Below are 133,895 nucleotides of genomic sequence, written 5' to 3'. Positions count from 1 at the left end.
AATATTCGTCTGTATTTGCAATACACGAGCCGCGGTTCAGCTGCGCGAGACAAACACTGCCATTGTGAATCATGCACGACAGCTCCCGCTGCACATCTCACGGAGGAAAGCTTCCACAATCTTCGCGAGTTCAATGCAGGATTCACACAACGGCTTGTCCTGAAAGATGGATTTAAAAACAGAAGCTGTTTACGGGCCACAACCTGTAAGTCTGATTTATTTTTCGTCAATGTGTTTTCCTGTAATAGTTCGTATTGTTAATTGTACGTTGTAGCAAGGAAGTACACAGATGACAACGCTGTTCTGCAAACCAGTCTGTTAAATGCTCATTCATACTTAACGTTATCCGACAAACACCTAATGTTACAAACTTTTTTTTTAAATCTCAACAGCGAACTTGGCATTAGTGTAAATGATTCTTTGATTAGAGCTTTTATGTATTGTTTATCTACGGGCATAAACATGGTTCTGTGTGTGATTTGACTACTAGTAAAGCCAGTGTTTAGTGTTTGTTTTGGGTTAATAGTTCTTGCGACAGATATTTGGCTATAATTGTTCTAAAAATACAAAAGTAACTGCCATTCAGTAGCGATCACTATAGATCCGCAGTCTTTATTCTTGAGGACTGAACAGGTTGAACAGGTTCTGCTCGATCATCTTCACTAAAATTGTCTGGGTCTGATTCGGGCTCAAATTGGTAGGGTTTTATTGACGCCATTGTTTCTAATACTACCCAAAGCACAGTCTACCGGTAAAGGTAAGGGGCGTGACGTTTACGACAAACGTGCACTAGGCGGTTAGCGAATCACAACACATTGGGCCAGCTAACCAATCTGAGCCCACAGCGTATTTTTGAGGGACCGGCTTCATACAACCCGGAAACCATTAGACCGTTTTTACAAGGAGGGACAGAGCAGTGTAGAATAAAGGTAAAATATACGAAAAATAATGCAATTTTTTAAAAACGAAGCATGAACACGTTACAGTGCACCCCACAAACACAATCAAGCCTTCGAAAGAATTAGTTTTACCACCCCTTTAACAATAGTTTTTGTACAGGAGTATTTTGAGATTTATTTGAAGGTGGTAAAAGTCAGAAAAGGGCTTTAAAGAGCACCTATCATGGCATTTAAAATGTTCCAAATATTGTTTTAGAAGTCCCCAACAACAGTTTTGCATGCATGCAATGACAAAAAAGACTTTAGTTTTCTTATAATATGCATTTATTTTTACCTGTTTTGACAGCGATTCTCAAATGATTCCTTTAGTGATTCACTTTTCAAAACCCCGCCTTTACGTGACGCTAATCTGCGGTGATTGGTCCGATGGACCCAGTCAGCTGTGATTGGTATAGTCTGTGCAGATATTTTCGGAAACGGAACGCCCATCAAAGTCTTATAGTGACAGTAATTTGTTAATATGTGTCTGGAGTTATGAATATGAAAACCGCGTCTGTACCGTTTGATTGTAATATGAGCCTCAGCTGATCTCATTCATAAAAAAACTCCTCTATTCTCCTCACGAAGACTCGAGACAAATCAACATCCCTCAGGGCTTTTAGTTCAAAAGTGTGCAGATGAGGAGACATATTGATAGATTCTCATATGTCTGTGTCAAATTTCTAAACAGAGGAGTATTTTTTATTCAATACTTCCTCAAAATGCGCAGATAGCCTATTCATGAGCGATTGAGTCTCTTATGTGTTGTTTTCAATTCATACTGGCAGCCGGAGGGCGCTCTGTGCACATGTAGTCCATATATGGTACAGACAGACGAAGAAGATACCATGTGCCATAATAGAAGTCCATAATAAAAGCTTCCTGAGATCGCGAAACATACATTTGACGACTAATAAACACTCAATCGCGACGATGTATGGTTTATCTTCAAGCCACTTAGTCTTCAAATGCTCATCCTTGGGCAGATGAAAAAAGTTTGCTTTTGAGTCGCACCTCAGAACACAGCATCTCGTCGCCATGATGTTTTCTAGTTTTCACTGGCGTCTTGGAGCGCAATAAGTGGGCGTATCGTATTCAAATAACTTGACAAGTTGACGTCATCTAGTCAGAGAAAAAGCTTCGGTCTTCTAACGATTCTTAAAAATGACTCAGAGTCGACTCTTACTTTTGAAAGAAAATAACTATATATACGGTGTACTGTCATATTTCAAAACTATGCAGGATGTTTTTGTTCACTTAGATCTATGTTACACACTACATGAAAGGTACATTTCAAAATTCTATGATAGGTGCTCTTTAAATGGAAATATTTGCTGTTTTTGCCTCAAGTCTTAACGACCTCTTTTATCGAAATGATGAGATACTTTTAATATAGTGGTTTTCTTATGTCTTATTTAGAAGTCTGTTAATATAAGGTTATCAACAGATTCACATTTTAATTCATAATTTTTCATAATTGTTAATTATATGAGCTCGATGAGCTTTGTGTGTTCATTTTTCCCACACCTGGAGTAACCGACGCCAGCGACTGCTGTGCGAGGAGGAGTGCACAATCTTCTCAGCTTCTTCTGAAGAGAGGGAAAGACAGCTTCTGGTAAGTAAAGTTTAAAATTCCATGTCGTTATCAATTATTTTTGATTAAAGAGTAAAAACATGTTTGTTTTTTGTAGAGCCATAGAGCTATGAGTGATTAATTCTTTTGAGTTTATGTGAGTTTATTTTTAGAAATTTTTTATTTTGTCTACTCTCTGTTTACTTCAAAATTTTTATGCAACAACAGTATGACTTGTTCAAATTTTATTTAAATCATTAATGTCAGTGTTATTCATTGCAGAACCAACTTTGGAGAAGACCCATCCTTCCCAGTGTTCCTTTAGTTCACACAAATAAAAACAATGTCTCCACCCCCAGGAGGTCCAGCTAATCTGGAGGCACTTCGGGACTGCACAGATATATCTGTTTGCCGCCCCGGACACGTCTCACTGCCATCTCTTCTATTCCCTGACTGAGGGGACTCAGCAGGGATGCACTGGCACACAACTGGCCCCGGTGCCTGCACAAATATGTTTCCCCCAGTGAGCCTTCTAGCACAGACAGTGTGCAAACTGAGGGAGGACGAGGAGCAGGTCTTGTTAGTTGCGCCCTATTGGCCCAAACGGTTCTGGTTCCCAGAACTGATGCTCCTTGTGACCGCACCTCCTCGGCCCATTCCTCCAAGGAAGGACCTCCATTCTCAGAGATGAGCCACCCTCTAGCACCCACGTCTGAACCTCTAGCTCCATGTCTGGTCCCTGGATGGGACACGGAGGTTCTAAGTGATCTACCACAGTACGTGGTAGACACCATCACTTCGGCTAGAGCCCCCTCTACGAGGTGCCTCTATGCGTTTAAGTGGAACCTGTTTGTTGAGTGGTGTTCTTCCCGCCAGGAAGACCCCCGAAGACGTTAGATCAGTGCAGTGCTCTCCTTCCTGCATGATGGGTTGGAGCAAACGCTGTCTCCCTCCACCCTCAAAGTGTATGTTGCCGCTATAGCCGCACATCACAATGCAGTTGACGGTAAGTCCTTGGGGAAGCACGATCATCAGGTACACTCTAAAATGTTTTGCTATTTTACACTAAAAGTGGTTCTTGGCTCATAATCATAGGGGATCCACTTTTGGTGCTATATAGCACCATATCTTAACGGGTTCTGTATATTGTAGGGGTGCTATATAGACCTCAGTCATCCCAAAGAACCAGTGAAGAACCGCTGAAGAACCACTGAAGCACCAAGATTTGGTGCTATACAGCACTTAAAGTGGTTCCCCTATGATTACGAGTCAAATAACCACTTTTAGTGCCAAATAGCAATTTTTTTTTAGAGTGCACCTGAGTGGAGCGAGGAGACTAAATCCGCCTCTGTCACGGTTCATGAATTCACTGACTCGTCTTGTTGTGCTTGAGTGTAGTATCTGTGTGGTGGTGGGTGTGGCCGCTGATTACCACTCAACTGATTTCCAGCTCCAGCTGCCACTTGTAACATGGGTCTACTTATACTCATTGTGGTGCGTCTTGTGTTTGTCAGATCGTTGGGTTAGTTCAGTGTGTGTGTCAGTCTCTGGAAGGTTCCTGAGTTTTGTGTCTGCCTTCACAGAGGATCGCTCTGCCCTGATCACAGAGGATCATTCCAGCTCGTCCGGCCTGTTGTGGATTATCAAGTCTGCCTGTCTCAGGAGGATCGCTCTGCCTTGTTCATGGAGGATCTTCACTTTCACGGGTTACTGCACTTCACCAGTGGTCAGACTCGCACCGTGGTTCTCAGTCACGGAGATTCTGGTTGTCCATTGGGTCCCTGCGCTGCCTACACCATCGAGTGTCTTCCATCGTCATCTACTGACTTTACTTATCTACTCTCTTGTTTTCAATAAACTTACTTTTGCACTTGCAATTGAATCCTTTGTATCTTTCCCGTCACAGCCTCGCTCTCACTCTATACCCTCTTGGGATTTTTTCTCTAGTGCACTGCAGAAAGCACCATTTGAGCCTTTACAGTCAGCAGAGTTAAAAAATTCTACATTGGCTTCCATCAAGAGGGTTGGGGACCTGCATGCATTTTCAGTCAACAAATTGTGCCTAGAATTCGGGCCGGCTAACTCTCACGTAATCCTGAGACTCCGGCCCAGATATGTGCCCAAGGTTCCCACCACTCCCTTCCTGGACCAGGTGGTGAACCTGCAAGCGATGCCTCGGAAGAGGCAGACCCAGCCCTGGCTTTTCTCTGTCCCATCCGCGCTCTGGTTATAAGTGGACAGAATGCAAAGATTCAGGACCTCAGAACAGCTCTTCATCTGTTACGGAGGCCAGCAGAAGGGAAAGGCTGTCTCCAAGCCGAGGATGGCCCACTGGATAGTGGATGCCATAGCCTTGGGGTACCAAACCCAAGGCGTTCCTTGCCCGCTCGGGTTGAGAGCCCACTCCACTAGGAGGGTTACCTCTTCCTGGGCGCTGGTACACGGCGCCTCGCTGTCAGATATATGTAGAGCTGCGGGCTGGGCAACACCTAACGCGTTCGCTAGATTTTATAGCCTCCGTGTAGAGCCGGTTTATTCCTGTGTGCTCGCTTCAAACAGCCAGTAACACCGGAGTGCCCGTTCTAAGTGTCTGCTTGCTGCCATTGGCGCCATTCCCCTCCTCGTGGATCGGATATGTCCGCTCATATTCTCCAGTAGAGTTCCCCAGATTGGCGAACCCTCCCACTGAGCAAAGTTATGTCCAAGAGACGTCTTTTCAATGTGTTTGCCCCTAGAGGCGTACGTTGAAAAGACGTCCACTGAGGAGCCAGAATGAAAGTTTTTATGACGTCTGTTTTTGACGTGTTCTGCACATCCGATATAGACGTTCATGGAACCTCAAGGTTAAAAACTAGTAATGTGCTCATTGTGGACATATTTTCCATTTGTAATTGCAAAGCAACTCACAGACAGTGTGTGTTTGTCCAGAAATCATGGAAATAAAAGAAACTTAGCTCACACCTTTAGACTTATCTTTGGATCGTGAGAGAATCGTGGGATTCAATCCAGGATCTTCTTGCTGTGAGGAGACAGTGTTTCCCACTGAGACACTGGTGCTGCCCTTAATCACAGACATAAGACACACTTTGACTATTTCTGTCAGACGTCTACAGAAGCTCTTACTGAGAATTAACAAAGGTTTAGATGTTGATATTTATGGTTAATTTGAAGTCACCATTGTGGTGGGAAGCGTTTGCTTTAGTTGGGCTCTTGGTCCCCGTATTTACGTTAACTTTTCTTTGGCTGCTGTAACTGTGTGTGTGAAACACAATAGTTATGGCTGAGAAAGCAAAGGTAAAGTGACTTCAGGAGTTGTCAGCTCCTTGTTGTTGACTAAACCATCAGAAAGCAAGCAGCTAATGTTCTGTTTTAAGTTGTGTGTGCTTGTTTGGAACAATCGTCATTTGTTTAAAGCCACTATAACCTTGTGAATCGAGAGCACTAATCGCATTAAAATTGAACAGTATGTGCAAACAATGTTTTGACCAAATATTTCACATAGTCACACACAGACATCGAGATAATGCCTATGCTTCACAACAACGGTGACAATCAAGTTTGAGTTTTGTACTATGAAGCTACCCATCATGCATTGCAGCATGAAGCTTTTTTTGTTTTGATTGTCACCGTTGTTGTGAATCATATGCAAAATCTTGATGTCTGTGTGTGACTATGTGAAATATTTTCTCAAAACAGTGTGCACATTCTGTTTTATCATCTTTCAGGATTAGTGATTAATATATCGCTACTGGTCCCAATACTGTGGATTCACAAGTTATTGAGGCTATAAACAAATGATTATTTGCCAAAAAAGAACACGAAACTCAAAATCAAAACATCCGATTTTAGACTTCTGATGATTTAGTCATCAACAAGGAGCTGACAACACCTGAAGTCACTTTATCTTTACTTTCTCAGCCATAACTATTGTGTTTCTCACACACACAGTTATAACATCCAAAGAAAAGCTAACAACAAATATATAGAGACCAAGAGCCCAACTAAAGCAAACGCTTCCCACCACAATGGTGACTTCAAAAGAAACATAAATGTCAACATCTAAAGCTCTGTTAATTCTCAGTAAGAGCTTCTGTAGACGTCTGACAGAAATAGTCAAAGTGTGTCTTATGTCTGTGATTGTGATTAAGGGCAGCTCCAGTGTCTCAGTGGGAAACACTGTCTCCTCACAGCAAGAAGATCCTGGATTGAATCCCACGATTCTCTCACGATCCAAAGATGTGTGAATTACAGATGCTAAGTTGTCTAAAGTGTCTAAAGGTTGTGAGCTAAGTTTCTTTTATTTTCATGATTTCTGGACAAACACACACTGTCTGTGAGTTCTTTGCAATTACAAATGGAAAATATGTCCACAATGAGCACATTTGAACTAGTTTTTAACCTTGAGGTTCCATGAACGTCTATATCGGAAGTGCAGAACACGTCAAAAACAGACGTCATAAAAACTTTCATTCTGGCTCCTCAGTGGACGTCTTTTCAACGTACGACTCTAGGGGCAAAGACATTGAAAAGACGTCTTTTGGACAAAACTTTGCTCAGTGGGCTGTTGAGCTCCACCGCAAACCACGGCAGTCAGACGTGGCGAAGCGTCTGACGCCAGCCCTACACTCGTATGCATTGGTGGAACCTGTACTAGGCTGGGTATCCATATGTTGTGACTCCTACGGCGGTCCCATATATGTATTTTTCCACAATAAATGGACTACATTTATATAGCGCTTTTAACAGACCAATGGCCATCCAAAGCGCTTTACACATTGTCTCACATTCACCCATTCACACACCAACGGCGGTGTCAGCCATGCAATGCACCATCCATCTCGTCGGGAGCAGCTGAGGTTAGGTGTCTTGTTCATGGACACCTCGACACTTGGTCAGGTGGAACCGTGGATCGAAACACCAACCTTCCGGTTTGTAGACAACCTACATGAACCACTGAGCCACTGCCGCCCCAATACAGCTCCCTACGTCAAGCTTGTATCTTTCCCTTGGCAGAGTCCGCTCTGCCATCCCTGCCAGGGACATTCCATATGTTGCACTGCCCTAATTGACCAGTCCATGTGTGTAATAGGGCTGGGCGATATATATCGTGAGATTGTTATGCGCATCTCATCAGTAAAGCCGGTTAATTGATTAGTAGTAAATCGCCTTCACCTGCTTTCAGATGGAGCGGCATTTACTACAAAGAGCCGTAGTTAACTGACAAGCTGAACCATATCGCATTAAGATCGCCAGCGATAATTAATGCGATATGGCTCAGCTTGTCAGTTAACTACGGCTCTTTGTACACAGCAAAGACTCCAGTGTTAAATTGACACTCCTGGGAGTGTATATGAGTCCACTCAAGAGTGTTGAAGGTAATGAGATAATTAAGTGATTAATTTAGTGATGATTGATCATTATTGAAGACACCTGATGATAACAAGCAGAATCTCTGAAGGAGAAAATCTCAAATTGTAAGCCACCGTTATGGGGATGGGTGTTTGCTTTAGTTGGGCTCTTGACCCTTATATTATTAACTTTAGATTTTGTCTGGCTGCTGTATCTGAGTTATAACTACCAGAAGAACAAAGATAAAAAGTGATCTGTTGGTTATATTATAACAATCATCATTTGAACTATGTGTTTGATTTATGTTGCGGCTTACAGCATAACTGTGATTCTGCATAAATATGCAAAGTTTTAAATATAATATAAAGGATTTCTTAAAATTTGTTTAAAAAAAAAATCTTTCTTTTAGGCACACACAGATGTCAAGATTCAGTCTATGCATCTCAACAATGGTGACGAGCAGAATATTCAATTAGGAAAAGAAAATTACATAGACAATTCAATTTACTACTAATCAATTAACCGGCTTTACTGATGAGAAGCGCATAGCAATCTCACGATATATATCGCCCAGCCCTAGTGTGTAACTGCCACATGATACCTCCCTTCGGGCAGGATGTGGGCTCTGCAGCGTTCTCTTTCCCTGAACGGGAACGCTTTCCCAGCTGTATCCAATAGTCACTGAATGGGTCATGCGGAACGCAGTGATTGCTCTCTGCACAAGTCTTCCGCCCTAGTATGGGGGCCTGAGAGGCTTGCAGGGCACTGGAAGTGGCAGTAACTGTGGCGTTTTCCATAGGGATCCCAATTCATCTGCAATGTCTGACGTACATCGAATGTGACCGACTGAAAGGGAACATCTCGGTTACATATGTAACCCTCGTTCCCTCAAGGAGAGAACGGAGACGTACATTCCCGACACCACAGTTGCTGTGCCACCGCTGTACGGTTGAGTCACTAGCTCTGCTCCTCAGTGAAAAACAAATGTACGCTGCATCTACTTCCGCATTTATACCCACGCTATGGGGTAGAGCGTGAGATGCAAACCTTGCACCCGAATGTGCATTGGCTCCCGTTTCATTTGAGGAAAAAATTCTGTGTATTAAATCATAAAACATAGAATCCAGAACAAATATAATGGAAAACAGAATTTAGGGGGAAATAAAATAGATTTCATTGGGCTCAATTTTTACTCTTTGATAGTCATTCTTTGTGTGTAAAAGTAATTTTTTTATAATGACCAAGATTTCTGGCTTTAATTCAAAACCCATTTTGGGGTTATTTTGATCCAGTAATGTAGTAATTTTACACACATTTAGGTTTTAAAAACAACCCAGCGCTGTGTACGTCCCTTTTTGACCCAGTGCTGGGTTGCGGGGGGAGGGTTTGGGTACTGAGAGAATTTTATTGTGGTGCCCCCCTCAGCACTTGTTGCCCTATGCGCAGCGCGTGATGTGCGTGGTGGGAGTGGCGGCACTGGATCCACATATTCCGCAAATCCGGTCCCGTGTTTCCCCGCTCGCTCCCCACCGTCACTGAGTCTGTGTGTGGAAATCTGGAAAGCGGAGACGACAGTTCCAGAATGTCGTCACATTAACAGTATGCATTACAATCCACCGAATTAGTAATTTGGTAGTTAGTTTTTGTATTACTGTCTGTATTATTTTGCTCCTGATCATCTAATAGTGCTAATCACTTTGAAAGAGAATTATAATTCTTGTCTAATCAAGTTTTTGTACCCAAACTGATCTAATATTAATAGCACCAAATTTGCTGTTGATGGCACACTTTGTAGAATATATATAGGCCTAATTTCATAATACCCCATAAACTGTTACAGAATGTATAAATTACTTTTGATATAATTCTTATTACTATTTATATATCTTCCGTAACATTTATTTTGACTATTTAGTAGAATAATTGAAAAACTGATAACAGAAAACCTGAATCCCAATAAAAGATAATCATCTAAAAGGTAAAAATGTTTATGACTTATACACAAGCATATCAGTATTTACTTTGTAATTGAATTGCCCATATTTGAATTGAAGATATGTCATCATAAAAAATAAAAAAACATAAAAGATTTTGTCATAATAGAAATCACTCAATTAACCTATAGGTTTTAACGAAAGTGAAGATGCCTGAAATGTACATCTAATTCATAAAAATATTAAATAATAGCCTCGTTAATTACAATAAGTATTACATTTAAAAACAAAAACACCAGTAACAACATGCCACTTTGGGCCTTCTGTGCAAAATATGGCTGGGTCATCTTACCCCAAGAGTCTAATTTCATTTTTTTTACTTCAAAATAAAAGCTATAACATTTACTCCACAAAACCAAAAACGTGTCCACAAATCCTTCATTAACAAATAGACACAAAAAAACTTTGATATTCAACATAATACAATGTCATATATCACCCAGCCAGCAGAGCTATGTGGGGCCCAAATGGGTTTGACCTGGGCTATCTAACTGGGACACAGCCAGTTTTGCACCCAGTTTCCATGTAGGCCCCACATCGATTTGCCCAGATGAAATGAACACTGCTTAGTGTGCACACTACAGGCTGTTTAATGTAACACTTAATCAGTGTTGGAGGTAATGATTAAGTGATTGAATAATGATTTTGTATTAGTGAAGAACACCTGCTGTTAACAAGCATAATCACTGAAGGAAAGAGAAACACAAGAACTACTTCCAGCCACAGCCTTGGATGAAATCAACTGAAGATAAAATACATTACATCTCTCAAGATCTGATTAAACAACTCCACAAACAACATTAGCTTCACTTATTACTAACCAGACTGACTTTATTTCAGTCAGACATCTACAGCAGTTCGTATTAAGAATTAAGAAGAGGCTTAGATGTTGATTACTTATTTGAAAGTAATAGTTTGATTTGATGTTACCATTGTGGCGATCAGTGTGTGTGCTTTAGTCAGGCTCTTGACTTTTTAACATTAGTTTTTCCACTTGATAGCTGTGTCTGTTTGTTATGGCCAGAACAGCAAGAAAAAATATAATCAGATGCTGATTGATGATAAGAATTTAATCATCATATATTGGCTTAACTCATTGACATTATGTGGGAGGTTTATACGGGTAGTATGTTATTAATTCTGTTTTATTGTTATGATTCTACAGCAAGAGAATAATAGAATTTAATCAGAACATCAAACGATTTATAACACACCATTTACATATTTTGAGGTCCTGTGACTTTTACTCGCACACAGACATCAAGAATCAGCATATGAATCTCAACAATGGTGACATGCTTCATGGTGCAATGCATTCTGAGTGCATCATACGAAACTTATCCATGGCTCCCAGAATGCATTGCACCATTGAAGCATCTCCTGGACGGGACACGGCAGGTTTGAGTACCCTTACCACTTACGGTGGTGGCTACCAGTGTTGGGGAAAGTTACTTTGAAAAGTAATGCATTACAATATTGCGTTACTCCCTTAAAAAGTAACTAATTGAGTTACTTAGTTACTTTTTAAGAAAAGTAATGCGCTACGTTACTTTTGCGTTACTTTTTCTCAGACCAGCTCTTTGTCTGTTATGGTGGAGAGCGGAAGGGAAGAGCTCTCTCGAAACAGAGGTTGTCTCACTGGATAGTGGACACCATTGTTTTGGCTTACCAGCAGCAAGGTCAACCATGTCCCCTTGGGTTTAGGGCTCACTCCACTCGGAGTGTGGCCTCCTCTTGGGCTCTAGCGCATGGTGCCTCGCTAACAGACATCTGCCGAGCTGCAGGCTGGGCGACACCTAACACATTCGCCAGATTCTACAATCTCCGAGTGGAGCCTGTGTCCGACTATGTACTCGCCTCTACTAGTGGCCGGTAATGGATTAGGCTCTGGTGTCTTCACTTGCTCGCCATTCCACTCCACGGACTGGATACGTGCGATGTATTCCTCAGGTGAGCTTCCAGAAAGCCCTGAGTTCCTCCAGCACTGTCTTACGCTGACACTAGTTCAGTCTGCCCTCTCTCGAGCCCAGACCCTCATGTCCGGCCAGGTGCCCCGTGTGCATGGTTCCCCTCCGGCGACCCCCACACGTGTATTTCCACTGTAAGCCTCCTCAGTGAGCAGGTGTCTTTCCATTGGCAAGTCCCTGCCACCCCTGGGGTTAAAAATCCACCTTCGCTGGTACCCCAGAGTTTCCCATATGCAGCCCTTAGAGGGTCATATGTGTACTCTCTAAGTCCTCCCTACGGGTAGGCATTTTGGCATATCTCCACTGGAATATGCTTCCCAGTGTACCTTGGTATTCCTGTGATAAGTGGGAGTCCTTTGTCCATACTAGTCTTACGACAGGGAACTCAAACTTACGCAGGGCACTGGAAGACAGCCGAGTGGCGTCACTGTATTGGGACCCCCATCCGTTAGTCACTAACGTTACGTCGTAGTGACTGAACGAATGGGAACATCTCTGTTACGTATGTAACCCTCGTTCCCTGAGGAGGGAACGGAGACGTAACGTCCCTTTGCCACATCCGCTGTGCTGCTGGAACAGCCGGGAGTTCAGTCTTGGCTCCGCAGCAGATAACATAATGCAATGTTGCCAGCGTACTTCCTTATATACCCACGCTGTGGGGCGGAGTTACGCATGCAAATTCCGCATGCCCATGGCATTGGCACTGCCATTGGGCGCTGTTAGATTCCTCAAAGGTAATTGGCTTCTAAGCGAAACCCCCATTCGTTAGTCACTAACGTTACGTCTCCGTTCCCTCCTCAGGGAACGAGGGTTATTTACGTAACTGAGATGTTTCTTCAGCAAATAAAATCCATGGTAAGCTTGTCGATGCTTCTTTCTTGCAAACTTGCTGAGCAAATCATTGCAGTCTCTTTCAAGACACCATAGACTTCTTTAAATCCTGTTTTGTAAGTAAATTTGATTTTTAAACCATGATGCCCATGACATGTGGGAATGTCTCATTCCACTTACCTTACCTGCTTTACCTGATGTGTTTCAAATCATGATGTTTATTAAATACATTACACTGTATGAGGAAATGACTTGTTCAACTTTGATCAGCCATCAAATAAGGCTAAAATACAAGTATGTATTATATGTGAATTTATTTTTCATTTTTTTGAAAACCAAGAGAGCGTGGCCACGCATACACTAATGGTTTGGCAGTGACAAATGTAATCATCTGTGAGTGAAATGATTGGCATGTGTGTTTGTGTGTGTCTGTGTGTATTTATTGGGTTGGTAGGCTACATATCACAGATACCTTTGTAATGCACACGTTTGCTACAGCCTTACATACTTTCCGGTAGGGGGACATATAAGCATTAATGCTCCATGTTTTTGTGGTTCATTGTGGTATTTTTTAGGGTCCAAATTTGAGATTTAGTCGATAGCAGTGCCATCATTACTGAACTGGGCAGCTGATTGAGACACACAGTGTCACACCCCATGAGGAACTATTCAAATCACAAACAATTCCAACCAGGAATGCTGGGAAATATTCTGATCACAACATTATGAATTCACATTTGGAAAAACCTTTTCCATTGAAAGCAAAAGTGAGCTTTTCTTTGCAAGTGCTCTTGTTAATTCTACAAATACATAAATAAAATAATAAAATAAAAATAAAAAATACCTCTGTTTGAAAAAGATTCTTCCCATATCTGTTATAGTTATTTGCTTGACATATACCATTGCCCAACATTTCAAAGATGGGTTCTTCTTGCCCTTTACTCAAGCATATAAAGCAGGTGATCAAACTCACCAGTCTTTGACACACCCTCACATTTAAATGATGAGAAGCTTCCTGATACATAATCTGGTGGGTTGAGTCTCTGAAGCTATAAAATCTTCTACAGATGGACATTGCCGTCATCATCATTTGAACCGACACAAGAAAGACATCGAACAGATCATTGAGAAGTGAAAATGTCTGAAGTTAAAGCAGATGTTGAGGAAATTCTTTGTGATATAAAAAGGATGTACAAGAAAACTGGAGGTAATGTTTTCACTTGAAATTAACTGTTGTATTTTTAATAGTATTTTTTAATGTTTTGCTAAAAACTGTTACAAAAACTAACATGAGAAACCAAGAGTCAAACTGCGCAACTAAATGCACATTGATCTACATAATGGTGACCATACATTGTCAATGAATCATCAAAATCTAAACCTGTTAATTCTCAAAAGTAACTGTAGAGGTCTGACAGAAATAAAGTCAGTGTGGTTTGTAATAAGTAAGGGATAATCCACGGCTACACTCAAAAAAAAGGCTCGTAATCATATGGGAACCTTTTTTAGTGCTATATAGCACAAATTGTGGTGCTTCAGTGGTTCTTCAGTGGTTCTTCAGAGGTGCTATATAGCACCTTAGTCAAAGAACCGGTGAAGAACCTCTGAAGAACCGGTGAAGAACCTCTGAAGAACCGCTGAAGAACCACTGAAGCACCAAAATTGGTGCTATATAGCACTAAAAAAGGTTCCCCTATGATTACGAGCCAAGAACCATTTTTGGTGCCATATAGAACCTTTTTTTTTAGAGTGTAGCCATGCATTAAAGGATTTTAATGCACGACGAACGACGTTACCTGCACTGTGTGCATCTCTTCTTTAAAGTCTACAGTCTGAAGTCCCCTCTTAGCTAACATAGGCTATATAGCTAACATAGGCTAACTTTATGATTCTTTAATGGATATATTAAAATTATTTATGAATGACAGGCAACACTGACAGTGACAAGGCAATCTTTATTTGAACTAATCGTATAATTTATATAAATTAATTATGTAGAGTGTGAAATAAAACCAGCATCTCTAACCACAGTTTAGGCTACTATAAATATAAAGACACATTACATTTATTGAAATGCAATAAATTAAATAAATACATTTTTAAAAAATCAAACAGTTGGAAATTTCGTTTGGGGATTGTTTTACTCATCGTTATACTATTTGATGTAAATTTCCATTTATCGTGAAATTAGACATGGAAAAGGGTAGGGTTATTTCAGGTTTAGGCTTGGAGGTGAAATTATGTTTGGCTTTGCTTGTTGAGGTTCTAGATGTCAGAATGTCACTCCATGCCCTCCTCTCTGACAAAGACGGGGCCCAATATGACCACAAACTGGCCTTGCATCGGTGGCCTGTTACTGACGTGATCTGGCGACTTTCTAGTCCGGCAGGGCTCCGCAAACTATGGCTTGTGTACATTTGTGAGATACCTTCCACCTGAACAACAAGAATTTAAAGTATACAATTTAGATTTGGAAAATAATATAAACACAGTTTAAATTCATGGGCAAAATCGAAATATCTATTAACCTTTCCACAAATATTTTTTAACATATTGCCAAGGTTGAGCCCCATCGGCTCCCTGGTGAACCACACTTCGGTGCTCTCGAGTTTGCACAGAGGGATGCGTCTCGGATGCAAATAGAACGCTCAGGCATTATCTGGACACTTTGACAGATATTTTTTAAAGCTGTCCACGGGACAAAGTGGGTCGCCGGGGCTCGCAAACATAAATCCTCGTAGACTGAACAGAGGCATAAAACTCCCGCAATGTCTCATTTAAAAGAGAAGCAGAGTAGTTCTGAAATAATCCACTAGAGTGTAAGTAGAGTGTAAAATAATCCAATGCAACTCATGCCGTATATTCCAAGCTTTCTGAAGGTACAGCTACTGTAGGGTTTAGTGAGAAACAAACCGAAATGGCAAGTTATTACAAAGGTTCTGAAAATCTTGGGTTGCAGTTCTGTGTGATCGCAGCAACTCGCTCCAAGCACAAGCACATCCTTTTGATATATTAATTATAATATATTTTAATAAAGGCTTATATCATAAAACTCAGAAGTGTAATTTAACATCTCTGCTGTTCTCCGGTTGTCAGAATCACTGTTCTTACGTGAATGTTCATAGGCCCATTACATACCCAAGTCAATGAATTATACTTTCCTTTTTGTATTAGTTTAAAATAATTAATTTACTACTAATTATATAAATGTATTTTTTTAAACACTGGGTAACCGGGGTGGACAGGCGTCATATGCTGCCATAACCAGATGATGCAAAGCATAGGTGAATTTATATGTATACAGAAGAAAAACCCTGTCTAGGCTCTGCCCCGGTACAGGTTGTGTCGAGCCATTCATTAGTCTGATTGTTAGAGGAATAAAAGATTAAATGTAGCTGCAATAAACGTGTTAAGAAGCCGTACAGCTGTAGAAGCGCGGGACTTTTATTTTGCTGTGCGGAACTGAGGAAGAACTGATGACCAATCAGCAGAAAGTTTTTCTAAAGGAAAATCAAATGACCAAAAGATACACTGACCCTCCTCACATTCTTTCAATCAATATCTTATCACATATGATACTTAAGAATTTGCCACTTTTCATATATTTATTGTCACATTTTTCAATATATAAAAAAATATTTAAACCATTTGATATATTGATCATAAATAGGCTATATGGAAATATATTTTTGATGTGTTAAGTGTTGGCTATGCAGCATTAAATATTTTCCTTATGATAACCTCCCTAAAACATTTCAATAATTATTCCAAGATGTAGACTAAACTTAAGAAATTTAAAATCCTGCCCAATTTAGTGAAGTGAACGTATGGAAACCTTTCTCAGTCATGATTTTTAAAAAAACTATTCACTTGTTAAACCTCACTAATTGCTTATTGTATTGGCTACTGTTTTTTATTTTTTATTATTATTTTTTATTTATTTAAGATGACACAAAATGTTTCTAACAAAGTATTTCTAACAGATAAAAATGTCTCTCCACAGAGGAAATACAGTCAAAAATCGCTGAGGATTTGCAAAATGTCAAAGAGAAATGCTCCCTAAACTTTTCAAAGGACATCATGAAGGCAAGTGAAGCATGAGAAAGAAAAGATGAAAGAAAATGTTGCCTGTATCAAAGATCATGGGCCCTATCTTGCACCCAGCGCAATTGACTTTGTACACCGACGCATGTGTCATTCCTATTTTGCACCCGCGCAAAGCGCGCTTTTCCCTCCACAGAAGCACGTCGCTAAACTAGTGAATGAACTTGCGCTCCCTGGGCGGTTCAGCGCAAAAAAGGAGGCGTGTTCCGGCGCAAACAATCCCTGGTGCTATTTTGCTGTTCCATTAAACAATTGCGCCACTGACCAGAAAAAACCTAGTCTAAAGTCAGTGGCGCGTTGCGCGTTGTTCATTATGCTATTTTAAGGGCGCATGCTTGACCATAATGTATAGCGTGCACAACGCGCATACACTTTGCTCATGTAACCTACACAGATGCAACAGTTATTTTTGCAAATCATAAATTGTTACACTAAAAAAATATTAACACATGACATGACGGAAATCATTGTGGTGTGCCACGAAGATGTGAAAAAATAGGCATAAATCTAGCTTACAAATTATTCAGGCTAATTGTAATAATTAAGGATAAGACCTGTTTGCCCAATAGTGGCAAGACATATATGTATATAAGGACATCTGACAAATTGGTTTGTCCGTCAAGAACCAGGAAAAAAAATCGACTGAAAAAACTGAAAGACTGAAAAAAAAAAAGACTGTGAAATCACCTTTACCATAATGTACAACATTACAACTTCACTTCTCTGTCTTTCACTGCTCTTACAAGCACATCAGTCTCCTCGGCTGTGAACCGCTCCTGGCGTGCGCCTGGTAAATACGCCATAATAATAGCAATCCATAATGGAACTTGCGCACCTGCTTTTAAAGGGAATGTTGGATGACGCTCGGATTGGTTTATTCACGTTACGCCCAAACCACACCTATGAATAATGAAGCTACTTCAGACCAACCCATTTTAGATTTGCGCCGGGCGCAAGAGCCATTTATCCCGCCGGGAAAATAGCAACAGCGGCGAGACCTGTCTTTGTTATTTCCTGTCTTGTGTCATATTTTGTAGTTCTTTGTAGTTTTTCATGTTGATTAGTTCTCAAATTTAGCCACTACCTCTTGTTATCTTGTTAAGCTAGCCTTCCCATAGTGCATATGTTTTACTGGTGTTTGTGGGTTGTTGTACATGTAATGGTTGCTTCTAGTTCGTGTGTCCTAGTGGTCTTTGTTCCTTTGTTTCTTTATTCCTGGAGTTATTTTGTTCAATGTGTTATTTTATTAAAAACCCTGCATTTAGATCCTCACATTTGCCTGCTTTTTCCAGCACGATACAATATCATTACAGTGATATGAATATGTGTTGTGTAACTGCAGGGCTGCCAGCTTTCATTGCCTGTTTAATTGCATGAGCTGCTGAACATTCACATATTTGCCTACCATTACTATCTTTCATTTTTAACACAAGCATAAATAAATGCTTATATTACTTCAGTGGCCAACAGAGCAAACTATCCCTGTGTCACACGCTGTGTATCCCGTCACACGCTGTGGTATTGCAAGATGGCTCCTGTCTTGCTCCATAAGCTATAACAAAACATCCTTTTTTTCTTCTTTTTTCTTCTTTAAAATGGTTTCATTATGTTTGTTATACATTTTTTGTGAAAATCAGTTTACTGAATAATGTAAATTTGACTGTCTGCTTAATTTCGCCTTTAGTAATAAAAAAAACTCATGAAAAACTTCACACAAGCCCATAATAACTGTCACATTTATCTTATTTCTGTGAAGTAACTACAGATTATAGTTTTTTCTCTCTGCTTCTGACTGTTTTGTGTCCTGTAGATCTTCAACGACCCCATTCATGGTCAGATTGAGCTGCACCCCCTGCTGGTGAAGATGATTGACACTCCTCAGTTTCAGAGACTCCGACACATCAAACAGCTGGGGACAAAATATCTGGTGTTCCCTGGAGCCACTCACACTCGCTTCGAACACTCCATTGGGTAATCTTTTCCTCTAATTCGAGGCTGGACATTCACACTGTTTTTCCTTGAAGTAAACTGCTGTTCTTTGTGTGTTAGTGTGGCGTATTTAGCGGGACGTCTTCTCAAAAGTCTTCATGAGAAACAGCCAGAGCTCAACATTACCAAACAAGATTTCCTGTGTGTTCAGATCGCTGCTCTGTGCCACGACATGGGTGAGGACAATAACATTTATGTGTTTATTTACACAGAAAACCTTAAAGAAATCATCAACACAGCACACAGAGCATATTTGTAGGACATTTAAAAGGGAAATGATTTCCTTGACAGTAAAATGCTGTGGACACCCTGAAGGGAATGGCTAAAAAAGTGCTTTAAAAAGTTCCTTTGTCTTTCATTTGTGTGAGAAGTTCGTTAATTATTTTTATATACAAAACACACCAAAGATAAGCATAATTTGTACATTTTGTTTTGTCAATAAATGAAACTTGATTTTGTAGCTTTCTGGGTAACAATTTGCATAGTGAACTTTTTTTTTCGGTAACACTTTATAATAAGATTTTACTTGTTAACTACATGAGAACTAACAATGAAACACATTTGTAAAGCATTTAATAACCACAGTTAATGTTAACCTTAGCATTTCCTAAAACATTTTTAAAATCAAAACTTTTATCTGTTAACATTAACAATAAACCAACTAGAGCAACCTAAATCAAACACTGATCATCATAATGGTGACTTTAAATTAAACTCTTTTTTAATAAATCATCAACATCTAAACCTCAATAAGAGCTTCTGTAGTCGTTTGACAGAAATAAAGTCAGTCTAGTTAATAATGTGTGAAGCTGGTAATGCTGTTTGTGGAGTTGTTTAATCCTCCTCTGCTGAGATCTTCAGAGATTTAATGTCTTCTTTTATCTTCAGTTGATTTCATCGAAAGCTGGGTGCACACTGTGCGATGTATAATAGTCCTTTACGATTGTTCCATGTCTGACTGTAAGAAACATGATCGCCGCTGTAAGTCATGTCACACTGTAGTTAATGCCAGACTGTACTATAGTCAAGGCACAGTAAAAACGGACACACGCAAGAAAACTCGTCCAGAGTTTTATGTCATCAATGAATGACATGTTCGGTGACAGTGAGCTGCATTACACGTGGGATTGAAATGGTGGCTACAAAGAAATCTCTAGCGCTCATTTTGGTCCTGGTTTGTCTTGAGAAACGAAGATAATTTGACGGTCGTCGCAGGAGAAGTGACACTGCAGGATTGTGTGCCAAAACTTCTGACACTGCCAGAATTTAATCTGAGTTCAAATTTGATCGCAACGGTCGTTAAACAACTGTCGGTGAACATGTCAAACTAACGATCAAAGACTTAAAGGAATAGTTAAAAAAACTAAAACTATTGTCGTCGCATCGTAAGATTATTGTAGAGCCACTGTGGTGAGATGGACTTTGTAACGATGTTTTAAGTGCCTTTTATCGGTCTTGGGAGTGTAAATGTACTGAATGCCAATGGAGGCCTATCTGAAGCCTTTCTCAGCATCAGCTTTACACTAAAATATCTTCATTTGTGTTCCGAATATGAACGGAGGTCTTACGGGTCTCGAACGACATGAGGGTGAGTAATTAATGACAGAATTTTCATTTTTGGGTGAACTAACCCTTTAACACAGCAGCACGCATTGATTGGCAGGTGCTTCAAACTGTGAGATCGCATTCAGTGACGCCGCATTCACACGGGGATTCGGCGTTAACGCTTGAAGGAGGCCGTGGCTGAAGCTTGGTGCTGACGCGACCGTCATAGTGACAACAGCTAACCACATACTTGCCGCTTGGACCACAACACAACACATAAAAGCGCCTTTTTTGACAGCTAGTGTATGAGACTATTTTGTGTATGAAAACTGATCACTTTAATATTTGATTCCTCATTTGGCTGGGGGTAGGGCTGGGCGATATATATCGTGAGATTGTTATGCGCATCTCATCAGTAAAGCCGGTTCCTTGATTAGTAGTAAATCGCCTTCACCTGCTTTCAGATGGAGCAGCATTTACTACAAAGCTAAAACTCCAGTGTTAAATTAAGAAAGAAGTTAGAGAAGTTAATGAGATAATTAAGTGATTAATTTAGTGATGATTGATCATTATTGAAGACACCTGATGTTAACAAGCAGAATCTCTGAAGGAGAAAATCTCAAATTGTAAGCCACCGTTATGGGGATGGGTGTGTGCATTAGTTGGGCTCTTGACCCTTATATTATTAACTTCAGATTTTGTTTGTCTGCTGTTATTGATTTATAACAGTCAACTTAACAAAGAAAAGTGTGATCTGATAGTGTTGGCTATGTTTGGACATAATCATGCTGTGATCAGAAAAAATAAACTTTTTGAGATAGTTTGGTTTTACATTGTTAGCAGCAGTGTTGTGATTTTACAGCAGGTGATTATCAATTTTTCTAATCCAAATATTTAATAAACATTGTTCTGATCAAAAGACTTTCAAATAAATTAATTTAGAAACACAGACATCAATAATCAGCCTGTGAGTCTCAACAATGGTGACAATAATAAAGCATGTTGCAGTGGCTACCACCAATCACAACTCATTAATGGATCCCATCATGCATTGCGGTATGAATAAATTATGATCTGAATTATCTATGTAATTTACTTTTCCTAATTGAATATTCTGCTTGTCACCATTGTTGAGATGCATAGACTGAATCTTGAGGTCTGTGTGTGCCTAAAAGAAAGACTTTTTTTTAAAAAACAACTTTTAAGAAATCCTTTATATTATATCTAAAATTTTGTATATTTATGCAGAATCAAAGTTATGCTGTAAACAACAACATAACTCAAAAACATAGTTCAAATGATGATTGTCATAATATATCCAACAGATCACTTTTTATCTTTGTTCTTCTGGCAGTTATAACTCAGATACAGCAGCCAGACAAAATCTAAAGTTAATAACATAAGGGTCAAGAGCCCAACTAAAGCAAACACCCATCCCCATAACGGTGGCTTACAATTTGAGATTTTCTCCTTCAGAGATTCTGCTTGTTATCATCAGGTGTCTTCAATAATGATCAATCATCACTAAATTAATCACTTAATTATCTCATTACCTTCAACACTCTTGAGTGGACTCATATACACTCCCAGGAGTGTTAATTTAACACTGGAGTTTTTGCTGTGTACAAAGAGCCGTAGTTAACTGACAAGCTGAGCCATATCGCATTAATTATCGCTGGCGATACGTCCTCGATATTAATGCGATATGGCTCAGCTTGTCAGTTAACTACGGCCCTTTGTAGTAAATGCCGCTCCATCTGAAAGCAGGTGAAGGCGATTTACTACTAATCAATTAACCGGCTTTACTGATGAGATGCGCATAACAATCTCACGATATATATCGCCCAGCCCTAGCTGGGGGATAGCGCCTATTTGAACCACACATGATATGATATGCTGCCTGTCATTCAATGATAAACAGAGTAACTTACACGGACGGAATACAAGCATGATACATTCCAGATTCTCCAACCGTCTCTGCCGCCTCCTTCCAGGCCTGGTCTCTCCGGTTTGTGTCCCGGTATGTAAATAATGATTGGTAGTAAAAGGACCGGGTGATTACCCACCGCAATTATTAGCTTTTCCTCCATTTTAGATCGTTCTTCACTCACCGATGTTTTAAACGAACGCGATTGGCTACATAGTAAAATCCCCAGTGTTAAATTAACACTGCTCAGAGCACATATGGTCCCACTCTACAGAGTGTTAAAGTGACACTGAATCAGTGTTAAAGTTAATGAGATAATTAAGAGATTAATTAAGTGATGATTGACCATTAGTGATGAACACCTGATGATAATGAGCAGAATCACTGAAGAAAAGAGAAAAAGAAAAACACAAGAACTACGACTGACTATAAAAAAGACATTAAAGGTCCAGTTCTTCGTGATCCCATTTTTCAAACTTTAGTTAGTGTGTAATGTTGCTGTTAGAGCATAAATAATACCTGTAAAATTATAAAGCTCAAAGTTAAATGCCAAGCGAGATATTTTATTTGACAGAAGTTCCCTTTCAAAGCCTACAGCGAATGGCCGGTTTGGACTACATCCCTGTACTTCCTGCTTTAACCCTTTAAGACCTAAGGGTATTTTTACAATTCATTTTCCGCCTGGTGTTATTTACTAAAAAAGCTTGTAAAACATCAACCCTGTTGTGCACAGACAATTGACACACCTCTTTTTTTTCAAGACAAGTTGCACTGTCAGTATATTTGTGTTGCATTGATGTCACCTGAATGTAAAATAAGTTATGGGACCATAAAGACAAATGAAAACATAAAACGGAAATTGAATCACTCAAATATTTATTGAAAACACACACAAATAAATAAAAGCTAAGCATATTTCCTCTGGAAAACAGTTTGTTCAAGTCTTTGGAGTCCTGGAACTCAGGAATAAACATGATAACTTATACAGAACCAAAACTATTTACATTTTTCCAAAAAAAGTCCAGGCGCTTTTGGCCTCTTTGGATTTTGGATATTTACTGGTGCCAAGCCTCAAAACAGTTCCTATCAGGAACTTCTCCTCAAACTTTCTTCTCAAACTTTTTCCTCAAACTTTCTCCACAAAACTGCAGCGCGTCTCTCTCTCTCTCTCTCCTCAATACTTGCCGTGCGTCTCTCTCTATCCACAATAACAGAGCTGTGGTTCATGCGTAATGACGCACACCAACGTGGATGACGGATCAGCCTGTCATTGGTCAAACCCTCATCCAAAATGGCAGCTAGCATCGCGCTAGCGGCAAAAATGACGGAAAATGTATAAATTATGGACATCAAGTGGATATATCTTGGATGTAAGCGTTTTGATTTATTGCTGAACAACTCCAAAAAGATGCACATGTTCCAGGCTGGATAGAAAACCTTCTGTAAAGGTTACAAAGACACCAAAGACACCCCCGTGATGGCTAGCTCGTTAGCTTTCTGCTGGAAAAAACGGTAAGAAAATCGATAAAAGTTTCATGAAATAATATAGATATTTATCGGAGGTGCCGTGTGACGTCGTGGGCGATGCCGTCGGACTCTGAGGGTTAATGACGTCAATAGAACAGTTTGTCGACTAACCTCCGCCCACAAGAATACGAGAAAAAGGGGGCGTGGTCTTGTTGCTCCCTCGTGGAGAATAGGAAGTGCTGCGTTCGGTTCGGTTCGGTTCGGTTCGGTTGCGTTTGTCGCCATGTCGTCCAGACGCTGTTATTTTCATCCCGGAGTCAAATCACCTTTGTTTGGCCTTCAGGGGCTGTAGTTTGAGCGCGTTCATCTCCCCGTTATGGTAAGAGGCGTGACCTTTCCGGGCAACGTGCGCTAAGCTGTTGTCGAATCACAACACGGGAACCGCTGGCACAATCAGAACTCGTTACGTATTTCTGAAGGAGGGACTTGATAGAACGATGAAATTCTCAGGCCGTTTTGACAACAGTGAAAACAGCAGTATACAGATAAGTAAATTGTGTGAAAAATACTGTTTTTTTACACATGAAACATGAACACATGTTATATTGCACACTGTAAACACAATCAAAGCTTCAAAAAAACACGAAAAACGGGACCTTTAAATCTCTGAAGATCTCAGCAGAGGAGGATTAACAACTCCACAAACAGCATTACCAGCTTCACACATTACTAACCAAACTGACTTTATTTCTGTCAGACGTCTACAGAAGCTCTTATTGAGGTTTAGATGTTGATGATTTATTGAAAATAAAAGTTGTTTGAGTCAGTGTTGCTTTAGTTGGGCTCTTGACCCTTGACTTCTCAGCATTTTTTCCTCTCTGGCTGCTGTAACTGTTTGTTACGGTGAGAACAGCAAGAGAAAATTGATGATGATGACAAGTTGATGACAGATGATGTTGGCTTGTTGTTGATGATGCAGTTGTTATCATCATATTATGGCCTTATTTGCTGTTCTCCTGAGAGTCATTGATTATAGTAGCCTTGTGACTCTACAGCAGAAGATCCAGCAGTGTTTTCTTCTCATAAACTAAATGGTTATCAAAAAATTTACATAAATTTTGTACTCCAGTTTAATAACACATCACATAATAAGCACTTCTAACTCCTGCGAGTTTAACTCACACACAAACATCAAGAATAAGCCTATGAATCTCAACAATGGTGACATGCTTCATGCCGCAATGCATTCTGGGTACGTCACGCAAAACTCATCTATGGCTCCCAGAATGCATTGTGGCATGAAGCATGTCACCATTGTTGAGATTCATAGGCTTATTCTTGATGTTTGTGTGTGAGTTAAACTCGCAGGAGTTAGAAGTGATTAGTGTACAATCTATACAAAACTAATTCAGCTCTTCTGATTAAAACCCTGCTGGATCTTTTCTAGAATCACAATAAAAAAAAGTTAATAGTATATTGCTCATACTCAAATCGATTAATTTAATTACTACACAATGATCATCATCGAGCAGCCGACAGCATCTGATTATGTTTTCTCTTGCTTTTCTTGCCATAACAAACTCTGTTACAGCAGCCAGAGAAACACTAATGTTAAAAAGTCATCAAACTGCCCAACTAAAGAAAACACTGATCACCATGATGGTCACATTAAGAACTAACAATTTACTAAACAAAATCAAACAAAAAATCTGTTAATTCTCAATAAGAGCTTCTGTAGTCGTCTGACAGAAATAAAGTCAGTCTGGTTAGTGTGTGAAGCTGGTAATGCTGTTTGTGGAGTTGTTTAATCCTCCTCTGCTGAGATCTTCAGAGATTTAATGTCTTTTTTGTAGTCAGTCATAGTTTTTGTGTTTTTCTTTTTTCTCTTTTCTTCAGTGATTCTGCTCATTATCATCAGGTGTTATCACTAATGGTCAATCATCACTTAATTAATCCCTTAATTATCTCATTAACTTTAACACTGATTCAGTGTTACTTTATCACTCTGTAGAGTTGGACCAAATGTGCTCTGAGCAGTGTTAATTTAACTCTGGGGATTTTACTGTGTAGCGTCTATTTATTTTAAGATATTTGCATAGGGTGATCTGATAGGATGACGCCTGCGTTGGCACTTCAACTTTTGCCGCAACGGAACCCACAATTCAGTTCTGCAACGCATGACGTCACCCATTCAAAGTAAACGAGAAGCGTTGACGTCGACGCTCCGTGTGAATGCGGCGTGAGTGAGAGATGCATTATTGGGTCCAAAACGAGTGATTATTTTTGCTTTGTAAGAGTTTCTGCGTCCCATAAGTTCTCTTCAGTAGATCCTGACTCTTGAGTCTTCAAAACAAATGCGATTCATCCACACTGTGAGTGTAACCGCTCTTTAAGCCCATTAACCGATCAAACGGCTCATAAGTTATCAATGATGCAACAGCGTGTTCGTATATATTTTCTATGCAGAGAACATGCGGATTGCTGTGCATTTATTTGTGCAATAAATGACAGTTGTCGAAATGTACTTTATATATTCGTGTTATTTAAGGTGAGCTTATACAACCATCCCACTGAGCAAAGTTATGTCCAAAAGACGTCTTTTCAATGTCTTTGCCCCTAGAGGCGTACATTGAAAAGACGTCCACTGAGGAGCCAGAATGAAAGTTTTTATGACGTCTGTTTTTGACGTGTTCTGCACGTCCGATATAGACGTTCATGAAACCTCAAGGTTAAAAACTAGTTCAAATGTGCTCATTGTGGACATATTTCCCATTTGTAATTGCAAAGCAACTCACACACAGTGTGTGTTTGTCCAGAAATCATGAAAATAAATGAAACACGTCTACAGAAGTCATCAACAAGGAGCTGACAACACCTGAAGTCACTTTATCTTTGCTTTCTCAGCCACAACTATTGTGTTTCACACACACAGTTATAACATCCAAAGAAAAGCTAACACAAGTACAGGGACCAAGAGCCCAACTAAAGCAAACGCTTCCCACCACAATGGTGACTTCAAATTAACCATAAACATCAACATCTAAAGCTCTGTTAATTCTCAGTAAGAGCTTCTGTAGACGTCTGACAGAAATAGTCAAAGTGTGTCTTATGTCTGTGATTAAGGGCAGCACCAGTGTCTCAGTGGGAAACACTGTCTCCTCACAGCAAGAAGATCCTGGATTGAATCCCACGATTCTCTCACGATCCAAAGATGTGTGAATTACAGATGCTAAGTTGTCTAAAGTGTCTAAAGGTGTGAGCTAAGTTTCTTTTATTTTCATGATTTCTGGACAAACACACACTGTCTGTGAGTTGCTTTGCAATTACAAATGGAAAATATGTCCATAATGAGCACATTACTAGTTTTTAACCTTGAGGTTCCATGAACGTCTATATCGGGCGTGCAGAACACGTCAAAAACAGACGTCATAAAAACTTTCATTCTGGCTCCTCAGTGGACGTCTTTTCAATGTACGCCTCTAGGGGCAAAGACATTGAAAAGACGTCTTTTGGACATAACTTTGCTCAGTGGGATGTGTATATTGTATGCTTTGATGCTTTTAACTCTGAATCAGAAGCCATTGCTGTGTTGTTGTCAGTCAGTCTCCCCGCGTCCGCTGCTTAACCACGCCCACTTTTATAGCATTTTTCAAAACTGTGGTGAGAACTGACGGCTGCTAAAACAGGGGGTTTCATGACCCTTTAACACCTGCTGGTGGTTCCCATATGAACACTGTGTTAACTAAACACTGGGTGATTTACTGTCTTTTCAGGTCATGGTCCGTTCTCTCATTTGTTTGATGGCATGTTCATCCCTGAAGTCCGGCCTGGTGAGTGCCTGAGTTTCCTCACTTCAGTGATTAATAAGCAAGCAATAATTAATACTTGTCAAAGCTGTTGAATGTTTATATGAATGCCTTTAATGTTAAACCAAAAACAAGGTAAATACATAGAGTACACCGAAAAAAAAAATAATGTTTTGTCAGTTCAACTAGGGAAATGCACTTCATTATTAATTGTTTGTTTTTGTAATTAAATAAATTATTTAAGATTACGGATTATAACTTAATTCAACCAACCGGAGTAAAAAAAAAAACATGGTTTTACTAAACTCAGTAGATATAACCTGATTTCTCCAGGAAGGTAAAATGACTTAATAACTTTGATATAATCGCTTAACATTTTTAGAATTTAGTATTTTTTCATGTAATTACATTGTTTAGAGCATAAGAAAAAAATGGAAACAAACATTTTTGAAAAATTATATTTTATCCATATGTTATGATATGGTGGTAAAATGTTCATACTTGGATTTTCCCATTCAATACAATGCATCTAATTTGCATATTAATGTGTGTAGCACCCGTACAACCACTCTGTGTGTTCCTTATATGAGAATGGGGGGTGCTTGGGTACTGTGTAGTTCGGGTGGATACCACGAAGGTGCACCTAAAAAGTTTCTAGTGAATTGTGAAACCTTAAACTATTTAAAAAATAATGAGACCCAGAGATGGTTTGTATTTTGACAAAAAAAAATAGGGCAAAGCCCTTGTTTAATAGAATAAAATAATTTGGCAAATAAAATATAAAAGCTTCCCCTAAAACAATATTAACGAATACACAAAAATAAATAACCAAAAGATTCCCCAAACACTTAAATAATAGCCTTTTTTAAATTTAGCTGGAAACTCCAATAATTTCAATTACTTTGGTGGCTTTTTGGTGACTAAAGTTTTAGTAGTCTAAAAGTCCTTCTCCCTTTAGTTATTTCCCCACAATTGAGAATGCACAGAAAACTGTTAACAAGAAAACCGCACCAAGTGTCCTGTAACAAGTTTTATCAAATGCAGCGGTGGGCCCACTCACTCACACACATATGCACACATGTTCCAGTTTACTCACGGTACCGATTTGAACAGAAAACACACGTTGCAGGCCTGTTTTGGTATTGCAAAACATTGAGTGCGTTGAACGAACACTTGCAAAACATTGAGTGCGTGGAAAGGTCCGGATGTTCAAGTGCGGTGCGATTAACCGACAGCTCCGCCCAGCATACGCCCGCTGTGGCTATATAGCTCGGCTCACGTTACACCCGATCACGGCTTCCGCTCCTTCTCTCCCGCTCCGTCAGACGGGTCTCCCGCCTCGTTGCTCACTCAATCGCTCGCTCACAAACGTCACGATTCCGCGATCCTCTTCTCTGAGCCTCCCGCTCAGTTTTCATCGCTTTACTCGCTCTTTCTAGCGTCTTTTTTTCTCTCAACGTGCCAGGCGGCCCGTGTTCCACACGGGTCCAGCGGTGAGCGGAAAAAAAACTAAAACCTTCCAGCACTTTCTCTCACATCTCTCCCTGGTCACGTGTATCACGTTTTACGTGTCTGCAGCCAAACACTATAACCCTATACAGCGTGAATATACATAGTCTTTATTAACATAAAAACAATAAGAAAGTAATAAAAGGCTAACTGCATAAAACCTCTGGTAATATTATTTAACTAAATAATACAAACTTTAAACTTTAGTTTTAGTCACTTTCATGAAATAACATTACCAAATATTGATCTCCTTTTAATTATGTAAAAATAAAAATATTTACTTATTTAGAAATCAGGTGTCCCGTATTATTTATTTAAAAGTAAAAAACATTTACTTTTTTAATAGTCATGAGGCTCATATTTCAGAGTAAGAGGGATTAACCATAATCCACCCAGTTCCCCTCACTATAATACCCAAGTTTACCACTGGGCTACATGTGTTTTGGTGCAACATGTAATGAAAATAGAAGAGAAAATAGAATATAATAAAATAGAAAATAGAATAGAAGTGTAATAATGAGAGTAATAATTGGCAACATTTTCATAATAATATCTAATAATAGGGATATTGATATGTTATTTCTTTCCATATTCACTTGCCTGATAAACATGATTTAAGTCCTGGTGTCCACTACAGTGGTCATTCATGAAATCAATGCCCTGTTTTATAACAGGAAATCATATTTTGATTAGAAACCCCATAACATTTTCCTGAGATCTTGATTTATAACAAACAATTTGAAAATGAATCTGATTTAAATTATAATTACAAAATATTATCATATTTCCATAAGAGTGCTAAACATTAATGTCAGCTGTTTTTAAAGACCAAGAAAAAGTTGTTGTCCTGGTGAAACCTCCAAACATTTGGTATCTCTGCAAAACCCTAAATGTGCTCTTTACAGCACATCCAGACTTAAAACTGTGACGTGTATGAAGTCAGAGAAATTCACTAAAATATAATGTCCACTACAGTGGACAAAAGTCTATTTCTGGGTCCCAGGAGGGTACGATAAAAATCATTTTCTACCTTGATGTAAATACACTCATTACATAATTCATTACCCTTATTTAATTGAAAACATCTTTAAACATAATTTAATTTAGTTCATTCAGAATAAATCAGTTTAATTGGGTCAACAGTGTAATTCAACTTTATGCACAATGAATATAAGTTTACGCTCCTGTGTGTGTGTGTGTGTGTGTGTGTGTGTGTGTGTGTGTGTGTGTGTGTGTGTGTGTGTGTGTGTGTGTGTGTGTGTGTGTGTGTGTGCGCGTGCGTGCGTGAGAGACCTCTTCAGTAAATGAGTAAATCTCCCTTGAAATCTCTTTTCATTTCTCAGGTTCCACTTGGGAGGTAAGCCTCATAATTCTCCTATACATATATAAATATATGCTGATGGTCTTTTTCAGTTCTTGGCCTAAACTGTGACTGCTGTTACTGAAGTACAAGTGTAAAATGGATGCAGTAAATGGCACAAGTATAGTACTAAACTATTTCAGATGGTGTCCAGATGTTTTATACACACTGAAAATGATGTACTTCTGTAAACTTTAAGCAGATCCTTAAAGCTAATACAGATAAACTGTGTATAAAAAAATATATATATTTTTTTTTTTCTTTTTTTTTTTTTATAATCACCCTTCTTCAAAATTGCTTATGGATAAAATTAGAATAACAAGAACATTGAAATTCTAAGCAAGGTTATGTAGTTCATGTGTACACTTTAATTATACTGTGATGCACATGTATGTTCATCTTCTGAAGCACGAGAAAGCCTCTGTTGGCATGTTTCACTGCATGAGAGAGAATGGACTGGGCAAAGAGATGGAACGCTATGGACTGAATCTAGATGAGGACATCAAGTTTATTGAGGATTTAATTCGGAAAGGACAAAACGATGGTCCGGTAAAAACATGTTTAAGGTTCTTTGTCAGCCAGTTTTTATTAGGATATATTGTTCAAGTTCAAAGAGTTTTCCATCTTGCAGAGGTCAATGGAGGGCAGGACTGAAGACAAGTCTTTCCTGTATGAGATTGTTTCAAATAAAGTGAACGGCATTGATGTGGATAAATGGGACTACTTGGCCCGGTAAGTAGCTTTTTAAATGGCTTAAACAGTGTAACAATGTTCAGGTTCAGGGAAGAAGGCAGGAACCACCAAACGATCAACATTAATGACAAAAGAAACAAACACAACAAAACGAAATGAAAGTAAAGCAGCAGCCCCTCTCAGACGACTGCTGCATAAACGTATACAAAACAACAATATAAAGTCCAGGCCTGGTCCTCTCTAGTCCTTCACTGTCGTCCAGATCTCCTTCTGTGAGACTCGAGACCGGTGTGGCGAGCAGGTGATGCTCATTAGCAGTTGCGCCTCCGGCCTTGCTCTGTTCCCATGGCTCTCGGCCTCGTCCTGCTTGCCACATTCCCCCATTGCCCCTCAAAGGCTGGGGAAAAATAAAACAAATCAAGAAAAAGATATACTAATAACAACAAACAACCACTCTTGGTCAGAGATGAGATTAGCAATTCATTTAATTTTAAGATGATGAAAATTACATGACCTGAACAAATGATGTGTTTTGGTAAAAAAAACACCATAAATGAACATAAAAAGCCAAACACCAAAGACCAAACATTTTCAATAAATCCTCAACATCTAAACCTGTTAATTCTCAAAATGAAATGTAAAGGGTCTGACAGAAATAAAGTCAGTCTGGTTTGTAATAAGAGAGATTTAATGTCTTTTCAGTTGATTTCATCTAAAGCTGTGGCTGAAGTCAGTTGTAGTTCTTGTGTTTCTCTTGCTTATTTGCAAATCTCATTTTATTTATTTGTGGATTTACATTTATCTGTGAATCTCAATCTATTTATTTAGAACAATGCAACCAAAATAATCCTATAAAACAGGTACTGGACAGCTAAAGATAATGTATACATGTGGCCAACATTGTAAATGTGTTAAAGCTCCAGCAGTGATCACATTCATTAATTCTTCTATTATTTTACATGCAGAGACTGTCATTATCTTGGCATTCCTAATGGTTTTGACCATGAGCGTCTGTTGAAATCTGCTCGGGTGTGTAACGTGAACGGGAGGAAACACATCTGCTTCAGGGACAAGGTACCTGTTCATTCACCATTTCTCACAACTTTTCACTTATAACATAAAATATATGTTGAGAAACGTGACATTGGAATGACGTTGCTATTTCAACGTTGAATAGATTTGCAAAATCTAAACAAAATTCAACGGTTATCCAACACTGGCACCTGACATTGATTCAACAGTGACTAAACTTTAAAATGCCAGCTGGGCTTTTATTATTACAAAAGTAAAATAGGAAAATTGGCATTTGTTTACTACCTTTTACTATATAACATACACTTCTGTGTTCTAGTCTGTTCATCTTTGTTTCTCTCTCAGGTGGCAGAAAACATTTATGGGATGTTTCACACCCGGTACACTCTCCATCGTCAGGTCCTTCAGCACAAGATCGGCTACATCATCGATGTCAAGTATGTTTTGTGTGAAAGGTGCATATTTATTCTTATGTTTGCATCTTGATATTTCACCAGATTTTAGTGTATGTTTGTTTGTTTGTTTGTTTCTGTATATTAGGATCAAGGATGCGCTTGTAAAAGCTGATGGCCCACTGAAGATGTCAAAAGCCATAGATGACATGCTAGAGTACACCAAACTCACAGGTCAGATAAAGCAAGGGTAGAAATTGAGAGAAAAGTTGCTTTTTAAAAAAAAAAAAGTTACAATAAACAGGGCTCCAGACTGCGACTAAAATGGTTGCATTTGCGACCAAAAATATTAATTTGCGAGTGATATTTTTGCTGAGATCGCCATTGGTGACCAGTCTTGTTGTGTGTTGACGTAATAAAATGAGACGACGCGCAGCAAAGTTACAGAAGAAAAAACCTCGCTGAGTCGGAGCGCCAAAATACGCGTCAGAAACGGATGTCAAAACGGAAAATATCATGCTTTTTCAAAGCCCTCATCTCTATCAAGCAACAACACTGACGGCGGTCAAACAGATAGCCCCGCCCCCACCACCTCTCAGTCAAACAGATAGCCCCGCCCCCACTGCCTGTCAGTCAAACAAACAGATAGCCCCGCCCCCACCCCTGTCAGTCAAACAGATAGCCCCGTCCCCACCACCTGTCAGTCAAACAGATAGCCCCGTCCCCACCACCTGTCAGTCAAACAGATAGCCCCGCCCCCACCACCTGTCAGTCAAACAGATAGCCCCGTCCCCACTGCCTGTCAGTCAAACAGATAGCCCCGCCCCCACCACCTGTCAGTCAAACAGATAGCCCCGCCCCCACCACCTGTCAGTCAAACAGATAGCCCCGCCCCAACCACCTGTCAGTCAAACAGATACCCCCGCCCCCACTGCCTGTCAGTCAAACAGATAACCCCACCACCTGTCAGTCAAACAGATAGCCCCGCCCCCACTGCCTGTGAGTCAAACAGATAGCCCCGCCCCCACTGCCTGTCAGTCAAACACATAGCCCCGTCCCCACTGCCTGTCAGTCAAACAGATAGCCCCGCCCCCACCACCTGTCAGTAAAACAGATAGCCCAGCCCCCACTGCCTGTCAGTCAAACAGATAGCCCCGCCCCCACTGCCTGTCAGTAAAACAGATAGCCCAGCCCCCACTGCCTGTCAGTCAAACAGATAGCCCCGCCCCAACCACCTGTCAGTCAAACAGATACCCCCGCCCCCACTGCCTGTCAGTCAAACAGATAGCCCAGCCCCAACCACCTGTCAGTCAAACAGATAGCCCGCCCCCACTGCCTGTCAGTCAAACAGATAGCCCCGCCCCCACTGCCTGTCAGTCAAACAGATAGCCCCGCCCCCACCCCATGTCAGTCAAACAGATAGCCCACGCCCCCACTGCCTGTCAGTCAAACAGACAGCCCCGCCCCCACCGCCTGTCAGTCAAACAGATAGCCCCGCCCCCACCGCCAAACTGACTTAAGCCACAGCCTTAGATGAAATCAACTGAAGATAAATTGATTTTATTTCTGTCAGACGTTGACAGAAGCTCTTATTACGTGTACTGACAGGGGAGCTGAAGCTCATTAAATATGCAAATCTTGTTCAATCCTAGCCGTGGGCGTTTATTTCCAAGTCTTCAGTGCGGCACACCCATCAAAACCGACCGTTTTTCAGAGAGCCTCAAAACCAGGACAGAAAATAGCCTATTACTGATTCATTATGATGTTTTTGAATATAAAAACCACATAAACGTCATAAGTTGAGCTCAGACAACAGTATACAAAAAATAATTATTTTTACTTTAATTATCTCATTAACTTTAACTCAGCTTCAGTGTTATTTTAACACCCTGTAGTGTGGACACGTGTACACTGAGGGGTGTTCATTTAACACTGGGGATTTTGCTGTATATAAATATTACAATATTTGTATGATAAAAACTGAAATTTATATGGACTGTTTTCATTTCCACTTTCTTTTAACAGATCACATCTTTGATCAGATCCTGAACCCGTCAGACTCAAAATATGATCTGACTGCTGCCCAGATCCTGAACCCGTCAGACCCAAAACTTGATCTGACTGCTGCCCAAAAAATTCTAGGTGATATTCTCAACAGACGTCTGCCAAAGTTTGTTGGAGAGGCCCGACTGAAAGAAGAAGATTTAATGGTAAACTTTGTGTAACATTATGTTAACACTATGGTTTGTGGCGAGTCTGGACTAGTTTAGATGTCTCTGTGAACTACCACCAAACAATCCACTCTAAAACAGAAGCAAAGCAGCTTTGCAAGGAAAATGTAATTTTGAGGCATTTGTCGATATATTAGCACCACCTCTCTCGTACGTATTCTGTGACTGATTCGGAGCAGCCCAAGCCGTTTCTCATGCTGCTGTGTGAAATACAGACTTGCAGTATTCGGAAAGGAGGGGACCTTGGAGTAAAAAAGATTAGTTTATAGATTATAGATGATAAAACATTTATTTAAATTCTATAAACGTATTATTATTATTATAATGGTAACATTTTACAATAAGGTTGTATTAGTTAACATTAGTTAATTAATTAGTTAACATGAACTAACCATGAACAACACATCTGTTCAGCATTAGTTCATCTTTGTTAATGTTAGTTAATAAAAATACAGCTGTTCATGGTTTGTTCATGTTAGTTCACTGTGCATTAACTAATGTTAACAAGATTTGAATAATGTGGTAGTAAATGTTGAAATTAACATTAACAAAGACAAATAAATGCTTTATAAGTGCAGATCATTATTAGTTTGTGTTAATTAATGTATTTAGTAATGTTAACTAATGAACCGTATTGTAAAGTGTTACCATTATTATTTATTCTTCTTATTCTTATTGTTTAATTTATTCCAGTGTTTGCACACATAACTGACTTACTCTTCTGAATGCTTTAGGAAGACCTGAAGGACAGCTTGGAAGAGAAGCCTGATAAAGCCTTGAAGATTAAAGTGTATCAGGTATTCATTCTCATTCAGCTCAAACATTTATGTTACAGAACTGTCATGATTATGAATTCCTCAAGAAAAAAAGTTTATAAGCTCCTTCAAATAAACTTTATGCATTATATTGTTATTATAAAAACAAAGTACTTGTTCACTAATTTGTGGGGCAGCAAAATGAAAGTGTTATTTTGATGGATAAATCGAAATGTCTAAATTAACATTTACAAAAAAAGTTTTCTGTTTTAAATCAATATGCCTCTATTTATGGGTCAATGACAAATACGTTTTTTTAAGATAAAAAAATTATAATTTTAAGCAAAACCGTTTTAAAATGCATGTTTATGTCCAAAAAATATATGGTGTTGATTCATATTGGTTTTACAGCTTTTAAGACAGCATGAATTCACTATTAAACAATATTTCAGATTTTACCACCCAGAAAATGTCAGGTGGTGCGACCATATATTAATTTAAAATAATATACATATAATGTAGGCCCTACACAGCAAAATCCCCAGTGTTAAATTAACACTCCTCAGTGTACATATGTGTCCACACTACAGGGTGTTAAAAGTAACACTTAAGAAGTGTTAAAGTTAATGAGATAATTAAGTGATTAATTAAGTTATGATTGACCATTAGTGATGAGAAACACAAGAACTACAACTGACTTCAGCCACAGCTTTAGATGAAATCAACTGAAGATAAAAGAAGACATTAAATCTCTGAAGATCTCAGCAGAGGAGGATTAAACAACTCCACAAACAGCATTACCAGCTTCACACATTACTAACCAGACTGACTTTATTTCTGTCAGACGTCTACAGAAGCTCTTACTGAGGTTTAGATGTTTATGATTTATTGCAAATAATAGTTTTGTTTGACGCCACCATTATGGTGATCAGTGTTACTTTAGTTGGGCTCTTCACCCTTGACTTGTCAGTATTTTTTCTCTCTGCCTGCTGTAGCTGTTTGTTCCAGTGAGAACAGCAAGAGAAAATTTACGATGACAAGTTGATGACAGATGATGTTGGCTTGTTGTTTATGATGCAGTTGTTATCATCATATAGTGCCTTATTTGCTGATCTCCTGAGAGTAATTGATTATAGTAGTCTTGTGACTCTACAGCAGGAGATCCAGCAGCGTTTTCATCAGATAAACTGATCAATGTTTAAAACATGTACACAAGTCTTGTTTTCCGGTTTAATAACACATCACACAATAAGCACCTCTAACTCCTGCGAGATTTTCTCACACACAGACATCAAGAATCAGCCTATGAATCTCAACAATGGTGACATGCTTCATGCCGCAATGCATTCTGGGTGCATCATGCAAAACTCATCCATGGCTCCCAGAATGCATTGCGGCATGAAGCATGTCACCATTGTTGAGATTCATAGGCTGATTCTTGATGTCTGTGTGTGAGTTATTCTCGCAGGAGTTACAAGTGATTAGTGTAGAATCTGCTTGAAAACATATTCAGCTCTACTGATTAAAACCAATCTGGATCTTTCCTGGAATCACAGTAAAAACAAAGTTAATCAGTGATTTAAATCACTATACAATGATCATATTCTTATCACTGAGCAGCCGAGAGCATCTGATTGTGTTTACTCTTGCTTTTCTTGCCATAGCAAACTCAGATACAGCAGCCAGAGAAGCACTAACATTAAAATGTCATCAAACTGCCCAACTAAAGAACACACTGATCACCATGATGGTGATATTAAAAATGTAATTTTCAATAAGAGCTTCTGTAGTCGTCTGACAGAAATAAAGTCAGTCTGGTTAGTAATGTGTGAAGCTGGTAATGCTGTTTGTGGAGTTGTTTAATCCTCCTCTGCTGAGATCTTCAGAGATTTAATGTCTTCTTTTATCTTTAGTTGATTTCATCTAAAGCTGTGACTAAAGTCAGTTGTAGTTCTTGTGTTTCTCATCACTAATGGTCAATCCTCACTTAATTAATCACTTAATTATCTCATTAACTTTAACACTTCTTAAGTGTTACTTTTAACACCCTGTAGTGTGGACACATATGTACACTGAGGGGTGTTAATTTAACACTGGGGATTTTGCTGTGTACTTAGTGTAACGCTCCTTATCCGGCAGCATTCAAATCACCAGGCGGACACGAGGAACTGCGTTTCAATCATGCGTTGTTTATTTTCTGTGACACAAGGAGAAAAATATTTCCTCTGGCTTCACAGTGGGCATTTAGAGATGTGTGCATCCCCTCTCTGCATGAGAAACACTTCTCTGCCCTCTTTCTAAACAAACACCAAATCGAGATGCAACGCGAATCTAATTAGAATACATTTGACAGTCAATATTCAAACACACCTGTAACATAAGGAGAAAAATATATCCTCTGGCGACACAATGGGCATTTAGAGATGTGTGCATCTACCCAAAAGAACAAAAAGAAATGAGGTTCACCTGTAAAGCACTAGTCAAAAAGTTGTCGTCAGCCATGCTACGCACATGGTGAGCAAATTATGTCTAAACTTCACGAAGTTAGTCATATACAAATCACAATCAACTACCATATCATTACACAACATCACTGAACTTTCAATTTAACATCATTTGTGAGATAAACATGTATTATGTTACAAAATAATCTCATTTCGCTGGAGCACATTTTTACCTACCCCCTCTCTGCATGAGAAACACTTCTGCAGAGGGAAGGAGTGTGGCTACACATGTTAAAGTTAAAGACGAATGACCCACTAATTACTTAATGTCGCCACCGGAGGTCGCACAACATCTCGGTTACGTATGTAACCCTCGTTCCCTGAGGAGGGAACGGAGACGTACGTCAGAGACTGACGAATGGGGGTTTCGCCTAGAAGCCAATTACCTTCGAGGTGTTTAACAGCGCCCAATGGCGTGCCAATGCCATGGGCATGCGGAATTTGCATGCGTAACTCCGCCCCACCGCGTGGGTATATAAGGAAGTACGCTGGCAACATCGCATTATGTATCTGCTGCGGAGCCAAGATCTGAACTCCGCGTTCCAGCAGCACAGCTGACGTGGTTAAGGAACGTACGTCTCCGTTCCCTCCTCAGGGAACGATGGTTACATACGTAACCGAGACGTTCCCTTTCGTTTAGTCACTCCGACGTACGTTAGTGACTGACGAATGGGGGTTCCAATACAACAACGCCACTCAGCTGTCATCCAGTGCCCTGCGTAAGTGTGAGATCCCGCCACTTAAGGCCCTAGGACTCCCACTTATCACAGGATTACCAAGGTACACTGGGAAGCATATCCCAGTGAGGGAATGCCAATGATGCCTACCCGTGGGGAGGACTTAGAGAGTACACATATGACCCGCTGTGGGCTGCATATGGGAAACTCTAGGGTACCAGCCGAAGGTGGATTTTTAACCCTAGGGGTGGCAGGGGCTTGCCAAGGGAAAGACACCTGCTCACTGAGGAGGCTTACGGTGGAAATACTCGTGTTGGGGTCGCCGGAGGGGAACCATGCACACGGGGCACCTGGCCGGACATGAGGGTCTGGGCTCGAAGGGGCAGACTGACCTGATGTCGGTGTCGACAGTGCTGGAGGAGCTCAGGGCTCTCGGGGAGCTCACCTGAGGAGAATATCGCACGTATCCAGTCCGTGGAGTGGAGTGGCGAGCAAGCAAAGACACCAGAGCCTGGTCCATTACCGGCCCCTCGGGGGTGCAAGTACATAGTCGGACACTGGCTCCACTCGGAGATTGTAGAATCTGGCGAATGTGTTGGGTGTCGCCCAGCCTGCAGCTCTGCAGATGTCTGTTAGCGAGGCGCCATGCGCTAGCGCCCAAGAGGAGGCCACACTCCGGGTGGAGTGTGCCCTCACACTAGTGTTAATTTCGTCAGACGAGACGAGACTAAATATGTTCGTTAACGACCTTTTTTTCCATGACGAAGACGAGACGATGACGAGACTGCACCAATGTCCAAAAACACTGACTAAGACTAAATTAACATGCATTATTGTTGATGAAAAAGGACGAGACTAAAATGTTTTGCATAAAATAAAAACTAAGATAAAATCTCTCTTCATTTTCGTCTACAATTGTCTCTACTTTTACATCATGAGATGAATATTCAGCTGTTCAAAATATTCAGAAAGAGTTCCCGCTGTTGCTGGAGTGCAGGTCTCTCTCAGACTCCGCCTGTCATCTCACGGCCGCGCGCGTGTGGTCACGTGGTTCCCGGAGCGCTCAATACCTCTAGCGCTGTGTCAGTATATTTGAATGGCTTAAGCCGCGTAAGTTACACAACAGCTTCACTTTACAGGTGTTTGCAGCAATTTTTGGTAAACTGTACAGCATAGTGTGCGTCAGCCACATTTACAGTATCATTTTATTATGGAGAGTGGTAGAGATCAACATTGTTAACATTAATATTAATGTTTTTCTTGTTTTTAGCCCTCAGGTATTCCTTACTAATTAAGTCACACTTATACTCATTGGTGGTCAAATGTGATCATACACCTTGACTATTTCAAAAATAAATAGCCTATATTTTAATTCAATAATATTTATTGAATATTTTGAGGAGATCTTTTGGTACTAAATACTATTTGTGAAATACTTATGGTCCATTAATGATCACTTAAAATATTTTTCTTCTAATATTTTTATTATTTATATTACAATTAGTGTATTATATAAGGTTAAAATAGAGAATTCCACTGCAAAGAGGCAAATTAGAGTCATTTTGTGGCTGGAAAAATAAAAAAATTCACTTGTAATGCCATTACCCACTGGGTGCCTGTATGGCTCTTTAATACATACACAGATCATAACTGCTTACTTATTTGTGAAATTTTGAAATGTTAATAATAGTGAATAGTAAAGAATGCAAGCAAATATAATATAACCCCAAAAAAGTGTAAAAAACATATTTTCCCTTATACTATGTACAGTAGGCTATATACATATGAATTCATACTGAATCAAGATCGAACTCGATATTTGTGCCCATCGTCTCATAAGCTAATGCTGATCTACGCTGTAAATCAACCAGTTAGCTATGGTGTTGTGGCACAAACATTATGCAGGTTATATGTACTTTATGTAACTTATTTTGCCACAAAATATATTGAGTTTTCCTTTGACTAAAGCTAGACTAAAATGTCTAGACTTTTGGTCGACTAAAACTTGACTAAGATATCTTGAGTTGTCTTTTGACTAAAACTAGACTAAAATGACGAGACTTTTAGTCGACTAAAACTTGACTAACAAAAAAAGATATGTGAATGACTAAATATGACTAAAACTAACAAGGACATTTGGCACAAGACTAAGACTAAGACTAAATTAAAAATAGGTGACAAAATTAACACTACCTCACACCAAGGGGACATGGTCGACCTTGCTGCTGGTAAGCCAAAACAATGGTGTCCACTATCCAGTGAGACAGCCTCTGCTTTGAGAGAGCACTTCCCTTCCGCTCTCCACCATAACAGACAAAGAGCTGGTCTGAGGTCCTGAAACACTGCGTCATGTCTACGTAAGCGCGGAGGGCGCGTACTGGACACAGCAATGCCAAGGCTGGGTCTGCCTCCTCCAAAGGCAGAGTTAGCCGGCCCGAATTCTAGGCACGCTTCGTCAACCGAAAATGCCTGCAGGTCCCCGACCCTCTTAAGAGAGGCCAATGCGGTCAGCAGAGCCGTCTTCATCGACAGAAACTTAATATCGACCGACCGCAAAGGCTCAAAGGGAGGCCTCTGCAGAGCACTTAAGACTACTGAAAGGTCCCAAGAGGGAACGAGAGGAGAGCGAGGAGGATTCAGTCTCCTCGCCCCCCTCAGGAACCTGATGATCAGGTCGTGCTGACTTACCTTTTTGTCTCCCAAGAGGTCGAGATGGGCAGATATTGCAGCCACAAACACTTTCAGGGTGGAGGGAGACAGCCTTCGCTCCAGCCCTTCTTGGAGAAACTCAAGCACGGCCCCGATCGGGCATTTCCAGGGGTCTTCTTGGCAGGAAGAGCACCAGGTGACGAAGAGGTTCCACTTCAACGCATAGAGGTGTCGTGTAGACTCTGCCCTAGCGGAAGTGATGGTGGCGGCCACCGTAGGTGGCAGGCCACTCAACCCTGCCGCGTCCCGTCCAGAAGCCACACGTGGAGCTTCCAGAGCGCTGGATGCGGGTGCCATAGAGTGCCCCGTCTCTGAGAGAGGAGGTCCGGTCTCAGAGGGATAGGCCAGGGAGGGGCTGTCGGAAGGAGTAGCAGTTCTGAGAACCAGGTCTGGCCGTGCCAATACGGGGCGACCAACATGACTTGCTCCTTGTCCTCCCTGATCTTGCACAGTACTCGTGCGAGAAGGCTCACTGGGGGAAACGCATATAAGCGTAGGCCCTGGGGCCAGCTGTGCGCCAGTGCATCCGTGCCGAGCGTGCCCTCGGTCAGGGAATAGTACAGGCTGCAGTGGGAAGAGTCGTGGGAGGCAAACAGATCTACCTGTGTGTCGCCGAACTGTTCCCAAATCAGCTGGACCGTCTGGGGATGGAGTCTCCATTCTCCAGGAAGTGGCTGAATCCGTGAGAGCTCGTCGGCTGCACGGTTCAGTTCTCCCGGGATGTGGATAGCACGAAAGGACCTCAGGTGCTTCTGACTCCACAAAACGAGATGGCGGGCAAGTTGAGACATACGGCGGGAGCGTAGACCGCCCTGGTGGTTGATGTACGCTACAGTGGCCGTGTTGTTGTCCCGTCGATCTCCATACCAAGAAAAGAGATCCTCTGCACGGGGCAGAGTTTGCTCTTCTCCCAGTTGACCCGAAGGCCCAGATGGGCTAAGTGGTGGAGAACCAGATCTCTGTGTTCGCAAACCTGCTCTCAAGAGTGACTCATTATGAGCCAGTCGTCGAGGTAGTTCAGGATGTGAACCCCGTGCTGCCGTAGGGGCGCAAGGGCTGCCTCGGCAATCTTCGTAAAGACGCGAGGGGACAGAGATAGCCCGAATGGGAGGACCGCGTACTGGTATGCCAGCCCCTCGAAAGCAAACCGTAGGAACGGTCTGTGTCGACGTAGGATGGAGACATGAAAGTAGGCGTCCTTCAGGTCGATCGCTGCAAACCAATCGCCGGGACGAACGCATTCGAAAAGGTGTTTCGCTGTCAACATCTTGAACGGAAGCCTGGGTAGGTAACGGTTCAAGATGCGCAGGTCCAGGATTGGTCTTAACCCACCGGACTTTTTGGGTACAATGAAGTAGGGGCTGTAAAACCCAGACTTCATCTCAGGGATGAGAGTGTTAATTCTTTCATTGACCAAATTAGGGTGCTGCTGACCCGGGGGCCAGCAGCTGAACAAAGGATTCTCCCCCGGCCCTCCACCGGGGGAAGGAGTGGTCCTGCCACCATCTCCTGGAAAGAATTTCCCATCCCTGAGCCGTCCGTCTCAGGAGCGCTGCTTGGCCTGGCGTTTAGCGGGGCGGCCTGAGGGGACTGGGACGGCTTCCTCCGCGACCCGGCCCGGGTGAAGGCTGCTGCTTGGACCGGGTGAGAGGGGCGGGAGCCTTAGGAGGGCGTCCTCGGCGGCGAGCAGGCTGAGGCGACTGTGCCGGCGGCTGGGTGGAAGCAGCAGCTGGCCGCCGGGGCAGTATATGCTTGATTGCCTCCGTCTGCTTCTGGGCGGTTGAAAACTGTTGGGCAAAGTTTTCAACCGCTCCGCCGAAGAGGCCAGCCTGGGATATGGGGGCATCGAGGAAACGTGTCCGCTCGGTGTCCCGCATATCGGCCAGGTTTAGCCACAGATGTCGCTCCTGGACCACATTTGTGGACATCACTTGACCCAGGGAGCGTGCGGTCACCCTCGTCGCCCGGAGAGCGAGGTCGGTGGCGGCACGCAGCTCATCTAAGAGCCCCGAATCAACTCCACCCTCGTGCATGTCCTTAAGGATCCTGGCCTGGTAGACCTGGAGGATCGCCATGGCATGCAAAGAGGCGGCAGCGTGCCCCGCAGCTCTGTGCGATTTCGCCACCAAGGTTGATGTGAATCGACAGGCTTTGGAGGGGTGCTTAGGATCGCCTCGCCAGGTCGAAGCGCCCTGAGGACACAGTTGCATCGCAACAGAACGTTCAACCTGGGGGACCCCAGTGTACCCTTTGGCCGCGGCCCCATCAAGGGTGGAGAAGGCGGAGGAGACTGCAGACCGATCACGGGAAGACAACGGGGACTTCCAGGACCGGGCAATCTCCTCATGCAGCTCGGGAAAGAAAGGTATTGGGGGCGGGGACTGACGTGAGTCAGCGCGGGTCCCCAAAAACCAATCATCGAGCCGCGAGCGTTCGGGACAGGGTGGAGGGTTCCACTCTAACCCTAGACTCGCGGCTGCCCGAGACAACATGGCTGTCAGCTCTGGGTCCGACTCAGGCAATGCTGGCGCACCCGAAGGCGGCAGCACAGCCGAGTCATCATCCTCAGAGGACTCGAGCCCACCTTGTGATGCGGTGACCGACATCGCGTCATCTTCCGGAGCGCCAAACGAAATGCGCGGGGGAGCCGGAGCTGGCCCCGCGATTTCAGCCTGAACGCTCGCGGGTTGCGGAGCGCTAGAGGGGGGTGTGGCCCAAGGCATGAGCGTCGGGGCTTTGTTCCACACCGTAACCCTCAGGTCACCCTGACCACCAGCCGAAGTACCGACCACGGGGGGAACGGTAGATCGGGGTGCGGATTAGGGGACTCTCACTTCATTACGAAGATCCTTGAGTCTTGACCGCAGCACTGCGATGGTCATGGACCGTCAGTGGGAACATGACTCATCCACAAACGCTGCTTGAGCATGCTGAACACCCAAGCATACCAAGCAGAGATTGTGCCCATCAGAGGAAGTCAGCGACCGGCCACACCCAGAAGTACACGGGCGAGACATCCTGAAAAGGACGTGCCACGTGTAAGCTCTTTTAGAGAGGAAGCTTCGCAGAGACGCCAAAGCGCCCAGGGACCACACACCAGCTGTCAGACGGACCACTGCGCAGATCAGCAGGCAGGCAGTATGCGATCGCTGGAACGCGCCGTAGATCCAACGCCTCTGGAAAGCTGTTCGTCTCGAAGGCTTGACAAAGACTCAGTTAGCAGGCTTGAAGGAGTGAAGAGATACTCTTGGCTCCAAAGCAGAAACATAATGCGATGTTGCTAGCGTACTTCCTTATATATCCACGAGGTGGGGCGGAGTTACGCATGCAAATTCCGCATGCCCTTGGCATTGGCACGCCATTGGGCGCTGTTAAACACCTCGAAGGTAATTGGCTTCTTGGCGAAACCCCCATTCGTCAGTCACTGACGTACTTCGGAGTGACTGAACGAAAGGGAACAACAATTAACTGAACAAAAACACAGTAATTTTGGTGAAAGTCATAACATTTACAGTAACATTTTTAACTCTGTTACATTAACACTTATAAAAACATGTAGATATGAATCATAGTGTCTAAAATGCATATCACAGGATAAATTCCCTTTCCATGTCTTTATGTATTGCCCTTTTAGTCCAGTTCATATAAACTGACACTTTTCTATGTGTTCAAACACCCAATTGCAGTGCTACTTTTAAATGTAAATTTGCTGGTCGCACCACCGAACATTTCAAACTCAATTAAAATCTAACAGGCATTAGCTTGGACACCTACAAATGTTTGACCATATGCTCAAGGCTATACATGCATTTATGTATACAAATTTTTATAATAACAACACATTCTCAAAGTTATCCAGGGGTCATACCACCTGACATGATATATTCAATCAACCTTCATCATTACTCAAACATGTCAAATGATCTAATATTTATGGGAGGGTGACTTGCATTGTTACTGCACCAAAGCCCTGGGGTCTTCTGTGTGATGTCATATGCTGTCACATGTTTTTCTTAAAGGAACATCGCATAAAATGGCATTTTTATGTCGACCCTCCCTGACATTTAGGGAAGTACATTTTTCTCACAAAAGTTTTTTTAAGTAATAGAATAATTTTGAAATAGGACGGATACACTATTTCCCCTCATTTAAGGAATTTATCATGTAAAATCATGCCAAACTATTTGATTAAGAATTTTACTGAGAAAATGAACCTTTTTTTGCTTATCTCAAATATTTACTGCAATGGCTGCAGTGCACAGTAAAATCCCCACTGTTAAATTAACACTGCTCAGAGCACATATGGTCCCACTCTACAGAGTGATAAAGTAACACGGAATCAGTGTTAAAGTTAATGAGATAATTAAGAGATTAATTAAGTGATGATTGACCATTAGTGGTGAACACCTGATGATAATGAGCAAAATCACAGAAGAAAAGAGAAAAAAGAAAAACACAAGAACTACGACTGACTATTAAAAAGACATTAAATATCTGAAGATCTCAGCAGAGGAGGATTAAACAACTCCACAAACAGCATTACCAGCTTCACACATTACTAACCAGACTGACTTTATTTCTGTCAGACGTCTACAGAAGCTCTTATTGAGGTTTAGATGTTGATGTTTTATTGAAAATAAAAGTTGTTTGAAGTTACCATTATGGTGATCCGTGTTTGATTTAGTTGGGCTCTTGACCCTTGACTTCTTAACATAAGTTTAACTCTGGCTGCCGTAACTGTTCGTTACGGTGAGAACGGCAAGAGAAACTTGATGCTTGTTGATTATGATACAGTTGTTATAATCATATAATGGCCTCATTTACTGATCTCCTGAGAGTCATTGATTATATTAGCCTTGTGACTCTACAGCAGAAGATCCAGCAGTGTTTTCATCAGATAAACTAGACTATTATCAAAAAATGTTTACATAAATTTTGTACTGCAGTTTAATAACACATCACACAATAAGCACTTCTAACTCCTGCAAATTTTTCTCACACACAGACATCAAGAATCAGCCTATGAATCTCAAAAATGGTGACATGCTTCATGCTGCAATGCATTCTGGGTGCATCACGCAAAACTCATCTATGGCTCCCAGAATGCATTGTGGCATGAAGCATGTCACCATTTGTTACGTCTTCCCTTAATCTAGGGGAAAATAGGGAACGACGAACAACAAAAAGATGGAGAGACTGAGGTTCTCCAGCTCTCCAGACCCAGAGTAACAAATAATCAAACAACTTTTCAATTCTGAAATGGCGTTTCTGCCTTTTATTGTTACCAAGCAGGGATCACCAATTTAAATATAAATTTCCTTTGAAATAAAGCCCATTCATAAATAAATAGAAAATAAACAAAAAGAACAAACTTTACCTCGGGAGGAGGGCCTAGACAAAAGAAAACAGAAATACCTCTACCTAAAAGGAATTAAATGTTAAATTACCTACATTAAAGAAAAACAAACAAAACAACAGATAACTTCCCTCACTCCCTAACTAACCATTAAACAGGAGAAAAGATAGGTATCCTCCACCCTACTTTACCCATAACATCTTAACTGATTATAATTGACACCAACTTGTTAACACCATGACATCCATTACACATTACACATTCCAACAAAGAGCACACCAAGCTCTCTCTGGTCTGGGTTTGGAGAAAAGGATCAGCCTCAACCGCCGAATGTCTCTCGCCTTTCCCCGTTTCTCTCTGCAGCTTTATTTTGGACTCCTCAGGACACGCACCAATCAGGGTGTAGGCAACTCCCAGATTAGATGAATGAACAGGTGGTAACCATTTACCTATCAGGCAAGAAAACACAGGCAGGGAGAAAGACAGAAAGAGAGAGAGAGAAGAACAAATACTCCAAAAACACTCATTGTGGAAGAAACAAATATCAATACGTCCTTGGACGTAACACATTGTTGAGATTCATAGGCAGATTCTTGATGTCTGTGTGTGAGTTAATATTGCAGGAGTAAGAAGTGATTAGAATACAATCACAATAAAAAAAAGCTAATAGTATATTGCTCATACTCAGTCATAAAATCGATTAATTAAATCATTATACAATAATCATATTCTCAACATCGAGCAGCCAACAGCATCTGATTGTGTTTTCTCTTGCTTTTCTTGCCATAGCAAACTCAGTTACAGCAGCCAGAGAAACACTAATGTTAAAAAGTCATCAAACTGCCCAACTAAAGAAAACACCGATCACCATGATGGTCACATTAAAAACTAACAATTTTCACAACAAAATCAAACAAAAAATCTGTTAATTCTCAATAAGGGCTTCTGTAGTCGTCTGATAGAAATAAAGTTAGTCTGGTTTGTAATGTGTGAAGCTGGAAAAGCTGTTTGTGGAGTTGTTTAATCCTCCTCTGCTGAGATCTTCAGATATTCCATGTCTTTTTTATAGTCAGTCGTAGTTCTTGTTTTTCTTTTTCTCTTTCCTTCAGTGATTCTACTCATTATCATCAGGTGTTAATCAATAATGGCCAGTCATCACTTAATTCATCTCTCAATTATCTCATTAACTTTAACACTGATTCAGTGTTACTTTAACACTCTGTAGAGTGGACACATATGTGCTCTGAGCAGTGTTAATTTAACACTGGGGATTTTACTGTGTATGTTTGGGGAAAAGTCACGAAAGTGAAATCCTATTTACTGCCCAGTGAGCAAAGTTATGTCCAAAAGGCGTCTTTTCAATGTCTTTGCCCCTAGAGGCGTACGTTGAAAAGACGTCCACTGAGGAGCCAGAATGAAAGTTTTTATGACGTCTGTTTTTGACGTGTTCTGCACGTCCGATATAGACGTTCATGGAACCTCAAGGTTAAAAACTAGTAATGTGCTCATTGTGGACATATTTCCCATTTGTAATTGCAAAGCAACTCACAGACAGTGTGTGTTTGTCCAGAAATCATGAACATGAAAGACACTTAGCTCACACCTTTAGACCGATCACGGGAAGACAACGGGGACTTCCAGGACCGGGCAATCTCCTCATGCAGCTCGGGAAAGAAAGGTATTGGGGGCGGGGACTGACGTGAGTCAGCGCGGGTCCCCAAAAACCAATCATCGAGCCGCGAGCGTTCGGGACAGGGTGGAGGGTTCCACTCTAACCCTAGACTCGCGGCTGCCCGAGACAACATGGCTGTCAGCTCTGGGTCCGACTCAGGCAATGCTGGCGCACCCGAAGGCGGCAGCACAGCCGAGTCATCATCCTCAGAGGACTCGAGCCCACCTTGTGATGCGGTGACCGACATCGCGTCATCTTCCGGAGCGCCAAACGAAATGCGCGGGGGAGCCGGAGCTGGCCCCGCGATTTCAGCCTGAACGCTCGCGGGTTGCGGAGCGCTAGAGGGGGGTGTGGCCCAAGGCATGAGCGTCGGGGCTTTGTTCCACACCGTAACCCTCAGGTCACCCTGACCACCAGCCGAAGTACCGACCACGGGGGGAACGGTAGATCGGGGTGCGGATTAGGGGACTCTCACTTCATTACGAAGATCCTTGAGTCTTGACCGCAGCACTGCGATGGTCATGGACCGTCAGTGGGAACATGACTCATCCACAAACGCTGCTTGAGCATGCTGAACACCCAAGCATACCAAGCAGAGATTGTGCCCATCAGAGGAAGTCAGCGACCGGCCACACCCAGAAGTACACGGGCGAGACATCCTGAAAAGGACGTGCCACGTGTAAGCTCTTTTAGAGAGGAAGCTTCGCAGAGACGCCAAAGCGCCCAGGGACCACACACCAGCTGTCAGACGGACCACTGCGCAGATCAGCAGGCAGGCAGTATGCGATCGCTGGAACGCGCCGTAGATCCAACGCCTCTGGAAAGCTGTTCGTCTCGAAGGCTTGACAAAGACTCAGTTAGCAGGCTTGAAGGAGTGAAGAGATACTCTTGGCTCCAAAGCAGAAACATAATGCGATGTTGCTAGCGTACTTCCTTATATACCCACGAGGTGGGGCGGAGTTACGCATGCAAATTCCGCATGCCCTTGGCATTGGCACGCCATTGGGCGCTGTTAAACACCTCGAAGGTAATTGGCTTCTTGGCGAAACCCCCATTCGTCAGTCACTGACGTACTTCGGAGTGACTGAACGAAAGGGAACAACAATTAACTGAACAAAAACACAGTAATTTTGGTGAAAGTCATAACATTTACAGTAACATTTTTAACTCTGTTACATTAACACTTATAAAAACATGTAGATATGAATCATAGTGTCTAAAATGCATATCACAGGATAAATTCCCTTTCCATGTCTTTATGTATTGCCCTTTTAGTCCAGTTCATATAAACTGACACTTTTCTATGTGTTCAAACACCCAATTGCAGTGCTACTTTTAAATGTAAATTTGCTGGTCGCACCACCGAACATTTCAAACTCAATTAAAATCTAACAGGCATTAGCTTGGACACCTACAAATGTTTGACCATATGCTCAAGGCTATACATGCATTTATGTATACAAATTTTTATAATAACAACACATTCTCAAAGTTTTCCAGGGGTCATACCACCTGACATGATATATTCAATCAACCTTCATCATTACTCAAACATGTCAAATGATCTAATATTTATGGGAGGGTGACTTGCATTGTTACTGCACCAAAGCCCTGGGGTCTTCTGTGTGATGTCATATGCTGTCACATGTTTTTCTTAAAGGAACATCGCATAAAATGGCATTTTTATGTCGACCCTCCCTGACATTTAGGGAAGTACATTTTTCTCACAAAAGTTTTTTTAAGTAATAGAATAATTTTGAAATAGGACTGATACACTATTTCCCCTCATTTAAGGAATTTATCATGTAAAATCATGCCAAACTATTTGATTAAGAATTTTACTGAGAAAATGAACCTTTTTATTGCACACACCACAACTCAAAAAGTCAATTGAATTTCAAAAAAATGAAAAGGGTTTCTTATAAAGGAAATATTGTAGATCAATTTGATATATGACATGTATTTATTAAAATAATTTTTAGGAATATAATGAATTCGGACACAAAAAATACATGTCATGTCATTGACCCTTATATGATGTTCACACACATTGTTTAATCAGATTCATATTTTCTTCGATTGTAACACATGCACTACTGAATATTTAAAAAAGCCTTAAATATATTTTATCTATATTATTTTTCATTTATTGTTATATTTGACTGATTTATATTCTTCAAAACCTTTAGGAAAGACTGGGGGAAAACTGGAGGGAAGAGATCGAGGGCAACATTCCTCTGAAAGCTGATGACTTTGACATCTATGTATGTTTCAACAGTAAAAGATCAGACAATCACCTAATTTTCGACCTGTTTATGTTCACAGTTTATCTTTTGATCCTATATGACATCTCTTCTCATTCAGGTTCTTGAGATGGGGTTTGGTGAAGTGGGTAAAGAGCCCATTGAAAACGTTCACTTCTACAGCAAGAATGAGCCAAATAAAGCCTTCAAGATGGAGAAGTACCAGGTACTAAAGCTTGCTTATCTCAAATATTTACTGCAATGGCTGCAGTGCACAGTAAAATCCCCACTGTTAAATTAACACTGCTCAGAGCACATATGGTCCCACTCTACAGAGTGATAAAGTAACACGGAATCAGTGTTAAAGTTAATGAGATAATTAAGAGATTAATTAAGTGATGATTGACCATTAGTGGTGAACACCTGATGATAATGAGCAAAATCACAGAAGAAAAGAGAAAAAAGAAAAACACAAGAACTACGACTGACTATTAAAAAGACATTAAATATCTGAAGATCTCAGCAGAGGAGGATTAAACAACTCCACAAACAGCATTACCAGCTTCACACATTACTAACCAGACTGACTTTATTTCTGTCAGACGTCTACAGAAGCTCTTATTGAGGTTTAGATGTTGATGTTTTATTGAAAATAAAAGTTGTTTGAAGTTACCATTATGGTGATCCGTGTTTGATTTAGTTGGGCTCTTGACCCTTGACTTCTTAACATAAGGTTAACTCTGGCTGCCGTAACTGTTCGTTACGGTGAGAACGGCAAGAGAAACTTGATGCTTGTTGATTATGATACAGTTGTTATAATCATATAATGGCCTCATTTACTGATCTCCTGAGAGTCATTGATTATATTAGCCTTGTGACTCTACAGCAGAAGATCCAGCAGTGTTTTCATCAGATAAACTAGACTATTATCAAAAAATGTTTACATAAATTTTGTACTGCAGTTTAATAACACATCACACAATAAGCACTTCTAACTCCTGCAAATTTTTCTCACACACAGACATCAAGAATCAGCCTATGAATCTCAAAAATGGTGACATGCTTCATGCTGCAATGCATTCTGGGTGCATCACGCAAAACTCATCTATGGCTCCCAGAATGCATTGTGGCATGAAGCATGTCACCATTGTTGAGATTCATAGGCAGATTCTTGATGTCTGTGTGTGAGTTAATATTGCAGGAGTAAGAAGTGATTAGAATACAATCACAATAAAAAAAAACTAATAGTATATTGCTCATACTCAGTCATAAAATCGATTAATTAAATCATTATACAATAATCATATTCTCAACATCGAGCAGCCAACAGCATCTGATTGTGTTTTCTCTTGCTTTTCTTGCCATAGCAAACTCAGTTACAGCAGCCAGAGAAACACTAATGTTAAAAAGTCATCAAACTGCCCAACTAAAGAAAACACCGATCACCATGATGGTCACATTAAAAACTAACAATTTTCACAACAAAATCAAACAAAAAATCTGTTAATTCTCAATAAGGGCTTCTGTAGTCGTCTGATAGAAATAAAGTTAGTCTGGTTTGTAATGTGTGAAGCTGGAAAAGCTGTTTGTGGAGTTGTTTAATCCTCCTCTGCTGAGATCTTCAGATATTCCATGTCTTTTTTATAGTCAGTCGTAGTTCTTGTTTTTCTTTTTCTCTTTCCTTCAGTGATTCTACTCATTATCATCAGGTGTTAATCAATAATGGCCAGTCATCACTTAATTCATCTCTCAATTATCTCATTAACTTTAACACTGATTCAGTGTTACTTTAACACTCTGTAGAGTGGACACATATGTGCTCTGAGCAGTGTTAATTTAACTCTGGGGATTTTACTGTGTATGTTTGGGGAAAAGTCACGAAAGTGAAATCCTATTTACTGCCCAGTGAGCAAAGTTATGTCCAAAAGGCGTCTTTTCAATGTCTTTGCCCCTAGAGGCGTACGTTGAAAAGACGTCCACTGAGGAGCCAGAATGAAAGTTTTTATGACGTCTGTTTTTGACGTGTTCTGCACGTCCGATATAGACGTTCATGGAACCTCAAGGTTAAAAACTAGTAATGTGCTCATTGTGGACATATTTCCCATTTGTAATTGCAAAGCAACTCACAGACAGTGTGTGTTTGTCCAGAAATCATGAACATGAAAGACACTTAGCTCACACCTTTAGACACTTTAGACAACTGATCATCTGTAATTCACACATCTTTGGATCGTGAGAGAATCGTGGGATTCAATCCAGGATCTTCTTGCTGTGAGGAGACAGTGTTTCCCACTGAGACACTGGAGCTGCCCTTAATCACAGACATAAGACACACTTTGACTATTTCTGTCAGACGTCTACAGAAGCTCTTACTGAGAATTAACAGAGCTTTAGATGTTGATATTTATGTTTCATTTGAAGTCACCATTGTGGTGGGAAGCGTTTGCTTTAGTTGGGCTCTTGGTCCCTGTACTTGAGTTAGCTTTTCTTTGGCTGCTGTAACTGTGTGTGTGAAACACAATAGTTATGGCTGAGAAAGCAAAGATAAAGTGACTTCAGGTGTTGTCAGCGCCTTCACTAAATCATCAGAAGTCAAGAATCTGATGTTTTTCTTTTGAGTTTTGATCTTGTTTGGCAAAAAAAGCATTTGTTCATAGCCACTATAACCTTATGAATCCACTGTATTGTCACCAATAGCATTAAAATGATCACTTATGCTGAAAGATGATAAAACTGCATGTTCACCTTATTTTGAGGAAATATTTCACAGTCACACGTAGACATCAAGATTTTGCATATGATTCACAACAACGGTGAAAATCAAAACAAAAAAAAACTTCATGCTGCAATGCATGATGGGTAGCTTCATAGTACAAAACTCATGCTTGATTGTCACCGTTGTTGTGAATCATATGCAAAATCTTGATGTCTGTGTGTGACTATGTGAAATATTTTCTCAAAACAATGTGCTCATACTGTTTTATCGTCTCTCAGGATAAGTGATTATGTTAATGCTAGTAGTGTCAATACAGTGGATTTAAAAGGTTCTAGTGGCTATAAACAAATGAATATTTACCATGAGCAAGCAAAACTTAAAACACAACATTAGCTGCTTGCTTTCTGATGATTTAGTCATCAACAAGGAGCTGACAACACCTGGGGCCCGTTCTTCGTACCTCGCTAACTCAGTTAGCTGGATTTGATTGTTGACGATTTGACATGATCTCGGATTGTTTGGTTCTTCGAAGCTCATCCTGGACTTGTTGTCATAGTAACAGGTCCGTAAGCTTAAACCTGCTCGGGAGCAGGCTTATTTCATGTAAACAGGATTAGATTGCATCTTGAGGTGATACTTAAAATCTGTCCCAGCCACTGCTACTTTATTACAAGAGTGCATTACTGAACGGGGGGCAATAATAATAATTTTAAATAATAATATAAAAATGTTATATTGTATATGTAGGCCTATATGTATATGAGAATGTATAATGTTGTGTATAATACTATAGACAGCCACTTGATTGAGCGATTTATTTGTGATGGAATAATTATTTTATATAATTTTATTTTTATTGGTTTACACACATGTTGTACAGTTAATCTGAGCCGTGCATTAATTTAAGTGATCACGGATATTATGGGAGTGGCTTGATGCAGCGCAAGAGAGGATAATTTGATAATTTGATCTTGACCCATAAGAAACTTGAATACTGTCACGTTACAAATCTGCTTCAAATTGAATTAAAAATTAAATTACAACATTGAAATAAAAATGTAAAGGGTGTACAAATACTGTATAAAATCGTGAATATAAATAATTGGTAATCATGTTTAAAAAAAAAACATTTATCATTGATCTATTATAACTTTTATGTTGGTTTGGTCGTTTGGCTGTTTCCTTATAAAGGTTCAGAAATTTGTGGGCTTTTTTGTGTGATTTGTCAAGTTTTTTGCCAGGTGGCTTTTTAATTATATGATGTCATTACTTTGCTGTCTTGACGCCAGCCAATCGCTGCATTGCTGATCGTGGTTTCGAGTATCGATGCATCTGCCCTCTTCAGGGAACACAAGAACGCGCAGTGATCTTAGATCATTTAATCCAGATATTTTAATCCAATCCGCAAATTCGTTTGAAGAACCAAATTAGCCAGAGATCAGTTATCACGATTAAAAGATCTGGGATCTGTCAAATCATCTCAGATGTATTAAGCGAGGTACGAAGAACGGGCCCCTGAAGTCACTTTATCTTTGCTTTCTCAGCCACAGCTATTGTGTTTCACACACACAGTTGCAGCAGCCAAAGAAAAGCTAACACAAATACGGGAACCAAGAGCCCAACTAAAGCAAACGCTTCCCACCACAATGGTGACTTCAAATTCACCATAAACATCAACATCTAAAGCTCTGTTAATTGTCAGTAAGAGCTTCTGTAGACGTCTGACAGAAATAGTCAAAGTGTGTCTTATGTCTGTGATTAAGGGCAGCACCAGTGTCTCAGTGGGAAACACTGTCTCCTCACAGCAAGAAGATCCTGGATTGAATCCCACGATTCTCTCACGATCCAAAGATGTGTGAATTACAGATGCTAAGTTGTCTAAAGTGTCTAAAGGTGTGAGCGAAGTTTCTTTTATTTTCATGATTTCTGGACAAACACACACTGTCTGTGAGTTGCTTTGCAATTACAAATGGAAAATATGTCCACAATGAGCACATTACTAGTTTTTAACCTTGAGGTTCCATGAACGTCTATATCGGACGTGCAGAACACGTCAAAAACAGACGTCATAAAAACTTTCATTCTGGCTCCTCAGTGGACGTCTTTTCAACGTACGCCTCTAGGGGCAAAGACATTGAAAAGACGTCTTTTGGACATAACTCTGCTCAGTGGGTGGCTGGAGAAAGGCTAACAGGTTGTGTTTGGTTTATTTTTTCTCTGTAGGTGTCAAGTCTCAAGCCAAAGAAGTTTCATGAATGGCTTGTGAGGGTGTACTACAAAAGCACTGATTATCAGAACGTCCAGCAGAAAGCAGAGAAGTTCTTTCATGACTGGTGCAAGAAAATTAAGTACATTGATTCTGAATCAGGTAACTCTGCATTTATAAATTTGTAGTGATGTATCTAGTAAAAGGCCTGCTGAAAGTTATTTTTACTTTAAGAAATATTATTTTTTGATTGACTCAAAATAAATAAGTTCACAGTATGAATATGCTCACATTATAGCACACTATAAATATTAGTTTATAAATGTAAATGGCAGTCGGCCAATTTAAAACAGTCGGTTTCTGCAAATGAAATGATTTAAGACATGAAACAACTCATTCAAAAAAATAATATAAAACTACATAAATTATTCGTATTAACTGACCAAAGTATTACAAATGTGAGGATACATAAATACATGCATTTTAAAATTAGACTTTACGTTTTTATGTTAATTCCACGATAGTCTATACACAGTATTTAGTTAAATTACATCAGAGTTAACTGTAATTAAATTACAGAAAAAAAGGCTAATTCCATACTTTATTTTTGCAAGGGTAAAATAATTAAATTACAGTAACTAATTACTTAGTAGCTGGTTACATCCAGCAATGCTGTAAAGTAGATTACCATAACAAAAACTTTTAATTAAAAAATTGGACTACAGCATCATTTAGATACACAGAGATTTCAAGAATCAGAATATGAATCTCAAGAATGGTGTCAATCAACAAAAAAGATAATCAGATCAACTCTAAAAAATAAAAGCAAATATCAATAATCAAATAAAATAACTGGACAATTCTGCAGTATTGTTTATTCATGCTGCAATCAATGCTGGGTGTCATGGACGATTTTTGTACTATACTCTCAAAAAAAAAGGTACAGTGGAGGTACAATTTTGTTTCTTGGGGAACAAAACGTATAACTGTACCTTTTAAAGGTTGTTAGGGTACAATTATACCATTGTTCTCCTCTACTTAGAGCAGGGGTAGGCAAGTTCAGTCTTAGAGAGTCACTGTCCTGCAGAGTTTGGCTCCAACCCTGAAACACATCTATAGAAGCTCTTATTGAGAATTAAGAGAGGTTTAGATGTTGATGTTTTATTGTGTTTCTTTTAGTTGGGCAGTTTGACTCTTGGCTTTGTGAATTTGTGGTCTTTGTTGCAGTGTTAACAAAACACAAAATCTGTTCAAATAATAATAAAAAAAAAACATAAACAAAGATTAATTCCTTTTTTGTTTGATTTTGTGTTGAAACTTGTTAGTTTTTAATGTCACCATTATGGTGATTGAGGTTTTCTTCAGTTGCGCAGTTTGATGACTTTCTAATGTAAATGTTTCTCTGGCTGCTGTAACTGAGTTTGCTATGGCAAGAAAAGCAAGAGAAACACACAACCAGATACTTTTAAAGCCTATTGTAGACTAAGCAATTGACCTCCCACAAATTGTACTCACACACCGAGTGCTTTTCAATTCTTATTTTTGCATCCTCGTTTCCTTTCCTAGCTTGCTTTCTTCGCGTCTTATCTCTACACTTTCAGGATGCGAGGGAAGGACACAAGGAAAAGACGCGAGGACGGAGGAATTTAATCAAGTGAAATTATATATCCTCGCTCCCTTTAGCGTCACTTCAAAGCGTAAAATCAAATAATGAATCTACACTGCTGGATTTAGTTTGCACATTGGGAAGATTTGAGATAACTATTTATATTGTAATAGTTTCAACCCCTACACAATACCACATTTGTCCATATTTTATTTAATATTACCAGTTATTAATAACAACTATTTATTCCCAGTTATTAACTGCATTTTATTTGTTGTTTATAGTATATCAGTTTGTTTTTTTTCATTTTCTTGTGCTTTGATTTGATTCTGCAACTGTCAGTTATACATTTGTGTCAAACTGTGGCAAGATGTGAATGGGGAGGAGAATTAATACGTGCGTCACGTTTAGTCGATAAAACACTTCCGCAAAGGATACACCCGTGTATCCTCACTCATGACTCCTCGCCTCCTCGCAATGCAATTAGAGAATTGAAATGTCCTAAAAGATGGCTGAGCTTGGTTGGTTTCCGGGTCATAGGATGGAGGACGGAGGTGTGAGGAAAAGAAGAGAGATATTGAGAAGCACCCATTGACATCAAGAATCAGCCTATGAATCTCAACAATGGTGACATGCTTCATGCCACAGTGCATTCTGGGAGCCATGGATGAGTTTTCCATGATGCACCCAGAATTTATTGCGGCATGAAACATCGTCATCATTGTTGAGATTCATAGACTGACTCTTGATGTGTGTGTGTGTGTGACTCACAGGAGTTAGAAGTGCTTATTGTGTGATGTATTATTAAACTGGAGATCAGCAAATAAGGCACTATATGATGATAAAAACTCTATCACAAACAACAAGCCAACATCAATTGTCTCTTGCTGTTCTCACTGTAACAAACAATTACAGCAGCCAGAGAAAAAATTATATTAAAAAGTCAAGGGTCAAGAGCCCAACTAAAGTAAACACTGATCATCATAATGGTGACGTCAAACAAAAATATTATTTTCAATAAATCATCAACATCTAAACCTCAATAAGATATTTTGTAGACGTCTGACATAAATAAAGTCAGTCTGGTTAGTAATGTGTGAAGCTGGTAATGCTGTTTGTGGAGTTGTTTATTCCTCCTCTGCTGAGATCTTCAGAGATTTAATGTCTTCTTTTATCTTCAGTTGATTTCATCTAAGGCTGTGGCTGAAGTCAGTTGTAAAAAAAATTGTCTGTAGAACTCAATGTCTAAAGTTGAGTGAACAAAAAAATGCTAGGGGAAATTAGTACCAAGAAATACTACGTTAGATAAACTACAAAAACTTTGCTGAAGTCAAAAACTGAAAACAGTGAGTCAAGATAATGTTAACTAAACATTTATTCCAAAATGCATCAAGACATTTAATAAAACAATTTGTACAGCCTTTTGCAGTCACTACAATGCTATTTTAGTAAACTATCATTATTGACTATTAGAATTACTATTAAAAGGTACAGTTAACTCAAAAATTATAGTTCTATCATCATGTATTCCCTTATATCTCAAACTCATATGACTCCCTTTCTTCTTCAGAACACACAAAAAGCTCCAGTGGTTTAAGCTCTGCCTTCTAGAGCAATACAATCAGTTTTGGATAAGAAACAGATTAAAATATTAGTCTATTACATCTTGACATCTGACTGTATTGCTTCAGAACACCTGGATTAAATTACTGGATTCACATGGATTGTATATATCTTGAAGGTTCTGAACCCCATTTAGTTGCATTGTATGGATTGCCTATGAAAATATCTCTGTTTGTAGAGAAGAAAGGAAGGCAAATGAGTTTAAAACATCAAATTATAATGAATAATAATTTTTGGGTAAACTATCCCTTTAAATAGTTCTCACAGGAAACAAATAAAATGCATCAATAATAGTATTGCTACCACAATAAAAACTTGTGCACTTTAAAAAAAAAACACTTTTTTTTAAATTCAAGACTAAGTCTTAAAAATGTTCCAGTAAACAAAATACAATCACATTTAAGCAAACAGCATTCCTACAAAGATGTTCTACACTGCCTCAAATGTATATTTTATTTTATAAATGTATATTTTATATTTTTGTATACTCAATATTAAAAGGATATTCCATCCAAAAGTTGCTCACCCTCAAGTTGTTCCAAACCTGTGAGTGTCTTCCTTCTGCTGAACACAAAAGAAGATATTTTAAATAATGTTGGTAATCACACAGTAAAATCCCCACTGTTAAATTAACACTGCTCAGAGAACATTTGGTCCCACTCTACAGAGTGTTAAAGTAACACTGAATCAGTGTTAAAGTTAATGAGATAATTGAGAGATTAATTAAGTGATGATTGGCCATTAGTGATGAAAACCTGATGATAATGAGCAAAATCACTGAAGGAAAGAGAAAAAGAAAAACACAAGAACTACGACTGACTATAAAAAAGACATTAAATCTCTGAAGATCTCAGCAGAGGAGGATTAAACAACTCCACAAACAGCATTACCAGCTTCACACATTACTAACCAGACTGACTTTATTTCTGTCAGACGTCTCTTATTGAGAATTAACAAATGTTTTGTTTGATTTTGTTGTGAAAATTGTTAGTTTTTAATGTGACCATCATGGTGATCAGTGTTTTCTTTAGTTGGGCAGTTTGATGACTTTTTAACATTAGTGTTTCTCTGGCTGCTGTAACTGAGTTTGCTATAGCAAGAAAAGCAAGAGTAAACACAATCAGATGCTGTCGGCTGCTCGATGATGAGAATATGATCATTGTATAATGATTTAATTCATTGATTTTATGACTGAGTATGAGCAATATACTATTCACTTTTTTTATTGTGATTTTAGAAAAGATCTAACACTGTTTTAATCAGAAAAGCTGAATAAGTTTTGCAATCGATTGTACACTAATCGTTTCTAACTCCTGCGAGATGAACTCACACACAGAAATCAAGAATCTGCCTATGAATCTCAACAATGGTGACATGCTTCATGCCACAATGCATTCTGGGAGCCATAGATGAGTTTTGCGTGATGCACCCAGAATGCATTGTGGCATGAAGCATGTCACCATTGTTGAGATTCATAGGCAGATTCTTGATCTCTGTGTGTGAGTAAAGCTCGCAGGAGTTAGAAGTGCTTATTGTGTGATGTGTTATTAAACCGCAGTACAAATCTTACGTAATTTTTTTTGGATAATTGTTTAGTTTCTCTGATGATAACATTGCTGGATCTTCTGCCCTAGAATCACAATGCTCCTATAATCAATGACTTTCAGGGGATCAGCAAATAAGGCACTATATGATGATAACAACTGTATCATAAACAACAAGCGTCAAGATTTTCTTGCCATTTTCACTGTAACGAACAGTTACAGCAGCCAGAGAAAAACTTATGTTGGCAAGTCAAGGGTCAAGAGCCCAATTAAAGCAAACACTAATCACAATAATGGTAACTTCAAACAACTTTAATTTTCAATAAAACATCAACATCTAAACCTCAATAAGAGCTTCTGTAGTCATCTGATAGAAATAAAGTCAGTCTGGTTAGTAATGTGTGAAGCTGGTAATGCTGTTTGTGGAGTTGTTTAATCCTCCTCTGCTGAGATCTTCAGAGATTGAATGTCTTTTTAATAGTCAGTCGTAGTTCTTGTGCTTTTCTTTTTCTCTTTCCTTCAGTGATTCTACTCATTATCATCAGGTGTTCACCACTAATGGTCAATTATCACTTAATTAATCTCTTAATTATCTCATTAACTTTAACACTGATTCAGTGTTACTTTAACACTCTGTAGAGTGGGACCATATGTGCTCTGAGCAGTGTTAATTTAACTCTGGGGATTTTACTGTGCAAACAGTTGACAGCACCCAATGTCTTCCATAGTAGGGACTGGGAATAAAACTGGAGCCCATCAACTCTTTGGTACCGACATTCTTCAAAATATTTTATTTTGTGTTCAACAGAAGACAGAAACTAATACAGTTTGGAACAACTTGAGGGTCGGTAAATGATGACAGTAATTTCATTTTTGGGTGAACTATCCCTTTAAGCGTATAGAAGTCCAAAGAGTACCGTGAAAGCAGTGGGAAGGTCAGATAGGTCCTCTATGACCACAGTTTCCTCCAAGAAGATGCTGAAGTTTAGACATGTCTTTGTTTACAGCGAGAGGTTGTCCTCCATGACTTCAAGGGTGCCCAGTAACGCTGGTAATATGCACATCCTAAGAAGTATATTAAAGAAAAATGGTTGATTGTGTAAATTTAAAAATCAAAGCTCAAATACAAATACTCTTGCAAACAAAACTTAAAACTTGTAAAAACTTGAGGAAAACTATTATTTAAATATTAACCAACCATTTAATAAATAATGGTGATCAATGATAATATGAGAAACAATAGTTGACAACCTACCAGACAGGTATTGTGTCACACTCCCTAAAGGTACAAGGGCAGTCCCTGTCGAGCTGTAGTGTCATAGGATGTCTGCAAGAAATAAATAAATAATTGTATTCATGATGATTTACTTCTGCATGATTACTTCAAATAATAACTGAGTGTCACTGAAAATATTTTAGGGATGGGAAGAGTATCAGAAATGAAGGGGGCAAAAATTCCACAAAAACTGACTAGGTACTTGAGAAGACAAAATGACACATTAACATTACCTGTGATGACATAAATAAAGTCAGTCTGGCTAGTAATGTGTGAAGCTGGTAATGCTGTTTGTGGAGTTGTTTAATCCTCCTCTGCTGAGATCTTCAGAGATTTAATGTCTTCTTTTATCTTCAGTTGATTTCATCTAAGGCTGTGGCTGAAGTCACTTGTAGTTGTTGTTTCTCTGTCCTTCAGTTATTCTGATTGTTGACATAAGGTGTTCATAATTAATGCTCAATCATCACTTAATGAATCACTTAATTATCTCTAACTCCAACATTGATCCAGTTTTACACTTAACAGTCTGTAGTGTGCACACTGAGCAGTGTTCATTTAATCTGGGCTAACCTATGTGGAGCCTACATCGCTGTGCTGGCTGGAAAACATCCCGCTTGCAGGACGGTGACAGTTAAGTTGTTAAAAGTTAAGGGGTTAAAAGGTACAATTTTGTTCTCTTTTTTTTTTTTGAGAGTGTATGCTGGTACTCAGTATGCATTGCAGCATTACACTTTTCATTGTCGCCATTATTGAGATTCATACAACGATTCTTGATGTCTGTGTGTGTCTGAATAATGTTTTATTGTTCTGGTTATCTTAACGCTGATGGATGTCATTCTGGGGATACCATAATCAAAAACAGGGCTCTCAAAAATGAAAACAAAATCAAAATCAATTTGAATCGTTCTGAACAGAAACGTTAATTTGAAATGACCTTAACCGGTTAATAATGTTATTTTATCGTTCTTTTAATACTTTAATTTGGCAGTGACCAATCATGAATCGAGTAGTACGGCATGTGTTGTTGACGGATCAAGCGTGAGTGAAATGCCCGCGCACCAGTCATCTATGAATCTACCGGTAACGCAAGTCAGTGTAGAGCTCGATTTCTTTCCCCGCTGAGGTCTACAATGAATGTGCAGGTATTGGAGGACATTCTTTTTGAACGTTTAAATAAGCAGTACAGACTTTAAGCTCAAATAGACTGATTTAGGCTAGTTTATGGATTCCGTTTAAGCCTATCCAAGTAGGCTACAAGCATCAAAGATCAGATTGCCAATACAGGACAGGTCAATGTTTTCTATATAGACGGTTGATGCTTTGTATTAAATGGTATGTTATATTGCATTAAATGATCAAGCTTTATTAGCTGACTGAATTTGATTATGTGATGCAAGGACGTGTTGCGCAGTGTTTGCTTTGAAATTACCAGTTGAGGGTGCATTAAAAGAGCAATGGTTATCCAGTTTATTTATTCTTTATTCATGCAATTTTTAAAACAAGTCGTGTTGAAAAAAAGTTATGTACAAAGAATGTTATCACTCTTCTGAAAAGAATTAGGCATAAGAGGGCCACTTTCAATTGTCTAACGCTCCATTAAAACAGGTCCGCTGTTTATGCTTTGTAATTAATGCATGTATTTCTGTTGTGGTTTTAAAAATGTTATGAAATAAATATTCAAGTTTAATTACCATGCGTATTATTATTATTGAGTGAAAAATAAGTCTATTTATACATATTTGTTTAAAGTATAGGCTAAATTAAAATAACGTTATTAACCGGTATTTTTTCAAATCAAACCGTTTTCGGAACAGTAATGTTTATTGAGGAACTCAAAAACGGAAACGCTATCGATTCTGCTCGGAGTGAACCGATTGATATTTTTTCCCGTTTTTAAGTCCTGATCAAAAATATAAAACATCACCCATATAATTATAGATTAGACAAAGAGATCTAGATCAGTGAATCAGGCAGTTAGATGATGATGATTGTGATCATTAATATATACCCAACATCATTCAATAGTATGTTCTTTCATCTTTTTTGCTGTAACAAATGCCATTAAAAGTGAAAGGTACAACAGCCAAATAAAAACTAATGTTTAAAAAGTCAATGGTCAAGAGCTCAACTAAAGCAAATGCTGATCTCCATAATGGTAACTTCATACGAAACAATAAATCATCAACATCTAAACCTCTGTTAATTCTCAATAAGAGCTTCTGTAGTCGTCTGACAGAAATAAAGTCAGTCTGGTTAGTAATGTGTGAAGCTGGTAATGCTGTTTGTGGAGTTGTTGTGGAGATGTCTTCTTTTAAAGGGGTCATATGATGCTATTTTTAAAGATCCTTATTTTGTGTATTGGGTGTAAAAGAATATGTTAACATGCTTTCATGTTCAAAAAATACATACATTTTCACATATTGTACATTACATTTGTAAGGAAAATCAACTACTAGCTGGCCTCCCAGCATGCATTGCGGCATGACGCATGTCACCATTGTTGAGATTCATATGTTAATTATTGATGTCTGTGTGTCACTCTAAAGCAACTAAAAAGTTATTGTTTAATAATAGTTGTAAAATCATGTTTGTTAAACTTGTTGAGCTAATACTGATTATTATGATGTTTTTATAATATGCCTGTTCATAGAAGACGAAAATGTCAGTGATGAAAATGATGGGAATGTTGATCCAGAAACTTCAAGAAAGGTAAAAATGAAAATAAGCTAACTATTATAGGCAAGAAAAAAAAATCAGATTTAGTTTAGCAGATGGTTTTGTGACAACAAATCTATACATTCTTCAATCATGATTTTTCACTTTAAAGCAGAAAGTGAACAGAAGTTAACAAGCATTTACATGGAAAAACATCTGTTGTGCTGTTCACTCTTAAATGTGATTACATGTACATCACATAAAGTCAGTCTGGTTAGTAATAAGAGAGATTTAATGTCTTCAGTTGATTTAATCTAAGGCTGTGGCTGAAGTCAGTTGTAGTTCTTGTGTTTCAGTGATTCTGCTCATTATCATCAGGTGTCTTCAATAATCAAACAATCATCACTCAATTAATCACTTAAGTATCTTATTAACTCTAACACTGCTTCAGTGTTACTTTAACACCTGCTGGTGGTTCCCATATGAACACAGAACTCTGGACTTTCAAAGCTTACGATGGAGAGAGTTTCCTTTTTCTTATCAAACATTAGAAATCGACAGTTGTAATGAACAATGAATACACACTTTATCAATCAGTTACATTTCTGCTGTAGGCCTCTGTTACGTCCCGTAGCTCAAAAAGGGACGCAACAAAAAGAGGGACACAAGAAAGCCGAAAAAATACCCAAATTTATTAACAAAAATAGACCTATACAGAAAGAAAACAGTATATAAATGTAACAGTCAGGAATCAGTGGTGTAATGTAATGAATGCATGGAAAAGTAATGTGCTGTGGCTAGTGTTGGATGTGTCAAAGGAAAAACAACTCTAAAGGAACACAAACGTAAATGAAAATCATGTCCAGTCTGTCGCCCTCCTTGGCCTTTTCCTCATGCTCCTTTTCAACACGCTCGACAGGAAGTCCACCACAGGTGTACGGAATAACCACTTGAAAGGGCGGAGCCAGCCAATCATCCACCTGAGCCTGGGGAAACCCCACTCAGAGGAGTCGTCACACCCCTCCCCTTAAGACAGGGGTCTGTCAAGAATCACTGTAATAAACAAGAGTTAGCATACAATACTTCAGGACCTAGGAAAGGCCAAGAAGGAAAAAGACAAAACTAAACTAAAATCTCATGATTCACAGGGGCGCGTGACAGCGCATCGGCTACAAGATTTTCAGATCCTCTAACATGTCGAATGTCCAGGGCATAGGCCTGCAGAAATAAAGACCAACGTATGAGCCTTTGATTCGGGCAATGAAGAGAATTCAAGAACGTCAACGGGTTGTGATCAGTATAAATCACAACAGGTTGACTCGAACCAACATAGACGTCAAAATGTTGTAACCCCCAAATCAAAGCCAATGCTTCCTTTTCCACCACCGAATAATTGAGTTGATAAGAATTAAACTTGCGTGAGAAGAAACTGACAGGACGAACTACCCCTCCCTCATCAGCCTGTTGAAGGACTGCTCCAGCACCAACTTTACTCGCGTCCACCTGTAGAGAAAAAGGCCTTTCAAAGCAAGGGGCAGCAAGGACAGCGGAGGAGCACAGTAGGGACTTAACATTTTCAAAAGCCAACGCACAACTTGACGACCAAACAAATTTTACCTGGGCCTTCAACAAATCAGTAAGTGGTGCAACAACAGAGGAGTAGTTACAACAAAAAGAACGATAATAACCCACTAACCCTAAAAAACGCATAAGCTCTTTTTTCGTAGTGGGTGCAGGATAATCATGAATGGCCTGAACTTTAGCATTTACTGGGCGAACCTCACCATTCCCCACAACTTTACCAAGGTAAGTTATTGTAGCACGAGCGAAGTCACACTTTGCCAGATTCACCGTCAGTTCTGCCTCTGACAAACGCCTCAGAATTGCACTCAAACGTTTTAAATGCAAGTCCCAGCTATCGCTGAACACTACCAGATCGTCTAAATACACCGCACACCCTTCAAGGCCTGCAACTACACGGTTCATTAGACGTTGAAAAGTGGCGGGGGCGTTTCTCAGTCCAAAACTCATAACGTTGTAAGAATAGAGGCCTGATGGAGTAACAAATGAAGACATCTCTTGAGCTCTCTGACTCAAAGGCACCTGCCAATAGCCTCTCAACAAATCAAGTTTGGTTACAAACTTTGCAGAACCTACCTGGTCAATACAGTCTTCCATTCGTGGGAGTGGAAAACAATCAGGTTTTGTCACACTATTGAGTTTGCGAAAGTCTGTACAAAACCTTACGGAGCCATCAGGCTTCGCAACCAGCAGGCAAGGAGATGCCCAATCTGAACCGGAAGGGACCGCTATATCATTGTCCAGCATGTATTGGATTTCTGCTTCCATCAGCTTCCGTTTTTCTGGTGACACGCGATAATAACGCTGTTTGATGGGAGAAGCATTACCGACATCAATATCATGTTCCGCCCAACTGGTTCGAGACGGCGCATCTCCAAACAATTCCGGAAAACTCTGTATAAGAGTAACCAACTCGTTAGACTGTGAAGTAGGCAAATGAGCAAGAATAACGTCAAGATTTTGCAAAGACTCAGAATTATTTAGTCGTCCACGCAAAACGCCATCATCAGGCTCATTACCCTCCATACCCTTTTCGTCAGAGAAAAAATTACTCCTAGTATTTGACACCGCACAAAGTGCTGAATGAACAGAGCTTTCATCATCCACTTTAGACTTTTCATAATATGGTTTCAGTAGATTCGCATGATATAGCTGGGTGGACTTCCTCCGATGCGGAGTTACAACTACATAATTTTCATCACTCAATCTACTTTTTACCACAAATGGGCCCTCAAATTTTGCTTCAAAAGGAGAAGAAAGCAACAGTCGTGACACCAGAACCTGGTCTCCTGGCTCAAATACCCGAGGTTCTACTTTACGGTCATACAATCGCTTCATTCCTTCCTGCTGTTTTTCAAGTTTAGCGCCAGCCAGCTCTTTTGCCTGTAACAGCCTCTGACGAAAACCATATACATACGACAGCAAGTTTTTAGGCGAATCAGAACTTTTAATTGACTCCTGAAGCACAGTCAAAAGCCCACGAACCTTGTGACCAAAAACTAAGTCATTTGGACTAAATCCGGTACTTTCTTGCACCACCTCACGCGCAGCCAGCAACAACCAGGGCAACCCCTCCTCCCAATCTCTATCCAACTGCACACAATAAGCATGAAGGAGAGACTTCAAAGTCTGATGAAACCTCTCCAATGCTCCCTGACTTTGTGCATGATATGCACTAGAAAGGTTGTGCTTAATTCTTAGTTGTTTCAGGACTTGTTGGAAAAGATGAGAGGTAAGGTTACTACCCTGATCACTCTGAATGATTTTAGGAATGCCGAAAATTGACATAAACTGCGCCAAAGCTTTTACAATTGAGCGTGAGGTAATCGTGCGCAATGGATAGGCAGAAGGAAAACGTGTGGCTAAACACATAACCGTAAGCAAATATTTGCTCCCAGACTTTGAACATGGCAGAGGACCCACACAATCTACAATAATATGTTCAAATGGGTTACAATGTGCTGGAATCGGATGCAGTGGAACAGGCTTTAATTTCTGATTCGGCTTACTAGTCAATTGACAAGTGTGACATTTTTTTATGTATACAGAAATGTCATGCTTTAAGCGTGGCCAGAAAAAGTGTTGCAAAACGCGATCATAAGTCTTTCGCACCCCAGGATGACCAGACTTGTCATGTGCAACTTCCAACACGGTATCCCGAAATTTTGTGGGAACTACTACTTGGACAATCAGGTCCCCCACAAAATTCTCACCATGAGGACTCCATTTCCTTAACAGCAATCCATCCTGTACAAAATAACCTCTGGCCTTATCTGACACATCACGGTCATGAAGAGCAGCAGTGAAGAGCTCAGCCAACGAGGAGTCTGAATGTTGTTCTTTACTCAGCTCATCTGTAGACAGAGGAAAAGACAGAGCAGACAAGTCAGGTATAAGCAGTACAGCACCTGGTGAACTTAACTCATTTTTATCTTGCGTCTCTAAACCCTCAATGTTTTTTCCCATGGCACGTGTTACAGCCCCCACAGGGTCGACAACCACTGTCTGTTGAACCAGCTCTCCACTAGAGGCAACCAAAGGAGAAGTAGTTACATTAGCCCACACCCGATCACCTGCTAGTTTGTTTCCTAAAATGAGATGAACACCTTCGATCGGCAAAGCAGGGCGCAACCCTACCACCACTTCACCAGTCACCAAATCAGAGTAAAGCTTGACTTTATGCAGAGGAACTGTTAACGTATTCAAACCCATTCCTCGAACCAAAACACTGTCACCGGTTTCCGATTTAGAGGAAAATGGCAAAATGGACTCTAAAATAAAAGAATCCATCGCTCCTGTATCTCGTAAAATCTTAACTGGAATCTCTTCAACTCCATCCACTAATGACACTCGACCTTCTGTAATGAAAGGAGCATAAGTGGAAAAAACATCATTAAACAGTTGGAATTCATTTGTCTCAGCATCACTCAGCTGAACAGAATTTGCGGCTGCAGCAGGCTTAAACGGATCCACATCAGCACGTTTAGTTTTATTTATAAGAATAGAACAGTCAGCTTTCCAATGTCCTTTTCCACGACAGTAGTTACACGTTTTAGACGGATCAAATCTCCATGAAGAAATGCGACCACTCTGTGGAGTATTATTTGTTATCTGTGGAGTATTAAAACGGCTCGCGCTCACTTCCTCCCGTGCCCGCCAATCAACAGCAATACTTTTATGAGTGAGCACGAAATCATCAGCCAACGATGCTGCCTCCTCAGGAGACTGAACTTTGTGTTCACTGATATACGTCGCAATTTGATCGGAAACTGAACCTTTAAACTGCTCAATTATGATCAACTCAAGTAAATCGTCAAACGTTTTAACATCAAGCGATGCACACCAACGTGTAACATGTCGTCTTAAATCCCTCACAAACTCCAAATGTGTCTGTCCCTGAACCTTTTTACACGACCTAAAACGTTGTCGATATGTTTCCGGTACGCACTCGTAAACTTTCAACACTGCAGCTTTAACAGCTTCATAATCTTTACACTCCTCTATACTTAAAGCAGAAAAAGCTAACTGCGCTTTACCAACTAACACACACTGCAGCAACAGCACACAATTCGTCCTAGACCAACCCTGTAACTCAGCAACGCGCTCAAACAGAGTAAAAAAAACATCCGGATCATCCTCATTAAATTTAGGAACAAGTTTTAGACTTTGATGCAGCGGAAAACTTCCACGCACACCACTCTCCTCGAAACCATCTTCAAGAACTTTACCTTCTTTCATGAGTTTAAGTTTTAACATGTTAGAGGATCTGAAAATCTTGTAGCTGATGCGCTGTCACGCGCCCCTGTGAATCATGAGATTTTAGTTTTAAATACTCCAAGTCCATTTTTGCCTTTTCTAACTCAATTCTACCCTGCTCAGACATCTGCTTCATTTTTTCATGTTCCATTTGTAACAATAACAACTCTTTTTGTTGATCAAAAGTCAAAGCAGACCCCGTAGCAGTTTGTACGTCCTGAATTTCCTCCATCTCAGCTTCCAAAATTGCCTTGTCGATCAATTTATTTTTCAACTCACTTTTAATGCTACTTTCTTTTATTCTCTTATCACTAAGAGATATTTCATAATACTCAGCGATTATTAAAAGTTGCTCTTTTGTGTATTTACGTAACAGAACATGCGAAGGTGATTCAAAAAACTTCTCAACGTCAGCCATAAGCAACCCACAGACTGCCCGTTACCAAATGTGCAATCAAATACCTGAAACCTTCCCCACTCTCTAACTCTTTAAAATACGCCTATCTACCTACCTAAAACCTAATCTTCATGCAGATACTGGCGGGGGGAAATTAAGCACGCAAACCCAGTGGGTGGGACTGCAACTGGTTAAACAGCGACAGTTCACACACCATGGAAGTGCTCCCGAGACAACTGCTGCTACCCGCTTTCACCACAACACTACGAAAAGAAAAACGACATGTCTCAAAGGAAACAAGTCGCTAAACCTAACAGGGAAAAACTTCAAGTCAAACTATTGCACAAAAGGTAACTTACCAGTCGGTGAATCCAAACGACGGCCAAACACTGTACCAAACGCTTTCAGGTGTCCCAAAACGCACATTATGTGACGTCAAACTATTCAAATTGGATTTCCCCTTATAACGTCACGATTAGCCAATCGTTTCAAAGCGCGTACAAATTTATTTTCGCAAAACACGACGAAACGAACAAATTTATCAAAGGTCTCCAAGTATCAACAAAGAACGAGCCCCCATTTGTTACGTCCCGTAGCTCAAAAAGGGACGCAACAAAAAGAGGGACACAAGAAAGCCGAAAAAATACCCAAATTTATTAACAAAAATAGACCTATACAGAAAGAAAACAGTATATAAATGTAACAGTCAGGAATCAGTGGTGTAATGTAATGAATGCATGGAAAAGTAATGTGCTGTGGCTAGTGTTGGATGTGTCAAAGGAAAAACAACTCTAAAGGAACACAAACGTAAATGAAAATCATGTCCAGTCTGTCGCCCTCCTTGGCCTTTTCCTCATGCTCCTTTTCAACACGCTCGACAGGAAGTCCACCACAGGTGTACGGAATAACCACTTGAAAGGGCGGAGCCAGCCAATCATCCACCTGAGCCTGGGGAAACCCCACTCAGAGGAGTCGTCACAGCCTCTATTTAAATATGATAAACTCTATAAACTGAGAGCCCATACACATGGAGACGCGTTTAGCTGTATACTAGTGTTTCGTCTAGACCAGTGCTTCTCAAACCTGTCCTGGGGACCCGCCATCATTGCACATTTTGGATGTCTCCTTCATCAGACATACCCAATTCAGGTCATGCAGTCTCTACTAATGGGCTGATGAGTTGAATCAGGTGTGTTAGATGAGGGAGACATCCACAATGTGCAATGATGGAGGGTCCCCAGGATTGAGAACCACTGGTCTAGACGGATCCGGTATTTTGGGAGCCTGAAACTGGTAATTTTTTTACAGTTTTTTTGGATTGCTTAAGCACGATTTTCAAAACAGGGCCCGCGTTTTCAAAACACTACACACAATTAGCACAACCACACACCCAATTAGCAAAACACTACAGATCCTTTGCATAATTAAACACTCTTGTAAAAACTATACACTTCTGTTTCAAAACCACACTTTGTTACCATATGAAACACACACGTTTCACATTAACATACTCTGTTTGCACGAGTTACACTCTGCTGTGATAAACCTAAAACACTTTTAGCACTTCTACTTCCCTATGATTAGAGTAGGCTACCATCAACAAAGTACAAATATAATGTAAAGTCACCAAACACCACACAAGACCAATGTTGCAGACTGAAGAAACTAATTTATTTGTCAACACGCCCAAAATGTTGACATGGAGATCCAGAATACTGTAACAAAATGTCACTTCACATATTGTACTGTAAGTTCAAGGAACAAAAAAAACTATACATCGTCTCTTCGCCTAGCTGGATCTGGCCAGAGAATTTCATCAACATCGCAGGCAATGTTGTCATTGGCAAGACACCTTGGAAAGAAACGTCTTGAATGACGAATCCATCCTTGCATTGCTGCAACCTCCATCTGGTCACAGGCCTCCTCCATGGCTTGGATGAGGGGTACCTCAGCCTGGAGACGGAGATCATATACCTTCCACCGCCATGCCGAGAAAAACTCTTCTATAGGGTTGAGGAATGGAGAATATGGTGGAAGATATAGGATAGTGAAAAGTGGATGTTGCTGAAACCAGTTCTGAACCAGAGCAGAGCGGTGGAAAGACACATTGTCCCAGACAACAATGTATTGCATATGATCAATTTGATTAGCTGCTGTTATGTTGTGCAATTGGTCCAAGAATGTAAGTATGAGTGCTGTGTTGTAAGGGCCCATATGGGCATGGCGGTGGAGGACCCCATTCTGTGTAATGGCTGCACAGAGTGTTATATTACCCCCACGTTGCCCGGGGACATTGACTATAGCCCTTTGGCCAATGATGTTTCTTCCCCGCCTTCGTGTTCTCGCCAGGTTAAAACCAGCCTCATCTACGTAAATGAACTCATGCAGGATCTCCTCTCCATCCATTCGTAAAACTCTCTGAAGAACAGTGTCAGGCAAAATTGTATAGTTCAGTGTAGATCTAGTATACATAGTACAGTACAGTAAAAGAATATGAGACAGTATGCAAGATCACACTGCTATAGTGAATACATACCTCTGCATAATCATGCCGCAGTCGCTTCACCCTTTCGGAATTGCGCTCGAAAGGCACTCAATAAATTTGCTTCATTTGAATATGGTTTTTTTTTAGGATGCGTGCCAGTGTTGATGTTGAGACCTGACGGATATCGTTGAAAGTGACGTGGTTATTGACAATGTTAGCTTGGAGCTGCTTGAGTGTTATAGCATTGTTGGCCAAAACCATGTTTACAATCTCCCTCTCTTGCTGTTCTGTGAACATAGGAGGCCTTCCCCCTTGTCGCTCCTGACCCTCAATCCTATATATAAAAACAAATCCATACAATAGTACAGTAATTTTACAGGAAAAGGTAACAGAAGTGCTGATAGTGCATAGAATACAGTACTGTAAGCAGTTACTGAAACCGTGCAGATGTTTGTGATATGATGATATTTTCCAGTCGAAATGTTCTTATCACACTTGCCACTGTGTATCGGCTTAGATTTGGCTGTACTCGCAGTCCAGCCTCTCTCAGCGTCAGTCCGTGGTTGACAACGTGATCAACCAGTGTTGCACGGATCTCATTTGTGAGATCCGGTCCTCTTTGAGCACCTTCTTGTCTTCCTCTTCCTCTTCCTCTTCCTCTACCTCTACCTCCAGCATGGCCTCCATCTCTTCCTCTGTTGATTCCTCCTCTGTTGATTCCTCCTCCTCCTCCTCCTCCTCCTCCTCCTCCTCCTCCTCCTCCTCCTCTTCCTCTTCCTCCTCCTCCTCCTCTTCCTCCTCTTCCTCCTCGTCGTCTTACTCTTTCTCTGACTCTTTCCATTGTGCTTGTAGACTGAGGAACTCACCTGCTGCTTTTTATAGTGCTTATACAATCTATTGGTGTGTCTACAATTTAGCGAACAAGTGTTTGCACACCTGATGACTGTTTTGAACCAATTGGTTGGACGGTGCGGTAATTTGACAGTCAGTGCTTTGGTAGTGCAAAGAAGTGACTTCATGATAGATTTTTGTGTGTAATGTATGTTAAGTGTGTTTAGTGTTTTGCAAATCACTGTGTGTAGAGTTTTGCAACAAGTGTGAGGTTGACAATGTGCTTATAGTTGTGCAAATATGGGCTGATGTTTTGCTTCTTGAGTGTAAGGTTTTGCTACCCAGCCAGCACAGTCATGTGGGGCCCATATGGGCGTCACCTGGGCTGTCTAACTGGGGCCCAGCCAGTTTTGTCCTCAGTTTCCATGTAGGCCCCACATGGGCTAGCCCAGATGAACTGAACACTGCTCAGTGTGCACACTACAGGCTGTTAAATGTAACTGAATCAGTGTTGGAGTTAATGAGATAATTAAGTGATTAATAGAGTAAAGACTGAATATTACTGAAGACTCCTGATGATAACAAGCAGAATCACTGAAGGACAGAGAAACACAACAGACTTCAGACACAACTTCACAAAAGCATTATCAGCTTCCCTTTTTACCTATTAGATTGACTTTCTGTCATCTTAGTTTTTATTGATAATTCCCACTGAGCAAATGTGTACGTTGAAAAGACGTCCACTGAGGAGCCAGAATGAAAGTTTTTATGACGTCTGTTTTTGACGTGTTCTGCACGCCCGATATAGACGTTCATGAACCTCAAGGTTAAAAACTAGTTCAAATGTGCTCATTGTGGACATATTTCCCATTTTTAATTGCAAAGCAACTCACAGACAGTGTGTGTTTGTCCAGAAATCATGAAAATAAAAGAAACTTAGCTCACACCTTTAGACACTTTAGACAACTTAGCATCTGTAATTCACACATCTTTGGATGGTGAGAGAATCGTGGGATTCAATCCAGGATCTTCTTGCTGTGAGGAGACAGTGTTTCCCACTGAGACACTGGTGCTGCCCTTAATCACAGACATAAGACACACTTTGACTATTTCTGTCAGACGTCTACAGAAGCTCTTACTGAGAATTAACAGAGCTTTAGATGTTGATATTTATGGTTAATTTGAAGTCACCATTGTGGTGGGAAGCGTTTGCTTTAGTTGGGCTCTTGGTCCCTGTACTTGAGTTAGCTTTTCTTTGGATGTTATAACTGTGTGTGTGAAACACAATAGTTATGGCTGAGAAAGCAAAGATAAAGTGACTTCAGGTGTTGTCAGCGCCTTGTTAATGACTAAATCATCAGAAGTCTAGAATCTGATGTTGTGCTTTTGAGTTTTAGGTTCTTGTTCGGCAAATAATAATTTGTTTATATAATATAACCTTGTGAATCTGCTGTATTGACACCAATAGCAATAAACAAATCACTTATCCTGAAAGATGATAAAACAGCAGGTGCACATTGTTTTGAGAAAATATTTCACATAGTCACACGCAGACATCAAGATTTTGCATATGATTCACAACAACGGTGACAATCAAGCATGAGTTTTGTACTTTGAAGCTACCCATCATGCATTGCAGCATGACGTTTTTTTGTTATGATTGTCACCGTTGTTGTGAATCATATGCAAAATCTTGATGTCTGCGTGTGACTATGTGAAATATCTTTTCTCAAAACAATGTGCACCTGCTGTTTTATCATCTTTCAGGATAAGTGATTATTTTATTGCGATTAGTCCCGATACAGTGGATTCACAAGGTTATAGTATATAAACAAATTATTATTTTCCAAACAAGAACATAAAACTCAAAAGCATAACATCAGATTCCGGACTTCTGATGATTTAGTCATCAACAAGGAGCTGACAACAGCTAAAGTCATTTTATCTTTGCTTTCTCAGCCACAATTATTGTGTTTCACACACACAGTTATAACATCCAAAGAAAAGCTAACACAAATACGGGGACCACGAGCCCAACTAAAGCAAACGCTTCCCACCACAATGGTGACTTCAAATGAAACAAAAACATCAACATCTAAAGCTCTGTTAATTCTCAGTAAGAGCTTCTGTAGACGTCTGACAGAAATAGTCAAAGTGTGTCTTATGTCTGTGATTAAGGGCAGCACCAGTGTCTCAGTGGGAAACACTGTCTCCTCACAGCAAGAAGATCCTGGATTGAATCCCACGATTCTCTCACGATCCAAAGATGTGTGAATTACAGATGCTAAGTTGTCTAAAGTGTCTAAAGGTGTGAGCTAAGTTTCTTTTATTTTCATGATTTCCGGACAAACACACACTGTCTGTGAGTTGCTTTGCAATTACAAATGGGAAATATGTCCACAATGAGCACATTTGAACTAGTTTTTAACCTTGAGGTTCCATGAGTGTCTATATCGGGCGTGCAGAACACGTCAAAAACAGACGTCATAAAAACTTTCATTCTGGCTCCTCAGTGGACGTCTTTTCAACGTACACCTTTGCTCAGTGGGAATTATCAATAAAAACTAAGATGACAGAAAGTCAATCTAATAGGTAAAAAGGGAAGCTGATAATGCTTTTGTGAAGTTGTGTCGGAAGTCTGTTGTGTTTCTCTGTCCTTCAGTGATTCTGCTTGTTATCATCAGGAGTCTTCAGTAATATTCAGTCATTACTCTATTAATCACTTAATTATCTCATTAACTCCAACACTGATTCAGTTACATTTAACAGCCTGTAGTGTGCACACTGAGCAGTGTTCAGTTCATCTGGGCTAGCCCATGTGGAGCCTACATGGAAACTGAGGACAAAACTGGCTGGGCCCCAGTTAGACAGCCCAGGTGACGCCCATATGGGCCCCACATGACTGTGCTGGCTGGGTAATAGTGTACTACTTTTAATTTTAGTGTGTAAGCAATCCAAAAAAACTGTAATTGGGTCCCAGAGTGGATAAATCTGAAAACGACACCCTTGCGTTTTCGTGTGTACAGCCAATCCGTATATTTTGTTAAACGATGATGTCATCACCCCACGTCTCAACGTTTCTGTTGCAGAATTACAGCGCCACATACTGGTCTGGCATGTATACTATATTGTTTTGAGTCGGTTTCGTGTGTACGCAGATATTTCTTGAGACGACGCTGTTTACATAATTTTTTTTAGAACAAGGAAAAAACAGATTTGATAGGGAAAGATCTGGCTCTGTGTGGATGCAGCCTAAGGCAATACATTTTATGAACCAATATTTGCACTCTATTCTGCAGATTTTCAATGACCCCATTTATGGTCAGATTGAGCTTGACCCCCTGCTGGTGAAGATCATTGACACTCCTCAGTTTCAGAGACTCAGACACATCAAACAGCTCGGAGGGGCATATCTGGTGTATCCAGGTGCCACTCACACTCGCTTTGAACACTCACTTGGGTAAGGTGCAAATACATATACTTATATAAAGTATATAATACATGCTGGCTTGGACGTTTTTACAGTTACTGTAAACTTGGCAGGTCCGAGGATCTTGTCAGACACCTTTGTGCTGGTAATGCTGTTTGTTGAGTTGCTTAATGACGTTGGACTGACTTCAAAAAAGTGTTTAGTCTTCAACCCAATTTTAATTTTCACCCAAAATTTGACGTCTGAGTGATGTTGAAACCACGTCCAATCAAATTTTTGGCTGGGGTGACCTTACATTGTGGCCATAGTTTGAGCACACAGTAGCTGCGTGTCCACTGTCGGGCCAGTGCGAGCCAGGGCTTTCATCAGGCCGAGCTGGGCTTATAGCACCGAGCCCAAAACCAGGCTGTGTTTCCACTGTCGGGCGCTCCGCAGCTCTTCAATAAAACCCGCACATAACACTCCTCTCTGGAACAACATCACACAAACCCATTTTTTATCAGAAAACTAATCAGAAAGAAATCACTAGAAACTATAGCGAGATTGCAAAACCAACATGATAAAAGCTGCTGTTTGTTGGCATTTATGTTGTTTAATTAAATATTTAAAACCCAAGCATAAATGTTTTACAATAATAAGTAATATATTTATCAGAAATCATTTCTGTGTAATCTCGACCAATTAAAGTCAAATTTACCGTTAGTTCACAAAAGAAAGAGGTCATTGGAAACGTCCTTATTCAGTCGCATCCATTTCTGTTTATTTGTATTCACAGGACAGAAAGAATTTCTGAAAGAACAATCACTTCTACACATTTTCCAACAAAAAAACGACCTGATGAGGTTTTGCACTGTCTCCAGTGACAGTTACAGTTATATCTTCAGTCAGAGAAACAGAGGAAGCTCCCAAAAGTGCTTTATTTGATTATAAGCGGAGATAAATATGGATATCAGTCTGGTATAAAGAGACGTACTGACAGATATAATTATATGCATGATTGTGATAGCCTATGATATGTCTGATTTCTTCAAGCAGTCGTATTTACAATGTTTACTATGGTAATGGTTTGCGCAAATAGTCTTGCATCACTGCGTCTGCCGTATATAGTGATCAGAATCCACATCAGATCACAAACAGAAGTTATTCAAACACTCGCTGCATGTCTGAAAGGGAGTTCTGAGCTAAAATGATTTTAAAAGACTTTAATCCTGATGTTAACTATATGAGATCATCTGCGGCGCTGCCGTCTCCAGACTCAGATAAACTCCGCCTCTGTTCATAACCACTCCTCAAGCCTGAGCTGGCCCGCTTTGGATAAAGGTATTCGGTGGGCCAGTAAACCCTGGCCGCTGGCCCCGAGGAAGCCCTGATGAGGCCCGGTCAAGCCCTGGAAGTGACAGTGGAAACACGACTGACCCTAGCACGCACTAGCTTTTGGCCCGGCAGTGTGCGCTGTGAGGTTAAACTTTTAGCATGCTGTGATCTCACATTGTGTCAAATGATGTAAAAGCTGCATTTATTCTGTTTAACATGATGTCTTTTCTGTATGTGGAAGGATGGCACATTTAGCAGGATCTCTGGTCAACGTTCTGAAAAAGAAACAGCACAAATCTTTGTACATCACAAAGATAAAGAAGGATATTGAAAATATAAACATTAATCTTGAAAAGAAGGATGTCAACGAAAACCATGAAGAGAAAAAGAAACTTGAAAAGACAAAGAAACTTCTTGAAACGGAGCTCAAAGAGAAGCTGATTTCTGATAAAGACGTCCAGTGTGTTCAGATTGCTGCTCTGTGCTATAATTTAGGTGAGTGCCAGAAACATACAGGCATATTTGAGCAGAGAGTATGCAGTATAAACAAAAAATATTTTGTAAACTTGTAATATCTCTTTCTAAAAAATAAATGGAAGAAATGTAGATAATAAAGCTTGTAAAAGAGTTTCACATGGTTTTATGTCAGACATAAATTGTGATTCATGTAATTAATTGGGAGAAAAAAATTCAGTTTGTAATTTCTCAAGTAGTGTATGAATGTTTGACTGCATGAGTAGTGTATATGAGCACTATATTTTATGTTTTTATCTTTTAGGTCATGGCCCATTCTCTCATCTATATGAGGAATTCATCAATAAAGCCTTGCATGGCAAGTGTCTGATATTTTCACTCACTGTTCAGTTAAGAATTAATTATTCACTCATAATTACTCACAGATCTAATCTGAGAAAAAATATAATATCATAATAATAACAATAACTTCCCCTTGAACTATTTAAGTTCAAAAATATTTATTCTGTGTTAGTAATGTGAGTATATTATTATTGTGAAATTATTTTATTTGAATTTAATTATATATATATATATATATATATATATATATATATATATATATATATATATATATATATATATATATATATATATATATATATATATATATATATATATATATATATATATATATATAAAACACTGCTCAAATACTTTGAGAATCTTAAATTCATCTGATTTAACTATTATGAATTAAACCAAAATAAATCAATTTAACTCAAATCTCTTGAAGTTAACCATTAGATAGCAATCACTCATGCATGAGCTAATGTAACTATAGACTACTGCATCAGCAACTACACAGTTACAGCATAACGTCAATGTGTTCTGGTCTGTCCTCGACCTTAACACACAAATATGTTTAAAAAAGGTTTATTCTGTTGTTTTGAAACTTGTTGTAATTGTTTTAGATGATTGAGTTTAATTATTAATGTTTGGTGACAATTCTTATTTTTTGGTTAACTGAGTAGTGGCATGTCTGCTGATTTGGATTAGATGACTGTTGTTATTGCTTTGTCTTGTGTTTTATTGTATTTTTTTTTCTTTTTTTGCCTGTGTTTTTTATTGTCTTGTTTTGTGTGTTGTTATTTAATGCTGTGTATTAGGACCCCCTTGAAAACGAGATGATGCATCTCAAGGGGTTTATCCTTAAAGAATCAAATTTGTATATAACACACACAGTAAAAAAACAGTACTGTGCATGTGGAGCTGCTGCCAGTGAATTACTGCAAAGTTTTACAATTTTTTGTTTTTGTTTGTTTTTTTACTGTAAAAAATGGTCCTAATGTATCTGTAAAATGCTGGCAGCACAGTTGCACTAAATTAAAACTCAAAGTTCACTCAAGAAACAGATTGCCATAAATTGGTAAATTTCCATTTAAATTTATAAACTAATATAGTGTGCTAATAATGTGAGCATATTAAAACTGTGTACTTATTACATTTCAATTATCTAAGAAAAATTCTTAAAATGAACCAATTTTTTTATTTTTTTTATTTGTCAATTTAACTTGTTAATTAACTAGCTAGCAGCTTATCACTGGATCAGCAACTACACAGGCTCTGATGATGTGCTGCATGATGCTTTATTTAATTATCTCATTAACTCTGTGCAAAGTTAATTTAACACCTGGGGCCTCATTTATAAAACTTTGCGTAGGATTTGCGTCAGAAGTGGCGTACGGATGAAACATAGGACGTGCGTACGCACAGAAATATTCGGATTTATAAAACCGTGCGCACGCACATCCTACGCAGTTTTCCCTTAATAAATCACAATCAATTCTAAATGTAGCGTAGCTTTTGCGGCTTCATGTCACGCCCATAGTTGCCTATAAATAGTCCGCAAAACGCCCCCAAGTTAATATTCATCGATTGCGAAATCATGGCAAACACAGAGATTAAATCAAAAAAACGTAACCTCACTCAATGTGAAGTAGAAGTTATCGTTGGCGGGGTGGAAAAGATGAGAAAAATGTTGTTTTGGAGGGCACAGTAATTGGCAATTACTAATGCCAAAAAGGCACTTGAGTGGCAAAATGTTGCAGACGCCGTAAATGCTGTAGCCCTTACAACCTTGGACCGTGGCCGAAATAAAAAAGAAATGGTCGGACATCAAAGTCGAGGCAAAAAAGCGTCTAGTGCACCATCACCTGAGTGTGTCCTCGTTTGCCAGCAAGTCTTCTTGCTGTCTGAAGATGCGTTCACTCTGACTCCTTCCATTTGCCACATCTTCTAAGAGCGCAATATCAGCCATTGTGCGTCATTACGCATTGTGATGGGGCATTTTATTTCCATCCATTTAATTGCATCTGACAAGCTACAGATGTCGGTTATAATCTACGTGGAAATGGGAAATAGACTATAGTTCAGTGCAAATGGAAAGTCTTGCAGCTTTCTGAATGTTTGAGACATACGTTATACGTTATTTTATCAAAAATAAAACAAACTAAAGGCATATGCATGAATACCATGATTCCGTAGCTGATGAAGAAATTTTTACTATGAAAACAACTTTCCCCAGTGGACAATGAATAGCCTACATAAATCTATCTATTTATCTATATATCTCCCTAATTATCTATCTATCTATCTATCTATCTATCTATCTATCTATCTATCTATCTATCTATCTATCTATCTATCTATCTATCTATCTATCTATCTATCTATCTATCTATCTATCTATCTATCTATCTATCTATCTATCTATCTATCTATCTATCTGTCTATCTGTCTATCTGTCTGTCTGTCTGTCTTCCTATTTGAATCTATATCTGCTCCGCCAGACGGACACATTGACGAGAATAGCCTATCAGTTTTGCACATTATTTCGTTCTGTTTACCATATTATTTATGAGGATGAATTGCATAACATGCCAATATTATTGCAGAACATATTTCACTTTTCTTTTTGCAAATATGTGTTAATTTGCATTTCTGTTGTAATTTTCGTTTGGTTTTGTTTGTTTTACACTGCAGATCGATCAAACGGGTGTTCGTGTAGGCTGTTAATTGTAAGACTTGCTTTGTGAAGTCTTCATGTTATTTATGAGAGGCAGTATTGCCATTTCTTTTACACAACGGTCTACAGTTTCACACACTTTCACGTGTTTCTTCCATCTGCTGACCGTGTCGCCATTTCTCATTTCACCCGTTTTTGTGCGTACGCCTGGATCAGAGCTTGCGTGAAGGACCGCACATTTTCCCGTCAAGTTTGCTTTTTATAAATACCAATTATTGCGTAGAGAGCGGCGTACGCCTTCTTTTGTGCGTACGCAACGTTTATAAATGAGGCCCCTGGTGTTTTTGCTGTGAAGAACTGATGAGTTGAATCCGGTGTGTTTGATTGGGGAGACAAACATATTGTGCAGTTTTGGGAGTCCTCTAGGAGCGGGGTTGAGAAACAGTGGTCTATAGTCTCTGGTTTAATTAAGCTTTGTATATTGTTTTCATGGTTGTTTGTTTTCCAGAGAATGTCACTGGTGACAGTGGAAAGGACAAACGAAAAGGTCAGTCAATTTTTTTTTTTTTTTTTGTGGGATCATTGATAAACACAAAATAAAAGTCATAAAATAACCACTGTTTGTTCTCTTTGTCAGGTGGATATTGGAAGGTAAGCATCAACATTCTCCACAAATATTAATGTATTACTTGCTGTAATTTAAATTAAGTGTGTTGCAGTTAGCTTAAATTAACATTCTTTTTCATACTGTTGTAAGGTACCGATCTATCTATATGTGATAGATGGTACCTTACTAACTTATATATTTTTATTCATATTGTTCAATGTTAATACATACTAATACATAAAGCTAACATTCCTTAAATCAAACCAAAACCAAACCAATACCCAACATGACAAGATGTGATGTCCAATGAGCCAATGCATGAAAAAGAGCTAAACAAAAACACCAACTAGTGTATAGCAGGGATCCTCAACAACTCTGGACCGTGAGATCCACTTTCCTGGAGAGTTTAGCTCCAACCCTAATCAAACACACCTGAACAAGCTCAACTTTTCTGACCCCATTTCCCTCTCTCTCCCACTGCATATAAATAGCCAGTGTGATTCATAGACCATATTACAGGTCTTCTGAAGTCATATGAGAATGTTGTTCGAGGAACATTAATGATAATTTATGGAAGCTCTTACATTGAAAATATTCCTTGAAATCCCTGGTCATCATTAACTCTAGGTCACCCATCAATTGTCTATCTGATTTTAGACGTTCAACCTCTTCTTGTGAATCTTATACAGTTATGCATTTGTGAATGTATAGTTTGCATTGGTGGTTCCCAACCCTGGTCCTGAATATTCCCACCAGTACACATTTTGTTTATCTCCCTTTGACAGCCATTTCAGGCATTGAAGTCTCTTAACAAATTGATGAGTTGAATCCAGTGTGTTTTTATTAGGTAGACCTACACAGCAAAAACTCCAGTGTTAAATTAACACTCTTCAGAGTTAATTTGACTCCACACTCAAGAGTGTTAAAAGTAACTCTGAAAAAGTGTTAAAGTTAATGAGATAATTAAGAGATTAATTAAGTGATGATTGACCATTAGTGAAGACACCTGATGATAATGAGCAGAATCACTGAAGGAAAGAGTCGCCATTTTAAGTCACCATTATGGTGATCGGTTTGCTTTAGTTGGGCTCATCAAGTCAAGAGTTGACTTTTTAACATTAGTTTTATTTTCTCTGGCTTCTTTAACTGTGTGTTTGGAAAACACATTTTGTTATGGCAAAGTAAGCACAGAGAAAATCTGTTCAGGAGTTGATTATGTTTAGATTGACAATATTAATGTAATCATCATTTGGTGATCTAATGGAATAACATCATTATGAGACCAAACTCTAATTATGTGGATGATGTGGTGATATTACATTATAGAGTACAACAGCTCTGTGAAGCTACATCATGAGAATCTGCACAAAATAGTTTGTGCTACTTTGTTGCTTTAGACACACACACAGACATCAAGAATCAGCGTATGAATCTCAACAATGGTGACAAACAGCATATCAGATACACAGATCAACTCTGAACATCACAAAACAAGCTACTAAAAAGTCACATAAAACAGCAAAAATAAAAGAAAATGGTTAGAATAAAAAAAATACTAAAACAATTATTCTTATAATTTATTCATGCTGCAATGCATGCTGGGAGCCATGGTGAGTTTTGATTGGTGCACCCAGAATGCCCTGCACAAAGCTTTTTGATGGCCACCATTGTGGAGATTCTTACGCTGACTCTTGATGTCTCTGTGTCTAAATGGCAGAGAAGCTCAAACCTTTTTTTGAACAGATTTAAAAATTTAAAAAAAATTCCCTCTGATTATATTGAAAATCAAAGATCTTATGCTGTAGAGTCAAGGTTGCTGTAATCAATAAAGTTAACCTAATTCAAAGATTCTGCTCATGAAGATTTTGTCAAAACATAACCAAACACATCCGGTTACATTTTCTCTGGACTTGTCTGGCCACTATAAAGCAGCCAGACAAAAATTAATGTTAAAATGTCAAGGGTCCAGAACCCAACTAAAGCAAACACCGATCACCATAATGGTGACTTAAAAATGGCATTCAGTGATTCTGCTTGTAAACATCAGGTGTCTTCACTAATGGTCAATCATCACTTAATTAATCTCTTAATTATCTCATTAACTTTAACACTTCTTCAGAGTTACTTTTAACACTCTTGAGTGTGGAGTCAAATAAACTCTGAAGAGTGTTAATTTAACACTGGAGTTTTTGCTGTGTACAAAATGTGAAAATAGTTGGGGTACTCCAGGATCACGAGTGGGAACCACAGGGCAACATTATTTATAAGATTTGCAATGTGTTTTATGTTAAATTAGGAAGCATCATTCTTGGTACTTAAGGGCATTTTAAAGGAGGAAGGACTGCAAGGCAAACTGCAACTGGATAATGGAGATCTCACCTTTATTAAGGAGTTGATTAATGGGGTTTTTGCTTCAAATGAAAAGGTACAAAAACCTCTAAATTACTATATCAGTTAATGTCCATCATGTTATACAGTTTTTATTTGAGTATTGAAGTTATTTTCTTTCTTCCAGTGGCCAGCGAAAGGCAGGACTCAGGACAAAGCTTTCCTGTATGAGATTGTGATCAATAAATGGAACGGCATTGATGTGCGCAGATGGGACTATTTTGCAAGGTAAAAATATAACATTTTAAGCGGATTCTATTTTACCTTTTATATAAGCTTTAAACTTACTGAACTGTTTTCATTTTAAAAAATGCTTAAATGGTCAATAGTTTCAAATTTTTTTACTTTTAAAATAAACTGAAAATTATCACAAAGTGATGCCTTTAATATATCAAAGATTTTTATTAAATATATGGAAGGTAAATATTTCTGTCATGGTTGGTGGCTGTAGTGAAGTGCATGATGATGATGATGAAGATAAACAAAATAGTCATTTTAACTTAATATTAAAACAAACATGAGAATACAGAGGTGAAACACAACCATGTTACGTGTCCATGTAGACTTAAAAGGGATAGTTCACTCAAAAATGAAAATTAGTCCATGATTTACTCACCCTCAAGCCATCCTAGGTGTACATGACATTCTTCTTTTAGATGAATAAAATCAGAGTTATATTAATAAATGTCCTGGCTCTTCCAAGCTTTATAATGGCAGTGAACGGTAGTTTGTGTCTGTGTCTGTTTTTGAAGTTCATAAAACTGCATCTGTCTGTCATTTTAAAAAATCCACACAACTCCGGGGGTTAATAAAGGCCTTCTGAAGCTAATCGATGCGTTTGTGTGAGAAAAAAATATCCATATTTAAAACTTTATTAAGTAAAATCTTAAGCTTCTGGCAGACCGCGAAAGAATAACAACTGAACTGACACATGTGCAGAGGATAGAGAAAAACCTCTGCACAGTAAATTCACCGGTGTTGAATTAACACCGCTCTGTGTTCATATGGGAACCACCAGCAGGGTGTTAAAGTAACACTGAAGCAGTGTTAGAGTTAATAAAATACTTAAGTGATTAATTGAGTGATGATTGTTTGATTATTGAATAAACCTGATGATAATAAGCAGAATCACTGACAGAATCATCAATGGCCTTTTTTGCTGATCTCCTGAGAGTCATTGAAAATAGTAGCCTTGTGACTCTAGAACAGAAGACTTAGCAGTGTTTTCATCAGAAAAACTAAACAATTATCAAAAAATTTGTACATACATTTTGTACACCAATTAAATAACACAGTACACAATAAGCACTTCTAATTCCTGCGAATATTATTCACACACAGACATCAATAATATGCCTATGAATCTCAAAAATGGTGACATGCTTCATGCTGCAATGCATTCTGGGTGCATTAAGCAAAACTCATATATGGCTCCAAGAATGCATTGCGGCATGAAGCATGTCACCATTGTTGAGATTCATAGGCTGATTCTTGATGTCTGTGTGTGAGTTAATCTCGCAGGAGTTAGAAGTGATTAGTGTAAAATCTGTTTCAAAACTTACTCTTTTACTCTTCAAACTGTACTGGCACTTTTCTGGAATCACAATAAAAAAAGTTAATAGTATATTATTCATACTCAGTTATAAGATCTATTAATTAAATCACTACACAATGATCGTATTCTTATCACTGAGCAGCCGACAGCATCTGATTGTGTTTACTCTTGCTTTTCTTGTCATAGCAAACTCAGTTACAGCAGCCAGAGAAACACTAACTAAAAAGTCATCAAACTGCCCAACTAAAGAAAATACTGATCACCATGATGGTCAAATTAAAAACTAACAATTTTCACAACAAAATCAAACAAAAAATCTGTTAATTCTCAATAAGAGCTTCTGTAGACGTATAACAGAAATAAAGTCTGGTTAGTAATGGGTGAAGCTGGTAATGCTGTTTGTGGAGTTGTTTAATCCTCCTCTGCTGAGATCTTCAGAGATTTAATGTCTTTTTTATAGTCAGTCGTAGTTCTTGTGTTTTTCTCTTTTCTTCAGTGATTTTGCTCATTATCATCAGGTGTTCACCACTAATGGTCAATCATCACTTAATTAATCTCTCAATTATCTCATTAACTTTAACACTGATTCAGTGTTACTTTAACACTCTGTAGAGTGGGACCATATGTGCTCTGAGCAGTGTTCATTTAACACTGGGGATTTTACTGTGTAGTTAAAAAGTGCACATATTTGGAGAAATATTAATTTATCACGTTTGCAAAATATTTCGTCATACAGAATACCATTTCTATTAATTTCTCACTGAATTATCCGATCTCCATACAGCTGAAACATGTACACAGCTCTCTCTGTGTCTCCTCTTCCTGATTTATGATATCAGATATCGTCAGATATGAGTCATCATGCGCTCATTCGTTGTCTAGAGCTGTCAATCATTTTACCTGCTCAATCCTGCCCTCTGCGTGACGCTCCTCTGGGTTAACACTTCCTCATTCTGTCTCTGTGAGGAGCGAACCAATTCTACATTTCTACGTGTGAACTAAGAAGCTAATAAACACACGATATAAGGATGTAGTAATGTGTGAAGCTGGTAATGCTGTTTGTGGAGTTGTTTAATCCTCCTCTGCTGAGATCTTCAGAGATTTAATGTCTTCTTTTATCTTCAGTGGATTGCATCTAAAGCTGTAGCTGAAGTCAGTTGTAGTTCTTGTGTTTCTCATCACTAATGGTCAATCATCACTTAATTAATCACTTAATTATCTCATTAACTTTAACACTTCTTAAGTGTTACTTTTAACACCCTGTAGTGTGGACACATATGTACACTGAGCAGTGTTAATTTAACACTGGGGATTTTGCTGTGTAGGATGATTTTATGTATAAAACAGTGAATCACCAAAAAATTACTTTAGCTGGGTTTTCACAGACAGGGTCACATATTCTCTAAAAGAAATCCTGACATGTTCTTAGAAAATGTTTAATAAAATACAAAGTTTTGGACATAACAGCCTCATATCTGAAATGAAGCATGAACACACTTGTGGCTTCATTCTAGTTCAGGCATGGGCAACTCCAGTCCTCGAGGGCCACTGTCCTGCAGAGTTTAGCTCCAACCCTAATCAAACACACCTGAACCAGCTAATCAGTGTCTCCTGGATTACTACACAGTAAAATCCCCAGTGTTAAATTAACACTGCTCAGAGCACATATGGTCCCACTCTACAGAGTGTTAAAGTAACACTGAATCAGTGTTAAAGTTAATGAGATAATTAAGAGATTAATTAAGTGATGATTGACCATTAGTGGTGAACACCTGATGATAATGATCAGAATCACTGAAGAAAAGAGAAAAAAGAAAAACACAAAAACTACGACTGACTATAAAAAAAGACATTAAATCTCTGAGGATCTCAGCAGAGGAGAATTAAACAACAGCATTACCAGCTTCAAACATTACAAACCAGACTGACTTTATTTCTGTCAGAAGTCTACAGAAGCTCTTATTGAGAATTAACAGATTTTTTGTTTGATTTTGTTTAGAAAATTGTTAGTTCTTAATGTGACCATCATGGTGAATAGTGTTTTCTTTAGTTGGGCAGTTTGGTGACTTTTTAATATTCGTGTTTCTCTGGCTGCTGTAACTGAGTTTGTTATGGCAAGAAAAGCAAGAGTAAACACAATCAGATGCTGTCGGCTGCCCGATGATGAAAATATGATCATTGTGTAGTAAATCAACTCATATCGATTTTACATGAGTTTCTATGAATTTATTTTAGTATGAGCAATATACCATTAACTTTTTTTTATTGTGATTCTAGAGAAGATCCAGCAGGGTTATAATCAGAAGAGCTGAATTCGTTTTGAAATAGATTGTACACTAATCACTTCTAACTCCTGCGAGTGTAACTCACACACACACATCAAGAATAAGCCTATGAATCTCAACAATGGTGACATGCTTCATGCCACAATGCATTCTGGGAGCCATAGATGAGTTTTGCGTGACGTACCCAGAATTAATTGCGGCATGAAGCATGTCACCATTGTATGTCACCATTGTTGAGATTCATAGGCTGATTCTTGATGTCTATGTGTGAGTATACCTCGCAGGAGTTAGATGTGCTTATTATGTGATATGTTATTAAACTAGAGTACAAAACTTATGTACACATTTTTTGATAACCATTTAGTTTATGTGAAGTAAACACTGCTGGATCTTCTGCTGTAGAGTCACAAGGCTACTATAATCAATGACTCTCAGGAGAACAGCAAATAAGGCACTGTATGATGATAACAACTGCATCATCAACAACAAGCCAACATCATCTGTCTTCAACTTGTCATCATGAATTTTCTCTTGCTGTTTTCACCGTAATAAACAGTTACAGCAGCCAGAGAAAAATAATGCTGACAAGTCAAGGGTCAAGACCCCAACTAAAGCAACACTAATCACCATAATGGTAACTTCAAACAACTTTTATTTTCAATAAAACATCAACATCTAAACCTCAATAAGAGCTTCTGTAGACATCTGACAGAAATAAAGTCAGTCTGGTTTGTAATGTGTGAAGCTGGTAATGCTGATTGTGGAGTTGTTTAATCCTCCTCTGCTGAGATCTTCAGAGATTTAATGTCTTTTTTATAGTCAGTCGTAGTTCTTGTGTTTTTCTTTTTTTCTCTTTTCTTCAGTGATTTTGCTCATTATCATCAGGTGTTCATCACTAATAGCCAATCATCACTTAATTAATCTCTCAATTATCTCATTAACTTTAACACTGATTCAGTGTTACTTTAACACTCTGTGGAGTGGGACCATATGTGCTCTGAGCAGTGTTAATTTAACACTGGGGATTTTACTGTGTAGAAGGCTACAGGCAGGTGAGTTTTATCAGGGTTGGAGCTAAACTCTGCAGGACAGTGGCCCTCGAGGACTGGAGTTGCCCACCCCTGCTCTAGTTATTGTTATACTACATTCACATAATATTTTTATAATTTAAAAAATATATTCTTAATTTTTATTTATGTTTGAGCCTATATATTTCCTTATTAATAACTGTCTGAGTAATTCTGCGTATTCAGTTGTAAACTCTCAAGTGTTGGATTTCTAGAAATATATTTGTGTCTATTCAGAATAACTTGTGAGCAGCAGCCTTTTTACTATGGGTATGTCAAAATACCCCACTTGTCAAAATGGGGGGGTTGACAGGCAAGGGGTTTAACTAATACAACCTTATTGTAAAGGGTTACCCTTATTACAAACCAGATTGACTTTATTTCTGTCAGATGTCTACAGTTATTTTTGAGAATTAACAGATGTTGATGATTTATTGGAAATGTTTGGTCACCATTATGGAGTTTCATTTAGTTGGGCAGTTTTACTTTGTTACAAAGACCACAAACTGACATTAATAACAGTGTTTACTGAAACACATAATTTGTTACAAAGGAAGCCAGAAAAAAAATTATAAGGTGATATAGTTATCATAAAGATGCATGCGTCCGTGCGTGCGTGCGTGTCCTGACCTGACCTGACTGGGTTACATTTTTAATGATGTTCAAATAAATAAAAATCAATAGTTATGAAAAACCTTATTTCATTTGTAAATTTTTTTAATTCTTTCAGAGTAGCACTTTAATACATAAATGTGATCTAACAAGGGTAAAGGGCAAATGTTAACCATGTATGCTGTTTATATTGCTTGTAATTGGGATGAAGTAAACATCTGTAAAGTATTTTAGCATAAAATTGTTTGATTGCGTTTAATTAAATACTCAAAACTTCAGCAGGTCCACCAAACCCACTAATACTGGCATCAAGACATCAAGAATCAACATATCAATCTCAATAATGGTGACATGCTTCATGCTGCAATGCATGCTGGGAGTCATGAGTGTTATACTATGATGGCTCCCAGCATGCATTGCTGCATGAAGCATGTCACAATTTTTGAGATTCATATGCTGATTCTTGATGTTTGTTTGTGTGCTTTGAGCTTTTTCCCCCTCACAATTCATAACTCTGGCAAGAAAGCATTGCTGGTGAAACTATTAATAATGTGTAACCAATTTATTTTTTGTGAATGAATACTAGTCTATTTCAATAACCACTCATTTTCAGACATTAATTTGTGGATCATGTGAATCATGGCTGAAAAGAGCATTTCTACAATGGTATCGGTATCCGAAGACCAAAGTAACCTTTTAAATCCTCTTATTTTTCAGGGACTGTTATCATCTCGGCATCCCAAACAGTTTTGACCATCAGCGCATGCTGAAATCTGCACGAGTGTGTAAGGTGAAGGGGATAAATCACATCTGCTTCAGAGACAAGGTACCATTTATTACTCCTTAAGCAATAACTGCTTTAAAACTGCAGTATCACATCAATAACAAAATGTTAACTTTACTCTCACTGTCAAATATAATACAAAAATATTACATTTATTACGGGCATGTGTGCGATCAATCATTGCTATTTTTTGAAGTATTTGCACTTTAAAACATTTCACTTCAGCCAAATGATAAAAATGGAAATGTATACAGTAAGATAAATATTCGCAGTCCATTACAACCCAGCCAGCAGAGCCATGTAGGCCCCACATGGATTTGCCCAGATGAAATGAACACTGCTTAGTGTGCACACTACAGGCTGTTTAATGTAACACTTAATCAGTGTTGGAGGTAATGAGATAATTAAGTGATTGAATAATGATTTTGTATTAATGAAGAACACCTGCTGTTAACAAGCATAATCACTAAAGGAAAGAGAAACACAAGAACTACTTCCAGCCACAGCCTTGGATGAAATCAACTGAAGATAAAATACATTACATCTCTCAAGATCTGATTAAACAACTCCACAAACAACATTAGCTTCACTTATTACTAACCAGACTGACTTTATTTCTGTCAGACATCTACAGAAGTTCGTATTAAGAATTAAGAAGAGGCTTAGATGTTGATTACTTATTTGAAAGTTATAGTTTGATTTGATGTTACCATTGTGGCGATCAGTGTGTGCTTTAGTCAGGCTCTTGACTTTTTAACATTAGTTTTTCTCTTGACAGCTGTGTCTGTTTGTTATGGCGAGAACAGCAAGAGAAACTATAATCAGATGCTGTAAGCTATTGATGATAAGAATATAATCATCATATATTGGCTTAACTTGTTGATATTATGTGGGAGGCTTATATGGGTAGTATGTTATTAATTCTGTTTTATTGTTATAATTCTACAGCCAGAGAATAATAGAATTTAATCAGAACATCAAACGATTTATAACAGCATTTACATATTTTGGTCTCTTGTGAGTTTTACTCGCACACAGAAATCAAGAATCAGCATATGAATCTCAACAATGGTGACATGCTTCAATGGTGCAATGCATTCTGGGAGCCATGGATAAGTTTCGTATGATGCAAAACTGGCTGGGTCCCAGTTAGATAGCCCAGGTCAAACCCATTTGGGCCCCACATGGCTCTGCTGGCTGGGAATGGGGTTATGCAGAAGAATCAGATAACTTTTCTAGTCGATCACTGACAAAACATAAATAGTTCTGTCATAAAAGTAATGAGGGATTTATATTTTATATACACTCTCAGAAAAAAAGGTACAGTGGAAGTTACATTTTGTTCCTTGGGGAACCTGTTAAAGGTACACAATTGGTCCTTAGGGTAAAGTTATACCATTGTTTTCCTCTACTTAGAGCAGGGGTAGGCAAGTTCAGTCCTAGAGAGTCACTGTCCTGCAGAGTTTGGCTCCAACCCTGAAAGAAAGCCTCACCTGCCTGCAACCCTAGGAATCATGAAGGCATTGATGAGCTTGTTTGTTTGAATAGGGTTGGAGCTAAACTCTGCAGGACAGCGACTCTCTAGGACTGAACTTATACCCCTGGTACAAAAATGCAGAGGTGTAAAATCCAGGGTTCAGAAAGTAAAAGTCCTGGCATATTTTTATTCCACTCATGAACTCAGTCAGCTGATTTCACTAATTCATTCTACCTCCTGTCTGAAAAACTGTGCTATTAGCAAATCCAAGTGTTCGAAACAAAAGACAGAGCAGGACTTCTTATTTTCTGAACCTGGACTTTCCACCTCTGACAGTCTCTTGTCAGATCCATACATTGAGCAGTCCCTCCTACTCTGGCCACCCAGCCAGCACAGCCATGAGGAGCCAGATGGGTTTGACCTGGACTCTAACAGCCAGTTTTATCTTCAGTTTCCATGGAGGCTCCACATGGGTTAGCCCAGAAGAAATGAACACTGCTCAGTGTGCACACTACAGGCTGATAAATGTAACACTGAATCAGTTTATGTTAATGCAGTTAATAAGATAATTAAGTGATGATTGAGCGTTATTGAAGACACCTGATGATAATGATCAGAATCACTGAAGGAAAGAGAAACACAAGAACTACAACTGACTTCAGCCACAGCCTTAGATTAAATCAACTGAAGATAAAAGAAGACATTAAATATCTGAAGATCTCAGCAGAGGAGGATTAAACAACTCCTCAAACAGCATTACCAGCTTCACACATTTTTTACTTTAGTTGGGCTCTTGACCCTTGACTTTTTAACATAATTTTTTTGCTGGCTGTTTGTGATACTGCGTACACACCAAACGCGAATAGAGCGTCAAAATAGTTAGACACTTGAAGATTTTGAATCCATTTGCGCGTCCACAGCGAATTGGACACACGTATAAATCAAGTGTTCGAAGCAAAATAGACATGCGATCAAGGCGCTCCAGGAGAAATATGTCGTAACACACCACTCTGCCTCTTTTCCTTTTCATTAAAAATATATTAATCATTAATAGCCACACAAATGTGGTCCGGGCAACTCCTACATTATCTTCACTGCATGTGTTCTGGGCAACTCCTACATTATCTTCACTGCATGTGTATTTAAATATCCTTAAAAAATAAAGTTATGAAACTTCTTTGCCCTCAGTCAAAACGATTTGGCAGACAACAAATGATAGATTCATGACACCGAAGATCGCCCGTTAGATCCACACAAGACAAACCACTACAGGACATCAGAGCCAGCGGCAGACGTCAGAAGGACTAGCTGAGGAAAGGCTGCTCTCGCAGGGTTAATAAGCGCTGAGCGCCCGGTGAACTCCTGGATCTCACAACTCCAAAAACACAAGATATTTTTTTTTTTAAATAGGCGCTCTCTTTATAAATAAACCACAGATTTGAGCTTTAAACAACTACCTTCTCACCTGAAAAAGTCTTAACAACATTTTGTTACACAATAGTAGTATTTTTAAATTATGCAGGGTTTCTCATGACGTCACTTTACCACGTGACCGCAGCGAGCAGGCTCCTGATTGGTTAACGCAGCGCAAATTGACGCCACTTAAAATTTTACAACTCTGGTGTCAGACGCGAATTTGCGTCAAACACGTGAATGCACAAAAAGCACCACTCGCACATAACGCACAAGACACTAAATTTGCATCAAATTTGCATCATTTGCACGAACTGGGCGCACAAATGAGGCGGAATCGCGTCCATCACGCCAATCGCGCTGCAGGACCTCCAGACGCGTCAACGTGCCTTTCCATTGACTTAACATTGAAATAACTCGCTCCTGAGGCTATATTGGTGTTTGGTGTGAACAGCAAGAGAAAGTGTCATCAGTTGATGCTAGCTCATTGATGATAAGAATATAATCATCATGTTGTGGCTTAATTCACTGATCTTATGTCTGACTTTTATAAGGGTCAGTTTCTGTTTGATTATTGTTGTGATTCTACAGCAAGAGACTCAGATTTATCAGAATTGATCAGAATGCATTGAACACTAAACATTATAAACACCTGTGAGATCAGCTCATATCATCAGGTGTCTTCAATAATGCTCAGTCATCATAATATATGCATAACATAATATACATAATATAAGCAAACATAGAGAATACCACTACATGATGATTACATCTGTATCATCAACAAGCAGCCAAAATCATCTGATCACATTTTCTCTTCAAACAAAACTATTATTTTTAAGTGATTTTAAGTGATTATTTTTAAAACTATAGATTAATTAAGTGATGATTGATCATTAGTGAAGAACACCTGATGATAACAAGCAGAATCACTGAAGGACCATTACGGTGATTGTTTTTGTTTTAATGGGGCGCATCAAATCAAGGGTTGACTTTTTAACATTCATTTATTTTTCTCTGGCTTTTATACCTGTATGTATAGAAAACAAATTTTGTTATGGCAAAGAAAGCACAGAGAAAATCTATTCAGGAGTTGATTTTGTATTAAATAACATAATGAAAGTAGGCCAGCAGGTTCTGAAATGACGATTACATTAACAATGAGACCAATCTCTAATTGTGTGGGTGAAATGATAACATTACATTATTGAATACAATAACTCTGTGTGTGTCTCTCATGCTGTAGCTTCACAGAGACATCAAGAATCAGCATATGAATCTCAACAATGGTGACAAACGGCATATCAAATACACAGATCAACTCTGAACATCACAAAACAAGCTACTAAAAAGTCACATAAAACAGCAAAAAGAAAAGAAAATGGTTAGAATAAAAAAAATACTAAAACAATTATTTTTATTTATTCATGCTGCAATGCATGCTGGGCACCATTGGTGAGTTTTGATTGGTGCACCCAAAATGCACTGCACAAAGCTTTTTGATGGGCACCATTGTGGAGATTCATATGCTGACTCTTGATGTCTCTGTGTGTCTTTTTTTTAAATAGATTATTGATTTCAAACATTTCTCTGATTATATTGAAAACAACAGATCTTATGCTGTGGAATCAGGGCTGCTATTATCAACAACAAAGTAAACCTAACTCAAAGAATAGGCTCTAAATAACATCAGTGATTCAGCTCATGAAGATTTTGTCAAAACACAACCAAAAACATCTGATCACATTTTCATCTGGGCTAACCCCTGTGGAGCCTCCATGGCTGTGAAACTCTCTCTCTTTTTTTTTTGAGAGAGTATTTGTATCAATCTTTGCTCTTGTCCATGACCCTTTGTTTCTCTCACAGGTGGCAGATAGTGTTTACGACATGTTTAAAACCCAGTACACTCTGTACAGCCAGGCCTACATGCACAAGATCGTCAACATCGTTGAAATACAGTGAGTTTTCATGTTTTTACTTAGTTTTTTAAATGGTCTTGTGTTGTTTCCCAGCAAACACAGTCAATGTGCTGCCAGGAATATGTTGGGCTCCAACTAATCCAACATTAGTATTGATTATAGCAAGCCTGTAAATCTACATAATCCACTAAACATTTTGAACTCCAGAATCTGTTAGACTCAGACATCAATAATCAGCCTATGAATCTCAACAATGCCATAGATATGATGATATAATAAACTTTATTTATATAGCACTTTTCAGACAAATAATGCAGTTCAAAGTACTTTACATAAAAATAATGTTCAATAAAAACATATCCATCAAACATAAGAAATAAAAAGGTAAAATGCAACATACAGAATAAATACAAAACATATGATTTGGGCATTGATTATTTAATTGATTATAAGCATAATTTAGTGTAGCCCTAACTAATTAAATGCCAAATTAAAAAGATACGTTTTTAGCTTACTTTTAAAAATACTAAGTGTACTAGCTTTCCTAATATCTAATGGTAGCGTGTTCCATAGTTTTGGTGCATAATTTGCAAAGGCCGCATAACTAATTTTCCTTCGTCGATAACTGTTAACCTCCAATAAACCTGCACTAGAGGATCTTGGGGTTCTTGATGGAATATAATTAACAAAATAACTAATATAGTTAGGTCCTTGTCCGTTAAGAGCTTTGTATGTGATGAGGAGGACTTTAAAATCTATTCTAAATGTTATTGGAAGCCAGTGCAGCTAATACTGGTGTTATATGTTCTCTCTTTTTAGTTCTGGTTAGTAACCGAGCTGCTGAATTTTGAATAAGCTGAAGTCTGTTTATTGATTTTTGAGGAAGACCGGTAAAAAGTGCATTACAATAGTCAGTCTACTTGAGATAAGAGCATGGATTAGTTTTTCTGCATCTTTCCGGTTTAAGAGAGGTCTTATTTTAGCTATATTTCTTAGATGAAAAAATGAAGATTTTGTTACCTTCTTAATATGGGAGTCGAAACTTAGATCCGATTCTAAAATAACACCAAGACTTGTAACCTCCTGTCTAATCCACGGAGTCAATTTGACTAAATTCTGGAGCAGCAATTCTCTCTTAGATTTTGGGCCAACTAATAGAATATCAGTCTTATCCTCATTTAGTTTTAGAAAATTATTACTCATCCAATTTTTTACTGCCATAAGGCAGGTAGTAACAGAATTAACAGCTGTATTATCATTTTGCTCGACAGAAATATAGAGCTGTGTGTCGTCAGCATAATTATGGAAACACACATCGTTTTCTCTGATGATGTCACCAAGTGGCAGGATGTACAATGAAAATAATAGAGGACCAAGGCAGCTTCCTTGTGGGACTCCACAGAGGATTTCATGTTTCTCAGACATATGTTCTCCAAGTTTGACATAAAAATACCTCACTTTAATGTATGTTTTAAACCAGTTTAATACACAAGCGGATAGACCTACACAGCAAAATCCCCAGTGTTAAATTAACACTCCTCAGTGTACATATGTGTCCACACTACAGGGTGTTAAAAGTAACACTTAAGAAGTGTTAAAGTTAATGAGATAATTAAGTGATTAATTAAGTAATGATTGACCATTAGTGATGAGAAACACAAGAACTACAACTGCTTCAGCCACAGCTTTAGATGAAATCAACTGAAGATAAAAGAAGACATTAAATCTCTGAAGATCTCAGCAGAGGAGGATTAAACAACTCCACAAACAGCATTACCAGCTTCACACATTACTAACCAGACTGACTTTATTTCTGTCAGACGTCTACAGAAGCTCTTATTGAGAATTACTTTTTTGTTTATTTTGTGTTGAAACTTTTTTGTGTAGAAACCATCATGGTGATCAGTGTTTTCTTTAGTTGGGCAGTTTGATGACATTTTAATGTTAGTGTTTCTCTGGCTGCTGTAACTGAGTTTGCAATGGCAAGAAAAGCAAGAGTAAACACAATCAGATGCTCTCTGCTGCTCAGTGATAAGAAAATGATCATTGTATAGTGATTTAAATCACTGATTAACTTTGTTTTTACTGTGATTCCAGGAAAGATCCAGATCGGTTTTATTCAATAAAGCTGAATATGTTTTAAAGCAGATTGTACACTAATCACTTCTAACTCCTGCAAGATTAACTCACACATAGACATAAAGAATCAGCCTATGAATCTCAACAATGGTGACATGCTTCATGCCGCAATGCATTCTGGGAGCCATGGATGAGTTTTGCATGATGCACCCAGAATGCATTGCAGCATGAAGCATGTCACCATTTTTGAGATTCATAGGCTGATTCTTGATGTCTATGTGTGAGTAAACCTCGCAGGAGTTAGAAGTGCTTATTGTGTAATGTGTTATTAAACCGGAAAACAAGATTTATGTACGTTTTAAACATTGATCAGTTTATCTGTTAAAATGCTGCTGGATCTCCTGCTGTAGAGTCACAATGCTACTATAATCAATGACTCTCAGGAGATCAGAAAATAAGGCACCATATGATGATAACAATTGTATCACCAACAACAAGCCAACATCATCTGTCATCAACTTGTCATCATCAATTTTCTCTTGCTGTTCTCACTGTATCAAACAGCTACAGCAGCCAGAAAGAAAAAATGCTGATAAGTCAAGGGTGAAGACCCCAACTAAAGCAACACTGATCACCATAATGGTGGCGTCAAACAAAACTATTATTTTCAATAAATCATCAACATCTAAACCTCAGTAAGAGCTTCTGTAGTCGTCTGACAGAAATAAAGTCAGTCTGGTTAGTAATGTGTGAAGCTGGTAATGCTGTTTGTGGAGTTGTTTAATCCTCCTCTGCTGAGATCTTCAGAGATTTAATGTCTTCTTTTATCTTCAGTGGATTGCATCTAAAGTTGTGGCTGAAGTCTGTTGTAGTTCTTGTGTTTCTCATCACTAATGGTCAATCATAACTTAATTAATCACTTAATTATCTCATTAACTTTAACACTTCTTAATTGTTACTTTTAACACCCTGTAGTGTGGACACATATGTACACTGAGGAGTGTTAATTTAACACTGGGGATTTTGCTGTGTACTAGCTTTTCCTGACGATTGATTAAAATATCTTGGTCAATCGTATCAAACGCTGCACTTAAGTCTAAAAGAACAAGAATTGAGACCTTACTTTTGTCAGAATTTATTCTCAGATCACTGGTTATTTTTGTAAGGGCAGTTTTTCTACTATGGTATGCTCTAAAACCGGACTGAAACTCATCCATAATTTGATTTTCTTCAAGAAAGGAGTTTATTTGTGCTGCAACTACCTTTTCAAGTACTTTACTAATAAATGGGAGGTTAGATATTGGTCTAAAATTAGCCAGGACATTACCATCCAGATTAGGCTTCTTCAACACAGGTTTTACAATAGCGGTTTTAAAAGCCTCAGGGAAGTAGCCAGTCTGAAGAGAAGTATTTATGATATACAAGACATGACTTGAAACACTATCAAACACTTGTTTAAAAAAAGTTGTAGGTACAGGGTCAACGCATGAGGTAGTGGAATTACAAGCAGTAACAATCTTACGAAGCTCAGTTAATGTTATACAAGTAAATTCTCCCAAAGTTTCATCTCTATCATATATTTTGTCAGCTATATTTTGTTCGATGGCAATACTAGTTCTTATTGATGATATTTTATCATTAAGAAATTGTGCAAATTCTTCACATTTTGACGCTGAGAAATCGTGATGAATGGGAGCAGTATTTACTAACTGATCGATAACAGCAAATAATGTTCTAGGGTTATCACAGTTCTCTGTAATAATCTTGGAGAAATAATTTTTTTTTGCCAAAAGTAGCGTTTTGTTATACACTCTAAAAAGAGATGTGTTAAAAAACAACACACTGAGTGTGTTGATGGTATTTTGACACATGTTGTGTAGATATAACACACAATGTGTGTTAAATGTTACTCTGGATAGAACGTCAGTGGGTGTTTTGGCAGCCAATCACATCATGCCTCTTTTTCAATGTCTTTTTCAAATGCTTTCACCGCTTTTCACTTGTTATCACTGACCAGACTGACTTTATTTCTGTCAGACAGAAGCTCTTATTGAGATGAACAGGATTTGTGTTGATGATTCATTTAATGTTTCATCTGAAGTCTCCAGAATCGTGATTAGTGGCTCCTTTATTTGAGCTCTTGACCCTTGACTCTTTCACATCAGTTTTTCTCTGTTTGCTGTGACTGTGTGTTTATTATGCACACTTGAAGCAGCAAAAATTACCATGAGAAAACTATGATCAGATGATGATGTTATCATCACATACATTTGCTGAGCTCAGCAAGTGTTTGATATCTAAAACTTTACTGTAAATGATTATTTCAGTTATTAATAATTTTTTTTATGTTATTGTAATTATCTGCACATTTGATTTTAGATACACAGAGCACATAGGATGTTCTAGTCTATGGTGTCACACAGGCACACACACATATCAAGAATCAGCTCATGAATCTCAATAATGGTAACAAACCAAAAGCTTCATCCCGCAATGCATTCTGGGAGTCACCATAGTACAAAACTCATCCATGACTCCCAGCATGCACTGCAGGATGAAGCGTTTGTCACCATTGTTGCGATTCATGAGCTGATTCTTGATGTTTGTGTTTGACGAGTATCTGCTGCAGCTCTAAACTTTCTGAAAACATTGAATTTGTATTTTTTTAAGAATTCATTCTGCACTGCTGGACATCATGGACTAACTTCACAAAACTTTTATAGCTAACAGCACATAAATAAAGTAAATGTATACCATCCATTTAATCATAAACTGGATCAGATCTTGAGATTATGGCTTGATCAAGAAACTTCTGATCGTGTTTTCTTTCATGCCATAACAAACATATTTGATTAAAAGGCAGTTACAGCAGAAAGAGGAGAATTATAAGACAAGTAAAGGGTCAAGAGCTCAAATAAAGGAGCCACTGATCACGATTCTGGTGACTTCAGATGAAACATTCAATGAACCATCAACATCTAAACCTCTGTTCATCTCAATAAGAGCTGGTGTGTGTAGATTCATGATGTCTAAAACATCCAGGTAATACAATAAACAGTCAAACACTCTTTATTAAACGTCAATGGACTAAACACAAGTTAACAATACGTGTCAGTGTTCATCCAAACACGAAGTAACATGTAACACACATCTGACACACGTTGTGTAACTATAACACATTATTGTGTAAAAGGTTTCAACACACTTCTGTGTAAGAGGAATAACACATTAGTTGAGTTACAGGTAACACAGAGATGTGTTAAAGAAAACGACACAGGTTGTGTGTTAAATTTTACGCAACATGTGTTGTCCCTGAGCACACACACTACATGTGTTAACATCTACACAACATGTGTTGTCCCTGAGCACACACACTACATGTGTTAAAAATCTACACAACATGTGTTGTCCCTGAGAACACACACACACAATATGTGTTAAAATCTACACAACTTGTGTTGTCCTTGAGCATACACACTACATGTGTTAAAATCTACACGAAATGTGTTGTCCCTGAGCACACACACTACACAGTAAAATCCCCAGAGTTAAATTAACACTGCTCAGAGAACATTTGGTCCCACTCTACAGAGTGTTAAAGTAACACTGAATCAGTGTTAAAGTTAATGAGATAATTAAGAGATTAATTAAGGGATAATTGACCATTAGTGGTGAACACCTGATGATAATGAGTAGAATCACTGAAGGAAAGAGAAAAAGAAAAACACAAGAACTACGACTGACTATTAAAAAGACATTCAATCTCTGAAGATCTCAGCAGAGGAGGATTAAACAACTCCACAAACAGCATTACCAGCTTCACACATTACTAACCAGACAGACTTTATTTCTATCAGACGACTACAGAAGCTCTTATTGAGGTTTAGATGTTGATGTTTTATTGAAAATTAAAGTTGTTTGAAGTTACCATCATTGTGATTAGTGTTTGCTTTAATTGGGCTCTTGACCCTTGACTTGTTAACATAAGATTTTCTCTGGCTGCTGTAACTGTTCGTTACGGTGAAAATGGCAAGAAAATCTTGACGCTTGTTGTTTATGATACAGTTGTTATCATCATATAGTGCCTTATTTGCTGATCCCCTGAAAGTCATTGATGATAGGAGACTTGTGATTCGTCGTAAGAAATTTGCAGAAGATCCAGCAATGTTATTATCAGAGAAACTAAACAATTATCAAAACATTTTTACATAAGATTTGTACTGCGGTTTACTAACACATCACACAATAAGCACTTCTAACTCCTGCGAGTTTTACTCACACATAGACATCAAGAATCAGCCTATGAATCTTAACAATGGTGACATGCCACAATGCATTCTGGGTGCATCACGCAAAACTCATCTATGGCTCCCAGAATGCATTGTGGCATGAAGCATGTCACCATTGTTGAGATTCATAGGCAGATTCTTGATGTCTGTGTGTGAGTTCATCTCGCAGGAGGTAGAAGTGATTAGTGTACAATCGATTTCAAATCTTATTCAGCATTTCTGAGTAAAACAGTGTTGGATCTTCTCTAAAATCACAATAAAAAAAGTTAATAGGATATTGCTCATACTCAGTCGTAAAATCAATGAATTAAATCATTATACAATGATCATTCTCGACATCGATCAGCCGACAGCATCTGATTGTGTTTACTCTTGCTTTTCTTGCCATAACAAACTCAGTTACAGCAGCCAGAGAAACACTAACGTTAAAACGTCATCAAACTGCCCAACTAAAGAAAACACTGATCACCATGATGGTCACATTAAAAACTAACAATTTTCACAACAGAATCAAACAAAAAATCTGTTAATTCTCAATAAGAGACGTCTGACAGAAATAAAGTCAGTCTGGTTAGTAATGTGTGAAGCTGGTAATGCTGTTTGTGGAGTTGTTTAATCCTCCTCTGCTGAGATCTTCAGAGATTGAATGTCTTTTTTATAGTCAGTCGTAGTTCTTGTGTTTTTCTTTTTCTCTTTCCTTCAGTGATTCTACTCATTATCATCAGGTGTTCACCACTAATGGTCAATTATCCCTTAATTAATCTCTTAATTATCTCATTAACTTTAACACTGATTCAGTGTTACTTTAACACTCTGTAGAGTGGGACCAAATGTTCTCTGAGCAGTGTTAATTTAACTCTGGGGATTTTACTGTGTAACCTGCATTAGAGTTATATTAACACCAAAGAAGACACAACAATGATCTGAAATGGGTAACTGAGATACAGAGATATTTTCGATATTTAATCCTGCTGTTATAACGAGATCTAATGTGTTACCATGTTGATGAGTAGCCTCATAGATATTTTGAGTGAGTTCAAAACTATCCAATACATTCATGAGTTCTCTAGCTTTGAGGTCATTCTCTCTATTAATATGAATGTTCAAGTCTCCACTCAAGATTATTTTATCGAATCGAGTAATGACAAGTGAAATCAGCTCTGATAATTCCTGAAAAAATGCTGGGGCATGTTTTGTTGGCCGATATAATACATAGCACTGATATTTCCCCTCTGAGCTCAAGAGCAAGATACTCAAATGTTGTGAACTCACCCAAATCCATGTCATTACATACAAACTGCGAGGATAAAATAACTGCTAATCCGCCACCCTTCTTGTTTTGTCTAGCAGAATGATAAAATTTAAAATTAGGAGGACAAGCCTCGTTTAGCATTACTGCGCCAGTAGTATTATTAAGCCATGTTTCAACTAAAAGCATACAGTCCAAATTCTCTTCAATTATCAGATCGTTAATCAGAAAAGATTTATTAGATAATGACCGGACATTAAAAAGAGCTAATTTTAGTAGTAAGGATTTCGAAACAGGAAGGGTAGCAATAAAAGATGACTGAACCTTAACATGTTTAAGATTGTTAATACACACATTTGATGGTTTATCATTTTTACGATATGTTTGACCATGCCATCGTCTGCTTAAAATCACCTGAATATTTTTGGGAATGGCATGGGATCTGTCTCATCTCTGATGAACACTAGTATAATGATGTCTATTATAGTCGGATTGATTTGACCTTATCGTCACAGCTCGAGCTAAATCAGCACTTGGTAGGCATGCATTAGATGGAGAAGGGTGGCGTTCGATCCATGGCTGTGAAATGGGTATTCTTTGGGTAGATGTTATTTTTATGATGCACCCAGAATGCATTGCGCAAATTAATAGATTTTAAACAGGCCTAGAGTAGTTATGTTTGTTTTATTTTGGTTCCGAGAATAGACTTTGTTTTCCTCACTGGAATTCCTACACAACTTCCCACTGAGCAAAGTTATGTCCAAAAGACGTCTTTTCAATGTCTTTGCCCCTAGAGGCGTACGTTGAAAAGACGTCCACTGAGGAGCCAGAATGAAAGTTTTTATGACGACTGTTTTTGACGTGTTCTGCACGTCCGATATAGACATTCATGGAACCTCAAGGTTAAAAACTAGTTCAAATGTGCTCATTGTGGACATATTTTCCTTTTGTAATTGCAAAGCAACTCACAGACAGTGTGTGTTTGTCCAGAAATCATGAAAAAAAAAGAAACTTGGCTCACACCTTTAGACACTTTAGACAACTTAGCATCTGTAATTCACACATCTTTGGATCGTGAGAGAATCGTGGGATTCAATCCAGGATCTTCTTGCTGTGAGGAGACAGTGTTTCCCACTGAGACACTGGTGCTGCCCTTAATCACAGACATAAGACACACTTTGACTATTTCTGTCAGACGTCTACAGAAGCTCTTACTGAGAATTAACAGAGCTTTAGATGTTGATGTTTATGTTTCATTTGAAGTCACCATTGTGGTGGGAAGCGTTTGCAGGAGTTAGAAGTGCTTATTGTGTGAGCGGAAAACAAGACTTATGTACACGTTTTAAAAATCGCTCCGTTTATCTGATGAAAACACTGCTGGATCTCCTGCTGTAGAGTCACAATGCTACTATAATCAATGACTCTCAGGAGATCAGCAAATAAGGCACTATATGATGATAACAACTGCATCACCAACAACAAGCCAACATCATCTGTCATCAACTTGTCATCATCAATTTTCTCTTGCTGTTCTCACCGTAACAAACAGTTACAGCAGACAGAGAGAAAAAATGCTGACAAGTCAAGGGTCAAGACCCCAACTAAAGCAACACTGATCACCATAATGGTGGCGTCAAACAAAACTATTATTTTCAATAAATCATCAACATCTAAACCTCAATAAGAGCTTCTATAGACATCTGACAGAAATAAAGTCAGTCTGGTTAGTAATGTGTGAAGCTGGTAATGCTGTTTGTGGAGTTGTTTAATCCTCCTCTGCTGAGATCTTCAGCCACAGCTTTAGATGAAATCAACTGAAGATAAAAGAAGACATTAAATCTCTGAAGTCAGTTGTATGAAATTAGTTAACTCAAGTTTTAATTTAGTGCATGGTATTTTTACATTAACATCACTCTAAAAAAAATGGTGCTATATAGCACTACAAGTGGTTATTGGCGCGTAATCATAGGGGAACCACTTTTGGTGCTATACAGTATAGCACCATATCTTAACATTTTCTGTATATGGTAGCGGTGCTATATAGCACCTCAGTCATCCCAATGAACCGCTGAAGAACCACTGAAGCGCCAAGATTTGGGGCTATACAGCACTTGAAGTGGTTCCCCTATGACAGGGGTGTCCAAACTTTTTTAAAAGGGGGCCATATTCGATGTTGTGGACACACCCGAGGGCCGGTTATTTTTCATTTATATTATTATATTATATTATATTATATTATATTATATTATATTATATTATATTATATTATATTATATTATATTATATTATATTATATTATATTATATTATATTATATTATATTATATTATATTATATATATAATATAATATAATATAATATAATATATTATTATTAAATTATATATATATATAATTATTTATATATTATATTTAGACTAGAAACAAGACAAAAATACTAAATAAGATATTTTTTTGCAGCGCACACATGGCACCTCACTGCATGGTAAAAAGTAACACATATTATTTATATATCTAGAATGGATGTATGGTCTATAAACATATAAATACAAATGCACAAATGCAAGTTTATGACAAAAATAGTCTGTAATTTGGCCTTTATTACTCATTTAATACATGTCTACATTACAAATGAAATAAAATGACATTTCTGAAAAATTACCACGGTTACAGTTAGTATTACCAAAGTAAATCCATGATGCATGTTGGTGACTTGTTGTTTGAAAAGTATTTTAACTGGATCGGCTCAGTGTTTCTCCTGATTTGCACGTTACGCCGCATTCACACGGGGCGTCAGCGTCAACGCTTCTCGTTTACTTTGAATGGGTGACGTCATGCGTTGCCGAACTGAATTGTGGGTTCCGTTGCGTCACTTCGCTCGCGTTACAAGCGGCAAAAGTTGAAGATTTCTCAACTTTTCAAGCGCTAAGGCAGGCGTCATCCAATCAGATCACCCTATGCAAATATCCTACAGTAGACACTAGCCAATTAGCGTTCGTTAAAAAAAAAACAGTGAATGAAGGGTGAATGAAGAGTGAAGAACGATCTAAAATGGAGGAAAAGCTAATAATTGCGGTGGGTAATCACCCGGTCCTTTACTACCAATCATTATTTACATACCGGGACACAAACCGGAGAGACCAGGCCTGGAAGGAGGCGGCAGAGACGGTTGGAGAATCTGGAATGTATCATGCTTGTATTCCGTCTGTGTAAGTTACTCTGTTTATCATTGAATGACAGGCAGCATATCATATCATGTGTGGTTCAAGTAGGCGCTATCCCCCAGCCAAATGAGGAATCAAATATTAAAGTGATCAGTTTTCATACACAAAATAGTCTCACAGACTAGCTGTCAAAAAAGGCGTTTTTTTGTGTTGTGTTGTGGTCCAAGCGGCAAGAAATGTGATTAGCTGTTGTCACTATGACGGTCGCGTCAGCACCAAGGTCCAGCCACGCCCTCCGTCAAGCGCTGACGCCGAAGCCCCGTGTGAATGCGGCATTAGTGTTGTTGATTAAGTCAGTGCCCTTTAACTGGCTTTAATCTAAATTAAATCACAGAGATATTTGCAGCTTTTACCGGAGACCTCTGCAGCAAACTTGAACGCTTCTCACGGCTGTTTAGTGGTTGCGTGATCGAGACACTCGCGAGTTGTGCTGCGCACCCAAGGGTGTAATCCAGAACCCGGAAAGCGTACCTCCCATAAGGGCAGCCCTTGCTAACCAAGCCATCACCTGCTGTTAGCATTCCATTGACTCCCATTCATTTTGGTGTCACTTTGACAGCGAATAACTTTACATCTGAGGCGTTTAAAGACTCAATTTGACCCTTGTTTATTTCTAAAGAAACACGACAATGTATAAAAGGCTCAATTACCCTGTATCTTACACTATTGCCCCGTATAGCCTATTTTTACAAAAACGGCTTAACGATTGCGTCATAACCATGCGACTCTGTCGCACAGTAGATAAATTACCGTATAGACAGGAGGAGAAGCTTGCAGGCAATCTTTTACTGTGTGAGGCAATTTTTAAAAAAATAAATAAATACTATGCAAAATGACAAAATAATTCATCAGAATACACAGCAAAATCCCCAGTGTTAAATTAACACTCGTCAGTGTACATATGTGTCCACACTACAGGGTGTTAAAAGTAACACTTAAGAAGTGTTAAAGTTAATGGGATAATTAAGTGATTAATTAAGTGATGATTGACCATTAGTGATGAGAAACACAAGAACTACAACTGACTTCAGCCACAGCTTTAGATGCAATCCACTGAAGATAAAAGAACACATTAAATCTCTGAAGATCTCAGCAGAGGAGGATTAAACAACTCCACAAACAGCATTACCAGCTTCACACATTACTAACCAGACTGACTTTATTTCTGTCAGACGTCTACAGAAGCTCTTATTGAGAATTAATTTTTTTTTTATTTTGTGTTGAAACTTTTTTTAATGTCACCATCATGGTGACCAGTGTTTTCTTTAGTTGGGCAGTTTGATGACATTTTAATGTTAGTGTTTCTCTGGCTGCTGTAACTGAGTTTGCAATGGCAAGAAAAGCAAGAGTAATCATAATCAGATGCTGTCGGCTGCTCAGTGATGAGAATATGATCATTGAATAGTGATTTTAATCACTGATCTTATGGCTGAGTCTGAGCAATATACTATTAACTTTGTTTTTTACTGTGATTCCAGGAAAGAAGCTGATAGTTTTTAATCAGTAAAGCTGAATAGGTTTTAAAGCAGATTCTACACTAATCACTTCTAACTCCTGTGAGATTAACTCACACACAGACATCAAGAATCAGCCTATGAATCTCAACAATGGTGACATGCTTCAAGCCTCAATACATTCTAGGAGCCATTGATGAGTTTTGCATGATGCACCCAGAATGCATTGCGGCATGAAGCATGTCACCATTGTTGAGATTCATAGGCTGATTCTTGATCTCTGTGTGTGAGAATAACTCGCAGGAGTTTGAGTGCTTATTGTGTGATTAAACCGGAAAACAAGACTGTACATATTTTAAACATTGATCAGTTTATCTGATGAAAACACTGCTGGATCTCCTGCTGTAGAGTCACAAGGCTACTATAATCAATGACTCTCAGCAAATAAGGCACCATATGATGATAACAATTGTATCACCAACAACAAGACAACATAATCTGTCATCAACTTGTCATCATCAATTTTCTTTTGCTGTTCTCACTGTAACAAACAGCTACAGCAGCCAGAGAGAAAAAAAAATCTAACAAGTCAAGGGTCAAGAGCCCAACTAAAGCAACACTGATCACCATAATGGTGGCGTCAAACAAAACTATTATTTTCAATAAATCATCAACATCTAAACCTCAGTAAGAGCTTCTGTAGACGTCTGACAGAAATAAAGTCAGTCTGGTTAGTAATGTGTGAAGCTGGTAATGCTGATTGTGGAGTTGTTTATTCCTCCTCTGCTGAGATCTTCAGAGATTTAATGTCTTCTTTTATCTTCAGTTGATTTCATCTAAAGCTGTGGCTGAAGTCAGTTGTAGTTCTTGTGTTTCTCATCACTAATGGTCAATCATCACTTAATTAATTACTTAATTATCTCATTAACTTTAACACTTCTTAAGTGTTACTTTTAACACCCTGTAGTGTGGACACATATGCACACTGAGTAGTGTTAATTTAACACTGGGGATTTTGCTGTGTACTTACCAAAAGTTGTCCATACTCATGCTCTGCATTTCTGCAAGATTCTGTGATTCAGATTTCACTTTGCACTACTACTAGAAGGCTTAAAACTGTCAGACTGGTTGCTCACGTCACATCTATGTCGTCAAGCTCAGTCTGAGGCTGTGCAGTACATCAGCCATCAGGAAGTGAGTGCTTCTAACTGACTTAACTTTTCTCTGTGGAAGTCTATGGGGTCACTGTGTCCATTTCTTTTACTGTCTATGTGCGCACCATAGACCGCACAAGCAGCGCTGTTTCGTTCCGCTTTTGGTGCTGTTTCCTAAAATCTAGTACTGCCACCTTGCGTTGACATTGTTAAAATGCACAATTAGTAAATTATGTCTGACGGGCCACATATAATATATTTTAATAGACACGCTGCGGGCCGTTTGAAATTCATCCCTGAATTTGGACACCCCTGCCCTATGATTACGAGCCAAAGAACCACTTTTAGTGCCTTTTAGAGTGTACTGAAAAGTAGATTACAGTAAATAACTGTAAAATGAATAGTCAATTTCTGGCAACAGTAAGGTCTATCAGTGTAGTGAACACTGAATTCAGTTATATTGCAGTAGGCTACTTAATCAAAAACAACAAAAGTTACCCTGAATGCATTGGCCATTGCATTTCATTGTCATTTTCTATGGTATATTACTGTTTTAATAGAAAATGGTACGTTACTGTAGAATTTGGCAGTTTTTTTTTACATAAAATGTTTACAGTGCAGCTCTAAACAGTTCGTCTTAATGTTTGAATCTCTTGCTTATTGATTTACCGTGATTACCATGTTTGTACTATATATCAGAAACAACAATATTCTGTCAATTGGTTAACAGTAATACTGTTAATTTACAACCCCAAATCAGAAAAAGTTGGGACAGTAAGGAAAACACAAAAAAAAAAAGAAGTGATTTCTAAATTTACTTTGACTTGTATTTCATTGCAGACAATATGAACACAAAATATTTCATGTTTTGTCTGGTCAACTTCATGTCATTTGTAAATATGCATCCTTTCCTGTCATTCAGACCTGCAACACATTTCAAAAAAAGTTGGGACAGGAGCAATTTAGGGCTAGTGATGAGGAAAAATGGTTAAATAATGATGTGATTTGAAACAGCCCACATAGCAACATTGTGTCGGCCCAGATCCGGCCCAAATCTGTCACTTGTGGCATACTGATCTGGCCCACATGCTGCGTGGAATGACGGCCCTTGAGTGGCCCACTCCTGTTTGCCAGATCTGGGCCACAAGCAAGCCAGAGCAATGCCACATGTCAGCCAAGAGCAAAGAAATAAACCAGAACTGGACCTTATCTGAGCCACAAAATCTGTGTATAATAAATATGGAGTCAGCTCAGCTTTAATAAACCTGTTAACAAGCAGAATCACTGAAGGAGAGAAGAGAACAGAGAAAATAGATTAGCAGAAACACAAGAACTACAACTGATTTCAGCCATAGATGAAATCAACTGAAGATAAAAGAAGACATTAAATCTCTGAAGATCTCAGCAGAGGAGGATTAAACAACTCCACAAACAGCATTACCAGCTTCACACATTAATAACCAGACTGACTTTATTTCTGTTAGACGTACAGAAGCTCTTATTGAGAATTAACATAAGTTTAACCGTTTCATCTGAAGTCACCATAACGGTGATCAGTGTTTCCATTAGTTGGGCTCTAATTATGAGTTTGCCTCTTTTGACTTCTGTGAATGTGTGTTGGTAAAACACATTTGAAGTAGCTAATGATGTTATATAGATAAGTGACATCAGGTGAATATGGTTTCCGGGTGATGGTTTTGTAACCATCATGAAGTTGCCTGGTGTTATTTGAGTCTGTGTTGTATTAATAATACATTTGCACTACAAACCCTGTGTTACTAAAGCATGATATCCTGCAGTATTATAATAACCAGTTAGAAGATTTTTAATAGAGCACAAAAAGTTAATCTATGACATTAATACGATACACACAGATATCAAGAATCGGTGTATGAATCTCATCAATGGTGACAAACAAAATAATAGGAAAATTCAGCTCCATAATATATTTATGCTGCAATGCATGCTGGGAGTTCTGTACTATTCAGGTACCCAGCATGCATTGCAGCATGGCATTTTTGATTGTCACCATTGTTGAGAATCATGTGCTGATTGTTGATGTCTGTGTGTGTCGGCATAGCATCTTATGTTACTTATTTTATATGCTCATGTTTGTTAAAATCTTCTAACTGATTGTTGAAACACTGCAGGATATGTAATAATAATGCATTAATAAATCAACTGTAAAAACCAAATGACTTCATTGAATTCATGATGATTTGAAGACCATGAACAGGTAATCACAACCACCTGATGTCACTTCTCTTTAGCTTCTTTTGCTACTTCAAATGTGTTTTAGCAATACACACTCACAGAAGCCAAAAGAGGCAGACACATATTTAGAGTTAAGAGACCAATTAATGGAAACACTGATCACTGTCATGGTGACTTCAGATTAAACACAGTAGAGTTAAACTTCTGTTAATTCTCAGTAAGAGCTTCTGTACACGTATAACAGAAATAAAATCAGTCTGGTTATTAATGTGTGAAGCTGGTAATGCTGTTTGTGGAGTTGTTTAATCCTCCTCTGCTGAGATCTTCAGAGAATTAATGTCTTCTTTTATCTTCAGTTTATTTCATCTATGGCTGAAGTCAGTTGTAGTTCTTGTGTTTCTGCTAATCTATTTTCTCTGTTCTCTTCTCTCCTTCAGTGATTCTGCTTGTTAACAGGTTTATTAAAGCTGAGCTGACTCCATATTTATTATACACAAATTTTATGGCTCAGATAAGGTCCAGTTCTGGTTTATTTCTTTGCTCTTGGCTGACATGTGGCATTGCTCTGGCTTGCTTGTGGCCCAGATCTGGCAAACAGGAGTGGTCCACTCAAGGGCCGTCATTCCACGCAGCATGTGGGCCAGATCAGTATGCCACAAGTGCCAGATTTGGGCCAGATCTGGGCCGACACAATGTTGCTATGTGGGAGGTGATGTCAACAGGTGATTGTAATTATGATTTGGTACAAAAGCAGCATCCATGAAAGGTCTAATCCTTTAGGAGCAAAGATGGGCAGAGGATCGCCAGTTTGCCAACAAATACGAGAGAAAATTATTGAAATGTTTAAAAACAATGTTCCTCAAAGAAAGATAGGAAGAGATTTGGATATTTCACATTCAACAGTGCATAACATAATTAAAAGATTCAAGAAATCTGGAGGAATTTCAGTGCGTAAAGGACAAGGGCGCAAGCCTAAGCTGAACAACCGTGATCTCCGATCCCTCAGGCGGCACTGCATCAAGAATCGTCATTCATCTATAAGCGATATCACCACATGGGCTCAGGACTACTTTGGCAAACCTTTGTCAAGTACCACAATACGCAGTTACATCCACAAATGCCAGTTAGGGCTTCCTTTTGGCACAGTACAGTTCTATGTTAACAGTGTCCAGAAGCGCCGTCGACTTCTCTGGGCTCGGAGGCATCTGGGATGGACCATCACACAGTGGAAACGTGTACTGTGGTCAGATGAATCAGTATTTTAGGTATTTTTTGGGAAGAATGGACGCCGTGTGCTCCGGACCAAAGAAGAAAAGGATCATCCAGACTGTTACCAGCAACAAGTCCAAAAGCCAGGGTCTGTCATGGTATGGGGTTGTGTCAGTGCCCTTGGCAAAGGTAACTTGCACTTCTGTGAAGGCACCATTAATGCTGAAAAGTACATAGAGATTTTGGAGCATAATATGCTGCCTTCAAGAAGACATCTTTTCCAGGGACGTCCATGCATATTTCAACAAGACAATGCAAAACCACATTCTGCACACATTACAAAGTCCTGGCTGCGGAGGAAGAGGGTACGGGTACTTGACTGGCCTGCCTGCAGTCCCGACCTGTCCCCAATAGAGAATGTGTGGAGCATTTTGAAGCGCAAAATGCGACAACGAAGACCCCGTACTGTTGCCCACCTTAAGACTTGTTTGCAGGAAGAAAGGGACAAAATTACACCTGAAACACTTCATCACTTGGTGTCTTCAGTCCCTAAACGTCTTTTAAGTGTTGTGAAAAGGAATGGCAACATTACAAAGTGCTAAATGCTTTACTGTCCCAACTATTTTTTTAAACGTGTTGCAGGTCTGAATGACAGGAAAGGATGCATATTTACAAATGACATGAAGTTGACCAGACAAAACATGAAATATTTTGTGTTCATATTGTCTGCAATGAAATACAAGTCAAAGTAAATTTAGAAATCACTTCTTTTTTTTTAATTTGTGTTTTCAATACTGTCACAACTTTTTCTGATTTGGGGTTGTAGTAATACTGCATTTTCTCTACCATACAAAATATTTTAAATTAATTGCATGCCATTTAGCAACACAAATCATCCAGCTTATATTAATATTATCTACTCCACATACGCATGACCGGAATGAGCTGAAGCAGCCGACTGCAGTGTATAAGCATAATAAAAGCTCCACTGCTATCAATGTGATTTGAGGATGGTGTGTTGTGCAGGTGTCTCTTAGCAATCACTCCAGCGCTCTCTTTACCTGCCCTTGTCCCCCTGTTTCTTACCACAGTGAGGTTAAAGGCCCATTTATACTTCTGCGTCGAGAGTACGCCGTAGGCTACGCGCGTAGCCGACGCCGTCGTGAGCATTTATACTTCTGCGCTGTTGTCTGCGTCAATGTGCAATTTCACATGCAGACGCTAGTAGGCAGTGTCCTCGGGCATGTTGGTGTAATCAAGAGAACAGCCGAAGAAGAAGCAGCTTGTTGTGTAGAATCTGTACATTCATGTCGGAATATCAGCAGCAGTGAGAGAGCAGCTTTTCTTGCAGCTTGAGTTGTTGTATCTAATACAAATTAAACATCTCTAGTTGATTAGTAAAGTTAAATAAGGCGATCTGGCGCTGGAATGTGTTTGTGAAATCATGCGGAGCTCGTGGCCGCTGTTTTCAGCAGCGGTGGCTCGAGCAATCGATTGCTGTTGCGGAGACTTCATTCACGAAATATACCCTAATGTGTCCCTGTTCTTGATATACAATTACTGATTAACATCTTTGGTTTTAATGAGAAAATAAATAAACTGTACTCAGCGGATCTATGTATTTATTTATTACCATAAAGAATCGCTGGACTGCAAAATATTGTGTTGTAGCAGACGTAAGGAACTATCATCTAATTTCTGGACACACACACACACACTCCTATCGCAGATTTTTTATTTATTTATTGACCTGAGGGAAGGGTTCTGGCAGACCAATCACAGCGCTTGCGGTCCGCGTGGAATTGACGCGTTGTTACATTTTTTGAGAGGTGCGCGTCAGGCTACGGCGTAGGGTACGGCGTATCCAACGCGTCTATGCGTAGGGTACGCCGTACCCTCTGCGTGCACTCGACGCAGAAGTATAAATTGGCCTTAACTTTGAATGTAAACTTTAATACATTCGCTCATCCATGAACTAATTTCTGACTTCAGAATGCTTTCCACTGGCTGCATAGGTGAAGGTGACAACTCCCATGATTACACACTCATTCACGCTATTAATCAAGCTACTCCTTTGTTTTGCATAAGCACATACCCTGACTGTAAATTACTTGCTTCGTAAAATACTTCATAAATTTGGTTTGTTCATTAGAATCAGAGAAGCCCTCACTGCAGCTGAAGGCACGCTCACCAAGATCTCACCGTTTACTGAAGCCCCTTCACAAGGTGATGGCCAGCAAAGTACCTCAAGTGGCTCACGAAAGCGTAAAAGTGACGAGGAAAGGGTTGCAAAATTGTCCAAACTGTCAGGTCAGTTGAAAACATGAGTACACAGTAAAATCCCCAGAGTTAAATTAACACTGCTCAGAGAACATTTGGTCCCACTCTACAGAGTGTTAAAGTAACACTGAATCAGTGTTAAAGTTAATGAGATAATTAAGAGATTAATTAAGTGATAATTGACCATTAGTGGTGAACACCTGATGATAATGAGTAGAATCACTGAAGGAAAGAGAAAAAGAAAAACACAAGAACTACGACTGACTATTAAAAAGACATTAAATATCTGAAGATCTCAGCAGAGGAGGATTAAACAACTCCACAAACAGCATTACCAGCTTCACACATTACTAACCAGACAGACTTTATTTCTATCAGATGACTACAGAAGCTCTTATTGAGGTTTAGATGTTGATGTTTTATTGAAAATTAAAGTTGTTTGAAGTTACCATTATTGTGATTAGTGTTTGCTTTAATTGGGCTCTTGACCCTTGACTTGCCAACATAAGTTTTTCTCTGGCTGCTGTAACTGTTAGTTACGGTGAAAATGGCAAGAAAATCTTGACGCTTGTTGTTTATGATACAGTTGTTATCATCATATAGTGCCTTATTTGCTGATCTCCTGAGAGTCATTGATTATAGGAGCCTTGTGATTCTAGGGCAGAAGATCCAGCAATGTTATCATCAGAGAAACTAAACAATTATCAAAAAAATTTTACGTAAAATTTGTACTGCGGTTTAATAACACATCACGCAATAAGCACTTCTAACTCCTGCGAGTTTTACTCACACACAGAGATCAAGAATCTGCCTATGAATCTCAACAATGGTGACATGCTTCATGCCACAATGCATTCTGGGTGCATCACGCAAAACTCATCTATGGCTCCCAGAATGCATTGTGGCATGAAGCATGTCACCATTGTTGAGATTCATAGGCAGATTCTTGATGTCTGTGTGTGAGTTCATCTCGCAGGAGTTAGAAACGATTAGTGTACAATCGGTTGCAAAACTTATTCAGCTTTTCTGATTAAAACAGTGTTGGATCTTTTCTAAAATCACAATAAAAAAAGTGAATAGTATATTGCTCATACTCAGTCATAAAATCAATGAATTAAATCATTATACAATGATCATATTCTCATCATCGAGCAGCCGACAGCATCTGATTGTGTTTACTCTTGTTTTTCTTGCTATAGCAAACTCAGTTACAGCAGCCAGAGAAACACTAATGTTAAAAAGTCATCAAACTGCCCAACTAAAGAAAACACTGATCACCATGATGGTCACATTAAAAACTAACAATTTTCACAACAAAATCAAACAAAACATTTGTTAATTCTCAATAAGAGACGTCTGACAGAAATAAACTCAGTCTGGTTAGTAATGTGTGAAGCTGGTAATGCTGTTTGTGGAGTTGTTTAATCCTCCTCTGCTGAGATCTTCAGAGATTTAATGTCTTTTTTATAGTCAGTCGTAGTTCTTGTGTTTTTCTTTTTCTCTTTCCTTCAGTGATTCTACTCATTATCATCAGGTTTTCATCACTAATGGCCAATCATCACTTAATTAATCTCTCAATTATCTCATTAACTTTAACACTGATTCAGTGTTACTTTAACACTCTGTAGAGTGGGACCAAATGTTCTCTGAGCAGTGTTAATTTAACTCTGGGGATTTTACTGTGTAGGGTTCAAAGGAGGTAAATTAAGTTTGTTCAGGGCATCTTCGAACAAAATTATATTTATTATGATTTCTGTTTAGTTGTTTTTTGTTTGAACAGAATATGTTCATTGTAGAGAGACAAAAATAAAGTCGAAAATATTCTCCATCCATCAGATCACATCTTTGAGGAGATCTTGTACTCCACTAATGTCGAGCTGAAAGATGCCAGAAGGAAACTTGAGGATGTTGTGAGGAGACGCCTGCCAAAGTGTGTGGGAGAGACCAGAATAACACAAACTGAATTCAACAAGAAAAAGATCTTTGAGGTAAAAGAAAGCTGAAGAAAATTGCACAACTCATTAACAGATATTAGACCCATTATTGAGCTACATTTATTAGCTTGACAAATTCTATCTTAGCAAAACAATTTACAAAAACCTACTGTTTGTATTGGACATTTGTTTAGGGTTACTCTCAAATTATGACATTAGAGAGGAGGTCCAGGCATCGGTCAATGATTATAAATCATTTGACAGTGAAATATGATGTTCAAAGTTGTTCTTTCATAACTCAGACTTCCCTAGTTTATTTGAGCTATGAATCTCATATCTATTTTTTTCCCTAAAAGTATTTTGTATATCCTCTCTTGATATTCTGCCAGGCCTTAGTGCAGCATCTCCAACTGCTGGTTTTGTTAGTCGCCTCTGTTTTTTTCAGCATGTAAAGCATGCACATTTGACACTGTACAGTTTAATAAAAATGAAAATGTATTTAACTGCTGGTATTATTTTTTCATCACTTTATTGGATTTTAAAATGATTTTTTATTAGTGTTGTTAATTATTCACTCACACAGTAAAATCCCCAGAGTTAAATTAACACTGCTCAGAGAACATTTGGTCCCACTCTACAGAGTGTTAAAGTAACACTGAATCAGTGTTAAAGTTAATGAGATAATTAAGAGATTAATTAAGGGATAATTGACCATTAGTGGTGAACACCTGATGATAATGAGTAGAATCACTGAAGGAAAGAGAAAAAGAAAAACACAAGAACTACGACTGACTATTAAAAAGACATTCAATCTCTGAAGATCTCAGCAGAGGAGGATTAAACAACTCCACAAACAGCATTACCAGCTTCACACATTACTAACCAGACAGACTTTATTTCTATCAGACGACTACAGAAGCTCTTATTGAGGTTTAGATGTTGATGTTTTATTGAAAATTAAAGTTGTTTGAAGTTACCATTATTGTGATTAGTGTTTGCTTTAATTGGGCTCTTGACCCTTGACTTGCTAACATAAGATTTTCTCTGGCTGCTGTAACTGTTCGTTACGGTGAAAATGGCAAGAAAATCTTAACGCTTGTTGTTTATGATACAGTTGTTATCATCATATAGTGCCTTATTTGCTGATCCCCTGAAAGTCATTGATTATAGGAGACTTGTGATTCGTCGTAAGAAATTCGCAGAAGATCCAGCAATGTTATCATCAGAGAAACTAAACAATTATCAAAACATTTTTACATAAGATTTGTACTGCGGTTTACTAACACATCACACAATAAGCACTTCTAACTCCTGCGAGTCTTACTCACACATAGACATCAAGAATCAGCCTATGAATCTTAACAATGGTGACATGCCACAATGCATTCTGGGTGCATCACGCAAAACTCATCTATGGCTCCCAGAATGCATTGTGGCATGAAGCATGTCACCATTGTTGAGATTCATAGGCAGATTCTTGATGTCTGTGTGTGAGTTCATCTCGCAGGAGGTAGAAGTGATTAGTGTACAATCGATTTCAAATCTTATTCAGCATTTCTGAGTAAAACAGTGTTGGATCTTCTCTAAAATCACAATAAAAAAAGTTAATAGGATATTGCTCATACTCAGTCGTAAAATCAATGAATTAAATCATTATACAATGATCATTCTCGACATCGAGCAGCCGACAGCATCTGATTGTGTTTACTCTTGCTTTTCTTGCCATAACAAACTCAGTTACAGCAGCCAGAGAAACACTAACGTTAAAACGTCATCAAACTGCCCAACTAAAGAAAACACTGATCACCATGATGGTCACATTAAAAACTAACAATTTTCACAACAGAATCAAACAAAAAATCTGTTAATTCTCAATAAGAGACGTCTGACAGAAATAAAGTCAGTCTGGTTAGTAATGTGTGAAGCTGGTAATGCTGTTTGTGGAGTTGTTTAATCCTCCTCTGCTGAGATCTTCAGAGATTGAATGTCTTTTTTATAGTCAGCCGTAGTTCTTGTGTTTTTCTTTTTCTCTTTCCTTCAGTGATTCTACTCATTATCATCAGGTGTTCACCACTAATGGTCAATTATCCCTTAATTAATCTCTTAATTATCTCATTAACTTTAACACTGATTCAGTGTTACTTTAACACTCTGTAGAGTGGGACCAAATGTTCTCTGAGCAGTGTTAATTTAACTCTGGGGATTTTACTGTGCATGAATATAATTATAGGGAGCAGGTCAGTATGCCATTAGAAATGTATTTGTTCAATTCAAGTCAATTTTTTTCTCAAACTTATTTATTATTTTTTTTGACAATGGTATACGTAAAGAAATATTTAAAATATAATGGCTAAACAATCCAATTCCTTTATTGTTGAGTGGCATGTGCAGATCATAACACGTGCACTCTTGAGGGCAAATCTCAAATTCTCATTTGTTTGACTTTAATCCTTATTACTATAGGACAAGTGGAAAGAAACAGTGGACCAATGGAACAATCTTCACCCAACTGTGATCTTGGATAAGAATGATTTCATCATTGATGTATGTTATGTTCAACACTTATTTTCCACTTGGACCTATACATTTGATTTCAACTCATTTAAGTGGCTGTAATATTGTAAATTTCCTCTCACACAGGTGATTCAGCTGGATTGTACTTTCAGCAAGGGTAAAAACCCCATCGACAATGTCTATTTCTACAGGAAGGGGAACCCCTCCAAAGCCTTCAAAATCAAGAAATATGAGGTACTCGTACACTGCAAAAAAGAGATGTGTTAAAAAGCAACACACTGAGTGTGTTGATGGTATTTTGACACGTTGTGTAGATATAAAACTCAATGTGTGTTAAAATGTTACTCTGGCTGCCAAAACACCCACGACCTATCCAATCACATCATCCCTCTTTTTCCATGTCTTTGAAACATTGAAATTGACATTGAAAAAGAGGGATGATGTGATTGGCTGCCAAAACACCCACTGCCGTTCATCCAGAGTTACATTTTAACACAGCTCTTTTTGCAGTGAATGTGCTGGGATTTATCTGACTTCAGTGATGTGAGACAGCTAGCAGACAATCGGTTTAGCCAGTTTGTCTGCTTCCTGACCTGGGCCCCAGTTATAACAGGCAATTAGCATATTGTAGTCATTTCTATTAACTTAGTTTTTTGTATTTTATTTATCCAGTTAAGTTTGTTTTATAAATACAAATAAATCCACAATCTATTCTTATCATCAAAGCACTCTTTTGTATGTTTTTATATTAGAAACTTAGAAAATATCCTTGATAAATTTAAGGCAATTGTTTTCTTCATTTTTTCTAAGTATACTCAGCTAATTACATTTTACAGTGTAAATATATTGTAAATAGTTTTTTCAATAAATGAAAAGTAGCAATTCATTATTCCATATATATTTCATATATAACCATAGACTGTAAAAAATATGGCCATAGTGTCCGTGACGTCACCCATAGGATTCTGAAGAGCAGTTTTGAAGCGTAAATTAGGGTCGAGATGGCCGTTGCAATCTTGTCATCGTGTGTCACTCCCGGATAATAGAAAATGGGCAAAGAGGTGGGATGTGGGCGGAGCTGGGGTGATGTAATGACTTACAGACCGCAGACAAACGGCAATCCACCTGTCACTCAAAGTGGCCACGCCCTTAATTATGCAGAACTTTAAGGCTTTATATAATGTAGACGAATGAGCACAGTTGTCATGAAGGGCAACATTAGCCGTATAGACCAAAAGCACAGTTTGTCCCAGACTGTAAACATATGTTAAAATGCCCAACTTTACAGCAGAAGAACACGAGCTCATTGAGATTCTGCTCTTCTGGAGTCTGTCTCTAGTGGCCAGTCCGTCAACTGCAGTTTAAGTCACTTCAGTATCGGCTTCAAGAGAAACTGCGGGAGGTGCCGCTCGTATATAACACAGTATACTAACGCAATATATTATTTAATATATTTTTCAGTATATTTACAGCATAATACATTGATCATAAATATATGGACAAATATTTTAATTCCCTAAAGTTGGTGCAAGTCAAAGCAGTCTTCCTAGCTATAGTTACTGATCAACATGTGTTTGATTTCACTTGTATCGGCAGGTTTCCAGTCTGCTGCCAGAGGTGTTTACTGAATATGTTGGCAGGGTTTACTACACAAAGATCTCTGATGAGGAGGAGAAGAATGCTAAAGAGTGCTTCAAATGGTGGTGCCTTGGCAAGGTGAGTGTATTATTTGCTTGTCATCTCTGCAGAACTGACACACACACACACAAACCACTGTACAATGACATTGTTTACTATCCAAGTGTTTGGCTCTATTTTCTTTAATATAAAACAAAATGTTTCTTTTCTACTAGTGTGAAATTCTGGTCTATGATCAGGAAGAGTTTGGAGGCAAGGAGCGCTTTATCAAAGAGGACTGTGCTTCTTTAAACCACTGTGGTATAACAGAGGTTCGCTCCTGTAAGGTGATCAGAGGTGTCTGGGCTCTCTATGAGGGTCGTAACTACACTGAGAAACGGTACCAACTGGATGAGGGAGAGTACCGCAGTCCTGCAGACTGGGGCTCCATGTACCCTACTGCTCCTGCTCTGTCTCTTAAATGTGTACAGTTGTTTAAGATCCAGCTCTACGAAAAAGAAAAATTTGAAGGCCGAATGTATGAAGCCACAGATGACTGTCTTTCTTTGGACCACTGTGGTATAACAGAGGTTCGCTCCTGTAAGGTGATCAGAGGCGCCTGGGCTCTCTATGAGGGTCGTAACTACACTAAATCAGAGTACCTTCTGCAGCAGAAGAGAGCGTATTCCAGTCCTGCAGATTGGAGTGACACCAAGTCCAACCGTCCTGCTCTGTCTCTTAAACATACAACAGAGTAAAATCTGACCTCTAAATCCAACCAAATGTTGCCCTTATTCACCTTTAAAGTAGGACTGTCAAATTAAAGCATTCATGTTTAATTATGATTTCAAAACAAAAATAGTCTAATCAGTGATTTACTCTGCTGTCACAATCATGTAATGGATTTTAGTTTTTTTTTTGCAGGCTTTTCTCTGCCAATATTAATAGTATGGGAATAATTTGATTAATTAGCATATCATGCAGTTGTTGTGATTTTATTTATTTAGCAGATGCTTTTATCCTTCATATGATTGCTACTGAAACCACACATTTGTCCATATGATCTTATTTTCTAAATAAACCTTATGACAGATATGTGGATCATTAAAGTATCTAAATCACAGTAACAGAGTTATACAACTGTGGAGGGAGACATTTGAACAGGATTTGACCTCAGATAGACTTAAAGAGCACCTATCATGGCATTTAAAATGTTCCAAATATTGTTTTAGAAGTCCCCAACAACAGTTTTGCATGCATGCAATGACAAAAAAGACTTTAGTTTTCTTATAATATGCATTTATTTTTACCTGTTTTGACAGCGATTCTCAAATGATTCCTTTAGTGATTCACTTTTCAAAACCCCGCCTTTACGTGACGCTAATCTGCGGTGATTGGTCCGATGACCCAGTCAGTTGTGATTGGTATAGTCTGTGCAGATATTTTCGGAAACGGAACGCCCATCAAAGTCTTATAGTGACAGTAATTTGTTAATATGTGTCAGGAGTTATGAATATGAAAACCGCGTCGGTACTGTTTGATTGTAATATGAGCCTCAGCTGATCTCATTCATAAAAAAACTCCTCTATTCTCCTCACGAAGACTCGCGACAAATCAACATCCCTCAGGGCTTTTAGTTCAAAAGTGTGCAGATGAGGAGACATATTGATAGATTCTCATATGTCTGTGTCAAATTTCTAAACAGAGGAGTATTTTTTATTCAATACTTCCTCAAAATGGGCAGTTATAGCCTAATCATGAGCGATTGAGTCTCTTATGTGTTGTTTTCAATTCATCCTGGCAGCCGGAGGGCGCTCTGTGCACATGTAGTCCATATATGGTACAGACAGACGAAGAAGAACCATGTGCCATAATAGAAGTCCATAATAAAAGCTTCCTGAGATCGCGAAACATACATTTGACGACCAATAAACACTCAATCGCGACGATGTATGGTTTGTCTTCAAGCCACTTAGTCTTCAAATGCTCATCCTTGGGCAGATGAAAGAAGTTTGCTTTTGAGTGGCACTTCAAAACACAGCGTCTCGTCGCCATGATGTTTTCTAGTTTTCACTGGCGTCTTGGAGCGCAATAAGTGGGCGTATCGTATTCAAATAACTTGACAAGTTGACGTCATCTAGTCAGAGAAAAAGCTTCGGTCTTCTAACGATTCTTAAAAATGACTCTGAGTCGACTCTTACTTTTGAAAGAAAATAACTATATATACGGTGCACTGTCATATTTCAAAACTTTGCAGGATGTTTTTGTTCACTTAGATCTATGTTACACACTACATGAAAGGTAAATTTCAAAATTCCATGATAGGTGCTCTTTAAAGTGCTGGTAATGGGATGTTTTAGTTCTTCACAAATAAAATAGAATATCTGAGTATAATAGCAGATTTAAATTTGCCTTCTATTATTATTCACACAATGTGGTGTTGGATGGGCACTAATTCGTGATTTAACTATCGACTTGTTTGGTTATTGACAAATCTAGGTAAATGATGGATCATTTAATATTATGTCACTCCTTTGTGTGTGTGTGTGTGTGTGTGTGTGTGTGTGTGTGTGTGTGTGGAGTAGAGATATGGTTATGGTCTTGATAAATATTTTAGGGGTTTACACATTTTAAGGGTTTATATATGTATTATGAGAGAGTCTTTCTAGATCTAATCTTTGACCTTTTTTCAAGATGTAGGAGTTCGGCTACTTTTTCCTTGTTATTTCTGCAAAATTATTTGGAAGTTATTCATGAAAAAAAAACAGTTTATCAGTTTGTTGTCAGAAACAGAAAAAAAACCTGTATTGTGTTTAAAGCAATGGTGGAGCAATGGTTTATTATATTTTATCTTCTGTAATAAATGTGGTGATCTTTACTTTATTTTGTGTATGGGTTTCTCTGCTTCATAGATGTCTTGCGATTAATAAATCTCTCATATTTTAATTAACTTTTAAGATTAATTAAAGATTCAACTAATACAACCTTATTGTAAAGTGTTACCCTTTTGTTAATAAAGAAAAAAACACAAACCACAAACTGAGGGTTCCCCGTTTTAAAGGGGAATTTCCAAATATCTTTTATCTATTTGTTATAATTCGAGTTTATGTTGTCCGTCTTATCCGTTTTTTTTAACAAAAGTTTAATATACGCAAGGTTTTTTTATTGTACTATTTTATTGTTGTTGTATTTTCATTAAAAATAGGCTAATAACGAACAAAACATAAATATTCTTTTGAAAGTAATTAAACTGGAAATTATGAGTTAAGCAATACCATACGAGCAAGAGTGTTATTTTCCAGAGTATATCAGCACGATTGCAAAATGCGATGTTCATTTTATATAACAGATAAACAATCTTGACCATTTTTATAGACAACGTTGTCATATATATATACATATATATATATATATATATATATATATATATATATATATATATATATATATATATATATATATATATATATAACCGTTTTTGCTCTATTTTTCCAACAAAAATAGATTCAAACAAAGCAGAAAAGTTGCATATCTCAGCAATGTTTCGTTCTCAAATAATTCACCGTTTTTGAACAGTCGGTTTGAACGAATTAGCCGCCAACTACTGGCAGCTTTATAGTTTCATATAGGCCTGGAATATTAACATTTTTCCCAACATTTCATATTTCTATATGTGGCAAAGCGTGTGTTATAGGGTGGGGCGAAGCACTAATTATACACATGCTCAGCAAACTCGAGTTGATATCACTTTCCGACTACGCCACCTTGGGAATTACACCCAAGGAATTAAGTGCGCCCTCTAAAGGCGCGCACAGGTTCGAAACACCATTTGAGCCAGAGACATAAGTAATCGTACAAAAGTATTTTATTAACAGTACAAAAAGGGCATTAAAAGACAGCCACACTCATCTCATTAAAGGTTCAATTATCTCTGGCAAAGGAACTGGGGCTTACTGACAGGGGCAGTCTCAGATAGAATAATCACCCTTAAATCGTGAAATTCACTCAAATCACAGTGCACACACACTAGTATGTGAGATGGTGATCCAGTGGGTTAAACCATGGAACTGATACGCAGAAGGTTGCTGGTTCGATCCCAGCGGTCACCACCAGTGTGTCCTTGGGCAAGGCACTTTACTCCATGTTGCTCCAGGGGGGTTGTCCGTGTAGTAAGTGCACTGTAAGTCGCTTTGGATAAAAGCGTCTGCCAAATGCATAAATGTTAATGTAAATGTAGTACACACACACACACCGACTTGTGTCAGTGAAGAGCATGACGCACAATGAAGGATGCCACCACCCAAAGAAGGTCACTCGTCTGCCCCCGGTGCCCAGGTCCTGCCAACAACGAGAGAGAGAGAGAAAGAGAGATTAAAATAAAATAGCGATATGCATGAGCAAAACAATAATTTGACAATATAAGAAATAGACTAGCATATAGCATATAGCATATAGAATAGCATATAGAAAGCAGTTCCAGGCAAGAACCAACTACTCGGTTCTACCCGGGTTTGCACAAATCAAAAATACAAATAACAACCCAGCCAGCAGAGCCATGTGGGGCCCAAATGGGTTTGACCTGGGCTGTCTAACTGGGACCCAGCCAGTTTTGCACCCAGTTTCCATGTAGGCCCCACATGGATTTGCCCAGATGAAATGAACACTGCTTAGTGTGCACACTACAGGCTGTTTAATGTAACACTTAATCAGTGTTGGAGGTAATGAGATAATTAAGTGATTGAATAATGATTTTGTATTAGTGAAGAACACCTGCTGTTAACAAGCATAATCACTGAAGGAAAGAGAAACACAAGAACTACTTCCAGCCACAGCCTTGGATGAAATCAACTGCACAGTAAAATCAGCAGTGTAAAAATTGCAGTGTTAAAAGTCATTAATTCCCAAAGAGTTAAATTAAAAATCTACAGTGTTAAAGCGTAATCTTATTCAGTGTAATTATGTGGGTGCTACATAGTGTAAATTTATTTTTACACTGAAAGTGCAAAAAAACGCACCGAATAGTTTTGACTCCGCCCTTCGATGACTGCGTTCTCTCTCCAGACGACAACGCCATTTTATCTTCATTCGACTGAGACGGTGGGTTGGATTGCTTTTCTTTCTAAAATGAAATATTAAGTGCATTTGTTAACATTTTCAGTTAAATATGGTTATGAACACATTTATAAATGATTAACTGAGCGTTTTTGTCAGGATTAAGGAAGCTCGTCAAGTTCATGAGATGCCGAGATGTAACTTGCAGAAGAATGTGAACTTTTCTCATGCCTATTTGATTTCCTAGATGAAGGTGATTTTACGTCTAAAATATTTTTTGGGATGTGTTTACAATTTGTTATATTTTAGCTTATTTAATTTTGGTTTGTTCACAGCCTTCATGAAAGAATGCATTCCCGCCTCCAGTCACACGAAGACCTGGTTTTACGACGAGTCAGTCAGGCAGTGAAGTCGATAAGAAGCTCTGAAGCTGCAACATTTGGGCTTTTTCTGCGCAGATGAGAGAATTATGTTTCTACAGCAAGAGAATAATACAATTTAATCAGAACATCAAACAATTTATAACACACCATTTACATATTTTCGGTTCCTGTGAGTTTTACTTGCACACAGACATCAAGAAGCAGCATATGAATCTCAACAATGGTGACATGCTTCATGGTGCAATGCATTCTGAGTGCATCATACGAAACTTATCCATGTTTCCCAGAATGCATTGCACCATTGAAACATGTCACCATTGTTGAGATTCATATGCTGATTCTTGATGTCTGTGTGCGAGTAAAACTCAAAATATGTTAATGGTGTGTTATAAATCGTTTGATGTTCTGGTTAAATTCTATTATTCTCTTGCTGTAGATTCATAACTATTAAACAGAATTAATAACTTACTACCCATATAATATAAATGAGTTAAGCCAATATATGGTGATTATATACTTATCATCAATCAGCTTACAGCATCTGATTATATTTTCTCTTGCTGTTCTCGCCATAACAAACAGACACAGCTGTCAAGAAGAAAACTAATGTTAAAAAGTCAAGAGCCTGACTAAAGCACACACTGATCGCCACAATGGTAACATCAAATCAAACTATTACTTTCATATAAGTAATCAACATCTAAGCCTCTTCTTAATTCTTAATACCAACTTCTGTAGATGTCTGACAGAAATAAAGCCAGTCTGGTTAGTAATAAGTGAAGCTAATGTTGTTTGTGGAGTTGTTTAATCAGATCTTGAGAGATGTAATGTATTTTATCTTCTGTTGATTTCATCCAAGGCTGTGGCTGGAAGTAGTTCTTGTGTTTCTCTTTCCTTCAGTGATTATGCTTGTTAACAGCAGGTGTTCTTCACTAATACAAAATCATTATTCAATCACTTAATTATCTCATTACCTCCAACACTGATTAAGTGTTACATTAAACAGCCTGTAGTGTGCACACTAAGCAGTGTTCATTTCATCTGGGCAAATCCATGTGGGGCCTACATGGAAACTGGGTGCAAAACTGGCTGGGTCCCAGTTAGATAGCCCAGGTCAAACCCATTTGGACACCACATGGCTCTGCTGGCTGGGAAAGGAACCCAAACATAAATAAACTCAAATTAAAGAACTACTATACAATAACTAAATCAATTTGGCCGTAGCCCAACCATAGTAAACATTAAATGAAATCAATATTCAATTAAATCACAGTAAATTAATTGAAATCAAAATACAAATTCAGAAATACAAAACCGGTCGAAACCGATTTAAAGAAATAAACCAGAAAAGGAAACAAAAGGACACTTAAAGTATAGCACTGATACACACGTCTGCAACCAGAGCTCAAAAAACACAGCAAATCTCAGTTTAAAAACAATAACGTAGACAGTTCATTGGAAGCACTTCAGGCCCGTGCTAAACACAAAACAGTCCCGTACAGGAAACAGAACGGCAACTATGAAGCGCAGAGCAACGGAGCATAGAGCACATGATTAGAACGCAGCCATTGCCCTCATCACGCGCAAAAAAACGCACTGCACCGGGGTTAGAATCCCGAATTCCAGCAACGCATGGAGCCAGATATCCTGATAAGACTTGTCAGTGGAGAATACAGATGGACTTTAGACGTCTCAAATGTCCACGTTCGATTCCTCAGCCAGCCACACACCAGTAAACATCACAGCCAGTGGCCCAGAAGCTTCAGTGGTCTTTACGACCCGCATCTACATGTCAACACAAGCAGCAGCGGCGGCGGCGCATCGACGACATCACGGCCCTCGAAAGTGACACACACACCTACAACTGGCACTCTTATACACCCAGAGTCACAGCCCATTGGCCAAACCTCAAATTACAAAACAATGGGAGGGGATAATAGCCCATCCTGCCACATATAATTAAAATATTATACTTAGAACATAAATCTAAAAATCTCATTACATTATTTAGGCAATTGTAATTACAGTGTAAGTGGATTTGGTTAAATGGTAAGATGGATTTTGTTGATACTGATTTCATGTAATTCTTATAACAGCCATAGTGTAGCATGGTAAATACACAGCAAAATCCCCAGTGTTAAATTAACACTCCTCAGTGTACATATGTGTCCACACTACAGGGTGTTAAAAGTAACACTTAAGAAGTGTTAAAGTTAATGAGATAATTAAGTGATTAATTAAGTTATGATTGACCATTAGTGATGAGAAACACAAGAACTACAACTGACTTCAGTCACAGCTTTATATGCAATCCACTGAAGATAAAAGAAGATATAAAATCTCTGAAGATCTCAGCAGAGGAGGATTAAACAACTCCACAAACAGCATTACCAGCTTCACACATTATTAACCAGACTGACTTTATTTCTGTCAGATGTCTACAGAAGCTCTTACTGAGGTTTAGATGTTGATGATTTATTGAAAATAAGAGTTTTGTTTGACGCCACCATTATGGTGAATAGTGTTGCTTTAGTTGGGCTCTTGACCCTTGACTTGTCAGCAGTTTCTCTCTGCCTGCTGTAACTGTTTGTTACAGTGAAAACAGCAAGAGAAAATTGATGATGACAAGTTGATGACAGATGATGTTGTTATCATCATATAGTGCCTTATTTGCTGATCTCCTGAGAGTCATTGATTATAGTAGCCTTGTGATTCTACAGCAGGAGATCCAGCAGCGTTTTCATCAGATAAACTGATCAATGTTTAAAACATGTACATAAGTCTTGTTTTCCGGTTTAATAACACATCACACAATAAGCACTTCTAACTCCTGCAAGTTTATCTCACACACAGACATCATGAATCAGCCTATGAATCTCAACAATGGTGACATGCTTCATGCCGCAATGCATTCTGGGTGCATCATGCAAAACTCATCCATGGCTCCCAGTATGCATTGCGGCATAAAGCATGTCACCATTGTTGAGATTCATAGGCTGATTCTTTATGTCTGTGTGTGAGTTATTCTCGCAGGAGTTAGAAGTGATTAGTGTACAATTTACTTTTAAACCTATTCAGTTTTATTGATTAAACCGATCTGGATCTTTCCTGGAATCACAGTAAAAACAAAGTTAATCAGTGATTTAAATCACTATATAATGATCATATTCTTATCACTGAGCAGTCAACAGCATCTGATTGTGTTTACTCTTGCTTTTCTTTCCATTGCAAACTCAGTTACAGCAGCCAGAGAAACACTAACATTAAAATGTCATCAAACTGCCCAACTAAATAAAACACTGATCACCATGATGGTGACATTAAAAAAGTTTCAACACAAAATAAACAAAAAAGTAATTCTCAATAAGGGCTTCTGTAGTCGTCTGACAGAAATAAAGTCAGTCTGGTTAGTAATGTGTGAAGCTGGTAATGCTGTTTGTGGAGTTGTTTAATCCTCTGCTGAGATCTTCAGAGATTTAATGTCTTCTTTTATCTTCAGTTGATTTCATCTAAAACTGTGGCTGTAGTCAATTGTAGTTGTTGTGTTTCTCATCACTAATGGTCAATCATGACTTAATTAATCACTTAATTATCTCATTAACTTTAACACTTCTTAAGTGTTACTTTTAACACCCTGTAGTGTGGACACATATGTACACTGAGTAGTGTTAATTTAACACTGGGGATTTTGCTGTGTAGACACACGGCTGTTATGATACACTATGTTATGATACTATATTATATATAACGTGCAGCACTGATACACAGTTATGGTACACTATACACATAGGATACACTGTGGTAATTACTTAAAAAGATGGTCAACAATATGTATAAGAGGTGTGCCCTAAAAAGTGAGCATGTAATTTTGAGAACACAGAGGAAAGAGCACGTTCTTTCGTCTGTTTGGATACTTAACCCCTAGGAGTCTGAGCTGTTTTAGGGCCCTTTAGAAGTTTTGACATGCTCTGACATTTGTGCATTTTTCAGTTGCTTATAAACACGTTAATGGCAAAAGTGTAATTACACTGTATTCAGCACAAACTGGGCTACCATAATATGAGTCAAGTCAAGTCAAGTCAACTTTATTTATATAGCGCTTTTAACAATGTAGATTGTTTCAAAGCAGCTTTACAGTGTTAAACAGGAAAATAATGCAGCATAATTTTAATCAGCTGTATAGCCATTCTGGAAACATTTCAAGTATCATACAGTGACAGTGTGAGCGTTAGATCAATAATTCGATCAGTAATTATAGTTTAAATGGTTAATTTAGTTTAAATTTTTCAACTAAACATCGAAATAAATCTAAATAATAATGTCCCCAACTGAGCAATGGTTAATTTAGTTTAAATTTTTCAACTAAACATCGAAATAAATCTAAATAATAATGTCCCCAACTGAGCACGCCAAGCCAGAGGCAACAGTGGCAAGGAAACCAAAACCCCATTAGGTGACCTAATGGAGAAAAATAAACCTTGGGAGAAACCAGGCTCAGTCGGGGTGCCAGTTCTCCTCTGGCCAATTAACAAACAGCGTATTATTATTATTATTCTGGCAGCTTTACAGCTCAGAGGTCATAATAGATCAGAATATTTGAGGGACCGGGGGCAACATGCTGGAGACGGGTTTATTGAGGATGATGTTGATTAAATAATTATTAAAGTGCAATATTCGAATGATCGGAGGCAACACGCTGGAGACGGGTTTATTGAGGATGACATATCGATTTAAGTATTATTTAATTGTAATATTCGAACAATCTGAGTCAACACGCCGGAGACGGGTTTATTGAGATGCCGTGTCGATGAGGCAGTTTCAGGGGGAGGATAATCACGGTCTCTGCAGACACTTCGGGGTCCTGTGTTGGTCTTCTCTGGGCGCAGGTCCACCATCTGAACTGGATACGGCTGACTGCAGTAAACCTCGGGATAAAACAGAGAGACTATCATTAGCGTAGATGCCATTCTTCTGATGATGTCACGAGTACACTCTAAAAAGAGATGTGTTAAAAATGACACATGTTGTGTTAGTTTTAACACATGTAGTGAGTGTGCTCAGGGACAACACATGTTGTGTCAAATTTAACACGATAAATGTGTAAGTCATTTTAACACACTAATTGTGTCAGGTAATCACATACTCAGATGTAATTTTAAAAATAAAGTGAAACTAAATTATTAAGCATTTAGATTAGATTAGATTAGATTCAACTTTATTGTCATTACACAAGTACAAGTACAAGGCAACGAAATGCAGTTTAGGTCTAACCAGAAGTGCAATAGCAGCAAGTGCAGGATATACAATGGATGCGTAAGTGCAGGACATGGATATGTACTGAATATGTATAAATATGTATAAATAGAAAGACGTTATTACTATAAACAGAACTGAATTTACAGGTGAATATGTACAGTGAATAAATATACAGATGGCTATTACTATAAACAGAATTTACAGGTGAATATGTACTATGAATACAATATACAGATGGCTATTACTATAAACAGAATTTTACAGATAGAGGTATACAATAATATGTTAGGCTAATATGAGGAATAGCAGTAGCAGAATAGCATTTAATCAATAGTCGAGTACAGAACGCATGTGCACACAAAGTACAATGTTTCAAACTAGGGCTGGGCGATATATATCGTGAGATTGTTATGCGCATCTCATCAGTAAAGCCGGTTAATTGATTAGTAGTAAATCGCCTTCACCTGCTTCCCTCACCTGCACCTTTCAGATGGAGCGGCATTTACTACAAAGCTAAAACTCCAGTGTTAAATTAAGAAAGAAGTTAGAGAAGTTAATGAGATAATTAAGTGATTAATTTAGTGATGATTGATCATTATTGAAGACACCTGATGTTAACAAGCAGAATCACTGAAGGAGAAAATCTTAAATTGTAAGCCACCGTTATGGGGATGGGTGTTTGCTTTAGTTGGGCTCTTGACCTTTATATTCTTAACTTTAGATTTTGTTTGTCTGCTGTTATTGATTTATAACAGTCAAATTAACAAAGAAAAGTGTGATCTGATAGTGTGGGCTATGTTTTGACATAATCATGCAATGATCAGAAAAATGAAACATTTTGAGAAAGTTTTGTTTCACTTGTTAACAGCAGTTTTGAGAATTTACAGTATATGATAATCATTTTTTTCTTATAATCCAAAATATTCAATAAACATTGTTCTGATCAAAAGACTTTAAAATTAATTTATTTAGAAACACAGACATCAATAATCAGCCTGTGAGTCTCAACAATGGTGACAATAATAAAGCATGTTGCAGTGGCTACCACCAATCACAACTCATTAATGGCTCCCATCATGCATTGCGGTATGAATGAATTATGATCTGAATTGTCTATGTAATTTTCTTTTCCTAATTGTATATTCTGCTCGTCACCATTGTTGAGATGCATAGACTGAATCTTGACGTCTGTGTGTGGCTTGAAGAAAAGCTTTTTTTTTAAAACAGCTTTTAAGAAATCCTTTATATTATATCTAAAACTTTGTACATTTATGCAGAATCATAGTTATGCTGTAAACCGCAACATATATCAAAAATATAGTTCAAATGATGATTGTCATGATATAACCAACAGATCACTTTTTATCTTTGTTCTTCTGGCAGTTATAACTCAGATACAGCAGCCAGACAAAATCTAAAGTTAATAACATAAGGGTCAAGAGCCCAACTAAAGCAAACACCCATCCCCATAACGGTGGCTTACAATTTGAGATTTTCTCCTTCAGAGATTCTGCTTGTTATCATCAGGTGTCTTCAATAATGATCAATAATCACTAAATTAATCACTTAATTATCTCATTACCTTCAACACTCTTGAGTGGACTCATATACACTCCCAGGAGTGTTAATTTAACACTGGAGTTTTTGCTGTGTACAAAGAGCCGTAGTTAACTGACAAGCTGAGCCATATCGCATTAATTATCGCTGGCGATACGTCCACGATATTAATGCGATATGGCTAAGCTTGTCAGTTAACTACGGCTCTTTGTAGTAAATGCCGCGCCATCTGAAAGCAGGTGAAGGCGATTTACTACTAATCAATTAACCGGCTTTACTGATGAGATGCGCATAACAATCTCACGATATATATCGCCCAGCCCTATTTCAAACTCTATGACTCTATAAACTCAATTATTCACACTTCAACACCACATCGATGCCGCTTTTGAGAAAAGATCATGAAGAGATAACAGTTGACAGAGTTTGTGCTTTGAATTAAATTAAAATGTAGCAACTGATAAAATATTCTATATAAATAACTTTTATTTACTCAGGCCTGTTTGTTTGAGAACATAAACACTGCATACAATGCACAATGATGGTGTGTGTCGCGCTTTATAATATGATGTGTTGAGAACAACACAACCAGATGTGTTAAAAATTGACTCATGTTGTGTCAGTTTTAACACATGTAGTGTGTGTGCTCAGGGACAACACATGTTGTGTAGATTTTAACACATGTAGTGTGTGTGCTCAGGGACAACACATTTTGTGTAGATTTTAACACATGTAGTGTGTGTGCTCAGGGACAACACAAGTTGTGTAGATTTTAACACATATTGTGTGTGTGTGTTCTCA

The 133,895-nt window shown here is 38.6% G+C and overlaps 1 protein-coding gene across 1 annotated transcript; it reads left to right on the top strand.

Moving 5' to 3' along the window:
* The first annotated feature begins 13,733 nt into the window (after positions 1 to 13,733).
* On the top strand, positions 13,734 to 123,858 carry LOC307124243 (uncharacterized protein). Its single transcript, XM_079813290.1, has 32 exons — positions 13,734 to 13,859; positions 16,656 to 16,738; positions 18,567 to 18,727; positions 18,806 to 18,921; positions 27,458 to 27,514; positions 30,343 to 30,356; positions 30,768 to 30,908; positions 30,991 to 31,091; positions 32,018 to 32,126; positions 32,430 to 32,521; positions 32,625 to 32,710; positions 34,502 to 34,686; positions 35,442 to 35,504; positions 50,570 to 50,644; positions 50,745 to 50,849; positions 55,563 to 55,707; positions 64,245 to 64,303; positions 76,599 to 76,759; positions 78,285 to 78,538; positions 78,822 to 78,875; positions 82,033 to 82,071; positions 82,162 to 82,175; positions 84,428 to 84,556; positions 84,647 to 84,747; positions 90,756 to 90,864; positions 95,579 to 95,670; positions 114,654 to 114,811; positions 116,618 to 116,769; positions 119,179 to 119,259; positions 119,356 to 119,463; positions 120,826 to 120,945; positions 121,083 to 123,858. The coding sequence occupies exons 1-32, from the start codon at positions 13,790 to 13,792 to the stop codon at positions 121,602 to 121,604; spliced, it is 3,756 nt and encodes a 1,251-aa protein (XP_079669416.1). The 5' UTR covers positions 13,734 to 13,789; the 3' UTR covers positions 121,605 to 123,858.
* The last annotated feature ends 10,037 nt before the right edge of the window (positions 123,859 to 133,895 follow it).

This window comes from Gobio gobio, assembly GCF_949357685.1.
Source record: "Gobio gobio genome assembly, chromosome: 3".
In the NCBI taxonomy this organism is placed as follows: domain Eukaryota; kingdom Metazoa; phylum Chordata; class Actinopteri; order Cypriniformes; family Gobionidae; genus Gobio; species Gobio gobio.
Note: the sequence above shows the minus strand (reverse complement) of the source record. Positions and strands in the feature narration are given on the sequence as shown.

Bases quoted from the DNA above. Each gene is read 5' to 3' on its own strand.
- LOC307124243 (XM_079813290.1), top strand. From the start codon at position 13,790: ATGTCTGAAGTTAAAGCAGATGTTGAGGAAATTCTTTGTGATATAAAA. The intron at 16,739-18,566 runs GCAAGTGAAGCA...TGTGTCCTGTAG, and splicing joins TTTCAAAGGACATCATGAAG to ATCTTCAACGACCCCATTCA. The intron at 50,645-50,744 runs GTATGTTTCAAC...CTTCTCATTCAG, and splicing joins CTGATGACTTTGACATCTAT to GTTCTTGAGATGGGGTTTGG.